General features: G+C 40.4%; 1 protein-coding gene across 1 annotated transcript; it reads right to left on the bottom strand.

Annotated features, from left to right (window-relative positions):
* Nucleotides 1–46,448: 46,448 nt before the first annotated feature.
* On the bottom strand, nt 46,449–91,639 carry zmat4a (zinc finger, matrin-type 4a). The gene is made up of 4 exons (XM_038704278.1): nt 91,577–91,639; nt 90,295–90,516; nt 69,779–69,875; nt 46,449–46,682 (listed from the first exon to the last, which is right to left on the bottom strand). Exons 2-4 carry the CDS (start codon nt 90,470–90,472, stop codon nt 46,655–46,657), a joined length of 303 nt encoding a protein of 100 aa, XP_038560206.1. The 5' UTR covers nt 90,473–90,516; nt 91,577–91,639; the 3' UTR covers nt 46,449–46,654.
* Nucleotides 91,640–144,179: the final 52,540 nt, after the last annotated feature.

The raw sequence follows: 144,179 nt of genomic DNA, 5'->3' as shown, positions 1-144,179 counted from the left end.
CTCTTCACACTTGGAAGCTCAAGGAGTGTGTGTGTGTGTGTGTATGTGTGTTTGTGTGTGTGTTTGTGTTAGAAGAGCTTGCCAGTGGTCACCTACATTAACCGTATATTATTTTAGATCTTCCTGATCACCATCCCTACCTCCAATATTCATATAAATATAAAGAAAGTAAACATGTCTATAAAATAAACTGTACTGCAATTTGAACTGCTGTAAAATTGTTATGGGTGCTCTACTTTTGCTGACACTCCTTTTTGTCCAGTCAGCTGTTCAAATTCCCCGCATGATATGGCATGACATTGCAGAAGAATATATTTGCAGCCACATAATGGCACAGACAATGGTGTGAGCAGGCTGTTGTGAGTTCACGGAGATTCTTATCACCATGAAGCTAAACCCCCACAGTAAAGCCATTGCTCAAGCTTGCTGCTTTCATATTATCTTTCTGCAAACTTTTACTCTGGCATCAAAGTAAAGAGAGAAAACATTAAAGTGTAAGAGAGAGCAAAATGTCAACATTTTCATTCTCTATTAGCTTCCTATCTCGCAACAGTTGATTAATCCACACATGACAGCCTTCCTGTTTCCATGGTCCACTGTGGCTCTGCTCTACAATCTCTGCCTCATTTTTAATAATTAAATTCACTGTTCTTTTTACAAGCCTCCCCATAGATAGAGGCTTGACTCTTACTGGAAAGTCACAGATAACAGCCCTGGCAAACAGGAGAAGAGTATGTTGGAACAAGCCTCTTTAGCTTTCAACGTGCTGCCCTTAAACTCCTCAGTGCTGATCCTGTAAATTCATCGTACAGGATGAAAGAGATGCTCAAGGACGCATTTAAATTCTGAATCTTGGATGAGGCATGAGCTGCAATCAATCAAATCAAACTGGACATATTTTAATGCGTTTGTGTTCTTTTTACACAAAAGAGTCATCATGTTTTATATCATAATATGTACATGGCATCCACAGAATGGGTATTATCATGGTCAGGGAGGGAGGGGGGTAAATTAGAATTATAACCAACCAACATAAACAGCCTCACCTTAAGGGTCAAATGGACAAAAAAGATAATTCAGTTAATAATCAAATTCCATATATGACACCAAAAAGGAGGAAGAATAAACGTGTTCAGATCCATGCATGTGTATTTGTGAGAATGTGTGTTTGTGTCTGTGTGTGTATTCAATCTGATCTCAAAGCATATCTTGTTGGTTTTCACAAGTCATCTGTCATGTCCTGGAGCCTTTGGGAAAACTCAGCCCGCTCTGTTCTCCATGCAACCACAATAGTCTTTTTCTTGTTTAAAAAGAATGTAGGTTCAGGCATGTCTTCCATCAAGCCTTGATCTGTCTCTACAGGAGCTTTTTCATTTCCTCTGAGGTGGAAAACTGTCCCGTATAGCTCTGCGATACAAGGTTCAAACAACTAGCAAGGTCAGCTTGATTACAGTCTCTGGAGTGAAGAAACATATAGTATTTGAAAGATTTTTTGCTCTGCTAATTCCTCCTTTCAGTCCTTTAATGTTTCATTACAAAAACAAGTTCTCCACAGTCCTCTGAAGATTTGTCAGGATGCTTTCTGGGAAAACAACACCTGTTCTTTTTAAAAGTCAAACTAAAGTCGTCACACACTGGCTGTGTGTCCAGTGTGTATGCGTGACAGTGGTGGAATGAAGGGGAGAAAGTTTTAGTATAATGCATTGATTGAAATGGAAAAAATAAATAGGTGCCAGTACGCCCCAGTCACATGTTATAAACATACACAGGAGGATGGCATGGTATCCTATTGGAAAAAAACAAAAGCCTATCTACTAATGCAGCTTTAAGTGGATTAGATCCTGTTTCATCACTATAGTGATCACTAAAGTGATGAAGGACAAGGGGGAGTAAGGGGGGCTTTGTTGACACAGCTCCAATCAGTGGCCCTGCTGCTGCTAGATTTAGTCTGACATTGTGCTCATGCTTTGTTGCTTACAAGGGGGTTATTTTGTTTTCTCTTGACCTAACCAATCAGCCACTGATGTATTCGTTCAGCCAAAGTCATTTTCAGTTTAAACAGTAGCTGTGGTAGTGGTTGCTAGTTGCAGTTAAAGTAACATTTTTCACAATGATCCAAATAAAATTCTAATATAAGAGTTGATATTTCTATAGGTTGACTTACAAGAACCTGTTGTGTGAGTGTTTTCAGAAGTGTAGCTTACATGTGGAAAAATACAATTCCTGTTCTTAATCCTGGATGCTAAACTCTGATTTGTTTTCTAGCAGTAGGCAGCCAACAGCTAGGAGAACTGCTGTCAATGGGCACAATGACACACCTATTTCAATCACTTAACAACAATCGTTGTTCAAATGTTGATTCAGAAGTGTCGAGTCATGCTGTAGCTTCAATGTAGTTAGTTATTTCATGAAGTAACGTTGCTTGTTTAAAGATGAACTTAACACCTTAGATCTTGTTGTTTCAGTGGTTTGACTTTTCACCTTTCTGCGGTAATGTACTGTAATGTAATGTACTAAGGGTGTGTCTGGACACCGTGGCATCATTGTTAGGCATGGTAACGGGTCCAACAGAGCTCGCTTTTGGCAACACTCAGCCACTATTTAAAGTATATACTACTCAGGTCACCTGAGGCCAATAGGTTATGTTTGTTGAGTTTCCTGGGAAGAGATGAAAGGACAGCATTGTAAGTGGGGGATAAATGGTGGCGTAGACCCCCTCCTCGGTTCAATGACTGGTTCAAGAGTTTAAGAGAGATAAGTAATTACTCTGTAACAAATTGATCTTTCATACGTAACGTTTTGAATGTGCACTGTCTCTACAGCACAGTAACAACTTTATGTCCATTGTAGGGCTGACCCTGTACATGAAATATTTAACTATGGACAGTGAAGCACTGCTGTTAAGACTGCTGTTAATTAGTCTTTAGTATCCCCTCAGTGGTGCTTTTGCTGTCGCTTAACTATGTTTAGTTGGGAACCTTAGTTACACTTTCAGAGTAACTTCTCAAAAAACTATAAAACCTTCCTCAGATTCCACAGATGTATTTTCAATTAAGAGGTTACTTCCCAGTCACATTTACACATATTAAGTAATGGTACAGAATAAATATCTGTATCAGTCTTCTTCCTATATTGTTGGAACTGCTGCACTTTCATTACACGCGGAGATTCAACCAGTTCAAAGACAATACAGAAATTACAAAAGCTTTTGAAGGTATCACACTGCAGGTAAGTAATACTTTTGTGCTTTTCTCACGGTCATTTATTTTTTAATAACACCTCTGGGAGGGTTTGTTGAAGAACTTCTTTCTCTTTTTGTCACAGCTATTCTCTATCAGTCTATTCAAAATACATAAATCGCATTAATTAATAATCACTATGTCAGCAAGCTTCTTCCAATCAACTCCAAAATGCCAATGATGACAAATGAAGAGATGAGCAATGCACTCTCTTTAGAATCACTGACAGAATTATTTACAAATCTATATTTTCACATCATCCAAGGACTGAATATGATCTAATACGCAGCCATCTAAGGTTCACATAATATGGGATCATAAATCCTGATAATGATCTTTTTTTATGAAGCCAAGTTATTTTATGCCTATATTAAATATTTGTGAAAAACACGCTAAAACTTGTTAATGCTGTTAACGGCAATGTAACAGAGGAACAACTCATTGGTAAATGTCAGCTTTTGTTATCAGTACCTCACAAAGAAAAGATAGAAATCAACTTTTCAACAGACTGAAAATGGTATTTTCGGGTATTTCGTTTCGTAGGTCAAAAGCATTGGAATTAGTTTTTGGGATGAAATGCATATTGGCTACTAAACCATGTATTCTTGCCCTGACTTCACCAATTCATTCATTACAACTTTCCCCAAATCATTCTCCTCTAGCAAACTCTTGTACAACACTATCACTTACACCATCCTTTTATTATATTATTTAATGCTTGGTTTACATTATAACAAACGTTATAAAGTGGTTTGGTGTACCAATGACATGAAAGTAGTATATAAATGTAAGAAATAAATCTTGGTAGGCTGTGTGTCCAGTGTGTATGCGTGACAGTGGTGGAATGAAGGGGAGAAAGTTTTAGTATAATGCATTGATTGAAATGGAAAAAATAAATAGGTGCCAGTACGCCCCAGTCACATGTTATAAAGCCTAATTATAGGTTACACTTTATTTGGATAGTCTGCCTACAGATAGTTTATATAGAGTATTTGTAACATTTCAACAGCTAATTAGTTCAGATTCAGTTTTTATTAGGCTATTATTATTTTGAAAGTCCGTTGCTCACTGGCTCTGAATCCACATACAGTCAAACCATGGGTCACAGGAGGGGTGGGATGCTGATCAGCCTGCAAATCACCCACCCAAACAAGCAGTGGAGGGAGGCTTCGGCAGACTACAGTGGATGCAGCGTGTGGGAGAAGTAGATAAATAAAAGCAAGACAAGCGATCACATGCCATAGCGAAGTGGATAGCTACACACTGCATGCTGGTTAGTATTGGGGAAAATATAATACAACGTAGTCGCTTGGCCCCGCGGGGTTGCTCCAGTGATCAGAAAGGGAGACAGTGCCAGGCCCGCCGTAATAATAAACATATTATTATCATTACAACATATTTCATCTGATAACCCACCCCCAGCTGTTGTGAAAATGGTACGGTCGAAGCATTTGGCCATTCAGATGTGCAGGAGCTGCAAATTTAAAGAGAGTCACTTTAAGTGAACACTGCAACCTGTCAGGGGCCCAAAAAAAGAAAATCCAAAACACACAGAGAAAAAAAAATCACAGGGAGGCAATTGCTAAATTTCTGGACGAAAAATGTGTTAAGAAGCACCATGTAGCCTAGAGAGGTGAGGAGCTAACAGTTAGGCAGACTAGCAAAGCTTTGCTTGCTTAACCTATAAGTAATAACACCAGAGCTGCCAACTCTCAGGCATCGAGCATGAGAGTCACGCAATTGACAATTTTCACACGCTCTCACACTCTACACATCAATTTTCTCACGCAGTGAAAAACAAATGTATAACTGATAATAACAAGTCGGGAAAGTAGCTCCACCCAGCTGATGCAACACCAGCGTCTCGCACTGTGAGTCGCGGTAATTAACTGAAAGAGTTTTGCTAAATAAATATCTATATATATCTGTTTGGGACTGTGAGCTGCACTTTATCTGAGGTGCTGAAGTGAACATTTGTGTGGATTTGTGGTGAGATTTCTGCCTGATCAGTAAGTTTCGTTTATCCACCTCCTCCTCTCATCCAGTAAGCTCTTAAATGCCTCTGTGTCTCCAGACAGTCTGAAGGGGCCAAATCAGCAGAGCAACAACAGAGGCTAATGCACAGCAGATTGTAGGGCAGGTAGTCTGTTTAAAAATATAACTCTCATTAAATGATGACGTTATTCTTGTAATATTGTGGCTTTTTTTCTGGAACTGTCAGAGAACACAGATATGTTGGAGAGATTCTGAATGTGCAGAAAGTTTGAACATGGGCAGAAAAACTGCTGAAACACAGGAGCTATTAAAGTCCAGGAGTTTAAAACTGAATTAAAATTAATTAATTTATCACTGAGGAGAGAAAAGGTGCCACAGTCATATTTAAAGAGGTTACTTCCCCAAACAAAGACAAAGACTAAAGAGGAGGGAAGACAAAAGCATACATGTGTGCTGACTCGGCACAGCTTATATTACATGAGACGCACATTTAATGTGTATTCAAATATTAATATTTGAATCTGTTAAGTTCTGTGTGTGTAGCATCAAGGGACTACAAACGTTTGTTTAGTTCTACAAGCTTGTGTTGTAAAATGACAAATAACTACCTTGCAACATTGTAAAGGTTTATCTACAGGAGAAACATATCTAAAAGCAACACAGAATGCCTGAGAGCTTATATATAGCCTAAAATCCTCAACTGCCACCTGAATTTCCCTTTTATTAATAAAGATTACTAACACCCTCAAGAAAATTGAAAAGTCAGCAGGTGTCGATGAGGGGGCCAGTTTGTAAAATGTTGTCCCCCTGTCCATAATTCCTAATGGCGGGCCTGGACAGTGCTCCGTGAGTAAAGGGCAGGCAGGGCAGGCACTCTATGCATAGTAACCATGGCAACGGCTTCTGTGCGCTACACAGCTGTGGCATATTTAACTTTAGTTAAAATTATAGGCTACATAACTTTACCTGCTAGGCTTCATCTAGTTTTGTGAATTCTGTCATGCGAATTCCCTCCTGGTGTTTGTCCTATTTAGTAAACAGTAGTGCTTGGCAGCAATTCAAATTTTTAATCATGATTAATGGTTATGTGCAAATTGAATAATGAATTCTAAAGTAGTGTATTGTGCACTTTTAATTTAAATGTACTGCTATATACACAAAAAATAAAATATAGTTTGCAAATACTTTAAACAAATAAGGTGCTTTTTACCAGCAGTATTCCCTTTACGCAGTAGCAATAAAATATTACCTTCTGATCAACAGGTTAACATATATAAATGTGTCTATGTTCAGTTGCAAGTGTCTCTGTTGAGGTGTGTGGTCGCCTCACGCACAGGCCGGTCCGAGAATATTATATAGGGAATATTGCTGGTAAAAAGCACCTTATTTGAAGGTTGATCTATCAGGGAAACTTGCTGGTTGACAGACTAGCTTGTTGTAGGGTAACAGTCTGTGGCCTCTCTGACTTCAATGCACAATTTAGAGATGGAGAGAAGAGGATGAACTTACAGTGGAGATGACAGAGGTAGTACAAAAACCAAGTAACTTAAAGTGGTCATATTATGCTCATTTTCAGGTTCATAATTTTATTTTGGGGTTGTACCAGAACAGATTTACATGGTTTAATTTTCAAAAAACACCACATTTTTGACTTACTACACATTGCTGCATGTGTGTAGGTGTAGTGGCAGGAGGAACACTTGCTGAAGAGAAACAGCTTCACCAGTGTTGTGCAGAGTTGTCCACACCTGGCGGGACTTTCGGATAATTTATCACCGTACAGGACTTGGCGATTCTGATTCGACTATGTAAATCCTTTGCAGGGGACAGCCCTTGTCCATTGACTGTCTAACACTTAGTAGGGAGAGTGGGAACGAGGGGAAGCAGCGGGTGTCACTCTTGTCACTTAGTCTGTTTTTCCACCACTGTTTTTGAGGGCGTGTCTGAATGAGCTTATGACGCGTGTTACCATGTGACGTGGTAACGGAAAAAAAAGCTGGACAACAAACAAGCTGTTTTCAGGCAGTTCAGAACAGTGTTTTCTGTGGGACATGGGAGCTCCCTTTGGGGTGGACTTTGGGCTTTTTCACTTTGCAAAACTATTACATGCAGATTTATGACACAATAAAGGAAACCATAATATGACCTTTTTAAGACCAAACATCAAATCCAAAAGTATCTGATGGCTGGAGTGCAAGACCAAGCCTGGAATCTGACGGTGACGCCATATCTACACACACTTTCCTTAATAAATCCATGGTTCATGCCTTGCTCATGTCATATTTTCCGATTTTAAGTCCGATTTCAATAATAATCATGATAATCTTTCCCTTCCACCCAACATCACTGGTACACTGCACCTCACCCATTCTCTGCAGATTCTGAAAGGCAATCTGGTAAATGAAGGAAATCATTAATTTAAGCTGCAGTTAACAGGGCAGGTCGAGCGAAAGAGGATATAACAAAAAGAGGCCCTCTATCACAAATATGGAATAAATTATGCATCACAGACTGATCTAAAAGCGTTGGAGTATGCCGAGGGTGGATGGAACTGGATCATGTTTGTGTTGAAAGAAAAAATAATGTAGGTACAGTGTGTTCCAAAATTTTGTTCTTGTCAGAGTGGTATGCCTGCAACAAGCAATCAGTATTGGACACTGGAACACAGGAAAATAATATTACCACTACACTAATGACACTATTACAAGGATTAATAATCTAAATATGCAATTACATAAACTGCATAATACCAAAGCAGACCACCCTTGCTGCCCATAATCAGATTTTTAATAAAAGAAAATTTCTGCCAATGGATTAGTCTAACCCTTTTGCAGTCCATTACACTGCAGGATCCTCTTTCCATCTGTCTATTAGTCATGTGTATGAGGTCCAGAGAGGCTGTCACCATAGTGTGAGTGGGGAAAGCAGTATCATCTCTCCTTGTCCACCCTGGCAGATGGATGGACTCATTTTGGAAGGTTGGATATCTCTTGCAAGAGCTTAGAGTAGATAGGTAGAAAACCGGCAATCTATCATTTATTTTCAAGATAAAGCTGCATGTTTTTCCAGCCTCTCCTGTTCAGACACAGACCTGCACTGAGGAAAAGGGAAGTATTGGATTCTCATGTCACTTTCTTTGCCTCCAGTAAGGAGGTATTTACTATTGATGGCATGATGGATTGCTAAGGTTGAGATCTTCTGTTAAGGGGTTGGCTCCAACCCCTTGTGTTTGTAGCATACCAGACAGCTTTTTCATTGTTTCATTCATAAAAGAAAAGCGGCCGCCGAGCAAATGACCTGACTCAAGGCCCTCCAAATACAAACCCAAAAGAGGACGGGGTTTGAACGGGGCCTGCCAGATCAAAGGCTTTGGTTCTACTCTGAGTGCTGGTTGCAAAGTAATCAACCAGACAATCACAATCTCCTGTGGAGTTAAAATAACTGACTTCACCTCAGGACATTTAAGGTGACAATTTATTATTTTCCAGAAACCTCAGCTCATATGAACTTCAGGTTATCACTACCTCTAGGTGGACAGAACCACCATAAACTGATTCCTACAAAATTGATCTCCACACACACACACAAACAGACGTTTAAAAATATATGATTAAATGCACGCAAATAGACTTTCTAAGACATTACTCTTAAATTAAGGTTTCTTAAAACCTCGAGAGATAAAGGAAGTCCCACCGTTTGAAACGCCCCAGGAGAGTTACAAACAAAACCCAGCAGACATAGAGACTCTCTTGCTCTCTTGCTCTTTACCACACTGAATCCTGTACTGTATTCTGTTCTAACTTCTGTTTATTCCATTGTTCTTGTTCACTTTTCGTTTTGTCACATGTATTTCTTTATTTACCCTTCGAACGAGTGCTTATAAAATAAATATGTCCAAGTATTAATATTCATAATTTTATTAAAGAGTAGTTTTATTGAAGTGTAGGTTCACTACATGTTCCTGCTACTCCTCTTGCATAATCACAACAGTACAAACCGGCCAATCATGGACTCAGCAGACACAGTTTGTTGTGTACTACATGACCTGATTTCAGACCTTCTGTGCATCAAAGATTTTTGGAGATAAGATTTTTCCCTAGTGAGGAACACAGAGAGGCAACTCTGTCTTTGGCACTTCAGAAACTGTCCAAAGACTTGGCTGAGGAACTTCACGTCCTGTTTGACCTTGCTGTAGAGCCAGACAGCACCCAGACGGCTAGCACAGATCCAGCCAGTTCCCTGTCTGTTCCTACCCTGGAGCAACCATCTGGTTGACCCCTGCTCCTCGTGCCCAGTCAACGGCCAGCCTCCTGGTCACCCTCCAGATCTGCTTTGCTCATCTTCACTGCCCCCTTGTTGTCCTCCTTAGGACTCCTGCTCCGCCCCTTTCCAGCCATCATACAATCCACCTGAAATCTCCAGCTCCATTCTTAAGCTCCCAGGCCACTTGCCCCTCAGTGCTGGTTCGTCCTCATCCAAGTGGCCATTCTTAGTGTTTTGTTCTTGTATATTTATTTCCTTGGACCTCGTCTGTGTTTTAAATGTAGGATTTTACCTATTGGATTTATTTGCCTATTTGGACTGCCTTCCCTGGTTTTAACCTCTGCCGGCCTCACCATCATTAAAGCTTTATATTGCACCTGCTCTGCATCCGCTGATACCCCGCTTGTATAATCATAACACATAGATCACTGGCTCCAGAATGCTTTAGAATACATTGCAGAACCATTAATGGCCTTATGCACTTTTTAGGCTCCTTGTTAACACTTTAGCTTACTGTATGTTATGTTGCATGTCAGGCTTTGTGTTATCACTTTACATGTACTACAGTTTACTGAACTTGCTTTCACATAAAAAGTGGTAGCTACACTTTCTGCTGGGCTGAGCCATTTTTGAGTCAATCTTTTTAGAGAAATTTAGATATAGCAGTGTAGTGTTTGGTTGCATGTACTTACAAGTACTTAAGAAATATGGCTTGCTATTGGACATAGTAGATGATTTTGAAAATAGCTGCTTAAAGCTGCTTGTAACTGTAGTCAGACTAGTAGTGTTGCTATTCTCCTACACTGACTACTAGCGGTGAGAAAATATTGTACTTTAGATGAACCGACCCACCCAACGCACACTTTTAATCAAAACTTAAGACCTATTTATTAATATGACATAGTTTAAATAACCAGTTTCTGCACAGTCAACAATGCAATTATCTCAAGCAGAGCCAACTGCCAATCAGAGCTTTGCTGTCCCCAGAACAGACAACCAAACCTGGGCGCTCTGATTGCTCTCTCGCTGTTTAAACATTTTCATCATCTATAATTTGATTAAGCTATGATTACTCCTCTTCCTTTTATTGAGTGGAAGGCAAAGTAAGCAAAGACTAATGACTATATTTGTTGTTTGAAAGTAGGCCCCATACTAACACTTCAAAAATATATACAGAAGGAATGGAAACCTTGAAATTGCAACTGAATCAGCCATATTGAGTCAATGATCCTCACTAATCATTTTCTATTACTGTTCATTCTAACAGCTTAAACTATCATTGCCCTAACATGTAGACAATGTCTTTGAACTTGACTGAATCACAGTGTCTGCAGTAATAGTTTGACATACACGCTGTCATCTGAATGCATCGCAGTAATTCTGCCAAGAAGGAGGAATTCAATTTCTTTCTAACAAATGAGGGTCGCAGTATCAGTAGAAACAACAACACTGGCTTCCAAATCAATATGACTCCGTAGGTCAGTTAGTGGTGGAAATTACTCGGCTCCTGCCTGTATTAGCTGCACTGATTCTGCCAGAGCTAGTGTTGATAATGCATTTTGGCCTAGAGATTAGATGTAGAGTGTTTTTTGTTTTATTTACGCTCCGTCTCCTGTCAGACAAAGGAGATCCTCTTTCGTCAGATCATGATTAGCTGATCTACTTTTCCTTCTCTCCAACCCTGTCTCTTCAGCTTAAGTCACCATTAACAAGATTGAGATCCTAACGGGTTCCTGTTTGAAGCGTTGCCAATCAGGAGTTAGGCCACCGTGCTCGGAGGCACAAATGTCACATGCAGCTATTTATCAAATGTCAGTTGACTTTCAGTGTGTCTTTTTCCTATTTCAGTTTGTCTGATATGAACCTACTGTGTCAATATTAATAGTGTGGTTACTGTGCTGAAAAATGTTCTATGCTTTATCAGTAAAAAGTCAGTCAGTCAGTGGTTAATAGGTTTTGCAAAAGAAATTGTACACAGTGTTGTCATGTAATCTAATGGTTTCAGCAGAATGGTTTTCAAAATGAAAGAAGTGACCACCTCATTTGAATAAATCATCCACAACCACGGGGAGCAAGAATGACTCGATTTGGCTAATATCCTGCCATTATCAGCATCATAAATATAACAGTAACAGCCATTACTTACACTACACTTCGTCCATGGTTGGAGATTTTGCCCATTTCCCTGTACATGGTTTTCTACAACTGGTTGTTTTTCAAAATGTATGTTTTTGAACAAATGCTGCACAAATATTCAGCATAATAGTTAAGATCAATTATGTCAATTTTAAATGTGAGGTACAAAAGAAGTGTTCGGACAAATGGTGAAAGTTTATTTCATTCGAAGAGGGGAGATCTGTATCACCCAATTCAATGTCATGCCCCCTTTCATTTCTGTGCATATATGTAAATCCCTCTTCCTAGTATCCTTAAATTAACAGCATTAACATGAAGTAGTAATAATAACTATAATGAATGTAGGTTTAAATGTAATGCCATTTTAACTTGTAAATTAAAGATAAAGGCTTTTAACCATACTAAGAACAGCAAGTTCTCACATGCCTTTATGGTGACAGCCAAGATATTTGCAACAGGATATTTGTGCATCCCTATGTAGTGGTATTGTACACTGTCTTGTGGGACACAAGTGTCTCTGTACTGTAGCCTATGAGGTTCTGAAACTCCTGACTTATGTATGGTGCTGTACTGTGTTGATGCACTATGCCTCTAGGGCAAGGTCACTAAGTTGTGATTCTAGTTGCCAAATAACATTTGACATATTGCTCCAATTATAGTACAATAACCATATGTCCCAAACCAAGTGAATAAACCATAAAACTGAACAGCCCATGCTCAAAATGACCCAGTATGAAGATCTGCCAGATAAATAACTAAACTAAAATCTATAAAAACTGCAAATCTAAAAGCTGACCATTGCAGCAATTCGGGGATCAGCTATGGGTGATTACAGAATCATCTTAGCATTGTTTTACCACTGCCAACAACTATTTAGTGTGCAAATGTTACTTTGATAAGGTCACTCGAACTAGATTTGTTATGTAAGTGACAGCGCCAGGGATATTTACATTTATTTACTCCAGCAATCAATCAGCTCATAAGAGCATTCCAATGAGCTGCACTATTATTTAAGGTGTAGCAATAGATGAGAATGACTACTGACAGTCATTTATCTTCTCCTCAGTGTAGGGACTGCAAGATGTAACAGGCACTATCTAAAGTCCTTCACTTCACCTTGATTAATGCATGGAGGCTGTCTGATATCACTCAAAGATTAGTTCCAGCTTCAACACCGTTGGCAGGAAATGTCCTTTATGGCTAATGTTGGAAACGTTTGTTTCCCACCTGCTATTTGAAATACCTGACCTGATTCTGATAGAGGAAGTTGTGAGGTTTTCTCTGTCACACCCCTGAGAAATCATCTGCCAAATTTGGTCTTCATGAATGCAAGATGTAATTACCCTCTGACAAGAGGGCAGAATATAACTAGGGAATGGATTCAGGTTGAAATGTCAAATGACATCATGATGAATTTGTGATGTATGAGGGCAAAGCTACAGCACAAGGACAGACTCACAGCAGTGACTGACATTGTGATATGTCTGTGGCTGAGAAACATTAAAGTAATTACTAGTTAATCTTAAAGATGAAAATGCATAAATTCATGAAGGGGCCTGCATGATATCCACCTGATGAAGATGAATATATTGTTAAGTATGTTCTTATAAATAGACAAAACTGATTCACACTCAATATAAATAACTGTCAGTTTAACTGAGTTCAATCTGATATCGCTTGAATAATAATGGTTTAACAACCGATATGATTCAGTTTATGGAATTTAGGTCAAAATGTTCGTTTCTAGTTGACGATTGATGTAAAGAAAGCACTGCAATTTTGGTCACATATGTAAAGGGCCATATGTATTTTTTTAATTAAATAACTTCTAAATCACTTTTTTACTGTCTATTTGTCAAGTGGCTGTAACCAGACAAAAAATGAACCACGTGGCTGTTTTCTCGGTCCCTTGGAATAGCCACTTTTGTTTTGTTTTTTAAACCTGTCCCACCCAGCAGCCTGGTATACAGTATGAGGAGCTTGATACCATGTTGTGCCAGACAGATTTTGCTTAAACAAGAGAATTTTTAATATACTCCTTTGTCTTTTTATTATTATTTTTATTATTATTATTAATTATTTATTTAATTATGTATTAATTTGTCACCAAGACAGAAATGAGGATGAGGCACAACCATCACACAAACAGACACCACAGAGGCATCTGCAAAAGAATTGGGATGGGGAGTGGGAATAACAGGAAACAACAGAGGAAAACACAACTTTATAAAGCGAAGACACCTCCCACTATATCCTGGAATGGAATAAAGTCACTGCCCTGGATGACATGCTATAGATGTCTTATCTCTTTATTGTACCACAATGGAGAATGTAGCATTGTCTTATTTTGGAGGATGTCAGAACTGTTCCAAATTGGAATATGTCTACATTGGATAGGAGAAGACCTAGTTATTCTGAGAAATTCCAACTTGGCTTAGGGAAGTAATTATGGAAAAGCTTTTAATACTGGAGCTGACAGCATATTGGAAATCCTTACAAAATATTTGCTCTATGTCCATCCATGAGGGGTCCAGTGGTCTCTGATTGATCCATTTTGAAATATAATGCAGTCTGTTGGCCAGGAAGAAAAAAAAATTGGTAGTTCTAAACGACGACAATCCTTTCCTTTTTGCAGACTTTTTAAACTGATTCGTGATTTTTCCATAAAAATTTAGAGATGTTTGAGTCCAGTGACTTAAACCAGACAGACAGAGGGTTGGGTGAGTAACATTGAAAACAGGTAATTGATTTTGGCCAGGACCATTATTTTTATGGTGGCGACTCTTCCATTGAGTGATATGGGCAATGTCTTCCATCGCACAAGGTCATCCTCTATTGATTTAAGTAGAGGCATGTGACCATGACAGTTCTGCCTGGAGGAAATATTGACACCAAGATATTTAACATTCCCTGACTGTAGCGACTTAGTAGATATATGCTGAAAATAACACATTACAGGTAAAACTATGGATTTACTCCAATTAGTGAAGCAGTCTGAGATGGATGACAAATTATATATAAGTGTGATTGTCTCAGAAAGAGAAGTTTGTGAGTTCAGGAGGAAAAGTAATACATCATCTGCATAAAGTCTTATCTTCTGACATTTTCAGTTTGAATTCCTTTAATATTTGTATTTGGTCTGACTGAGTATTTCAGAAACTGCTGATCTACTGGGATTTCACGCACAATCAACTCTAGGGTTTACAAAGAATGGTCCAAAAAAGAGAACATATTCAGTGAGCAGCAGTTGTGTAGTCAAAAATGCCTTGTTGATGTCAGGTCAGAGGAGAATGGGAAGACTGGTTCAAGATGACAGAAAGGCAACAGTAACTCAAATAACTACTCATTAAAACCAAGATATGCAGAATACCATCTCTGAACGCACATCGAACACTCTGAACACATCGAGCCTTGAAGCAGATGGGCTACAGCAGCAGAAGACAACACCGGGTGCCACTCCTGTCAGCTAAGAATAGAAAACTGTGGCTACAGTTTGCACATGCTCACCCATGGTCTGATGGTTCTTGATTTCAGCTGCGACATTCAGATGGTAGGGTCAGAATTTGGCGTAAGCAACATGAAAGGATGGACCCATCCTGCCTGTGAATTGTGAATTGTGATGACTGATCAGTATTTTAAAAGCTGTTTTCAAATGTTCAAAACATCTTTTTCAATATTTAAAAAAGCTTTAACAAAATATTAAGGTCGATGCTGAGGTGTACAGATACAAGGGTCTTCACTTCCAGTCCTCAAATGGTTTCATACCATAGTTGAATACAAGGAGAAGGAGCAAACACATAGTATAAATATGTGTATAATAAAGAGTTTGTTAAACTCTTTATTATTATTAAAATGTATTATTGTGTGTGAGCACATGCTCCTTGGGAAAAAAGGTTAGCGTAGAGTCTGTCATGACGTCATGACGTGTTCACTGGAAGGCTGGTGAGCGAGGTTTTGTTGCCCGCTCGCCCCGGTGCCGTTCAGGCACTGCACCCTGCCATCACACCCTGTTGGTCCCCCTGCCCCTGGCCTGAAAACCTTCAGTGCTTGAGTAAAGGTGTAAACACCTTCATACAGTCTATGGTAAAAACAAACAATCAGAGCTCCCATTACAGGCAGAGTAAGCTAATGTGACCAGTGGTTGCACAGCTGAACACAGCAACTGAACTAATAACAGCAGCTAGGTTGCTGTTAACTAACTTCAGCAACAAGTAAAGCTATCAGTCCATCAGGAAACTCTGTGAATCACAGAGTTGAGGCAGAGTAGCAGGGGGACATGAGAGAGAAAACTAGATTATACGTTCTCCATTTTTCTAATATTTCTCCATCAAATATGATCCAGTTTCACCAAAATCAGTGAAAAAAGTTATTTTTATATAGTATTTATTGGGGCCCGCTCCCAGAAACACTGTGCTTCAGCAGCATTATATTAAGAAATCTTTGTATTAGATGCTAAAGTAATCTAACAAGAGTAGAATGAGTCATCAACATTTTAAAATGGTTTTCCAAATGACAAACTCTTAAACTCAAGAATACCTACAAAACAACATTTTTCGTCTTTGATGGGCCAGATACTGCCATAGCGGTGATATTGTGCAAAGCATATCATATAAAGACATTTAAACATGGATTTTGGGAACGGGAGATTTTGTTATTCTATATGTCTCTAAAATTACACTGAGCAGAAAACACATCATTGATACTCTCATGTCTTCATTTGCTTAGTTGGTACTGAAGTAATCCAAAAGTAAGTAAAAGTAATCAGGTTACATTACTTTTATTTTGTGGTACTTGGATTACGTTACTGATTACATTTTTAAACAAGTAATTAGTAATTGTACCGGATTACATTTTTAAAGTAACTCTCCCAACCCTGACCTTGTAAAATGGCTGTGCAGCTTCCAAGTTAAAGCATTTGAAGCTGAAAAACATGAAATAGTTATATTTACATGGATTACATCCCTTTGTAGCAACCATTCCAATGAGACATTTCAATACCCAAGTGACATACTAATTTTGTTTCTAATATTTCTCCATCAAATATGATCCAGAGAGATACAATCAAACAAAACAAATAGAAACCATTGCTTGTTAAAATAAGCTGTAAATATGTAAAGAATAGCAGGAATAAACTGAATAACAACTGTAAATGCTCCATTAATCTCATTATAAGTAGACACATTCACCTGATATGAATTGCTAATGTGAAACCAGCAGTGCTGCTGATGTTTCTACAGATAAGCAGCAGCGTGTAATTTGTTTGCCTATGTGATTTCATTCATCCTGCTCTAATGCTAAATGATTCAGTTACGGTTTGATATGGGACTGAGCCTAGTACACTGATTGTTCCCAGGAAGGATAAATGGAATCGTCTCCCTGTAAAGTAAAGCCGCTCAAGTCCATTCATTAGAGTTTATACCCTGGTGTGTGCTGTTGTCTCTGCGGTATATCAGAGAGCTGTTAAGACTTGTGAATCACACTGTGTTTACTGCACCGCCTGAGAAATGATATGATTACAGGCCAAAACTAGCCCCCCGTGGCCACTCAAGTTTCAGTGTGCTCCCGCTGTTGGTAGATGGGCTTTGAGAGTGAAAAGGGTTTGTTTGGAAAAGGGCTTTCACAAAAGAGCAGATGCCTGCTAATGTATCTAACTTATAAATGGGAAATTGAGACAGAGGATTGTACCAACAGGTGTAAAAAGTCTCAGTTGATTAGAAATTCAACCAATTACAGAACAAATGTTTCTGTAGCGAGACTAAGAAGCGCCATCTGGTTTATGAAATACAACCCGCATTAGCAGTTGGCCTCTTGAAACTTTTCTGCGGAGCTTATGATGATGAAAAACCTAATATTTAGAACATGCTGTGATGGGAACAGGCAACATTAGCCAAATATTGTTGCTAATCATCTACTGAATGCCTAAAATGTAAATGTAATCAGTATAGAGGCCTTAAACTACATCTGTGAAGTGGGTGAGGGTCTAACCAAGATTTGTCACAGATATTTTCCAAGCTGTATCATCAATTGACATTAAACAGACACAATATCAAGACTTCCTACCTTAGTCAGTGTCCACACTCCTTCAGACAAGATGCAGGACAAATTTTAATCCATTTAACCAAGCTGGGGAAAAAAACATCTGTTGTACAAGACGCATGATTCAACTGACTAAGTTTAGCCAAAGAGGCAGTTGTAATATTTATGAGAATGTGTGCTAAATCTCTGCTGAAAAAGTGAGCCGGTGCAACTACGGTCTGAGGGGGGATGGAGCTGGCATGGATAGTCTACACATACTCACTCATGCATGCACACACATTGCTCTAATGGAGGGCTCTTAAGCAAAGTGTGGGTCTTCATAGGCAGAGCTCTCATAAAAAAATATAAAAACATTGTGAAAGATTAAGAGAAAGAAGTGTAATAGTTAGTGTAAACAACATCTTTTTTGCTCATTAACAGCTGACTTGCATCAATTCTGCACAAGCTTTCCTCAAATGCTAAATCAAATGAAATTGCACACCAATGTTGTCTAAATTCCATCCCCTTCCATACTAATAATTGTTATTTTGAGTGCGTAAGTGTGTTCAAACTGACAAATACGGCAATATACAGTACACTATGAGTACCCGGGTGGTCACTAAACCTCAATGGTAGCCATCTTGGCCATGAAGGGGTGAAGAAGAAGAAGAGAAAGAAGAAGATTTCCGGTTAGTGCACAACGTCAGTGTTTGATTTTAGAGTCTTCAGAGCAGGTGCAGTGAGCAGGCAGATGGGAGAGACAGAGTTCTTGTGGAATAAAGCAGGCAAATTTCTCACTATGGAACCAAAACCTGAGACACAGGCGAGAAAAAACACAGGAGCAAGAAACAGAGCAAACAAGCAAAGTAAAAAGAGTACATAACAAAATCCAAGAAGAGACCGTGATGTGTGTACCACTGATGTGAATGGACAATCTGGCGTGGAGTGGAGCCGTTTTTTAAATACTGCAGCTCTTGATTATGGAATAGTAGTGGTGGGAGAAATTAAGCCCCTGAGTCATACAAGGTATTAGCTGTAGCTGTTTGCATTTCCAAAAATGGCTTTACAATTGAATGATTCTGCCTTTAATCCAACCAGACCATGGCTATCACATGGAGCTTTGTGTAATATGGCTAAGTTAAGAATTTAATGGTTTGTTTTATTTTTAGGGAGAATTTAGAGGAAAAAAAGACTGAAAAGGGGTCAGAAAGCACAGGATATCCAAGGTTTCTTTATGTTTCCTTGAGAAGAAACCATGTCAAAGTCAGACAGATGCAGTGCAGGCCAGAGCAAAACAAACTAGCAGCCATGGACCTGCCAGCAGTTCAGAGCCAGCCTGAGAGGGCCAGTGAGAGCTATACCAGCTGCCAGATCTATCTGCAGCAACAGTAAAGTCAGAAGCCTGTTATGTATTTTGTTCTTTTTAACAAAATAGTTCACAAAATACCACTTCCCAGATAAATATATTAACCATGGTAATCAATTCATGTTTTAGATATACCTAGTGAAAAGCAGGCTTTGCACCAGAAGTGGTTTAGATTTCGAGGGCATCAGTGACAGAGAGTACCACACAGTTCCATCTGGAACAGAATTAGCCATACCTGGACCTTAACTCATTGACATGAGCTAAAAGAGCTGAAAGGATGCAGGACAGATTCTGAGCTGGACTTCTTTCTGTTGGACTAGTCATTAGTCACAAGTTATTAGCTGCATGCTGTGTCTTGTGTTGTTGAGCTTGCTTGATGTTTGGCTGTGTTAGCAAAGTTGTTGATTCGAGCAAAATTAGCCACAGGTTATACAGACAGGTTTAGCTGCTAGCTAGAAATCTCGAGTTGATGTTGCTAATTACTTGGGGTCAGATTTACTAACATCCTGAATAAAGAGTACTAAATTGCGTGTGCATTCTAAAATATTGCACGTGCAATTTTATTACCTTTTATGGGTGATTTACTAAGAATTATTGCGTAGATGACAACAGGTGCAAACACAATGGAGGTGTCAGTATTTAAATGAGGGTTTTGCGTGTTTTAATGGTTTCTGCCATGGAGAGTTGGGAGGGAAAGCAGCTGCATAAAAAACGTTGGTTTGTTTCATTCAGTGCAGCGTGAGTATGTGGAAATCGTATGTGCCTGCCTAAGATTGCACTAAGTAGCCTACTTGGGACAGCACACCTGAAAAACTGCTTTGGGAAACCCCAGCAGAAACAGATACAGTATGCTGCAATGACCCAGAGGCAAGGAAATGCCAGCAGATCATGCTTCATGCAGCCAGAGGGAACGATCATCGACCGTCCGCAGCGTGTCCGGTCGCTCTGCGATCTCCTGTCCCTGGTCCTGTACACCCCAACGCCCCATTCCCTCTCCGATACCGACAATGGGTTGTGTCGCTATTTCGACCGCCGCGCTGTGAACAGGCTGATTGAATTTTACACATGATCCATGCACTACTGCAGTTGGGGGCTCTCTGCAGCGCCACACAACTTTCTAAATTCTTCCATCTCATGGAGAAAAGAAGTCAGGTCGTAACCAAAATTGCTGTATTGGCATGAATGTTAATACAACAGTATTGCCAAAGCTAAAGGAAAATACAAAAAAACCCAATTCAATTCATATAGTTCATCGAATAAATAAAATAAAATAATTTTATTTCTATATTGGATATAGAATAACATTATCTAATATTTTTAATTTCTCTTTTTTCATTACGGCCGTGTCTCCTTCTGGCAACAATAACAGCAGCCATCTCTGTGCAGTTTGCACCTTCCTTTCAAACATATTAAATAGAGATTACTCACATGAAATTCCGTTTTGGCTTGGTAGATCACATTGCGTGTATTAAATAAATGTATTTGCATGTTACCCTCCCACTACTTTGCATAATAACAATGAAACACCCCAAATTGCATATTCATTAAGGCAAAAGTACTAAATGAACAACAGGTGCTATCTTGCACTTTTGAAAGACGTCATTCTGCGTGCACACCATTAGTAGATCAGCTTATGTGTTCATTTGCTGGTAATATCAAGTTTGCACACGTTTTTACTTATGCAAACCTATAGTAAATCTGGCCCTCAGACATTTGTAGCATTACTCTAAATGTTCTTGTGGTGTTTGCTGTCTAGCTTTGTTGGCTAGCTTGCCACCCAAGTTTCAAGCAACAATTTGCTGCTGCTGGTGGACAGCGGGTGTTGAGCCAGAGCAACGTAACTGGGTCAGCAGCCTCTAAGGACATAATGTTAGCCTAATGGTTTCAACGCTGTATTTATTTCTGATAGCATTCCCTGACTGTTTCTTGCTCCCCCCCCCCGCCACATTATTTAGGAAATCCTGAAATCACCCCTGTCTGGTCACCCAATCACAGATCACACTTCTTCTTCAAAGTCCTAACTCAGTCAAAGTAAAGTACACAGACATCACACACACACACTGCTAGAATCAGAACTCACTCTTTCTTGGGATATCAGGATCAAGGATAAACATCCATTTCCTTCTGGACATCATAAAAAAGATTCTCTTTATAACTTCAGATTTTGTCTCATAATCAGATTGATATTTATACTTTGGTGAGATCTATCTTCATCCTCACTATCTTCACCAGACTTCTTGTTTAGTAAATGGGAAAATAAGGAGCTGAAGTAAGGAACAACTTTAAAAGTGAATGTAAATGGCAGAGAGCTTTTCAGATTTATGTTTTGGGACTTCATCTGAATGTCCTCCCATTGCATACACATCCTCCACTTGTTATTCATAGCCTAATGAGCTATTCTCATTAATAAATGCTTACCATACTAATATTAGAATGTAGCTCAAATTACCACTGTGCCCAGGTACGGCCACACAGAGCTGCTAGCATTAGTGTAGACTCTTTGTATTGTTTATGATGGACCCTTCCGACCAACTTCATTTCCATGAGGGTCTCCTCCCTTTAAACACTCCAGTTTATAAAATAAAAAACACAAGGCATTATGGTCTAAATAGCTGTTCTGAATACAAGTCGGCTTCTGCCTAATGTAACACATATGATAGTTTGAGTTTTTTGCACAACATATTTCTAAACTTGAAGAAGTGGACCATTAACCCAGGGTTATCTCTGCAGCTCAGCCAATCTTAAAGTGTTATTCCCAACTAAGGTCCGTCTACCCTCATCCAAGAGTATGTTGAGCTCCAACTTTTCTGCAAGGGACAGGAGAGCTAAATGATGCAGTGAATGAAGCAAAATGAGGTTACATTTGCTAGCGGCTATTAGTAACCTTTGGGTTAGAATTGCCTTTGGCTGAACAGGGCATTATTAAAAAAGACTCCTGCCTAGATTCAGGCAGTGGGAAAGAGAGGGAATTGGGTATTAGATGTATATATAAATAAATACAGTACTTTGCAGTATTGGGGAGCTGCACTAGGCAAGATTTAAATGTTAGTTTTCTAAATCATGAATTAGGGCTAGGTCGAGGAAGAAAGTCCCATTTCCTCATATGGAAGATTTGCTCTATTGTACTTGAGATTGTGACTTATGACAAACATAAAGGAAAAATCTTATTCTTGACCTGGGTATCATTTATGACCATAATTTTATTAGTTATTGTGTTGGTTTTTGTTGAGATAGTGGAAGAAATGGCTTTACCATCCAAGTAAACGGGTCAAGGACACAAGTGATTAGACAAGGTTCAGCACACAGATAGCCATAGGCATAGGCAGGGCATGAATTTCGTGAAGAGAAGGTCATTATGGCCATGGCTGCTGTGCCCACTCAGTTTACACTTTCCCCTCAAAAGATGATGTGCCCTGCAGCCACAGTGGCAATGCCTCGCATGCATTCCCCTTGCTGATTTCACCATTTTCCCCTCTGCCTCTTTCCTGTCAATACAGTTTTTTGTTGAGATTCTGAATTCTTATTGGGCAACCGGGTTGCTCTGTGGGCCCCTTAAACAGCGCAAACAAGAGGGAGAGAGAGAGTGTTGTCAGCCCACTTTGATTATGTTCTAACATAAGAAAAGATAAGCAAGGTTTGGGTTTTGCTGGCTGGCTATTTAGCTATATCAGGTGCCTTCTGTTGAAACATGTGCCAATGCCAAGCGACAGAGCTCATGTGGGCGCGAATATGGACAAAGTTTTGACATGATAAAGACTTTCTTTGATCATGAAGCCTTAAGTTACTCCACAGTTCTGTGGAACAGAAAGTTTTATGTAGTTGATGGTGAGTCTCACAGCCTGAGGAAAGACCGCCCTCTGTAGTCTGGTGTAAACACATGTACATTGCAATGACAACTGAAGTTTCAGATTCGCTTCCAGATTATTCTAATTTGCTTATAAACTGGAGATTTAGTAAAATGTTGTTTGGAAGGCCTTCTCTCCTTCTTTTCCCACTCCCTGCAAGGAAGAGCACTGGATGTCCTCATCACCCACTGTGGTGGCAACGACGTGCACGATATCAGCAGCGTCAAACTTGTCAACATGATGAAGGACCTGCACCACCAGGACCTGGCATGAAGATCATGTTATGACTATATTTTTTTGTAGCTTAAATGGGGCCATGACTGAGACATGACAGTCCTGGGCTATTTTTGAAGGATGAGTTCATTTCATACCTTGGGGGAATGATATGTTTTTAAGTGCAAGTTGCCTTAAAGACCACCTCCAAACGTAGTGAACTGTGTCACTGCTTTTGAATTTGGCCTTCAGGACCCATAGTCAGATTTCACATTCTAATTCTAAACTCCCACACAACTTTGAGGTCTTCTGACCCTGGCCTTTGTTGACAAATAATTATGCAAAGTATTTCTGTGCGCAAGGGAGTATTTTCACTTTCTACCTTGCTCTTTAAGATATCTAAGGGGCCAGCACCAGAAGCTGAGAAGGTTTTGTAAAGTGCCTTTTGTTTGTTGCTCTGATATGAGACTAGTTTAAACAGAAAAACAAAGGATCTGCACACTGAGTTATGTTACTAGTTATGGTATGATTTATTTGCAACATTGCAAACTCTGAGAATGTCTTCCTCAGGCAAATACACAGGTATTATAAGACTTATAGAGTGAGGCAAAAGAAACAGAATCATGGCCAGAATCAGCTGATTGTGTGTTTGTTTCTCTTTGCCTCACTATACAGTACCAGCCTCACAAAACCTGGCCAAAACCACAAGACTTTCTCAGAGGTAACAAATAAATGACCCCTTCTAAGAGGCTTCAAATTATTCAATGTGCACATAATTCTTTATTTTCACAATAAAGTATAGTTTCTGAGATGAATGAATGGTTTTTAAATTACATTTTGTGTGATCCATGTGACAACATGGGTAGAGTTACAGATAAAGCGCCCACGAGCAGACTAAGCAGTTCACATCCTACATGAAGGAAAGATGACAGGTTAAAAACACGTACAGCTGGAGAGCCTCAATACAAACTGAGAAGCGGCTGTCGCACTCCTAATTCCTCGCCCTAACTAATCTGCTGTAGCTTTACCAAACTCAGCAACCTCACCCTAGTGCCCAGCTACCCGTTGTCTCCGCCAGCAGGACTGAACGGCAACCACGTATGTATGGTAAGTGCAGATGCAATGCCTGCTAATTATTTCTAACAAAAATACTGGAATTTCATTCACCGAAAAAGCTGGCGCACAGCCTTCTTGGACGGCCTATTAGTACAATTAAACCACACAGCAAGCCATATTATTTGTCCGATATATTTGCATGAAAAAAATGAATAAAAAGGTACAAACACAGCAGAGATGTCAAGTTCAATGACTTGATTTAGGACTAGCAGACAGCAGTAGTGATGACACTGGCACCCCCGCCTGTCACTCAAAGCAGTCACGCACTTAATTATGCAGAAATTTAAGACTTCATATAATTTTAACTAGTGAGCTAAAAAAAACAATCATCTCCCGAATAGTTGTTTGTTTGCTAAAAGTTATTTTTGCTGTAATTTAACTTCCTCTGAAGTGAAGTAACTGCTGCTGGAAGCTTACCCACCACTGGCGATATATACACAATGCTGTATGTGCCTGGCACTGTTCCTTTCCACTGGGAGTTAGCCACCAAGTGTAAGCATTCGGTCATCCAGCAGGTAAAGTAATCTCCTTCCATTTCTGATGCAAATGTTTACTCTGTCTGATATATTTACCTGCACTATCTATTTTTTTAAATAAATTATCCTCACATTGACCTGCAAGTGTGCTATGATCCTGCTGCTGAACCCAACAGTGAGACCATTTGATGGTTTGGTTTTTGGGGGTGGGACAAATTTCCAATGTTCCAGGCTGGGTTAAGCAGAATTTCTGCTGCATTATTGAAGAGGACATTTTCTAAATCCTGCTGTCTCTGCACCATGTACCCAAGGGGAGATTGATGGGCAGGTATTGCTAGAGGAGAAATATTTTCATAGATTTTATCCTTAGTTTTTTTTTTCCCCTTGAGAGCAATTTGTCAGGTACAGCAGGTGGCATTTCAGATGACACTGCATTAAACACCGCCTGGATAAAATTACATTCTACTCTAAATATGATGCCTGCTGTGTGCACAAGCTTTTGTTAGTTTTTGCTTGTGTGTGTGTGTGTGTGCGCGCACGTGCACCCCAGAGTTGATTCAGCAGGCTTCAAAAAAACACATATCAAAATTGTATTTGACATTACAGAATACAGAATTTAATTTACCCAAACAAATTTGCTTCCTCTGGCTTCACACTTTTGACAAAACTTTTAAATTGCCAAAATACATTTGCACAGACAATCAATATCATTCATGTGAGCTGAATTAATGCAAACTTCAACTCTACTACTTTCCAAGACAGCTTTACCAATGTGCAGCCTTCCCTTATTCTGGAAGTAACATGTTGGAACAGAAAGGGGCCATCCCCAAACTGTTTCCACAAAGTTAGGATCATGAAATTGTCCAAAATGTCTTGGTATGCTGAAGCATTAATAGTTGCGTCACTGCATCTGACGCTTTGCATTGCACTTGGTGATACAAGGCTTGGATGCAGCTGCTCGGCCATGGAAATCCATTCCATGAAGCTCTCTACGCACTGTTCTAATCTGCTAATCTGTAGGCCACACGACTTTTAGAGGTCTGTAGCGATTGACTCTGCAGAAAGTTGGCGGCTTCTGTGCACCGTGTGCCTCAGCATGGCTGACCCCACTCTGTGAGTTTCTGTTATTCACAATCGCTTCCACTTTGTTATAACACCACTAACAGTTGACTGTGGAATATTTAGTAGTGAGGAAATTTTGTGAATTAACTTATTGCACAGGTGGCAATCTATCACAGTACCACGCTTGAATTCACTGAGCTCTTGAGAGTGACCAATTCTCTCACAAATGTTTGCAGAAGCAGTGTGCATGCCCAGGTGCTCGATTTTAAACACCTGTGTCTATGGAAGTGATTGGAACACCTGAATTAAATTATTTGGAGGGGTGTCCTAAAACTTTTGGCAAAATAGTGTATCTTATCCTAACATGCTTCCAAAGGCAGAAATAGGTGACAAAAATCCACAGTCCTCATTTTATACGAAAATTTTTTCTAAAGTTTATCTGAATGAGGCTTCAAAGTCTGAGATAAATCAAATCAAGTGGCTATCTTCCAAAGAACAGTCTTTCTAATACAAACTGTCTTTTTTTGTTTCCACAGACAGTGTGTTTGTGCTGAGGAGCAATAGAGAGTCAGAAACACAAAGAGGGAATTTCATACAAAAAAAAAGACCCACTTGATTTGTCTGCAGAAGCCTTATATTAACTTCTGTTACACAGAACAAGGACTGTGAATTTTGTTCCTCATCACTTCAGTCAGAAGAGCCTTAGGAAGGGTCTCTTAATGGCCAGTATGAAAAGAATAACCGTTTATAGCTTTCAGCTATAATGATGGCTGCTTGGTCCCAACATATGAATTGAATATCAAATGTAAATACACGAGTGAAGCATGTGAAGAAAGGCGTCAGAGGTCAAAGGTCAGCCACAACACAGCCTAAGAGGGAGACTCCTCGGTTGCCCATCTGCCTCCCTACCTTACATTAAGTAGAGACTGTGAAAGAATATATACTAAAGGACACTTCTCTACAGCCTATATTCTTTGCACAATCATTGGACGCTTGTATTTTGAGATAAAAATCACACACTGATCATTGTTGATTAGGAGGAACACATGCCTTTCAGTCAGCTGCCCTCTTTCTCTGTGATCCTGCAACATATTTTAGAAATGTTCTTGTAATTGAAAAGCAGGAATGAATCATCTATACATACTGGTCAAAAACACTTCGAAACTCCACTGATAAATGGATATTTTGTACAACAAGGCACTAAACCAGTTGTAAAGAATATGTCACTTTAAGAAAAAGTAAGGTTGACTTAGAAGTCTATAAAAATGCACTATTATAGATTAGTTGTAATGTTTTTTTTGGTCCTAGCTTCTTTTAAATTGTTTGAACTGTTATTTTTTTTGATTAAATAAAAAAATACTTTATTATTTTATATTTTGCCATCTTCTGAAATAAAAAAAATTTAATATTTCATCTTGTAGCTGTCAGTTTGGAGACTTGCACCCCTGGGAGGAGATGATGGTGAACAGTTTAATAAAGAAGTTCAAATGAAGTCGATATGATTCAGTAAGAGCAGCTGTAACCGGAGCGGTCACAGTTGGCCACCAGCACAGGCTGCCTGTCTATTGAAATGACACCGGATACAGGACAGAACAGCTTTTGTACGGGCCTGGGCTGACGGTGCTGCTTCGTCCTCGAAGAGGATTGACAGCAGGGACAGAAACTCTCTCTTGGCCTGTTCCATCTCACTTCAGCTGATGAGCACAACCTGATAGGGTGCAGGAAACACTTTGAGGGGGTGCTGCCTGATATCAGCCGCTCAGACAACAGCAAGCGAGCTGAGATCTTGTCGACAAAAGGCTTTCATATCTTTCATGGGGAGCACACACAGCACTTCACACATAACACACGTGTGTGTGTGTGTGTGTGTGTGTGTGTGTGTGTGTGTGTGTGTGTGTGTGTGTGTGTATATTTCTGGGGCTCAGAAACTGTCTTACTAAATGTTGAGACATGATTATTAAATGATACAAAGTGTGAGAAATTATCATAAAATGGAACCCTCATGTGTTTGATCTAGAAGTTAGGGTTAGGAAACAGATCATTGCTAAAGGTTGGCAGAGGGGGGTCTGCAGTGATCAGTATCAGCAGATAATCTTTCTGTAGCCTTGCTAGCAAGTCTACAGTACCTTTAGGATGTGGTTGGTTTAAGATTGCAGCCCTCCCCAGTTACAGAGCTCATTACACCTGGGCCAGTGTTTGTGAAGAGCAGTCTTTTCACCAGCCATCAGACTAATCATGAGCTTAAGTGAAAAGAAAACACACAGGTGGCCTCCAAGACTCAATTTGTCTCAAATCTGGCCCAATTATCACATGGTTTGTAAAGTGATCTGTCTTTAGCCACCCCTTTGGTATGTGCCGTAGTTTAAACAACAATAACTTGATAGACTCTTCTCACGCTCTTATAGTTGACTTTTCCAAATGTTACATGATGAATATTAAAACAAATATTATATAAACTCACCAATCCTCTGCAATTGAATACTCATTAATAGAGTGACATTTGACTGGAATGAAATCCAGTGCCATTTGATCCTGGCAGTTCAACCAATTTAGTGTTAAAGCAGTGTGGCAGCTTGGTAATTATTTCTTTGACCTTAAAGTCCCAAATGCAAGGTTGTCAATCAAATTAGGTTCATTATATTTCAAGCTCCTGATTTTTAAAGGCATGTTTTACGAAGTAACACAGCCTTAAAACAAGCAGAAAACTGAACAACAAGACGATAAACCAGCAGAAAGGCAGTCTCTAATCATCTCTGCATCACAATTGTCAAGCCAGCACTGTGCCTCATTATACCTGGCAAACCAATTAAAATCCACAGGAATGTAGAGGACATTTCATTTGCCTAGCAATATTCACAATCTAGGGAATAGCTGGTAGATTGACCATCTATCTCAATTTTGCTTCCACAGCTAAATCCTTTCTTTAACACTTAAAAGGAGAAGGAAGCGGAGGAAAGAGTATTAGCATATGATGTCAAATGCAGTAAGTCAGAAGACTGTTGTAGAAGACTTATAGCTGTGTTCTGTATATGTGTAGATTTTCTCCCACCATAACATTCAGCTTCCATCAATCATTTCAGATACACACACAGAGAACTTCCTTCCTGATACGCCACGTCAACACTCACATTCCTACAGCATGGTTATAAGCACACATGAGATGATAGTCTTTGAGAATGAAGGTGGTGATTTCACTTTGCACATACATTGTGGGTGTTTTTCTTCTGGCTGAAATATTTTTGGCTTCATACGTGAAGTTGCATCCAAGTACCAAAAGGAGGAGCAGGTTAATCATTCACAGGGTAACAGCCAGCAATGGTAATACAGTACACAAGTTTACCTCATTTTGTTAAGTACACAGGTTAAGTTTGTTTTGCAGTTAGCCACATCCCAAACAAACCAGTATTGTTATTAGTCAAGTGGTTATAATCTTGAGAGTGCTACAGTACATTTTAGTGAGATGACAAATCTCAGCAAAGCTTATAAATCTTTGAGAATGTTATAACTCTTAATGAAAGTCAGAGCAGTTGACTTCTGGCCAGGGATCAGGCTGTATTACTAAATAAATGATATTAGGTGTCTGGGCTGAAATGTGGATTGTATTAAAAATAGATTTGTGCATAGCATGTCTCTTATTATGTGGCTTAAAAATTAACTTTGAAACTGAAATCCTCTTGACAGGTCTTTTTGTCAGCAAACGGCTTTAGCCACCTTTCCCCCATCTATGGTTGTGAATCTGAAATGCTTCTCACATTATGAGAATGATGATACTGTGGTGTCAGGATTATCTGTTCAGCATCTGTTCGTGGCACAATACAGAAACAATCAGGATAGCAGTCAAAGTTCACAACATTTATTATTTAATCAGAAAAAAGGCAAATGTAACCTGCAGAGATCAGGCAGAGAATCAAGCCAAAGTTCAGAGTCAGGGAGTTTCAAGAGTCAGGGAGTAAGTGCTAAAAAGCTTTGCGTAATGTAAAAGACAACCTAGCAAAGAACTAGTGGAGATGGAACGGTATATGTGCCGAGGGACTAATGAGGGAAAGAGCTGCAGATGGGAAGAGTAGCTGGGAACACCAGGTGAAGAGAATGTCAAGGGAGAGGGGCAGGATCTGAAATGTCAGGAGAATTAGGAACCATGAAAATAAATGACAAGACTTAATGAATGAAGTAAGAACACAGAGAGGTCAGGAAGGTTTTATGATAACTTTTGATTGAGACTGACAGTGCACAGTGAGTTTCATATGCACAGTCACTTTACACTGATGACTGACAAAACAAAATGTCACTTTAGTTCATTAGCCTACAACTGAGACTTCTGTTCATTAAGCTTTAAGCTTTATGTTGCCAATGTGCGCATACATTTTTCAAGTGTCATGTCTCCCATGAAATACAGTATCTCACAAAAATGAGTACACCCCTCACATTTATGTAAATATTTGATTATACCTTTTCATGTGACAACACTGAAGAAATGACACGTTACTGCAATGTAAGATAGTGAGTGTACAGCTTGTATAACAGTGTAAATTTGCTGTCCCCTCAAAATAACACATCACACAGCCATTAATGTCTAAACCGCTGGCAACAAAACTGAGTGCACCCCTAAGTGAAAATGTCCAAACTGGGCCCAAAGTGTTAATATTTTATGTGGTTACCATTATTTTCCAGCACTGCTTTAACCCTCTTGGGCATGGGGTTCACCAGAGCTTCACAGGTTGCCACTGGAGTCCTCTTCCTCTACTCCATGACGAGATCACGGAGGTGGCGGATGTTAGAGACCTTGAGCTTCTCCACCTTCCGTTTGAGGACGCCCCACACATGCTCAATAGGGTTTAGGTCTGGAGACATGCATGCCAGTCCATCACCTTTACCCTCAGCTTCTTTAGCAAGGCAGTGGTCGTCTTGGAGGTGTGTTTGGGTCGTTATCATGTTGGAATACTGCCCTGCGGGCCAGTCTCCGAAGGGAGGGGATCATGGCCTTTTCTTTTCAGTATGTCACAGTACATGTTGGCATTCAACCAAATAAGTTTATCTTGGTCTCATCAGACCGCAGGACATGGTTCCAGCAATCCATGTCCTTAGTCTGCTTGTCTTCAGCAAACTGTTTGCGGGCTTCCTTGTGCATCATCTTTAGAAGAGGCTTCCTTCTGGGACGACAGCTATGCAGACTAGTTTGATGCAGTGTGCGGCGTATGGTCTGAGCCCTGACAGGCTGACCCCCCACCCCATCAACCTCTGCAGCAATGCTGGCAGCAGTCACACGTCTATTCCCCAAAGACAAACTCTGGATTTGACGCTGAGCTTCTTTGGTCGACCATGGCAAGGCCTGTTCTGAGTGGAACCTGTCCTGTTGAACCACTCTATGGTCTTGGCCACCGTGCTGCAGCTCAGTTTCAGGGTCTTGACAGTTGGCTAATTGGGCCCAATTTGGACAATTTCACTTGTTTCACCTTCTGCAAAACACACGTGAATCAACTGCAGAAAACAGGTGAATGGTTATTTTGCCACAGCTGCAGTTAGAATATGAGCAGTAGATTAAATAATTTTGATACTCTTGTCACTTGAAGGTCTTTCTGAAACGTAATTACACTTTTTTGAATTACTCTCTAGAGTGTTGGGTCCTTGAAATGTGTAAGAATGCCAATGCTGAAGAAAAGCAGGGAAGTGCCAGTGAGAGAATGTGCCTCTTTCCATACTCATTTTATTTTAGCATACAACAGTTCCATGAATTCTTGATGAGAAGTGTGGGTTTTCAGGGACCATTTCTGAAAAGACTAAAACTAAATGAAATTTTTCTGTCACCAGGATATGGCCAATCACATGCAAGACAGCCACTATTCACACTATGAATATCGTTTGTGGAACGATGGTGCCTTTGAATCAGATGTGAAAATACATCCAAGCTTTAGACTTTTTCTATTGACTTCTTTGGTTGCTCTCTCTCTTTCGCCATATCTCTGTCCTATACACACACACACACACACACACACACACACACACACACACACACACACACACACACACACATCACCCCATCATTTTATCCTTGGGATTTAGAAGTGACAGTTCCATTTACCCCATGGAGAGTTTCAAGAGCTGGAATTGGACAGTGTTCAACCACTTCCATCTGTTTTGATGAGCAGAATGAAGTGACGTGCCTCCACGGGAATTTGCTTAGAAATAAGCATTCTTTTAAAAGATTCTTAATTGAATTAGTAGAAACACTGCATACATTTAATGCCAAATAAACTTGCAAGAGTGCAAAACATATTTATACATATTTATACAGCACCATGTAAGACTGAAGCAGCAAAGGCAAATCAAGTGTTTAATGAAATTTAATATGGCTGTTTGGGCTATCTTAAACTCATTCTTAAATATATAAGTGAGTACATTTCCAGCCAATTTATTTCTTTAAAATGTCCTTTATTTGAAACATTTTTCATAAAAGCTTATCTTGCCTGCCAGGAGGACTTTAATCAGAGTAGGTGTCACATGTTTTTTTTTTTTTCAGTGGATATCTTGCGTGGGAACAGCTATTCCCTTAATGTTAATTATTTCATCAGGCCATCACTCGCCAGCTTTTAGATGCAAATTAAAATTCCAGCAGCACACACCCACATGTAACAGAGAGCCAAATGAGATGAAGATGACATGCAACTAAAACATGACCTAGTGTCTCTCTGAGAAAAACATAAAATATACTGAAGAATATGGAGATGATGTGGACTCCCCCCTCCCACACGCACACACACACACACACACACACACACACACACATGCAGACAAGCATGTGCCTCCATTGCACCTGTGCCATAACTGCCGTTAGAGGATTCCAGCAGTACTGACCACCAAGCTGGGAGATCAATAAGCTGGCTCACTCTGGCACATAATATTGTCATCAGCCGAGGCTGCAGTCAGTGCTGGTAGAAGAACAGTTTATCACAAGCTTAGTGTAATAATTGAACAGACAATGCCTACAATGGCTGCTGTCTACTTATTTATTGAGAAGCCCCAGTAAAGTAGATAAAGCTTGTAGTCAAAACACATCCTGATATTCCCAGCAGCATTATTTCCGCTTTAAAAACTTATCTGTATTCTATATTCTATTTCACATATATGCACTAGACATTGCAGTGCTGCTGATCAAAGCTGTAACTAAAATCACAAAACTCAGTCTGGGAAGAGTCAGCTAGTTCTAGGTGCACAGCTAACTGAGCTTACTAGTAGTAGTAGTTAGCGTTCACCATCTGTCCATCAAGACACTAACTTTCCTTCACAACTGAAAAAGCAACTTTCTGCAGGACGTGTAGTCTTGAGCAGAGCTGTCTCACATAACCAGACACATCTGCACACTTTTAGCACTGTCCCAGCACAGGAGAAGTGGTGGTATACTGAGACAGATTGAGTGGGTGGATGGACTTTGCGAGCCAAGAATCTCTCTCTGCTTAATTCAGATGAAGTTCCACAGGAGGAATGGGATTTAGAGAAAGAACCTATTCATGCCCAGTGAGCAGGGAGTTCTTGAAGAAAGAGTGTGAGGAAATATTCCATTTGGCATACTTACCTATAGGCTAAAGCTTTAAACATATTCTGAGAATTCCTGCAGGTATTAATGCAGAAGATGCAACAAAATGCATGGTTAAAACGTCTTGCAAACCCTTTTGGTCTGCACAGTGCATAGTAAAGGCTGATTTATTTTCCTGCAGCATAGGAGCAGAGGTGGGTAGAGTAACCAAAAACTGTACTGAGGTAAAAGTACTATTACTTTGCAAAAACAAGTACTCAAGTAGAAGTAAAAGTGGTCATCAAAATAACTACTTGAGTATGAGTACAAAAATACTTGAGTAGTGAGTAACTTAAGAAATAAAAAAATTAAAAACAATGGAATTGAATGGAACAGAATTATTTCAGATGGTCTTCCTCAGGTAAAGGTAAAGAAGTCAACATACACTTGTATTTATTTCTGATGAAATGGCCGGTCATCATCCCCTGATCACATAGCCTGCCACATTTACACCAGGACAATATTCCCAGTGTGTATCCATCAAGTGTGATTACAATATTAACACTGCATTAATATTATAGTCTGTTAGTACTCCCAATAAGTAAAGATTGTTTAAAATTAAAAATAATTTTCTTGTTGTCCCTGATATTGAATTATGATTTGGTAAACAAATCAAATTAGGAGATAATTCTGTGCTGCTTTATAATTTATTGCCTATTAAATACAGGTGTATTCACACGTTTACCTGAGGAACATCCTCTGTGGTTGAAACATTACATCAGTAATAAGAGTAGTTTGTCTTTTTTGTGTGCGCATAATTTGGTCTGTCTTCATCAGGCTACTCCAAAGAGCATGACTAGTTAAATGCAGACTGCTCTACACTGTTAGCTTGTACATTTACATTAAGGCAGAAAGCAGGAGGAGGTTTTAAGCATGATATATGTTTTTGCATGTGAAGCTATTTATTATTAAACATATAGCAATAACACAACAGACACTGCTCTCTGTCAGCTCAGTGTTAGCACGGTGTAGCCATCTGACTTCACAACCGAAACCCGCTGCACCATCACGGCCTCATCTCAGGCCGTCAAATACCAACGCCTTGAGAAAGCCTGACAAAGCGTCGGTATCGATATCTGGGATGGCTGCATGGTGCACTAAATTTTAATCTGAACCTAAATATTAGCTGCTAGCGCTATTTGAAAGTAGCAAAGTAGCAAAGTAGTGCGATGAATGTCTCCAAAGGTAGCAGAGTAAAAGTACAGATTTTTTTCTAAAAATCTAAGAGTAAGAGTATGAAGTATTAAAACTACTCTGACAAGTACAATTTACTCAAAAAAGTCAAGAGTCAATTTCAATATTCATCATGCTACTGACATGGGACAGGAAAAATGTAAACAGGACAGGACAGGAAAGATTATGGGGCTGTCCCTGACTAAGGATTTATATAGTTGAATCAGAATTGTCAGGTCTTGCCTATAGTTGACTGATAGACGTATCAAGTGTTTTTGTGAGGCAGTGGCAGGGGTGGTGTTACACACGGTAGCGCCGCTTTAGTCATGAGAAGCAGCAGAGCTCTGTTCATTACTCACTGTAACTTATATTGTACATTTACAGCTAAACTGAGGCTTATTGTTGACCCTTTTCTCTCAGCTCGCCTGCCATTCACCGGTCTTGTGCTGAGTTTTGCGTACATGCTGTGCAGCCGACAACTGTGAGACAAACAGACAGGCAACAATCAGGCAACAATCTTCGACTGTTCGGGGTCAGCCCTAAATAATACATCTGCTTTTTTATATAAATATGCATTTCTAATATGAATAAATGCTGTTATCTTATTTTTTTCAGAATCAGGATTGTGAAAGACAGGATTATTTTTGTGGGAGCGGAATGGTACAGGAGTGTAAAATCCATACCTGGGTCACCCACTTCTGTCCCTCCGCTCTCCCTGCACTTAACTCTGTAAAGCCCTGCGATACAGGCAAAATTTCTGCTCAAGTTAAATATATTCAACCCTTTAGAATACGCGCATTTTGCGTATTCACTTGTTTCATGTCACCTAATTTGCTTCCCTCGCTTTAGTCATCTGTCTTTGCGTAGACAAAATAAATTTCTGTGTTCAGTTAGACTACATATATGTACAGTCATGGCTGTCACATGATGCTCTACGTCTCCCAGAAAAGTGTTGCAATTACAAATGCTTTGGTATTCTTATGATTATTTCTCGTTTGCATTGGAACAACACAGAAAAGCAGAGAAAAAAGCCAAATCTGAGACTTTCCACATAGAACTCATGTGATACTTGTTTAATTTGTAATTAAACTCACCTGTAGCAATTCACATTCAATATAAAAAATAGACTTACAACCAGTTAAAATGAAGAGAGGTTGACTTAACCTTTGTGTTGTGTGTCAGTATGTAGTAGAGCATAGGCATGGTTTAGATGGACAGGCCTCTGTCTTTCCCATGGGGAATGAGCGAGTTAGAGAATTAGTAACATGTGCCAAGATGGGATAGACTTGTGCTTAATGAGTGTAGACAATGAATCTTTGATTAAGTCAGTGTATCAGGATGCTGCCCCTGCCAGTCTGGCTTGGAGTCTCCCTGATGTGTTTTTGCACGCAGATGAGTGGCATGAAATCACAACACAGCCTACCTAACACACACACAGACACACACATACAGCCAAGCAAAAAGTAAAAAAAAGAAGTAGAGTTAAATGGTAATTAAAAATACATGGTTTGGCCTGCAAATTTGCATACATTACTCTTTACCCCGAAGGTGCTGCTGGCAATAGCATGCTACTTTACATGCAACATACAGCCCTGCACATTGTAAACTTGTTGAACATGCACCCATTACAAAAGAATATATTTAACCAGAAATAGTGTCAACATACTGGAAAACAAACAGCAAAGTAGATTCTGACAAATCGTTTGTTATCTACATACCAGTAAGGAGAAAATGTGACAGTAATCTCGTCAACAACGACTTGACGAATCTCTGATTAACAGCTTTCAAGAATCATAGTGATGCAAGTGTATCCCATGCTGAAAACTGGAATGATGCCCTTTAGGTCCATCAATTATGAATGGACAACACCAATGGTCGTTGAATTAACAAGAGCCTGTTGGCGTCCAGGGTGCTTGAAATCTGATCCAAATCTGAGAGATTGGCAAAACCTTAGAGTCACTTTAGTTTTGGTTAGAACAAGTTAAGCACAATCCTGGAAAGTTGATAGATAAATCCAGGAAGATTAACTTGTATAAATGAACACATTACAAAACCCCAGAGATTTATGTACACATGATATGAAATTGCTATTTGTAAGCAGGGATCGTTTTATTGGCCAACACTAGACCTGTTATTTTATTCTTTGGGAAATTTTGACAGGATTGTTGCAAAAAAATAAAAATAAAATCAAAGAGCAGAGGAGAAATCCGAGAGCAGATGTTTCACGAGCGCACGGAACCAGCCTGAGCGTGAGGAGAAGGACTGAAGCTGGAACGCAGAAAATCTTTGCAAGCAGCAATATATCTGAGTGCAAGCATACAGTTTGAGCCGAAGCAGAGCAAATCTAAGTGCAAGCAGGGGCTGTTTAAGTGCGAGGGCAGGGGTTTGAGGGAAAGCATTACAACATCTAAACGTGAAATCAATAAGTCATGCTCTCAAATTGAAAGACCACCATAGAAAAAAAGCCACATAACATTTGCGGTTCTAAATGAAATGTCACAACAACTACTGGAAGGATTGTAATATAATTTGGTACAGACATTCATGTCCCCCTCAGGATGACTTGTAATAACTCTAATAATCCCTTCATTTTTTATTTAGTGCCATCATCAAGTCAATTGTTTTATTTTTGTTACCTGCAAAACTAATGACATTCTTATCGTCATCAGCTGTACTTTGTGTTATAATAATGTTTGCATGCTAACATGCTAAACTAAGATGGTGAACATGGTCATCATTATATTTGCTAAACATGCATGTCAGCATTGCCATTGTTAGCATGTTAGCATGCTGATGTTAGCATTTAGCTCAAAACACAGTGAACAGCCTCACAGAGGTGCATGGCTGTAGACTCCAAAGGAAGATTCCAGTATGTATATTTCCCATATATCTGGCCATTGTGACTCTATTGGTCATGCTAACTTTGCCACCTCTGTTTTTGAGATTTTAGAAAACCAGGACTTGTTCAAAACAACATATTGGGCAAGACTCTTTCAGCTTTCAAAATAAACATGATTTTTCTATGAACATTTCAAACTCTTGTATCTAAGTCCAGCTATTAATAAACACAGTGGCTGGCTTTTCCAGAAAAGGTACAGTATGTGTGTGTCACTACTGGGCTCAGGAGGTCTAGATGCAAGCAGCATTTATTCATTTAGCTGACGCTTTTATCCAAAGCGACTTACAATTGCTATAGATGTCAGAGGTTGCACGCCTCTGGAGCAACTAGGGATGAAGTGTCTTGCTCAGGGATGTGGATGTGCCACAATGGGGAATTGAACCCGAGTCTCTCACACCACTGCACCATCACCACCCCACCCCAGCACACTATGCAGCCACGGGAAAGCAGCTGTTGGACCTGTCTCTCTCTCTCTCAACCTCCCCCCAATTAATGGAGTGAAATGTCTTTATTTATATGAAGGGGAACAAAATTAAGGTGGCAGGTGACAATTCAAAATATAAAAATATAATGGAATCTAATGCAGTAATCAGCTTTTGGACAACACACATTTGTTTCTTCTATGTTTCAATCGCATTGCATGTTTTATTATTGTCCATTTTTCCATTTGTTATTTAACATTTCTTGTTGCTGTTGTTCATAAAATTTTTAACAAAACCTTTCAAAAAGTGATGGAGACATTCTGATTCTGACATCCCCAGCATCCCCAGTGTAAATGACACCTATCTGTCAATACTTTTAAATGTAGGGGGATCTGGACCTGTTGTCCTAAGCCCTAGGACACAATTTAAATATTCAGACTAATGCATTAAGGCTGATTTGCCTTTGAGTCAGCCAATCAGTGTTTGTTCATCTTCAATGTGATGCATGTGATTTGGCGAATTTGAACTAGCCTGACACCCCACTTGGATGATGACGCAAGTCCTGTCATGTAAAGTCCTATATATATATATATATATATATATATATATATATATATATATATTGACAAGCCTGATTCCCTCCAGACGTATTCTGGGAATCCAATCATGCAAGAGCAAAGCAGATAAAACAGCCTGCTTCCCCTTTCTGCAACATGTGACTCACAGGACATGAACTGAAATGGCATTTATGGAGTCTTTTGTGTGTGGGTTTTTTGAGACTCCTCACCATGGCTGGATTCACAAATTCTTTTCAGCAGTGAATGTAGCCAATCAGCTGGCTTGTTCCGCTTCAGCCAATCATGTTAGCATAGCTTTGAGGGTGTCATTTAGTGTGATCTCATAGCATCACGTCTACAATGAAATGCTATGAGATCAGTATGGTCAACCTCAACATGGAGTCCAGTAGCTGCTCTCCACAGGTAAGTTATAACTATCCTGTTGTGCATGATTAAATATGCTTGAGTTATGAATGCTTACTAAGTTAGTGATGGGACATTTCACACTAGCGTTAGCTAAAAGGTTAGCTATATAATGTTGATTATTAACCTAGGATCATCCATTAACTAGTTAACTAAACAAGCATTCTTATCTCAAACATGTTTAGCCATGCACTACAGAATAGTTGTGTGGAGGGCAGTCACCAGACTCCATGTTTAAGTTAACCTGTGGATGTAATGCTGCATGATCAAATTCCTCACACCCATAAAGGCATACAGTGAATATACATCTGCTCTGGTCAGGGGCTTCTGTTGTTCCCCAAAATGGTATGAAAATGCCCATCAAAGCAACTTAAAACACTTTTTATTAGCTTTTATGAATAGAACTGTTTTCATAGGCTGAATAGCACTACTCAAAATATACAGAAGTTTATGCATAAAACTGTCAAATTAATGGAATTGCCCCTTTAAAATCATAGCAAAAAAGTAAATAAAATTATTTACACAAAAAGCAAATGCACACGGCTACAACTGATCTCTTTCAACTACTTTCACATTCACAGAATAATGCTAATAAATACTTTACTTGAAAGGCAACAGCACACCTTGCTATGAGCTTGTAAATCCAATTACGTTATCTGTAGAGGTACTGATGCTGCAAGCAGGTGGTGATTTAACAAGAGGAACAAAGATCATATTTATTTTACACTACATGTTTTTTCTCATGTGTGTTATAAGCTGAGGCAGTGACTTTGTTTTCCTGACTAAGGCTTTTTTGTGTGTATCCATTAATTTACAATATGTGCCAGTGTACGTCTGAACACATTTAAATATGTGTTTTCATACGCATGTGCGTATGTGGTGCGGGTGAGGTGTCAGCCATGCAGCATACTCCTGCTTTCCTTAAACGTCATATGTAAAATTGGCTCCGGTAATGAGAACAGAGCTTGCAGTCTGCCTCAGGGAAGTTTAAGGAGGCTGCGTTTCAGCCTCAGGAAATTACGAGGTAAAAAATATTTTATTAATGTGCCATTAAAAATTGATTCATGTTCATTACTTTCTCTGATAACTTTTCATCCACTTTGTATGCAGAGAGAGAAATTTCATTTCCTCCGAGAAGAGGCATTAGTGGAATAAGTGCACATGCAATAAGTGCTAAATATTCTTTTTCCAGAGATGGCTGAATTAGGGCCAGAGTAAGGAATCTACCATATCGTAAGTGAGAACAATGCCTTATTAAGGTTAATACATCTTTTATTATGCACCTTTAATTAACAGTTAACTATGCTTTTTCTTTGGAATTATGCCAAGGCTGGAGTCTAACCTGGTCCGCTTTAACAATATGTGAATGATGATGCATACAGTTTAAGTCACATGTTGGTCTCATAAGCTCTCAGTCACTCTGATTTGTTTTCTGCCCTCTGTATGAACGCACATGACGCTGCTTGGAAACCCGTCTGTGCCTCTTCTCTTTGTTTTCTGTGTTGTGATTTGATTTTAATGTGCCATGGAAAAATTCATGTCACAATGAAAAACAATTAAGTGTATTATCAAAGACTAAAAGTGAAATATATGTAATTTAAACATGTTTGTCATTTAATTGTGACGCATTAAATGCTTACATAAAAAAGGAAATCCATATGTGCATTGTATTGACTCATTTTCATTCTGGCATTTAAATGTTCCATACCAAACCCAACCTGAGATAATCCTAACACATACTTGTATGCTTTGAATATATAATAAGAGTCTGCATGTTTTGCATGTTTTGGATTGTAGACTCTGCCACTGAGTGCTTTAAGATCCATGAATCACTCCTTAATTCTCTCAGTTCTGGAAAAGAGCAATTGCATATATCCTATGCATAGTAAGAATACATAGGGGGCTCGTACTGGATTGGTTGGGTTTTGTCCCAGATCCAGGCATTCTTTTCTCACCTCTTTTCTTACGCCTGTTCTCTCTCATGGCTCAAACCGGCTGTGATAATATATGTAGAGATCCCATGCTCACTTCAGCGCCAGTCCTGGATATAACATCCCCCCTTCTTCTTTCAAGGACAGGGACAGAACTGTACCAACCCCCACAAATTTCCCTGGCTCAGATGTGTTCCAGCCTGCGGGATCCAGCTCCTCTTCATCATTCTTATCACGCTTAGGTAGAACATTAGAGATGATCTGATTCCATCTCTGGAAACCACACCTCTCTTGATCAAAAGGATACCTACACATCAGGTATAATTTGGGCAGTCAGGAGGCTATAACGTCTGTAAGTGTATCTAAATAACAAAGCTTGGTCCTGAACTACACCAACTTAAAGGGGTTTATTCCAAAAAGCTGAAAGGAAAAAGTTTCCTGAAATTAATCAGCAAAAATATACTGTCCCAGAGTTACCCTTGTAGTCTTAGAATCTTTTTGATTGATGGACCTACTTAAAAAAGGTGTCATTGATAAATTGATGAATGCAGTCTGATCCCTCAGTGTGTTAAGAGAATATTTTAAATTTAAACCCTTAGAGGTCAGTACAGATACCTCAGTAACAATCTTCTTTCCCGATACGCCTCCTCATGCAGAAACCAATTGGGAACTCCTTCCCTTTTACATTCTATTATTCAGATTTTAAAAGTGAATTAATGAGTCTTGCTTCCTGATGGGCCACTGTTGTCTGCATAGCTTAATTAGAATAATCTGTCTTCATGGGTCAGGACACACGGAGCCCAGCACTGCTGGAACATTTCACTGGAAAATGTAATGTAAGGAACTCCATAGGAGTGAATGGGGAAACATGCAGAGAATTCATAGTGAGCCAAATCTATCTCTGACTATGATCAGTCAGTTATATTGTATGTTAATCAGCAACAAGACAATCCTACATCAAACAAAAATAGGCTTTCATCTGTATTTGGTGTGTTGTGGTTTATTTGTTCTCAAAGGGTTGCCATTTGTTAGCACCAGCAGTGGCGGGAAACTCAAGGTGAATAGATCCTTTTTACAGCAGTCATGTTGACTTTGTTAAACAAAGGTAACATGACTAATTGCTGCACTGCAATAATTGCTGGACCAAAGCATCATTAAAGAAGAATAAATAAAGAAGAGTGATCTGATACTGTGACATTATAGAAACATGTAAAGTACAAGGGTGTAGCATGTATACTTATGTGAATTAATACAAAATTAGAGAATATTAATTCATAAATCTCTCGCGGGGCACCACCCGAGATTCCGTTTGTCCAGGGTCTCGAGATTCTCTGGGTAGCGTTTTAATAATTATACAGTTATTCACTAGTGATCAGTTAGTTAACAATCGCTCAGTTATCTTAAATAAATCAGTCAGTCTCATATCGAAGGGGTAAATTCTCATGACAGGGACTTGGAGACAGGCAACACACACACAATTCCTTTGATTACAGTGAGGTTTATTAACTAACTAAGGTGATATAAAAATGCGGTTAAATACATCAAAGAAATAAACAATGGCTAAACAATGAGAAGGTGGAGTTCTCTTGTGGGGAGCATTTGACTCATACAGGCAACTAAGGAACGCAAGCTAAGAGTTAAAGATAATCTATTAACAAGTATGGGACATCACTGATCACAGAATGCAGTGTTTTGGTCTTACTGCTTGTCGTTTCTCCCAGCTGGGTTGCCTCACGCTGGCGGAGTTCCGTGCGTTCTCGGTTAGGACAGCTTAAAGGCGTCGCTTTCTCTGCCAGGGAATTGCTCCGGAGGTCTGTCTTTTGTCGGCTTATTGAAGAAACTCGCAGTGGGGGCCTTTTCAAATCCTGGCTGGGGTCAGAGGTTTGGTCCTTTGTTACTGCTGGCGGGCCCACGTGATTGGCCCGGGCGTCAGGGATCAGTGTAAATTAGTAAGCAGACGTAGTAAACAAATAATTTTATTGCAACCAAAGTTAGATGGTTGTAGGAGCTGGTGCTGTGTGTAATGATAATATATGCTATCAAACCATGTTTCTAAATGATTTCTATATTTCTGTGTTCTAGATGCTAGCTATTCATTTAATATTTCAGATTTGGCACATGCTGGAAACGTTGCAAATCAATGAGCAGGAATGTTGGACTGCAAAAATGACATGAACCTTCATTTTTCACTATATAAAAATACATACTGTATACTGTGATAGAAGAATTTATTCATATTGCCCACCTCTTGCACATACTGTAAATAATCCAAGCCTGTTTACTAGATAGCATTTCATCTAGTAGCTCTACAAAAGTATACATTGATCATAACTACATTGATCAAGTAGTTATGAGACTGACTAATTCATTATTGTACAAAGTCATAACATTCCTGGACAGGATTTACATGGAGGCATTTACCATACATAATGGCTACCATCAGCCAATCAGAATGATGACACTAAGATGCTAAGTTCTGTTATATGTAAGAAGTGAAATAAATAATTAGCAACAAAACTAATAAACTAACTAATTATTACATTAAACATTAAATGTTTCAAAACCTTATGTTATTAAAACAACTAATTAAGGGAACTGTGCAGCATTGGTGGTGTTATGTGTAGTAATTATAAATCTTAAAGTTTGTGTGTAACATTAATTACAGTGATTATAACTGTACAGACAAATTTCCCTATTACTATTTATTATTATTATTATTATTATACAACAAGATAAACACAATACAAAGTTTATGTAGTTGCAGGTGCCTTTTATTCTTTTCTCAGACACAATAGAGCACATAATCCAGAGCACAAGGGGACTAGAGGTTGTATGAGAGGTTGATTTCCTGTGATGAAAGAGAAACGACTGATCCAAAGCAACGTTTGGACAGACATGTTGTCACTCAGGCTGAGCAAAGCAATTCAGTGGAGATTTTTTTTGGGCTTGCAATAACAAATCATACGTGCACTTCTTATTTGCATTATTAAAAAACACATTTCTATAAATTATTGTTAATGTCATCTGCGGTGGAGTCTCTCACATCAGCTGGCGGCTCTGACATCAGCCAGCAACAGTTCGTTTTCAGTCCATGATGTATTGTGATGATTTTTTTCTCTTTCTCTACAGTACAAATCTCCAGCTCTATATTCAAGTGATTTCTGCTCTCAATAAACTAAGAGGTCTCTGCAAAACAAAATGCTTTAACAACGTGAGTCAGAGCTACAATTTGATCAAACACAGTTCTGTAGTTGACACAGCACTGAAAATGACAGAAGAAATCACTTATACTGTAAACAGATAGCAATTACAAATTAATCTAATCCACAACAGTAATATATTATTCAATTATAATTGTCCTCATACTTCTCATTGATACAGTACTGGCTTTAAAGTTAACATCTTTATTTCTTAACATGACATGTAAGAAAGAAGAACGCTACATTAGCTTTGAGTAATTTATATATATATATATATATATATATATATATATATATATATATATATATATATATGCTGAATTACCTTTTAAAACACTTTACAATATCAATATTCTTTTTGTGAAACCATTACATGGTTCAGTCCATTTCATCTTATGTATCAACACATTCTACAAGGCTCTATAGTGGAATGGATTCAGTACATGTGAATGTTCGAACAGCCGTATTGAATTTCACTAAAGCAACTAGTTACACCTCCCTGAGATGAAGACCATGCTGACATGAAAGCATCATAATCTGAGGAAATATTTTTACACCTATAACACTGACCACATATAGTAGACTGTATAGGCTGCATTACACAGCAAAAGAAAAATCCCATTTTTGTGGAAGAGATCGTGTCATCCAATATCTGTTTAAACTGGGAAGAATCAAACTATTTGTTATCTTTTGTTTTAGTTTTTCTAAACTGGAGCACTGAGAATAATTTAATTGTTATTTTAACATTGCCCTCACCAAAGTAATTGCTCAGGTCTGGGAGCACAGCCATTGCAACAACAGGGCAAGAAACATGATCGAATAAACAAACCTGCAGTTTAGCCAGATTATCTAAACCACTTTAGTTAGAGGTAAAACCAAAGGTGAGCACACCCAGAATGTCTGTATTAATTCCACAGTGTTTATTGATGATGTGACAGAAGACAGAAGCACTCGGATAAATTCTAAAGTGTTTGGGAATATATTGTCTGTTCAGATTCCAAATTTATTGGACAGCACTTGACTTTACACATGGACAATGACCCAAAACATACTTCAAAAGCAACCCAGGAGTTTTTAAGGCAAAAAAGTAGAATATTTTGCAATGGCTGAGTCAGTCACCTGATCTCAACCGATCGAGCATGCATTTCAGTTGCTGAAGACAAAACTCAAGGCAGAAAGACCCTCAAACATACAACAACTAAAGACGGCTGCAGTAATGGCCTGGCAAAGCATCACAAAGGAGGAAACCAAGCGTTTGGTAATTTCCATGGGTTCCAGACTTCAAGCAGTCATTGCCTAAAAAGGATTCTCGAAAAAGTATTAAAAATGAACATTTTATTTATGATTTTGTTAATTTGTTCAATTACATTTGAGCCCCTAAATAAGAGAACCGTGAATAGAAATGGTTGCAATTTCTAAAAGTTTCACGTGATATTTTTGTTCAACCCCTCGAATTAAAGCTGAAAGTCTGGACTTCAATTGCATCTCGGCAGTTTCATTTCAAATCCATTGTGGTGGCGTACAGTAACGTGGCGTAACTGTACATAGCCCATCTGGCCTGAGAAGGGCTCGTGATTCCCCAGGAGGACCTGGTGAACTGGGGAATGGGGAGAAGGATTTTTGAGGTACCTTGCATAGCACCACTGCAACCCAAACACATGGATGAAATTAGATGGGTGCATGGATAGAGTTTGCCTTAACTTTCTCTTTCATATAAGTTTGGCTACCTTAGAAGTTCTGTTCTGACTGCTCGTTTCTTGACTTTTCAGACCTTTTCTTTTTTGCAATGTTCTTTTTTCGCATTCCCAGATCTCAACAATAACTTGGTGAGTTGTTTTTGTTATTATCATTGTTAAGAATGTGGGCTAAAACTTAAAAAATAAAACCCAAGTTTTAATAAATCGGAACAACCCTTTAAAAGCTTTAAAAATGCTCTTTGTTCATGTGTATCATTATTAATTCTGCTGGTCTCCTTAAAGCACTACCAGAGCCACAGACAGAAGTCATTTGCTGTTCAGTAAAGCCCATACAAGATAATACCATTATAACGTATAACAAGAGTCCACCAAGTGTCATTATTGCCATAAACCCCTTTAAGCCACAAGGGGATTTAGCGCCACTGCAAGCATGTATGCAATAAAAGCACTATAGTTGAGTTGCACTGTGCGTACCATACAGAATCTGAGGGCAACGAGAATGATTTTATCATAGTTAAAGCCCACAATTAATTAATGCTATTGATTTCAAATACATATGCTCTGTTTCATTCAAGTTAAAGCAAACAAAAAGAGTTAAAAACAACCCTCATATTGTCAAGTCAAAATTCCCCTTACAGTACTTAGCATCCTGTAGAAAATAAGGTATATTTCCATGCATTTTTAGAAAGGCTGCTGTGTATCAGATCCACTTTAATGTTCTCAGACTGTCAGTGGATAAAAAACACAGTACGCAGCTGCAGTGGAATGTCAAAGGTCTGAGTGGCCAGCAATGCGGAGAAACTGTTTAAACTGTACTGTGTACCGACAGGTGAGAGAGTCGATGCAGTGCTAGAGTGTTACAAAAAAAATGTCTTTATTTTCCTCCCTCAGAGTGGCTGAAACAGACAGAGTGAAAGACAGGACAGAGAGAGAGAGAGAGAAATCAAAATGATGTGGAGGAGAGCAGAAGCAGGGCAGAGGCAGAAAAAGCAGGGCAAGCTGACCACAGCTTGTCTGACATCAATCCAATAGCTGGTTTTTATCTTTGTCCCACGCTCACTGGACACATATCTGATTCTTCAGACTGTTGGAGAAAGACAGAAAACATCATGTTAATCAGTTATACACTAAAGGTTTCATAGTCATTCAGTTAAAACTGCAATAAGCAAATTAATTGTAAAAAGTTCACATCGTCAGCCATATTTACAAATAATATGTCAATACAAGTTTTCATTTAGCTGACGCTTTTATCCAAAGCGACTTACAATTGCTATACATGTCAGAGGTCGCACGCCAGGGACACAATGGTGGATGGGTCACACTGGGGGGGGGCGGGGGGGATGGGTTCAACCTGGGTCTCTCACACCAAATGTATCGATTGCGCCATCACCACCCACCCCAAAACATGACAACGATGAGAACTTAAATAATTCCAGCTTACTTCTGTTGTGGTTTAAATGGCCATTTTTAAAACAACAACAACTAAAATGACCCTCAACATCAGGTGTTTTATAAAATGCTCAAAAAATACATATGTGTAAGTTTAAGTTTCAAAGCCCTCCATGGGCCCTGGGAATTATGACTCTTGTGGATACAGAACAAAAAGAAGTGTGATGTTATAGAACCACAAAATTGCGGAGGTCGGGGTGGATAGATGGGTCAAGAAAATGTGTCTGTACGCGGGGTTAGACACAACACACAACACTTGAAGAACATTTGGGCTGACCTTTACAAAGCATGGAGCTAATCTGCAGGATGAACAAACTGCTGCAGGTGAGTGGCTGCATACATCAGGACCGACAACTGTATTGTTCTGTTTCTCAAGGAACATAAAATTAAATAAAAAAGTTATGCTGCTAGTTTCAAGACTGCATAACCAACAACGCAGAAATTTAGAGTACTGCACAATATTCAAAACTCCCTTTTTCCTGCATGCTTTATGAGGGTTTTGTTCCACATGTTCAACAAAGCCCTCTTCTTCTCATCTCACACCCGGTGTCAAAAGGTTGCCATCTAATCCCTGTTGATGTGTGATTGAATAGGTGAGTGGAAACCTCTCATTTATCGGTCCAGCAACCTGAACCAACAGATTGCCTCATCTTATCAGTTTATCATGGCACAATCACTGTCCTCATGTCTCCTGGGCTAGCAGAAGTGATACTCATAGACTCAATTGTTCAACCCACTGAGGACTCTATCAGGTAAAGCCAATGGCTATCAATCTAAACAATATAAACAGTATCAAAAGTGCGCCCGTGGTTTAATAGCACAGAAGGAAATAAATCGAGAGGAAACCTGCAGTTTTTCCCAGTGGGGATACACAGTGACAGCGTAACTGAAACACAACAGATTGACAGTTAGCATTGTTTTTGTTGATCTCTTTTTATTGCACATAATCAATGCAGTTTCCTCTGTCAGTGAAGTGGGAATTGCATGTTGTCTTTGGGTGAACTAAGCAGAGTAATCAGCCTGCTATGTAAAAGCAACATCCCGCTGTGTGTGTCCCACGAGGACAAAACAGCTCCAACAAAACAGCTCCAACGAAACAAATTGTCATGCTTATTTAACTGGAGAGCTTAATGTGGCAGAACGCACCAATGGAGCAGAATATACAATCAGACATATGCCTATACACACAAAATGCTTTGATTTACTGTAATGAAGTCTTTAGCCCCTAGATTTGGATAACCTTTAAGGTAGACAAAACGGATTTGAGCAATTGTCACAACAATGTAGGAGTTAAGAACCAAAGATGCACAAATCATTCATATGGCTCCAGTATCATCAAGCAAAGAGGCGTAAAAATATAAAAAATACTGCTTTATCATGGGCTTTGTTTGGCACAACGGCTTTAAAATCAGATTCAGCCCGGAGGAATAATGTTGCAATGCTCTTTTCATCTTTATGTTTTACAAAAGATAATTTATTGGCTTGACGTGTGTGTGAGTTATGAGTTATATGTGAGTTTCTGAAAACAAGCAATGGCTGCAGTTTGCTCAGAGGAAACCATATTTTTTGGCATCCCACTTCTGTTAAATGAAAATCTCACAGACCTATCAAAGGAAAAAAAGGAGGAGCGCAGAGCTACGCTCCTGACACGTGGTTACACAGCTTTCTACAGTGTTTCATCCTTTATCTCCATTATAGCTGACAGGTACATGCACGTGGATGCACCTCCAACCACTCAACCCTTCCTGAGTCTACGATAGTTTCCCCTTGTTGAAGTGAGGAACGACATGATTTTCTGACTGGATTCTGATTTTGATAATGTCACAAGGTAGTAGTAAAGTAAATGTAATTTTCATATTACAACAGGGTTGAAAATTAAATGCAGTTTGTGGTTCCTTTCTGCTGCAAAAGCAGACAATAGCTACAAAAAGTTATAAAATGGTAAACAGAAATAAACTATATTGGATGGAGCAATGCTGTGGATGAATCTGAATTTAAGTCTCACAGCTTGGGGGGAAAAGCTGCTCTGCAGTGTAGTGTACCAACAGTGTGGATATGTGTATTTTATATCAAATACATTTGGACTACTCCAAATTCTTTCTCTCTCCCTGGGATTACATGCCATCGTCTAAAATGCTGTTTAATGTATAAATGTCACTCGGTATTTATCATGTCCAATAATCTGATGCCATTTGTGTATCTTGCTTATATTCTCTAAGAACGTGTAACCGCCAATATATCCAGAAAGCTCGTTAAGTTCCTCTCATCTGTGATTCCTATGAAATGCTAACCTTTTAAGGTCTAACTACTGACAATTGTTTTCCTTTTATCAAGTGCTTAAAACTAAGAACGGAACAACCGTTTGACCCTAAGAACTTCGGCCCAAAAAAAACTGAGCAGTTTTAATCACCCGCTGCAGAGCCCTCCGGTCCTGGGCCGTGCACATCCCATGCCAGTTAGTGATGTTCCCAGTCAGGATGCTTTCTATTGCTCCTCTGTAAAAACTGACAAGAACTTGGAACGGGAATTTGGCCTTCTTAAGTTTCCTTAAGAAATACAGGCGTTTCTGAGCTTTCTTCATCAGTGTGGAGATGTGAGATGACCATGTCATGTTCTCTGTGATGCTGATTCCCGGTAACCTGAAACTATTCACCTACTCCACCTCAGCTCCACTGATGTAGACAGGAGTGTGTGTCTTTATCTTCTTTTTCCTGAAATCAATGATCAGCTCCTTAGTTTTGCTGACATTTAGCAGTAGGTTGTTCTCTGAGCACCACTCTACAAGATTATAAATTTCCTCCCAATATGAAGTCTCATCGTTGTTTGAAATCCGCCCGATGATGGTGGTGTCATCTACAAACTTCACAACAGAGTTCTCTCCATGTCGGGAGATGCAGTCGTGGGTGTACGGCGTGAACAGAAGAAGGCGGAGCACACAGGTGTTGAGAACTAGAGTGGAGGAGATGTCCAAACAATCTGGGGTCTGATTGTTAGGAAATATTCAGTTGCAGAGTGTAGTACTCAAGCCCAGAGCCAGTCAGTTTCATGGGGGAAATTGTGTTGAATGCTGAGCTGAAATCCACAAGCAGCATACTGATGTAGGTGTTGTTTTGTTGCTATGTATAGGAATTTAAATCATTCATATGTATGTGTAGACAAGTGTAAAAGGTTGTGCATAAATCACTCATAAATGTTCTGACAAGTTGCAAATCTTTACCTCCAGGACTGTGCCTGAAAACTCACTTCACATCTGTGCTTGGAGGCTCAAAGCACAATGGGTCTACGCCTGTGTGTAATGAGAAACGAGCCAGTCATAGGGATGAACCGACCCATCTCTGAAGTTCCCCTCAGCGCTACAGAGTTTTTTAGTGTCTTTCTGCTCGCCGTTTTAGTTTAACATCCCGCAACTGTTTGTTTTGTTTCTCACTGCTGTCATCAACTTTCCAGCAGCAGCAGGCAGCAGTCTTAACTGAAAAAGCTTTGATATGTTTCATTCTCATCTCCTTGGATTTTATCTCTCACTCTCTCTTTTAGACACTCCTTTACAAACCACTATGTACACAGTGTTTCCACAAAGTAAACCCATCAAACGTCTTTAGCGCACAGACATAGACCAAATAATTTCTACCCTTTAAGATTTCAAGTATAACCCTCTATTTTAATGCACACAATAATGGAATTTTTAATAGGCATTCTTGGTATAAAGTATAACAATACAAGTCAAAATCTCTCTGTCACACACACATGGACAGACATCTTTCTATCTCCACTTTCATTAGGATGGAAATGGAGAGTCGGCTGGTTTGATGTTATCAAACCATCATTAGAAGACAACATCTCCAGAGCAAAATAACAGACGCAACCATACAACCTTAGTAAAAGCCTTAAATGGGGATGAAATTCACATTCTGAGAATTGCAGAAATTGACTGCTTCCATTTAGTATTCTGCTTTAATTTGAGGTGCCCTAAATTTCTGGTGTCATTCATATGTATGAATGTATACTCAGTCTCACATGCCTTAAATGTAGCACAATCAGGATTATGTGGAATCTCCATCTTTCATAATTTCCCAGATGAAACATACAGCAAATTGATCTCATTCAAAGAGTGCATTATTACATTACGTCAGTTCTTCTTACATGAAACCATATTTAATTTGATATGACGCAGCTGGCGAACACCAGTTAAAATGCAGCGTGCTTCATTGTGAAGGTCTCAGGAGCAGAGTTCAGTTTGCTTAATTTAGCACCTCATTACACCAGTGAGCAAATTCACAGCCGTCAGCTCGATTACAAGCCACCTTTGAGGCCAGTGCTTACATTCTTTCTGTTTGTGTGGTTAACGTGGGCTGTAGTTAGTGAGGCTGCCTGGCAAACAGCAGGTCTGAGGTTTGAGAACCGCAGTCAGTGAGGGTTGTGTCCCTGTTCACCTCTAGTGGGCTCAGTATTTCAGATGCACTCACCATTATTTTCCACACTCACCATTATGTTCCTGTGCAAAAATCCCGACTGCATATTTTCTTGATCCCGCATTCATCCCACAACAAAAGTAGTGTTTTTGTACAACTTCGATTTATGTATGAATCCCTGAAAGTCTCTTGTAGGCTTCAAATACAGATACATATTGTCGTTACAGACACCCATGTCCAAGTCTGAACGACCGTCATTGGCATCTTCACCTGAGGCCAATAGGTTACGTTTGTTGAGTTTCCTGGGAAGTGATGAAAGGACAGCATTGTAAGTGGGGGATAAGTGGTGGCGTAGACCCCCTCCTCTGTTCAATGACGGCTTCTCGACCCGGGTGTAGATGGCTTCTCTGACACCTCTTTCTAAAATGTGCACCTGGTGGTCCTCAAACGAGTGTCCTCTGTCCTTCAGATGTAAGTAGACTACAGAGTCTTGACCTGAGGAGTTGGCCCTTCTGTGTTGAGCCATGCGTTTGTGTAGTGGTTGTTTAGTCTCCCCAATATACTGGTCTGTGCATTCCTCACTGCATTGGGCCGCATACACTAGATTGCTTTTCTTGTGTTTGGGGGTGCGGTCTTTGGGGTGGACCAGCATCTGTCTTAGTGTGTTCTTGGCTTTAAAAAACACAGGGATGTTGTATTTGTTGAAAATCCTCCTGAGTTTCTCTGATACTCCAGACACGTATGGGATCACAATGTTGTTGCATTCGACCTCATCCCCTGTAGTGTTGGTCTTCTTCCTGGATTTTGTGGCTGTTTTCACAAATCCATTAAGGGTATCCACAGGCTGTAAATACCCCCTTCAGGTGGTTCTGTTCCTTCTCCCTGGCTTCTGCACTTGTTGGTATGTGGTCTACTCTGTGGTGCAGGGTTCTGATGACCCCTAGCTTGTGCTCCAGTGGGTGGTGGGAATCAAAAAGTAAGTATTGATCTGTGTGTGTGGGTTTCCTGTCCTGTTCAATGTGTACAGCACAATTCAGGAAAGCCAAACTGTTGTTGTGGCCATCTTCTTGTGTGAACTTGATGTTACTGTCCACAGAGTTGATGAGTTCTGTGAAGGCTTGCACTTCTTGAGTTTTAATTTTGACCCGACATACCTGTACTAGTGGCTTGGTGCTGTTCCTCTTTCTTTCCCCTCCACTTCTTCCATGTAGATTCATTCTGGTGAGGTTGAGTTACAGATCTGGTCAGGGCTGAGGCTACACTGCTGTCCAGTGTGTGGTCTTACAGTAGCCATTTCCTCATGGATTCTATTCCCTCCATTACACGCATGTCAGGGTGCCTCCTCCTTCGGGAGGGCCCAGGAGGTGAACTGTGAGTGACCGAGGTGACCGAGTTGATGCTGCTGATAATTGGCCTGAGTGGGGCTCCTTCTTTGTGTATTTTGGGTCAGGAAGTGAACAAAGTTTAGTTTAATGTGAAACTAAACAGTTACAACAGAGCTAGTGTTTACTTTACACTGGAGCCCAATTAAACGTAGTTCAGCCAGACAGGCCGTAGGCCTACTGATATGATGATTGACAGAAGGATTTATGCGTAAACTAGAGGACTGTAACCTACATCAGCTCATTTTAGAAAGCCAGTTAAACCAGTTGCTTGGTTTAATCTCATGCATTTACTGCAGAATGAACCAATTTCATGGTTGTTTTCACTATTCGTCAAACTCAACCTAATGGGTACTATTAATGTCAACAAAAAGCTTAGTGACAAGGAGTGTTTAATGAAACGATTATCATTACTTAAACTGCTGTTGCTCAGTGAGAGAGGGAGAGGATTGGTTAACTGCTTTAACTGGTTTATTCATGGGAACAGGCTCTGTCAGAGCAAATTAAATGTTCACCTTAACAGATTATGACCTACAGCCATTTTATTCTCTGCATGTAAAAAACACTGTGAATGGTGGGTCAGTGAGCTCACCCAGTCTAAAAGAAAGCAGGCCCGTACCTCAATCTACATCTATCTTGAAGGCCATGACAGAAAACTGTACAAAGGCATGTTTAATACTGCTGCATAGGCACGTGCTGTGACTCTTCACATTAACCACCCCTCTGGATGGCTGAGGAGGTCTTGGTTATTTAATAAATTCCTCTCCAGCACAGCATGGAGTCTCACTCTTTACTAATGAGCACTTTGAATAGATTAATCAGTCAAGTGAGAGCACTGAGAAAAACATCATATGGCCCTATTCTTGGTGTATGTGGCGAGTGTAGCTCCAGTCGCTGAACTGATTTTTTGTGTCTGAAATCCTTGCTGCTGTTGCTCTCCATCAAAATGTCAGCACTCAAATGTGCATGCTCCCCAAAGTGACAGCAGGACAGACTGTTAAAGACTCTTGGGGATGATACATGGCCTCAAGCCTAGCATTCAAACCCACACACACACAAAGATGTAAAGTCAAAAACTAAAAAAATTCAAAGCTACTGTACATGAAAGCCACCAGCTTTCATCTCAAGGCTAAGAAGGGTCTCATAAGTAATTCACTGTACAGCCGGTGTAGTTAACACAGCTGCACGACCTCTCACTGTCCAGAGAAACCACCTAAGTGCATCAACTCTCTGAACATGGCTACTCTGCAACTTCCGCATTCCTTTGGCGTGTGACAAATTTTGTCAGCACATTACTCTAACTGAAGCATTTTTCATGCATAATTCATCCTCCAGCCTGCATTCCACATGGACATTTTCAAATCCCTTTGAAGTTAATTCCCTCTTCGTGATAAACAGCCTCGCTTGCTTCGGCTGTGTTGCAGCTTATGGTTGTCTGTGTCGTCTGTGTTGGAGAAAGTCACCTGTCCGAAACAATTTTACTGTACAATACTGAGTGAATACGGAGTGGCGGAGAGATTTTACATCTAATAATCCACCATGCAAAAAGCAGAAAAAAAGCTTCTTGAGTACTTTGGTGTGTTTGTACATTCAAGGGAAATTCAAGGATAGTTTAACAGTTTTACACTACACACACACGCACGCACGCACACACTATATAGTGACTTCCTGGAGAACATCTCACAGTATGCTGAAGCTTCTTTCTGCAGTACAAAAAGTGATTTGAACTGCCTGCAAAAAAAGAAAAGAAACACTCTTTATATCTCACTGCCATGAGGCTGCATGGTAGAAATGCAGTCTATGCATGCACATTTACTTCTTTCTGCATCCAATGTTTGAGATTTTCTGAGAGGGGTTCAAATGGGCAGTTCACACACACACACACACACACACACACACACACACACACACACACGCATTTAACTAATTTGTTTTCAATTAAATTTAAAGGTGAAATGTTGTCTAGTCATGGTAAATGGTATGACAAGCTGCTGGTAAATCACGTTTGAAATCAGATAATCATGTAAAGTCATCCTGTTGACGGCTCTCAGGTTCTGAGCAGCTGAGTTAATGTTAGAGTTGCGCTGACAGACAGGACAAGCTGCTGCTCAGCTGTAAAAGTGTGAAGATGTCCATGAAGGTGATTGAGATTTCATTTTAAGTTTTATCTCCATCATGTCTCTCTGGTCTTGCTTTTTGTTGTGTTATATGTGATTGCTGTGAATTGTGCACACTCTGCTCCACCTAAATGTGGATAAATATGTATTCAGGTCTTATTGGGCATCAACCTCGCATTTGTGCGTATATTGTCAAATAGCTTGGCTGTTCGCACCAGACGTGCTTTTCTCCGCACCAGTCAACAAGCGATTCTACTCTACTTCTACTTCAGCTCTTTTCTAATTACACATAGAGCTGATTCATAATAACCTTGTGAACAACAAACAATGAAGTTAAAGGACCATCACCTTGTATATTGATCTGTAGGGAGGGGTTTCTCTATGTTGCTCTGTTTAGACACAACTGACAAATATTTGGGATAGGTCTGTAATTGGAAAAAACACACAACAGCAGTGATACTGTTTCTAATAATCCAAGTGGATGGCTTTGATATTTCATCGTGTGTGTGTGTGTGTGTGTGTGTGTGTGGGGGGGATTGGGCGTATTGAAACTTCAGGAGAACAGCAGCGAGAGGAATGGAAAAATCAAAAGGATTGGCAAGCGTGGGACGCATATTTCATCATTCATCAGAACCAGATAATTTTATATACAACGATCACATTTACATATCTTATAATATATTATCAGCGTGTTTGCTTGCAGCACTAAACAGAAGCCAAAAACAGTCACTGCAGATTGTGAGCCGGCGATGTCCCCGGCGAGCCTGCATGGAGCAAAGATTTGAAACACTTGGTTTTGAAATGTTGCAAGATAGGGGATACTGTGAGGATACAGTGATTTGTGAATTAAAAAGAATGTGGTATTGGGTCATATACCAAAATATTGGACAACTTGAAACTTTTGACAGATGATGGCCCTGGTTATTGCAATTCATGAGGGACATGAATGTTTGTATCCATCCAATGGCTGTTAAGATATTTGGCGATACATTTCACTCAAAGCCACAAATGTCACCCGCATCGTGGCATTAGAGGAAAAGTGGGATCACCAGTCATCAGTCATTATGATTCATCTTCTAGAAACCATGAACATCAACATTTCACACAATTCATCCAGTAGACATTGAGATTTTTTAAAGGAGACCTATATGCTTTTCCATATTTTATGATTTATGTTGCAGTGTTAGATATTAATGCTAAACATGGCCAAAGCTTCAAATAATGTGGTTAAAGTATTTATCCCTGTGAGCCAAACCTCAGATTTCCTCCTGTTCTGAATGCTCTGTTTTGAACTGCTTTTTCTACCAACGGCTTCGTTCTATGACATACAGAGTTAGACGGAGCTGGTGTTAGCTATATATGCTCATTTGGTCCGCACAGCAACGGCAACAGCAACGCTCAGTCTGTATCGCCCAGTGACAACAACAGCTTGGTAACATGCTTCAGGTCTTGGCCAATCAGAAGACAGTAGACTTTGAGAGGGGGGGCCTTAAAGAGACAGGAGCATCTCAAGATTGTTTCATACAGAGGCTGAAATGAAGGCCTACATGAAGAGCCAGAATAAGATAGAAAATGAACTTTGAATCATGCAAAACTGCCATACAAGAGTCACAGAACAACAATATGGGACTGGAAACGCACTATAATTTGTCTCCGTTAACTGGATAAGTGAATACAATATGTTGTACATAAGGACTGTATGACATATAACAGCCAGAGATGATTTCCAATATTATAAAACACACAACAAATGAATCTCTGATTACCCTCCGGTGAATGACGTGGAAGTAAATGAAAGATGGTTGGCATCTCATCTAACATCAGTATCAGCAGGCCCCAGGGAGAATATCAGCAGAAGAAAGAGGGAGAAAGAGAAGACGAAAGCAGGTGAACTGCCCCACTTGGAGGCTGACAATTGCCTTCTTTGTAGCCAACTGGGTCCCTGAGTTATCTCTCTGTGCACCAGGGAATTAATCAGGGGCTTGATGATCGGGTAAACGAGGCTGAATAATAAACAAGCAATACGATCTCTGTGGTGTTGCTTCCTTTGTCCTACCCAACCCGTGATGATTGTCCTGCTCGGGAGCTTCTCTTCTCATCGATACCCGCCTACCTCACACACATAAAGTGGTGTGCAAAAATCCCTCCACTGAGCAGCTAATGGGTGCAAGCTGGCCCGGCCCTTCGCAGAGCTCCAGCTGTATATTGTTGTAAATCACAGAGCCATTAAACGGGAGATGAGTGCTGGGAAAATATGGACACTGAAAATTTCTCCTGCTGCTGTTTTCTGCTTCAGCACACAATGCATTGTACATGCCCAATATTTAGCCCCCCAGTGCTCTCAGAACCACAGGTGTGCCAAGTCATCTTCCACAGTTTCTCACTCATAAGATCATTTGAAAACACTATCTCTCTTTTATCCTCTTTCCATTTTCTTTGTTAGCTGAAGATCATCGTTCTGTAACTCAAAGCAACAGGATAGTATAATTTTCGAGCCAATTACTTCCAGATGTTTGCAATAGGTGGTTTTGCGGCAAGTCCTGCCCTACTATGATGTGATTGGCTAGCTCCACCGGTTTTTCTGTCCACTTTTAAAAGAAAAGTCCCACTAGCAACACTAGTTACCCTACTGATACTGACAATAATGCAATAATAATACATTTTAAATCTACAGAGGAGACGCAACTCAATTTATCTCTATGCAATTTAATCCCTTGTTCACATGACATTTGCTTCTCTGCAAATCATGTATTCATAACTAAAACAAAGGATTAGAGAACTATATAAGATAACAACACTAGCAAAATGATTTAAGATGAAAGTATTTCAATTAAAGTAACATTTGTTACTCAGAACAACAATAAAACAGAGTCAAACTCCTTGTATGTGTACACACATTTGCCAACAAAGCTGATTCTGATAAGTCTCAGGCAGGGGTGGAAATTAACCCCCGCCAAGCACCATATGTCAGTAGATTTTCCATTTGGCGGCTAAATGTTGGAATGCTACACGCCACATTGTATTTGGCAAGCTTTTGTCCCCAAATATAATATTTGACAGTAACTAACAGCAGCCTAGCATTCCTGTTTGTTTTGCGCTTAAAGTGGTCCCCGCTGTACCCAGGGATCTAAAATTGTGTAACACATGTATTAGGGGGATCATCCGTTGTTGTTTATTATCGCTTCATCTTACTCGCAATAAACGCAGAAAGATTATCTGCCAATATGCCGCATTTGCTCATTCATACTGAACAAACGTGCAGCATAATTCTGCAAACCATGTGTGCTTTCACATAGCAGTCCGGCTTTACCGTGTCAACACAACAACACAGGCATGCCGACTGTGGATTTTCTCACAGACATTGTTCTGCCTCTGCTACTACGACCAACGTTCCCGGCTCAGTGGCGAATCAAATCGGACCCCCCTCCCTTGCCGGCTTGAGGGGGGCGTAATACTCTCAGGAAATAATTCTGTGTGAACGCAGCTTGTGTTTGGAGATACGGAAGTTGTGCTTGGAGTGTTTTTAGCATTTAGATAGCTAGCTACCACCATAATGTGGTGACATTTACCAGGTGTAGTAACCAAACCTACACAATGAAAAAACACCAACGAAAAGGTGGCTTAAGCAGAACACAAAAAATAAAAGTTGACGCTCCAGTCTAGTGTCTGACACACTATCAGATCTTCTTATGGTCCAGCTGTCCTCCCCAGAGATCAAGGAGTACGATCCATAGACTGTATAAAAAATGTTGATCCACAAAAGCTGTGATGCTGTGGCACCAGGACTCTGTCAGAAACAGGAGGCCAGACTTCCTGGACCGTGCAAAGAAGGTGATTGTAGAAAGTGAGCAGTCTGAGGAGGAGTTTTAAGTTTAATGATGAAGCATGATTAAGCGTGAGAAGTGATGATATTTAAGTTGATGATTAATAAGCATCTTGTACTACACTTCAGTAGCACTTACATCCACAAAACTTTCCAGTCGTATCCCTGTCTATATTCTGAAGGTATTTAAAGGGTTTTGTTCATACATCATTCATAGCCTGAATTGTAAAACATTTTATTCCCAACAACAGATCAGAAATTGTTTTTTTATGCCTGTTGACAGTATTTTTTGATTAATGAAATAATAAAAACATATATCCAAAATCCCCTCTGTTAAACATTTGAGAATAATGTGTCAACAAAATAAAACACTAATTCTGAACCTGACTTAATCCAGTGTTCAGATTTCAGTTCTTGAAATAGATGCAAATTAGCGCATCTTTCATTAGATACCGCCACATTTGCATATTTAAGCATAATATTTCAAGAAAACTTTTAATACAAAAAAATATTGTCTCAATGTAAGTAATCAACTATGTGGTGTTGTCGCTGTAGTCTGAGAGAGCCTCTGGAGTGCGCACAGAGCTGCCTCCAACCTGGTGTCCTCACATTAAAAGCAGAATAGTGTGTGATGCAAGCAACAGAAAAAACAGGTGAGTGATTCATTTGTAAGTGAGGTTTGAGCCCATTGACAATAAGGCAGTGAAATTAATAAGTAATTTCATTGAAAAACTACATACAGTCCCTTTAAGTTTTTTATCATGTAGTATAGTTGTGGTAACACATCTCTCATTCGATTTTGAAAATACAAATTTTGATGGAAGCTGGACTTTGAAATGGGATATAGAATATTGGTTAATGATGCCCCAGTGGCCATTTTGTTTCCCAATTTCCCAACAGCTCTACTACAGCTGTACTGGTCTTTGCATACTCTACATATGCATGAACTAATCCTATCAGCTGAATCTCACTTTCTTTTGAACAGATAGAGTAAATCTGTTGTCTGAATGGCAATTAGAGGAAGTGTCAAGGCTTATTAGAGAGTGTTCTTACATGCCTTGAAAAGGCAGTCATTTGTATGCACATGTTTTACTGGTTTGAAGGCTGAATAGAAGGGAAAATCATGCCGGTGGAGATTGTGATTTGTGGTTGGCAGGAAAGAGCCTCAAGGGGCTGATTGCTCCCCGGGCTAGCCTCTCGCATCGACTACCATGCCTGAGAGAACACTAAAGGAAGACTGTGGATGAACCTGTCAATGGCAGCAAGAAATTCTTGCGGCAGACTTGCCCCAGTTATAGTCAGTGGTCACTGAAAAACTGCGTGAAGTCTTCAGACTTTTGTTATTATGAAGTCAGCTGTGAAACTACATTAACAGCACTGGCTGACCTTAATATTTAATAATATGAATAAAACTGAGAAAAGTAAATATTAGACTGTGATAACAGGGTGTTGTTGTTTATCAATGACAATGAGAGTTTGCCATTTCAACAACAGCCAGATGCCTTGAGCTACATTGTGACAGACAGAAGAGAGCTTCTTATTGTTAGGGGTTAAAAAATTAAAACGATCAATGCAAATAATCCCTGTTTATTTTTAGATGTGAAGCACCAACTTTAGCTGTTAGCATTTGAATAACTTTTTTTGTAACACAACCAACATGCCAGTTCCACTGGGTTCTTTGCATCTAATTCTTGTTGTTATTGTTTGGTAATCATGGTTTTATTCACAACAACAGATTACAGCCATTTGTTGAAAACCTAATGAAGACACATTTATCTTGAATTCATGGACAGATGTGCTCAATGTGTCCAGGGAGTGAAAAGGATGTTTTTTGTGGGCATTGTTCAAAAATGTCTGGGACCATGAGTGGGCAACATTAACTTCCTTAAGAAAAGAAAAGCAGCTTTCTGGATATTAAATCAGAAGTTTACATAGGGCGGTTTAAGGTGCATTTTGTTGTTTACTTTTATTTTAAAGGTGCAACATCCTGTGGCTGGCCACATATCTGTCACTGGTTAACTGACAAAGATGCAGTCTTCTTGAAGACTATTTTTTACACATTCCATAAAATGCCCTGACAAAGGCCCTGTGCTGAAACGCATAGGTGATATAAAGATACTTCCAGATAAATTAATTTAGTAGAAAACTACTAGACAGCTTTACCCTACTAGACAGTAGGGTAAAGCTTTTCCAAACACCACTACCACATCAATTATCAAAACTGACTGATTGTTTGACTGTCCTTGTTTAACTAAGCTATGGAAACAAATTCCCCTTTAGAGAGCAAAGAACCTGCTATCCAGCAAAATGAAGTAAAGATTGTCTTGAGAAGCAAGCTACAGACAGTAAATTGTTCACAGCGAGCGAGCAAACGCAGAACAATTGTGAGGAAATGTCATGCAGCTAAACTCAACTGGAGAATCCAAATGCCTGCACCTGCGCTGCCACAGGCCTGTTTATAAAAGGGGCATGTGTGATGTGTATGCACTGATTGTTAAAGTGGACAGATAAGAGCATAGGCACTCGTTCTGTTTGTGGCCATGGAGAAGAGACACAAGGTACTACAGGGGAGAAACAGGTAGGAGTTCATCCAGGCTCTGGCATTAAAATATCCCATTTTGTTTCATGTCTCCTTGGCAGAGCATGGAGCAAACTAAAAGGATAAACAGAAAAAGTGCGGCTACTCCTATCAGACAGTACAATTAGCTGGAGTCATTAGCAGAGTCAATATATGCCAGTTGGGACCGTTTTGCTTTCTGTTTACACATCCAGTGTGAGCATTTAGGTTGTGGCTTGACAATCAGAATGTACAGTATGGGCACATAAATGGAGAGCTTTGGCTTTACACCGTAGACCATATTCTTGGAAGTTGGAATTGGAAAACAACAATTCTAAAATTGTAGAGTATGGCCAGCTTAAGCTAGCACTGTTGCCACTGACTTTGGCAACTTTTCCTAGAGTGCCACAATCATGTAAAAAATGTGACTTATCCGGTGGAATAACACAACATCTAGTAAATTCAAAAAAACCTGTAGATGGATTGCCATGATATTTGGTACCGACACTCATGCTACCATCAAGATGAATAGAAAAAACTTTTGGGATCTTCTGTCTGCAAAAGAGTGCGTGTTATAAACAATGACTAACAAAGACAGGATGAAAAAGAAGCATTTAATGGACTTAGTGAACAGTACATGGAGTAGGATACAAGCACAACACACCACTGTTTTAACAGCTGATTGCGATCAGGGAAAATCCCTGAACTCAATGGCAGACATTTGTTACCATGGTTACCAAATGTTTCACATACATGGCTTAAACAGATTATAAAATAGCTTCCTGAACAGTTCATGAACATCAGATGAATTTAAGAGTAGTTTAGCCTTTCCAATCATGCTAAAAATCACGTGTCTCCGATCACAATGTCCTGTGGTTGGTGAGACGACTTGAGAAGGAGAATCTTGGTCTGGTTGTTTGGTCTGTAGGTGTGAATGTACAGCCTTATAGAGCATGATCTAGCATAGTTGTAGACCTTCTTTTGCGATATATGATATTGCAAGTGCTGGGAGATCATAACAGGGTTAACTTCACTATTTAAAGCAAAGGATTTGTATGAATAGAGGAGCTACAGCATGCATTTGTAGTGTGCACATCAGTCAGAAAGCCTAATTGTTATCAGACAGGAGGAAATGTCTGGAGATTAATTATCTATGACCATTTCCTGAATGATTTTCCAAATGAGTTGTTCATTGTCACAATATGTCAGAGCAACTAAAAATCCGGATGGTTCGAAATCCTTTACATTTGTGATTTATCTGTGATTTTCTTCTATGTATTTTTCACTAAACGGGATTCATCTTTACTGTTGTGTATCTGATATAGGCATGTTTTTAACAGCTTGGCCAAAGGTCATGATAGCAACTCAACTGTGACAAAAAAAAGCAGTAACCTCAGATGAATGGATATATAAACTCAGCAAAAAAAGAAACGTCCTCTGACTTTCAACTGTTTTTTCTTTCAGTAAACTTAATGTGTGTAAATATTTGTATGAACACTAAAAGAGTCAACACCATAAGACATAAACGAAAAATGTTTCACAGACATGTGACTAACAGAAAGAGAATAATCTGTCCCTGAATGAAGGGAGGCTCAAAAGTGCCAGTCAGTATCTGGTGTGGCCACCAGCTGCTTGAAGTACTGCAGTGCATCTCCTCCTCATGGACTGGACCAGATTTGTCAGTTCTTGCTGTGAGATGTTACCCCACTCTTCCACCAAGGCACTTGCAAGTTCCTGGACATTTCTGGGGGGAATGGCCCTAGCCCTCACCCTGCGATCCAACAGGTCCCAGACGTGCTCAATGGGATTGAGATCCGGGCTCTTCGCTGGCCATGGCAGAACACTGACATTGCTGTCATGCAGAAACTCACGCACAGAACGAGCAGTATGGCTGGTGGCATTGTCCTGCTGGAGGATCATCTCCGGATGAGCATGCATAAAGGGTACCACATGAGGGAGGAGGATGTCTTCCCTGTACCGCAAGGCATTGAGATTGCCTGCAATGACAACAAGCTCAGTCCGATGGTGATGTGATATACCGCCCCAGACCATGACGGACCCCCCACCTCCAAATCGATCCCGCTCCAGAGTACAGGCCTCGGTGTAACGCTCATTCCTTCGACGATAAACACGAATCCGTCCATCTCCCCTGGTGAGACAAAACCGTGACTCATCAGTGAAGAGCACTTTTGCCATTCCTGTCTGGTCCAGCGAAGGTGGGTTTGTGCCCATAGGCGGCGTTGGTGCTGGTGATGTCTGGTAAGGACCTGCCTTACAACAGGCCTACAAGCCCTCAGCCCACAGTCTGAGCACTGATGGAGGGATTGTGTGTTCCTGGTGTGACTCGGGCAGTTGTTGTGGCCATCCTGTACCTGTCACGCAGGTGTGATATTCGGATATACCGATCCTGTGCAGGTGTTGTTACACGTGGTCTTCCACTGCGAGGATGATCAGCTGTCCTTCCTGTCTCCTGTAGCGCTGTCGTAGGCGTCTCACAGTGCGGACATGGCAATTTATTGCCCTGGCCACATCAGCAGTCCCCATGCTTCCCTGCAGCATGCCTAATGCACGTTCACGCAGATGAGCAGGGACCCTGGGCATCTTTCTTTGGGTGTTTTTCACAGTCGGTAGACAAGTCTCTTTAGTGTCCTGCGTTTTTAGAACTGTGACCTTAAGTGCCTACTCTCTGTAAGCTGTTAAGGTCTTAATGACCATTCCATAGGTGCATGTTAATTAATTATTATGGTAAATTGAACATGCATGGAAAACATTGTTTAAACCCTTTACAATGAAGATCTGTAAAGTTGTTTGGATTTTTATAACATTATTACGTTTCTTTTTTGCTGAGTTATATGTATATGAATGGATTACAATTGAAGTGAAATCTTGAAATTTATTTCCATGAAGCAGTTAGCGTCCTAGTAACAATTTACAAATATCCTAGCACTCATAGCAAATCACTGTTTTTCAGGTTAAAATAAAGTGGTTTCTAGTTTAACTGTTACTCCCTCATGCCGTGGAAATTATTCTCTTTATCCACATGATATGTTGTTAACATTAGTAATTTGAGGTTTTTGCTGCAACAAATGTTATTGACCCATCTAATCATTCTGCTCATTATTCTGGAGAGAGGTGCTGATGTTTAAACTGATATCTGATAATCAGCATATTAATTTTCAGGATTCATCTGATATATTATATGGGAGAACCTGTGGCTCTAAGGTCATGTATTAAATTAAAACCACATTATTAAAAGAGACACATTAACACACCTTATGAAAAAGACAGAGCTGTGCTGTACTTTCACCGTCTGACATTGTGACTGGTGGAGAAAATCATGAATCATCCATCACTGGAACAGGCTGGTAATCAGAGAACAAATGTGACTTGAATAAGTCTCAAACTAAGAATTTAAACTACTGCTTCAAACAATATGGTGCACAAGTAAAAACAATCCCATTATCCACTGAAGAATACTGGGGCTTCCCACCAACACATTCTCACTCCTAACTCATCACAAATGGACGTTCGGTCAAGAACCCTTGGTGTAATTTTAAAGCCCTGGGAACCCCTTTTGGTTTAGAAAAACATCATGGTTTGGGTTAAAATAACTATTTTACTTACATGATTTCACTTCTGTAAGTTAAGTAACATTACTTACGTCACTTACACAAGTAAGTGCTTGCCAGGCCGTCCTTGTAAATAAGAAGCTGTTCCAAAGTGTCCTCCCTGGTTAAATTAAGGTTTTATTAAAAAAAAGAATAAAGAACACCAGACTTCCTTACTCAGGCCTTTCTTTTATTTATATCCTACACCTGCTTTTAGCATTCAAAAATGACACTACAGGGCTTCCCCCACTGTGTTAAACTATGATGCTAAGGGGCTTCCTAGTGCGTTACAAACTGACGCCAAGCCGTCTTGACCATGTGTCCATTTGTGACGACTTGGTAGTCACAGCTCATAACATTTACTAAAGACTAATCCTGCTAACACTGCAAAGATCAGCACTTACAAAAAACTGATTGACTGAAAAGTGGTTGCCATTCAGTATTTACTTCGTCATTGGATGAAGACAGTGGGCAACAGAGAGAGCTCCATACATTGTCCTTATCCAGAGGTCAAATGGGTTCCTTCTCCTTTTCCCTTAGTTAACACTGACTAGCCACACCAGCCTTGCATCTGTTGGCTTCTCGCTGCACTCATCACTGAGCTCCTCCTCAGCAACGGGCCACACAAAGACACTTAGCTATTTTTGTCTTAGCAAGACAGACGCTCCAACAAAGTCAAAAAAGAGAGAAGCTACTTTAGGTTTCCTCTACTTTAGGTTTGGAAACTGAGGAGGCGAAAGCATGACAGAACATACCAGCAAGACTGGGTGAAAAAGAAAGGAAATATGCCATGGAGCAAAATCAAACTAGTAAATCTTAAGACAAAGTCCATTAGGTTAAAGTTTCCGGCTTTGAATGCCAGCAGCAAATCAGAGGGTTTAAGCTTCACAGTTGTTGTACTCATGTAGCAGGCTCGTTAGGGGAGTATCGATCACACTCCTCATTAGTAAACCGGTCATGAACAGGTAATTTGTTCCTCTCCTGAGTCAAAATTGAATTTCCTCATCACTTTCCTGCCCTTAGTTCATCTTATCAAAGTACAGCCATAAAGCCATGCAGCTTGAGGGTTTTATTTCCTGTTTGTAGTACATCAATGTGTTCCTCTTCATATTGATGTGATTTAATCAGACCTGCACAACCCCCCACCCCCCTCCCCCCTCCCAACCTTAGCTGACCAGGTGATCCATGCAAATAGTAACCACTAATGGAAAAAACATATCAATATAACTGAAGATATCAGTTAATTGGGCCTAAAGATTTAAGGATACTTAAATCTTTCTGACCAATACTGTACTGATGGTTTTCTATAAATTAAATGCAGAGTTTGTATTGTGCTCTTCATAGTATTAAATACTTTATAGCTTTGTTTGAAGCAGTGTGCTGCGATTGAGGATGGAGGGTCACTGCTGGCTGCTAATTCTACCTTTAAACCTGCTAAAGGATGCTAATGCAACAGGACTATATAGAATGGACTACAGTAAGCAGGCATTAGAAGAATTTTGGTATTGGGCTAAGATAAAATATCACATTGATGCTAGCGTGAAAGCTGACAATTATGGAAAAGCCGAAGGCATTTCATTGAAAAGACTGACTGACAAGAGAAGACAAATCATTTCCAGGCACACAAGCATGGAGATCAGCCAAGAGCCAGGCTAGCCGAGAGTTAAATTTTTTACATCTTAGCCAAATCACAGAATAAATGTTATTTGGCAGTTGACTAAATCTGCCACCGATGGTTGTAATTATCGCTGACAAAATTGCTGGTCAACAAATGATTCTTCCATCTCCAGTCATGTGAGTTGCGTCCTGATAAAAACCGTGGCATTTGCAGTTTAAAAATTACACTCTTTCACCCCATGATTTTGTAAGCCTTTATTCTCTCTGTGTAAACTAATATTGAGCAAATTACCTAAATAAACCCTAGGCACCTTGTAGGCTATGTAGATGGGGTGGAGGTGGGGGCTTAGGGGTCGCATGTGGTCTGATTCTGTGTAACCTCTGCCATGCTCAGGGTGGGGTGTGTGTGTGTGTGCATGTGTGTGTGTGTGCTACAGTATTGTAGGATCTGCGTGGAAACCCAGTGGCTCCGGTGCAGGCATCCGTGACTAAAGCACGGGGCTGTTAAATGGCATGTCACGTCTCCTGATGCCAGCATCCCTGTGGATGTGTGCAGCCAGAAACTGGCCAACAGGGGGAATTAATTCCAGGACATGCACCATGTAAGCCCCATCAATTCACACCTACTGCCCAGGGCCCGCACACATTTTGCAGTCCTCTTGTTCTGAAACTGATTTAGGTCAAGTAATTGTTGCAAAGGAGACTCCAAGAATACTAATACATACAAATAATAATTACGCTTGGGACAAAATTTAAACAGCAGTTGAGCTTGACAGCTGCACAGTTTGATGGTATATTAGTGCAGGAAACAGTAGCTATGGTGGATATGCAACTGTGAATCCATAAAAGATATGATGATGCATGTTGTTTTCTTTTTTTTGTTTGCTTTGCACACTTTCTGCTCCCTTGCTAATTAGTTTTAATTCACTCTTAACCAAAACACTTGCCATTTAAGGGATAGGGTGACTTTTCTGGAATTATGCTTATTTGTTATCTTGAGAATAAGATGAGAAGATTGATACAACTCTTGTAGCATTTTATATCTTGTTTGTATAATCCGTAAAAAATAAATAAATAAATAAATAAAAGGCCTACATTTAAAAATCGACAAGCATTTAACTTCTCATAAACCCACAACTTGTCGTTTTTAAATGTTTTTCTAGTGTATAAAACAATGTGTTACATTTATCTGACGCTTTTATCCAACTAAGTGTCTTGGTCAGGGACACAATGGCAGAGGGTCATAGTGGGGAACTGAACCTGGGCCTCTCATACCAAAGGCATGTGTCTTATCTATTGTGCCATCACCACCCCATTACTGTAATTAATGGCCCCTTTCCACTGCCCTGTTATGTTGTATTATTGCATATGATGATGTCACATAAGTTACAGCGACTGAGACGGTGGAATAGCTGTGTACTGGAGTATGGGTAAAATTACAATAAATTACAATAAGTAAATTGAACATTACAAAGCAAACAGAGGAAGATCTCTGCTAATGTTGTGGTGTTAGTGGACTGCATTTCGTTAGCGGGAGTGTTTTGTGGTCACTATAGTCAGCAAGAGGCTCGGGAGCACGCATGGAAAGAACCCGACCCGATTTCTTCAAATAAGAAGCAGAATAGTGGCTGTTCCAAGCAACAGAAAAAACAGGTGTGTGCTTTATTTCTAAGTGAGGCTACAGCCCGTTGACAAATAGGCAGTAAAAAAGTGATTTATTGATGAGTGATTTTAATTTAAAAAATACATAGCTCCTTTAACTTTGGACAGGGCCAGGACAGCTGTTTCCCCCACCTTCCAGTCTTACTAACCTGGTCTAACAATTCTTAAGCACTAGCTTATGTGTTCAGACATGGGAGTGGTATCAGAAAGAAAGCAAATAAGCATATTTTCCAAAATGTCTCACTATTACTTTATAGTTTTACAGCCGACACATGAGTGGAAGGTGTGTCCTGTGCAGACAGCCTATTGTAGCTGGTAGTTTATTTCTTATTGTGACAAAAAAATATACTTAAGATCATCACACTAAATGTAATCCTATTTATGTTATACATTTTCCTCCTCAATATAAATATGTGGATTATTTCTTCTATTTTAATAAATAATCAGCTACGCTACCATCTTTCCACGTACTACACAGCTGATTGCAATGCGCAACCTCACCACTAGATGCCACTAAATCTTACACATTTTACCTTTAAAAACTGATAAGGACCAACGCGTTCTCATCTTAGTGCGTCATTACCGACACTTTCAGACAGCGTGACAAAGCGTAATTATTTTACGCTAAAGGTACCCTTCAGCGTCCGTATGAATCGCGTTTGCTACGCAGCAACACAAAGGAGGCTAGCCAGTCGACATGCATAAAGTCAGTGACTTAGGTTTAGGCACTAACATTTCTGATGGTTATGGTAAGGGTAGGGGGCTTTGGGGGGCTGTCAACACTTTTAACATGAACGTAGCTAGCTAGCTTATTATTTGACCCTGAAGGGTACCTCAAATAACTACGCTTTATCACTTTTTCTGAAAGCGTCGGTATTGGACGTCCTGAGATGACAACGGGCTTTAAGGACTGAACAGAAGGTATCTAGATACAATGTATAAGCCAGTGTTCACTTTAGTACTAGTCCCATTTGTTTGGGAAAACCGGAGATTTGCTTAATGGTGCATGAATATTCAAAAGCTTCATCTTAGAATTAATTTAAGTTGTTACTTTACTTGTTGTGACTAGCATGGAATTGGCTGTGTGGCTTTTTTAAATGAGCTTTTGTTTTACAGCTTGTATCTAGACGGAATATCCAGCAGGTGGCCTCTTTGTTGTGACTATACTGTAAGAACTTGTTGAATTCTCCGCTAGAGATTGGCTTTTGCAGGCACTTCAGCAACTAGTTACTAGCTACAGTGTTAAAGTGGGAAAATGCTCAATTAGAGAATTTTCCTTAAAATTTAAGATAGGATGCCCTCAGCAAAATGAGCCCATATGATATTTCTGTTTCTGCAACGCAGCGCTCTACAATACTCTTATCATTTATGCATGCACTGTGTAATGCACTACATCTGAAGTGCAAAGGCCTCCTTGAGAAGCAGGGGATTATGAGGATGCCAGTGAAATCAAAGAAAACACCATATTTTGTGCCAAGAATTAGTTGTAGCTTCAAGCACTGCAGCACTAATAGTTAACTCTGTTGCTGCAGTGAACAGTAGTGTGATCCACTCACTTATTTTGGTGCTTTGAGCCCTGCAGATGTGCATGGTACTGTGCCACTGAGTTCAGTGTGACGCTGCAGACTTCACAGGTATAGCTCCGTTTCAGACCTAGAATCAAACAGAAACACATATTAAATGAACAAATTTAATACAGGACAAACCTCAAAAAACTGCCTGCTTCTCATCAGCACTTACAGTACATTGAGGAATGTAAATAAAAATCTGACATTACACATCATTATATAATATGATTTTTACTCTCCTGCACACAGTCAATACAGAATCCTTCAAACCTAGACAGACCTACAAAAGCATTGCCTCCATGCAGATACATTTCAGTCTTACAGTAGGTGAGCATTCATGTGTGTTTACCAGGTAGCTATAGCTGATAGAGGCTGCTGGTGATGGAGTGGAAACAATGAATTAGAACTAGGCAGACAATGAAATGTCATGCATTTCAAAACCCAGGGAAATACATTTCACAGCTGAATCTGAAAGCTAGTACTTGAGACACTTTTTTTTCCAGATAGAGAATTGTTTCTATGCACATAAAACATTTTTGCCAAATTACCAAGGATGAGTGACGGTCCTCCAATCCAACCTCAAGCTCAACTTAAGCTTGTGTTTAGACCAGCACAGTCCCATGTGCTTTCAAGAAATGTTTTCAGTCTGAATGTCCAGTAATCTTTTAGTAAGTCTTTTAAGACCCAGCTGAAGTTGATCCGTCTTCGGCTGAGCCCAAGAAGTAATTGCGAAGCAAGACTAGTGTCTTCTAAGAAAAATTCTTTTACTTGATGTGAAACTGAATGTCCTGTCTTCCCATATTTTTCCTCAATAACTATAGAGAGCATGCTGACATACTCACAATGACAATGTTAAACAAGTAATGTTTAGGGTTGTAAAATTCCGAGAATATTGAAGGTGGAAACTTTCCACGGGAGTTAAGGGGAATAAAATGGACATATATAGTCATATGCAGATAGAAACAAACCATTTACCATAATATAAGCATCCATAATTGTAAACAATTCTAATAGATAAATGATTCACTTTCTTCCTGATAAACTGTACAATAACCAATAGATCCGTTACACTTTAGCAACACCAAAAAAACCTTCCTTCTTCCTATGACCCCCTCCAAAAACAGACATCTCCAAGCCTCAAGTTTGCCTGGATGGCCACCAGTGGATGCAGAGTGTTACATTTTACTAAATTCCTATTTAATGGGATGCTGGTAAATTCTAGAGCTTAACTTCCCTTGGAAAATGTACAACTTTAAGCAGGTATAATGTTTACCATGTTGACCAATCTTAGTGTAGCATGCTAACATACGCTAATTAGCACTAAACTATTATGTTATTGCCAATTATTCCTTTACTTCAGCCTCATTTTATGCAAAGAAGTAGGAGGAAAATCACAAATGTCATAGTTGAGAGTAAAGGATCATCAACAGGCTGTATACAGCACCCGAGAGGTGTCTGATTTATTTTGGATTAACAACATTTAATAAGTTGTCTAATTTCTTTAAAAAATGTATCAACAGCGTCCTCAGTGTCTGTGATAATGGTTGTATTAAATCAGCGTCCTGTTGCTGCAAATTATGAGTACCCTGTATAATCGCTGTCATGTTGTACTAATATTATTGTGGTATGAAAAATGGCTGTCTTTATTGCCTCGCTTCCACAATTGAGTTAACTCCTTCATAAATAAGCCTCAGAGCAAAAGGCCAGGAGAAAAGAAATGTCACCCTGCACTGAATTGAATCACATTTCCATATCCTCTCTAATCAAATTCCCCCCATGAATGATCGTTTACTCTAAATCGTCACACTAAGGAATGAGCTGCCGAAACTTAGAAAGCGTAGTTATTTTTGTCTGTCAGCGTAGAGGCAGGTGATGTTGAAAATGTGCCATTTTTCTAACAACTTTCTTCTCAGATGTTGATGTCAGCTCTTTTCTTCTACATTTTGATGTAGGGCAATGTTCCCCACAGGGAAAGAGGCAAATCTCTCCCTTTCACTTTCTTCCTGATAAACTGTACAATAACCACTCTGTCGGCCACCACCAGGATTGAGATTTCAATTTTGCACGGCCGTCCCCAGACGCAGTCATGAGCTGACATTCAAGTTCTGCAGCAGGCAGTGAAGGTCTGCTCTGCAGTGGCCCTTTGACAGCTTGCTTCTCAAACTATTTTTGAAAGGGTGACAGATTATACAGCCGCCCTGGTATCCATCACTGCAAGCCACCTGCGGCTCTTCCCTCATGGTGCTGCCCTGCATGAACGATGAAGCAACGGGAGCCTTCGGGCCTCTGTGGCGCTTCCCCTCGATCACCTTTACTTCCTACTTTCTGAGGCTTTGCCGGTGAGTCATAGGAGACTCGTTTGTTTTGGTTAACTTGTCTCATGGCTGAGAAAAGAGGGGCAGCTCAGGAGAGGATACAGAAGAAGAAAAATGTGCTCTGCAGTCTCATTTATTTGGGTTAAGTTGGAATTGTATAAAACCACAGTAACAGGTTGTGGAGCTGATTCATGCAGAGGGAAATTCTATCTGATGTCTTCTATTTTCATTTGATCTTAAAATCACAGAGGTAACTTTTGAAAGAAAGTAGCCAGTGGGTAAACTACTGAAACAAAAAAAGATACAAAAAAGGATGCCAAAGAACTTCTTTGAATGCAAACCTGGGGCTGTATTCACAAAACATCCTCCGTCCACAAGATAAACTTTTTCATTGGATCTATGAGTCTAAAAATTGACCAATACGTATCGGACAACTGAAGAGAAAGATATGGCTACATCAAAACACAACCACAGATCGGACCTACGTTCTGCAAAACCTCAGTATGAATTTGAAAAGGCAACGTGTACACTGACAGTAATGTCACCCAAGCAACGGTCACACAAAGGGAGAGTAATGCTACTCCTCCTGGTTACTGAAGCCATGTGCCATTTTATTTACAGGGACATGTGTCCATAGTGCGTTACTGAAAACACCAAATTTGAAATGATGACAGACCCAGGAGCTGAGGTAAACAACACTCAGTCTGCAGCATTTTAGTGAAAAAAAACATCCTCCTCCTTAGGGACGGTCTAAAAAGTTATCCAGTGTTTCCTTGTCTGTGTTCACATTTCTAAATTAGTGTTGATGAGGAAACTGACTCATCACACTTTCATTATTAAAATAGTAAAAAATATTGTATGAAATCAGCTGTGAGTTTTTGTGTATGATTATGGAGTGTGTAACTACATACATATTGCATTGCCTAAGAGGGAGAGACACCTCCACCGTAAATGGAACAAAAAGTCTCTTTCAATGCAAACCACGCACTGCTTACAATAAGACACAGATTAGGGTGCTGTGTTGAGTTATTTCATTTGCTCGGTGCTAAATCTCTAGTTGTCTCTAAGCTAATTGAGACCTATTGCCTGATCTATTGGGAGGGAACATGGTGGCAGTATGACTGATCCGCAGTGTAGTCCTCTCTGTGGACTGTTTATGAGCAGAGGGAAGGTGGTGCAGGTCCAGGGTTCATGCTAGATTAACCAGCAGCCATCTGCCCCACTCAGATGGTGCACGTTCAGCTCATTCCCTTTCTGATTGTTGCAAGGTGCCCATGCTGAAAGAGCATATGCAAAATCTGAATCCGCATGAAACAAATTGTTTGGTAGGTTGCAACTGCGGGACATATTATAATGGAGTGATTTGTGAAATGGACTTTCAGAATGAAATCACCACTTAAACGAGTTTTCAACCCCTTGAAGCAATAAAACAGGCATGCTTACCACATCACAGATAAGATTGGCCTCTGAAATTGGGCGCAGTTAGGAAACGGGCAGTAAGTAAAGATGTAATATCTTGAGGAGAACAGGCATTAGATGAAAACAAATAGCTGTCCTTCTGCTGGTCCAATCTAGTGTTTAAATTGAACCACATGGGGACAGGGTTTGCCCTTTGTTTCCTCTTGAAGAGAACCCTGATAAGCTTGTTGTAATTTGTCAGTCTCTGGGCCTGCTATTAAGGCTTTCAGAGATCTATTTTAGGGTCAGGGGGGGAGTGGCAAATATAACACGCAGCCAAGAGCAACAGCTTGAGAACTGCAATTGCAGTTCTCTATTGAAGGAAAACGGAGGAAGTGAGAAAGTGGGAGACAACGTGCTAAATCACATCTGCCAGAAACGCATCTCCGATTAACAGCTATGATGGAGTCAGGAAAAACACTATTTGTCTGTCGGGGTGTTTGACAGGCCAGACTACAGTCTAAATTTAGTGTTTTGGAGTGAGCACTGACAAAACTGCACTTTTGTTTGGCTGCTACATGAGGAATCATAAGAAACCGAGTGAGAAAGAGGGAGCTGACTGCTGCTTGATCTCTGACAACATGACTGACAGCATAGTTCAGACAGCATGCTATGAATCCTTTTTTCTTTCATTGCATCAAGAGGTCAGGTCAGTCAGCCAGGTTGAAACAGCTCTGTTTTTGTACACTGTTGAACTACATCACTTCCGGCTGTTTGTGCTATCAATCATTATGGTTCAAACCCGTTAACAAGCACCTTCTTTTAAGTGCACAAGCGTCACTAAATCCCTTTTGAATCTTCCAACTCATCTAGATCCATCGGTGTGAGTTTGTAACGCACTGGGCATCCCTATAGCGTCATAGTTCAACGCAGTGGGGGAAACCCTGTGGTGTCAGTTTTTGACGGTAAAGGTAGGTATATGATATTTAACAGAAAAGACTGAGTAAGGAGGTGGTTGGGGTGGATGGAGGGCCGGAACTCGGACTTTGAACCAGGAGACCGGAGTTTGTGTCCAATGTGAAACAAAAAGTCAACATTATATATTTTTATTTAAGTTACGGAAATTGTTAACTTACGTCTAAACTGACGTATGTAGTTATTTTAACTCAAACCATGATCTTTTCATAACCATAACCAAATAATTTTGTTGCCTAAACCTAACCAAATTGTAACATTTCACAACTTTAATAACATGTCGTTTTAAAATGGTGTTTCAAAACGCTAGCGTTTTATTTTGAAAGTCTAACCGGATGTTGCATATGTATTGTTTCTAACTTTACCCGACGTTGCATATTTGTTGGTGCTAAGCGTTGCTAACCTGACCGTGGAGCCTTAAACGTGTAAAAATTACGCTAAAGGGGTACCCGGGGCATTGAAATGCGACACCAAAGGGCCTTGACCATGCATCAGTATATGACGAGTCGGGAGTGAGAACATGTTGGTTGAATACAGAAATGATCTTGGTCTATGAATGGTATCTCTGGAGTTTTCTATCAATAAGTGTAAGTGATACTGGACCTAGTTTACAGAGACACACATGGTAAAAGTATACATTTTTGGACATATTTGTTTTAAATTAATTTTTTACATTTTTGCCTGTAGTTGTGCCTGGTGAGTTTAGCATTCCAATAGAACCATATGCATGTTGGACATAACCTGTTCCAAATGTAGTGATGGTAACACTGGAATTTAGCAAGGTTTTGTCTAGGTGGACACCCAAAGTGGGCATTTTGAGAATGATATTAGTGGGCATGAGAGCTGTAAAATGCCATTACTTCAATAAAAATCAACAAAACTGCATCAATTCACTAAACTGTTTGTTAGAAAATGGCCTACACAAATGACATCAATAACAAGATTTAGAATGAGACTTTACACAATGTCCATGCAAATAAACTAAGGTAGTTTCCTCAATGGAGTCCTGCCTTGCCTTACACCATCAAACTCGAAATATTATTGGCTAAAATGTCTGCCAAGTAAATCCTCAGTCATCCCTAATAAAGCCTGTGCATGGCCTATTCAAAGGGAAATGTTTAAGCTTGTGTAGCTTCACTGACTAGTTAACTGGCCAATAGTAGGCAGAGATGCTACCATGAAGGCTTGTTTTGCCATGGAGATGCTAATACCAGGATAGCCGCTGTAGCTGTAGCTGTAAAATACGAATATTTGCTGAACAAGAGAAATTATCACTTGTGAGAATGTAAAGGTATTCAACTAAGGTTTTATAGATTTTTCTCACTGATAACATTTACGGGAATAACAGCCTTGGAGCATTTTGTTCATTTTAATCTTATCTTGAAATTCAGTTCAACTTATATATTTGTCATCGCAGACAACAACAAAAATTAAAGAGTTACTGTTTAGATTTTCTGCTACAATGCAAGTAAGTGTTGCAGTTGTGATATTAGGACCTTATAATGGTTTACACTGCTGGAAGTGGGAGACTTTGTACTGTCAAGCTGTATAGTTTGCCAAAGTTGTGTGAGGGCCACAGAAAGTCAGTATGTGCAGAACATTGCTGTGCTTTTTGAGCAGTACCTAGTTAATAAAAGGGCTTAAATGATATATTATTGTCTAAATTCAACATTATGACTTTTTCACACCATAGCTGCTAATTTTCACACAACTCCCACAATCCTTCTCTTCTACTGTACTGAGAAAGAACAATCCATCAGAATACACTGTGGCATTTCTTTAGATTTCCCGTGCTCTATTAGCACATAATGAATCTCTCTAAGCTCCATAAACCTCTCTTGTATCTCCTCATTAGTGCTCTATAATAATATTCAACATTAGCATGATGACTTGGGCCACTTGACTGCTTAAACCTTAGTGTTATTTCTCAGCTCTCTTTGCTTCTCTGTTCTGTCTTTGACCAGCTCCCTCTAAGCAGACTCCACTGCAACTTCATTTTACAGCCAATGCGATTGGTGGGAGATGACATCACTCTCTATTAAAGCGGTTAAATTATGGTAATTTTCAAATTCATAATTTTATTTAGGGGTTCCCTAAATCCCTTTGTGGTGGACTTTGGGATTTTTCACTTTGCAAACCTATTACATGCACAAACAAGAATTATGACACATTAAACAAAAGGGAAAAAGACAAAAAGCATAATATGACCTCTTTGAAGCATTTAACGACAACAATGGCAAGAGCTACCTTTCTGTATTTTTAGATGGCTATATAATCTTTGTCTTGTGTTCCTGTACTTTTGTTATAGAAAGAGCATTATGCATTAGCATAGCATTATGTACTGTACAGTATGTGTTTTACATGTGTTTAAATAAAATTGCTCTCAACATGAATGCATTCTGACTGTCTCCATGCAAAGAGCTTTCTCCCTGCACTTGAGAAAAGCTGCCTCAACAGCAGAAACACTTTGTGAATGTGTTTCTCAGTCTGTAATCATCTTCAGGGCCTGTTCAAACAAGAGATGCACGAGACACAGAGCAGACATGAAGCATGATGGACTGTTCTTTTGGCAGTGGATGGGAGTGAAACAGCAGCATGGAGTTTAAGTGAGTTTGTGTTTTCCCTCTTGTATTTTGATTAATTTTCACATATTGTCAGCCACAGTATGCTAGCAAAAAAATAATAATGTTAATATTCATCCAAAGGGAAAGGCTCAGCAATAAATCATTTTTATATCAAAATCATGATTTGAACTTTTCAAATCTCAAGAGCTGTGGTTTTTATTAGCCCTACAACACAAATAACGGTGTCTTAACATGCTGTAGCAAGTGCAAGTTGTTGATTTTACCATCTATAATGACAACTGTGGCAAACTGACTCAGTTGCGAAGTAGAAGTCCAATTCATTTTTTAGTGTTGCATAACTCACAGTTGGAGCACTTCTACAGCTTGGATTCATTGAATTGTCAGTTCATAAGATTAACAACTGTGTTATGAGCTTCTTAATGTTGGCTGTGCATGGTCCTGAAGATGATGCTCAATATCCTTTAATGCAACTTTGCATATTTAACTGTCTCAAGGCTATGGTATATATTAAAGATACAATAATTTTATGTGGTTTGAACAACACAAAGAAATGTTTTATACTTGGAACTTGTTCAGTAAACAGTCAGCTTTCAACCTGCTGCCGTTTATTGTTCATGCTCTGTGGAAGTAAGTAGTAGTAGTTCCTATGTTTCAGGAATATACACATCATCGGTTGTGAATGTCTGTCATAATTTCTGTATCAGACCTGCTCATGAGTCTGCGTCAAACAACACGTGCACCATAAATAAATAGAAAAGACACTGAAAAATATTGAACCTGAATCCTGGCATGCGGACTAGATTAACTGTCCTGAATTGTCCTTAGGTGTGAGTGTGAGCGTGAGTGGTTGTCTGTCTATGTGTGGCACTGCAATGGACTGGTGACCTGTCCAGGGTGTATCCCGCCTTTCGCCCGATGTCAGCTGGGATTGGCTCTAGCCCCCCGCGACCCTGTACGCAGGATAAGCGGTTGACAGTGGATGGATAGATGGTGCTTTGACCATTGTGCAGGCAGCAGAATGCAGAAAGCGGCAGACAATAAAAACATTAGAGAAGCGATCATCGATCTCCAGGCTCGTAGTATGCAGGATAATCTGGTAATTTCGGGTATCCCGGAGCAGGCGGATGAAGCCCCAGAGGAGACCGTTAAAACCTTCATTCAAATCAGCTGAAGCTCCCGGCTGAGACCATGAAGAACATCAGCTTCCACCGGGTGCACCGCCTGGGAGGACGGCGACAGGAGAACCAGAGGCCCAGGTTCATCGTCGCGAAGTTTGAACACTTCAAGTAGAAGGAAGGACTGTTTCTTTCTTTTGTTAATATTACTCTTCCTCCGCCGTTTACACATTGATCAGCTGCGCTATTTTCATACTGTTTAATTCACAGTCGGGCACACGGCTGGAAAAACACACTCAATCATAATTCCACTACTATAGATCCAGAGGGTCGATTTATTATTGTTAACATTTCGATTCAAAATACTTCTTTTTGCATTGCTAATATCTATGGCCCAAATGTTGACGACCCCTCCTTTTTTCATGCTTTCTTCAACTCACTCTCTGCTCACTCAGACACAGCTGTTATATAAGGAGGGGACTTCAACATGGTATGTAATCCAGCAGTTGACAGGCTCAGTACGGCAGGTGGTCACCGTATTTGGAAATCAACAGACATTCATGAGCGATTTTGGTCTTTGCGATGTTTGGTGTTCTCACAACCCCACTCTTAGAGAATATACCTTATTTTCACCAGTCCACCACTCATATTCTCGCCTTAACTATTTAACACTCAGATTCACCCTATCACTATCATGCACCGGTTTCTATCAGCATTGCTTAAAGACCTAGATTTTAAGTTATTAAAATAGATTTTAAGTTATTTCAAAAAGGAGTGGGCAATATATATGGAAACTAATGACCTGCCAGGAACCTCGCCATGTCTTCTTTGGGAGGCAGCAAAAGCAGTCATGAGAGGTAAAATAATCTCCTATTCATCATACAAAAAAAAAAGAAAGAGAGATCTTGTGAATTAGAGCTAGAAGAAAAAATAAAAACATTAGAAACTGCCCTTGCTGCCTCCCCACAGGAACACATGCTGAATGATCTGAGAAAATCAAAACTTGAATTAAATGAAATTATTAATAAAAAGACCCAATTTCAGTTGCAAAGACTACGCTTGGAGAACTTTGAACATGGCAATAAATCCAGCAGATTCTTAGCCATTCAACTGAAATTGAATAAAGAAAAATAACAATTTCCTCGTTAATGGACTCAGCTGGGAATCTGACTTATAACCCAGAAGAAATCAACAATGCATTCAGAGATTATTATAAAAACTTATATACATCACAAATTGATCCATCTAGCTCTAACATCAACAATAACAATATAAACAATAATAATACAATATAGATTTGCCAAGGTTAGATGATGAACAGATCAGGGCACTGGATTCACCTGTTTCAATGGCTGAACTCCACGAAGCTCTCTTACATATGCCGATTATCAAAGCCCCTGGGCCAGATGGTTTTCTGGCTGAATTCTACAAGGAATTCTGGGAAATACTTGCGCCCACATTCTATAGGATGGTGATGCAAATTAGGGGTACTTGCATGTTGCCTCCAACAATGAACTCTGCTAGTATCAGCCTGCTCCTTAAACCAGACAAAGACCCCACACTCCCGTCCAGTTATCGCCCAATATCACTTAACGCAGATCTTAAAATCATCTGCAAAACCCTAGCAAGAAGGCTAGAGAAGGTCACTCCTGGTATAATACACTCTGACCAAACAGGATTTATTAAGGGCAGGCACTCCACCAACAATACATGTAGGTTATTTAACATAATAGACTATGCCACTATTCAAAACCTGGAAACTACAGTTGTTTCTTTAGATGCAGAGAAAGCATTTGACAGAGTAAATTGGAAATTTCTATTCGCTACTAATACTATAAATTAGGATTTGAAAACTTTCATAGATTGGATTAAAATCTTATACAGTTCCCCAAGAGCTTCTGTCAAAACAAATGATCATACTTCTCCATGCTTTAGTCTCCAGAGGGGTACCAGGCAGGGTTGCCCACTCTCTCCCTCGCTATTTTCTATTTTTATAGAACCGCTTGCAGCTGCTATCAGACAAAATAATAATATTAAAAGGAATTCAAACAGAAAATATACACCACAAGATAAGCCTTTATGCAGATGATGTATTACTTTTTACTCCTAAGCTCACAAACTTCTTTTTCTGAGACAATCACATTTATAGATAAATTCTCATCCATCTCAGACTACTCCATTAACTGGAGTAAATCCATAGTTTTACCTGTAAAGTGTGATTTCCAGAGTATATCTACCACACCGCTAAAGTCTGGGAATATTATCTGGGTGTCAATATTTCCTCCAGGCTGTCAGAACTGACATGGCTAAACTGCACGCCTTTACTTAAATCAATAAAGGACGACCTTGTACGGTGGACATCATTACCTATTTCACTCATGGGAAGAGTCTCCACCATATTATTAATTGTAATTATAATTAATTGTTATTATTCCAGCTCTGTGTTGCTTATTTATTGTGCGTGATTGTTTCTTGTTTTCATTTTTCTCTTAGTTGTCTTACTATGTCAGCTGTTTATAGCTGCTGTTCGGCTGGTTGTCTTTTACTATTATTATTATTATTATTATTTTTATTTTTTGTTTGTTTTTGTTTGTGTTTGTTGTTGTTTTTCTTCTCCCCAAGCCCCCCTCTCTGTTTCATTGCAGGTTTCGTTGCTTTCTGCAATTGGTGTTTCCCTCTGCTATTTCCTGTTGTCCCCACCTTCCATCCCCCTTCGCTTGCAGGTGTTGTCCTTTCTCTGTGCTGTCTGTTTGTGCCCCTCCCCCATCCCCATGTCTGCCCCCTGTCCGGCCCGGTGACAAATCAATACATAATTAAATAAATAATAAAACAGACAAAGGAGTATATTAATACTCTCTTGTTAAAGTAAAATCTGTCTAGCACAATATGGTATCCAGCTCATCATACTCTATACCAGGCTGCTGGGCAGGAGAGGTTTAAAAAAAAAAAAGAAAAAGAAAAAGAAAGACAGCAGTACTTTACGGTTTTAATATTCAATAGCATTTTCGTTGAAGTACCAAATACATTTAACCATCACTCAAGTCAGTTTTCATCATACGGAAATGGAAGTCACGGATGAATGAGGCAGTAAAAATAACAGAAGCTAATCATTCCCTCACACCAAATACGGGTAGCATCTGTTAGTGCCAGTGTGCTTTCTTGTTGCTCTATATAGAACATACAGACTCAAGCACTGTCAAATAAACTGACTTGTAGCTGTAACAGGCTGCAGCAAAGATTTGATCTCGAAAAGGCTGAGTTATTCTGTCAAATCTTTTCAGTATCATTCTACTCCAATCACCGCTCTTCCCTGTCATCTCTATTTCAATCTCACATTGCTGCACTTGTCAGACTAGTAAAGAAGTCAAAAAGTCACACAGAACCTTTTCCTTCACATTAATATAAATATAAACGTATGCTATAACACTTGAATTTGTTTATGCTAAACTCTTGTCTACTTTGCATTATTAAATATATAATAGTATCCACTCTGGCAAGAAATTAGATGGATGTATCTTACATCTGCTGGTGTTGGAAGTTAGGTATTAGGTAAAGTACGCAGCCCAAGTAAGAATGATTAATAAAAAAAAACGAAATGACAGCATCTAGGCATATTTTTGGACTCAGTGTTCACTGCTAGAGACTAAACAGCAAATGGTATAGCATAAATTGCTCTAAATGAGATAAAACATCAGCGTGTATAATGTCACACTTTTGCAAAGCTAATGTTGAGCTTATGACTAGCAATGATGTTTCTGATGTCCAAGAAATCACCAAGACAACCACAAACCCGAACACGTGATATAAAAAGCAGTTGGCTGCCACTCTGGCCCATTCAGTGAACTGGTTAACAGTCAACTGAACTGAGCTACATGCTGTCTGGCTTCATGTCGTCTGGCTGTCTGTCACTGTCAGGTAAACCTCAGATGTTTTTTCACTGAGACATTCCCACCATTGAAGCAGAACAGATGCCGAGGCTGTTGCTCATGTCTCATTTAGCTGTTGCATGGAGACGACAATGTAGGAAGATAAAAGAGTCAATGTCTGATGTTTCTGCTTCTTTTATGATCCATTATATTCCTATATGCAATAAAGAGAATTAAGTGGCAATCATCTCTTTGTATTCCTCTAGTTTTAGATAATTGCAGTCACCTGTGACGCCATGTGTCCTCAGGCCGTTGCAAGAATACGACTCTCGCTTGAAATGACATTCCATCCCAAATCCATCCCACCATCCAAGTGGTTTTCTAGAGGTTTACAGCCTTTCCCATCTGCAGGATAAACATGGACTACAAGTACTAGCCTTAATAGATTAATTGGGACTGAGATATATAGTAAGTAAAACTGACTTGACTTATGTTGGCATGATCCTATATGTTGTATAGGCCTATGCTTGGGATAGGTGACAAGGACTGGTCCTAAATTAGTACCGTTTCCAGATCTGTAATCCTGATGGCAACGGCTCCGATATTGATTTTATTAAGCGCATTGGGTCTGGGCCATGAAATGTTTAATCCACATTACATACAGTTCCTTTGTCAATGTTATTGCATAATTTAGTTTTTAGGGCCACAGCGATCCCTGGCCTCATGTTACCTCACATAAAAATAACTCCAATGAGTTCCACACAGTGATGTATACAAATTTTACATGGGTAAAAGAGAGCACTGATATTTCATCAGTAATCTGTATCTGCAGATGCCCTAAGTTGAGGAAACGGAACTGGTATCAGGAGAAAAACTTGCAGTCCAAGCAAAAAACACAGCTGAACCAAAAGTTCATAAATAAGTTCAAAGTATCTTTAAGTCAAGTGAACAAGTGATTTTAGCTGATTCTGAGGAAACAAATGCCTCTATTCGTCTTAATTTAAGAAATAAATTACAAAATTATCTTTGGAAAAGACACCATCACCTCTTTAAATTCCACTGGGGATATAACACAATCTGTCCACATTAGTGTCATTATGAACTATCTACAGCAAATTAATTTTCCATTCCATTTACAGTTCCGCAAACATTACAGTCCTCACTGTTAGAGTAAATGAAACGTCCCCCCCACACACTATTCACTATAAACTTTGGAGAGAATGAGCATCAAACATAATAGGGAATCAGACTCTGGATCTAATAGAGTATTGGACACTTAGCAAACTCTACAGTTTATTTGCAGTAAAATGTGGAAGTTAGATCAAAAATACTTGCCATTTGAAAGGGCACAGCTGAGCAGTTACATCAATTTTACAGTATGCTGCAAAATAAGGCTATGTTTTCTCCTATAGTTTGGTGACTATGCATATACCTCTGCACCCTTCTGAATTGACAGAAGGTATAAAACTTTTAAAGACTTCCTTTTAAAGTACGCTTGGTTTTTTTAACATGTGGTGTTCGCAGCTAAGAGCTGGGTGGGTAGCAGGTACAAGTGCTGATTGTCTGTCCATGCCTTTAGTCTCTTTGTTGATCTTTTCCCCCTTTCTTTCTTTGCCATCACCTTTCCACAGCAGCACAGTGCTGTTTGCATAACAACAATATGCAGATAACGGCTCCTCCTGCTTTATGGGAGCTTTTGAATTTTTCATTACATCTTCAGTCAGAGTGCACATTTTCCCCGCAAGATGAGAAGTGCACAAGGGCGGTGCTGGAGGTCAGGGAGAGGGGAGTGGCAAGCAGAGGACGGGCAAAGAAGAGGCAAAATCAGCAAAAAGGAGATGTGAGATGATAAAGATGAAAAGAGGAAATACAGAAAAGTGCTCCAAGTAGAAGCTGTGAAGGATCCGTTCTCCAGCAGCATCTCCTGCCTCCCCCCTCTGTCCCGACTGACTGGCCTCCTGCTACCCCAGCTGTGGTGCCATTCTCCTCTCCACATGGCTCACAGTCCTGGTTTTGCCTGATAGGATGATTTGCCACTTCATTACTAATTGATAATCGCCGAAGAGAAATACTCATTAGCCCAAATGCTGAATAGTGCAGCTAGCATGCTGACATTTTCAGCCTCTCTATAATGACTATGTTGATGTTGGCAAATCCGTCTCCTCCTAACAGAGTGCAAAACAGGCCTAGTGCAAAAGATGAAGCTGAAGATAGGGATGGCTTTAGGTTAGAGTGGAGTGGAGGAGAGGAGCCTTTGGTGCAGAATCATCCCATGTTTTTGGGAAAATGCTCATGACTTTAAATTGAAATCATAGTAATTCTTACTGCTGCTATATTGACTTTTGCAATAACTTTATTTAATTTGAATGTTTTCTTTCCAGCCACTGACTTTCCTTTACTCCAGATCTCGACTGATTCTTTTATTGCTTATAAAAAGGGAATTATAGGAACAGGATATTCTGATTCATTCACATAATATATAAAAACAATGGGAAGAAGAACTTAACACTGAGCTTCCTTGCGATCTTGTGATGTTTGGAAACTGTAAGAGCTTACTTTATTTTCAATTAGTTTCCCAACACTTGGTCATGTAATTTGCATGCCCTTAAGGCTGAAAAAAGAGACATGATCTGAGGTTATAAGGAGCGCCTTTTTAATATGAATTCCAAATGGTGTTGGTTTACTGAATACCATACTGTGTACATGAACTGTTATGACTCAAAGAATAAGTAGTACTACATTTGGGTGCAGATCCGAATGAAATGCATTGTTATTCAGGTACAATCCTATGTATATACTGTGTGTGTGGATATGTGGTTGTAGGTAGGGCTGAACAATGCCAAATATTGCGATTACGATTCGATCGGCGATTTTTTGTTTTTGTTTTAAGTAGGGCTGGTCAAGTTAACGTGTTATTATCACGTCAGTGCAACACAATTATTTCATCTCTCGTTAATGCAGTTTATATTATTATTATTCTTATTTTGAAAGTCCGTTTCTCACTGGCTCTGTATCCATATACAGTCAGACAGGAGGGGGTGGGATGTTGATCAGCCTGCACCCAATAAAACAGCGGAGGGAGGCTTTGGCAGACTATGTTGGATGCAGCTTGTGGCAGAAGTAGATAAACAAAAGCAAGACAAGCAATCAAATGCCATAGCGAAGTGAATAGCTACACACTGCATGCTGATTAATATTGGGGAAGATGTCGGTCTTAGGAACGTTAATAAAATTGCATAACTTTACTTGATTTGGCAGATTTGTGCCGAGTTGTCCGCACCTCGCGGGACTTTCGGATAATTTATCACCGTTGATGAACCACACAAAGAATATTTTATCGTTTTTAAACAGCCGGCTACTTGAAATAGACCCGCGAGGAACCGCGATGTGCATGCAGTTGTCGGCAGCACGGCATGCGCGCAAAACTCTGTATAAGACCGGTGAATGGCAGGCGAGAGAGAGAAAAAATGGTCAACAATAAGCCTCAGTTTAGCCTCGGCTCGCAATCGCGTGCACAGAAACACACATGATTTGAATATCAGTCGACTATAGGCAGGACTTGACGATTCTGATCCAACTATGTAAATCCTTAGTCGGGCACAGCCCTAATTGCTACTGTGTAAAGGAAATACTACTGGTAAAAAGCACCTTATTTGTTTAAAGTGTTTGCAAACCACATGTTATTGCACTTTTGTGTATATAGCAGTACATTTAAAATAAAAGTGCACAATACCCTATAGAGAATTCATTATTTAATTTTGCGAGTAACAATTACGATTAATAAAATTTTAATCGTTGCCCAGCACTAGTTTTAAGTTTAGCTAAAGTTCCATAGTCGCTGCCAGTCAATTTTTGACAGAAGCCACGACAATTCAAAAAAAATTCAATTCAAAATAAAACACCCTGTACAGTCTCCCAAACATTAAACACATTTAAAACCGTCAAAAAAAGAACAATTTAACTATGCAGCCGACTTAACCATGGTAGAAGTACAAAATCAGGGTCAGATGCGCTTCATAATTAAACTAGATTTTAATCACGTCTTCACGATTAGCTAATCACGTTCTTTCAAATCGCAATTTCGATTTGAAAACAATTAATCGTTCAGCCCTAGATGTAGGTATGCACATCTACATTTCATACGATTACGATTTTTACACATGGCTGGGATTCCATTGGGAGTGGGGTTTAAAATTTTTAGCTAATTTGTTTTGTTTATTTGGCTAGCAAAAAAAGAAAATCGTATTAAACTATAATGATAAATGGTTATGTTGCATAACCATGGACTAAATGTACTGTACTTTAAATAGACATCATCTACTCAAAACCTCAATAGTCTACATGACAAAGCTGAACTGACTGCTACCACTCAATTTGCCCTAAAATCAGCCACAGTGCACCTATAGGCATAAAGATCCAATCAGGCCTGTAGGTAGGGGTCTGTGTCCAATCAGCCATGAGGACTTGTTTCTCCCATTTGGCGTGGTCACGCACCAATGCCCATTACAACACCTCTGGGCTCCCTCTGTTCTTCTGGCAGCCGGCCCTCCAACCGGCTGGAATAATATTGTGTAATTGTTATTGACATATTGTGACTGGAAGAGGATAAGCAAGAACATTCTCTCCTACTCCCCAGTAAAATTAACAGCTTGTGACACGCTGGTGGACTCCAGAAGGAGTCAAGCTGACAGCTCCAGCCATGAGAGTTCAACATCGGGGGACTTACAAATGATCAGAATTCTTTCCAAATGTAATTTGATGCTCTCTATCTCTGATCAATATCACAACTGTCACATTATTGTCTACAGTATCTGACAAATGATCACAAGAATTACCACTTCATAAAATTGTACCTGTTCTCTGACAGCGACTAGGTGATAGAATAGCAGATAGTACAGCACTAATACAATTAACAGCCTGTATCAATGACTAATCCTTAAAGCTGCACTATGTTTTATTTCAACAATAGGTCAAATGTACAAAGAATCCATCCATCGTCAACTGCTTATCCTGTGTACAGGGTCACGGGGGGCTGGAGCCAATCCCAGCTGACAGTCCATTGCAGGGCACACATACACAAACAGCCACTCACGCCCACATTCACACCCACGGACAATTTAGAGCCACCAAGTTAACCTAGTCCGCATGTCTTCGGATGGTGGGAGGAAGCCGGAGCACCCACGCAGACACAGGGAGAACATGCCAACTCTACACAGAAAGGCCTGGAACGACCAATGTTCAAACCCACGACCTTCTTGTTGTGAGGCGACAGTGCTAACCACCGTGCTGCCCATGTACAAAGAATGTACGATGTAAAAATTAGTCTTTCATCGTGGCATTTCAATTTTTGGTATGTATCCTCTTTCCAGCACCTGAAAATAATTTTGGATGCCTCCACTCTTGCCATGTCTTCACTGTTGACTGTTGAAGTTCTTTAAAACTTTTACAGTGTTTAATAACAAATAATAATGAGATTGGGTATTTCATTATAATTTGTTGTGATGGTGTAGCATGGCTAAATTAGTTATGAATTTTAATAAATTTATGAGAATTAATACCCAATTATGAATTTTAATATTCATAAAATCAGAAAATTATTCCTCGTTTCAGGGCACCACCGGAGTTGTTATAATCCTAGAGTCTCTGGACCTCTAGGTAGCTTTTAATAATTATACAATTATTACTAGTGATCAGTTATATCTAAAGGGTCAATTCTCTTGGCAGGGGCGTGGAAATAGGCAACACACACAGTTCTTGATTATATTACAGTGAATTTATTCTCTAACTAATGCGATATAAAAGGGTGGTTAAATACAGGGAAAATAAACAATGGCTGAACAATGAGAAATGGAGGTTCGATTGTGGGAAGCATTTGACTCATACGGTATAGGAGAACTAATGAAAGTAAGCTATGAGTTTAGGAGTTAAAAGGAAATATTAACATTACCGGACATCTGACCACAGAATGTTTGTTAGGTCTTAGGGCTTGTCGGCCTGCTTTGGCCTGTTGCACGGGTCCCACGCTAGCTGCCCGATCCCGGCTTTTTGCTAGGGGATTCTCCGGGGTTCTCCGTGTCTGAAGACAACGCCGTCCTCCGTATGGCAATTCAGCTGTTTTCCGGTTTACTTCGTTGCCGCTGGCGAGACCACGTGGCTTGGTCTGACCTCGGTGAAGTTGGCTCGATGAAAAAGCTTAAAAATGGAACTTGGTCATTCCTGAATTAGTCCAGTGTAACTTAACGGACTGATAACTTTAACAAAACAAAAGAAAGAAAGAAAATAAAACAAACTGAAGGCAGATCGATGTCGCGGCACTTCGCGTGTGTAGCTTCAAGCAAACAAAGGCCTGTTGCGCTGGTTGACTCTTAGGCGTTGCCTGGTGAGGCACGCTGGACGCGTGCCAAAGCGTGCGGAGAGTAGAGCGGAAGGCCAGGGCACGAGGGGAGGAGAAGAGCAGAGAGCAGAGAGAGAGAAGAGCGCGAACAACGTCGCGTGTCGCTCTTTTGTTGCCTGGGGCGTGGTTCCCCAGAGGGCGTTTCAGGTTTCCCGGGGATCTGCCTTTCTAAACTTAATGTCTAAAAGAAAAGAAATCTATTTGCACGTATTATAATCAAATATTTTCCACAATCGAACAATCGAATGGTCAAACAGTTGTACCGTTCTAAGTTAAGCATTTGGTAACAGGAAAACAATTGTTACATTATTGGTCAGGATATTTATACATTTAACGGCATTTCCAACGATGGTATGTAATACTTATTTCGTCCACTTGGGGGAGCTCAGGTTACATGAGGAAAGCTTAGATTAACCCAAGACCATCTCTCCTTAGGAACCGGGGAATTCAGTTATTCAGCCTTATATTCAAGCTGGCGATTAAGAGGATAGTATGACATTTCTTTATCATCATTTCTAAAGAAACTGTGTGAGAAAGTATTGTGAACACGTATTGGTTACACATTAAATGAAAGGGGTGTCCTTAATCTTCTAAAATCTAAAACACTGCAAAAGTAACTTATTTAGATTCTTTTCAGCACTAATATCAACAACAGATAGCAACAACATGTTAACATAACTACTCAAATAGAGGCAAACGTAATCAAGTAACAAGATTTAATTAAACTTAATTAAATGCTTTGAGTCTTTGGAGACTGCAGTCTTTGTTTATTTAAAGTTCGGCTTCCTGGGTTATGTCACACTTAGGTGAGACAAGGAGTATCCCTTTGATGGGGTAATGAAACACAGAGTAAGGTCAGTTGCCACGGTTACGTGTGTGTGGGGGGGGGGGGCAGTTTTGATAGGCTGTTCAGGGAAATGCTAATCGCTGGTTAGTGTCCCTTCTGTCAGTTTAACAGTCAGGCACTGCGTTATCAGCTTCGGAATCAAAAAGGCGCCAGTTTTACGATCAACTGCCCAGACATAGCACTTAAAGAAAGCAACTTTCCACCCCTTCTTCCGTTGGGGTCTCTTTTAGCAGTCTGTTGAAGTTAATCTTTAACCCACCTGCTCCTTTCTGGGAGAGGAAAAGAGGAATTTGGAGTAGCTCCAAATTTATTTAATATAAAATGCACAAATCCACACCGTAGTCCCACTACAATGGTAGAGGTCAGGGTCAGTAAAGGAATACCACGCACAGAGACAGTAGAATGTCAGGATCATGCTCAAGCATACTTGCTTCAGATTTAGTCTGCCTGCTGACAAGGTAACCATGAAGACCACTAGGTCGCCCTCCTATCCACTGAAGTACATTATACCGCAGATGACAAGCCCTGGGGTCAATTACAGTGTATCATAACTGAACACCTTGCCATGGCTGTTCCCTCAGTCACTCTCCATAAGTCTGCGTGTGACACAGGGCCATCAGCAGCAGGACACAACAGAGGCAGCTGTCCTGGACACTGTGGTCATGGGGACCAAAGAAGTGGATAAGGAGCCAACATTAGACTGTCAATTTTTCATTAGATCAACACTTTTATAAGACACAAAAGGGACTTATTGCCAATGCATAAACTTTTTGGCACTCCCTCTAAATGTTTAAACCTGTAAGTTTTCACAGTGCAGTCTAACACTACATGCACAAGAGTAGTGTTTTGACCAAATTCTATGACATGCTTCACGTCAATAAACAATAAAAAAAAAATGTTTTAAAGCACAACTATGATTTCAAATGTATGATGTGTTGATTGGTTATATATTGAAAATATATTGCATAGGAGTCAGAATATAAACAAAGACTTCTGCAGTGCTCCGTACCTTTCATCTCTCCCATGTCCAGGGTCTTGCCCAGCTGCTCCAGCAGGTCTGCTCTGGCAGCGTTCTTCTTGTGCTTTTTGCCATCATAATGTTGCTGAGCCATGCCGGGGTTGTTGAACCAGGCATTGCATAGCTGGCAGTAGCGGTCCGAGTCGCGGCGCTGACGTGGGGAGGTCATTGGAGACGTTTCTGGGGAGCTCTTTACAGGACTGGGGGACGCCTCTGGAGGAATAACAACAAAACACAAAACTGTGGTTCCGTAGGGTTTTTACTGGTTTAAAAGGAGACAAATGTGCCTCTGTGACTTATTATTATATATTTTTTTAAATGGCAAATAAATGTAAACGTGTGAGATCCTACACAGATTTGCAAAGCCCCAAGTATGCCTATAAACACGCTTGCTTTGACTTAGATAATCTTATAAGTGTTTTAAATTTTATTCTTCATTATGAAACTCCATGTCCTTGGCTTATTTTCTGTGAAGAACATGTAACACAACGTATTTTACACACAACAAATGTGTTTCCTTGATCTGGTGTTGGACCGCTTTAATTGACTCGAGATGTGCAAGGCCCCGACTCTGACTGTAAGAAGCACTTACTGTGATTTAGATCATCATGTAAATCTAAAATTGAAAAATATGATTTGGTGTTTAAACATGTACTCATTTAAATAATAAAACAGCTCTATTTTTCTAGATATGGAAATGTTGGAAAGTACTTACAATTCCAAAGAATCTTGCACTTATACAATAAAAAAAAAAAAATTACCTTTATAAAACTAATGATGCCATTTTGTTTTACCCTGATTCTATGTTCCCTTGGAAGACTCTAATGGTGTTGTACTGGATTGCATTGTGGTGACAGGTATTCGTCCAAACAATAAACAATGCTAAATCACTACAATATTACAAAATGCACTGTTGCAAGTTCTCTCTCTTCAAAGCCTTGACAAATCTATAGGGATGTCCGAGTCCTTCAATATTAAGTATCTGCCGATACAGAGTCCGATACTTTGTTGTGTAAATGTTGATTGAATATGTACCTGACACACTGAAATAACTGCTGTAGATACTGAATCTGACACACCATTCAAAACAAGGTCAAAGGTCAAGTTTATTTAAACAAAACAGATTTGTGCCAAAATGTTTTAATTGAGCAAAAACATTAGGACAAAAACTAGGACAAGTTGATGCTTAAATGATTGATATGATATGAATGGAAGATTAACAGGGGGAATGTGACTCTTCTACAAAAATCAACAAATCTACAAAATCACTCACAGTTGTAGAGTGGAGTTAGACAGCGGAGCTTCTCCCTACACCAAACCCGACAACAAAGTACAATTTTGGCCTACCAAATCAAGTGACTCATGGAATTAATGTTAATTAGTGGCAGCTGGTATGATCTGCTGCTACCAGCATTTTAACAGGTGAAAGTGAGAGTCAGCTCTGGCAAAAAATGCAAAGGTAATACCTGAATGTTTTCTACTCAGCTCATTACTAAAAAGAGGAGAGATTGCAGATCGTTCATCTTTACTGTTGGGTTGCAAATTTTGCCAACCTGGATGTCAGAACACAGTTGATCCTTGCTGCACCCAAATAATTTTTCACATTCACACACTCATTGACATTTCCACTCCCATATGCAGTGAAATGCAGCATTGGAGAGCCCGACTTTCAGTAAGGACAGCAGCACTGCAACACCAGCAGGCTGAGATGAACAAAACAGTTCAGTTAAGAAAGGTTCAGATTTTGATTTCCTGAACGTTCTGATCATTAAAATATTCCAAGATCGGCCCTCCATACTGATCCTAGGATCGAACAATCGTGTTTTATTTTCGACTACTGCTAATCAGCTAGCATTTCATCCTGCAGCAGTGTGCATTCTTTTGACCTTGCACCATACTGAAGTAATTTCACTCTAGAATTGCAGCTGTTATCCAATTATTGTTATTTAGGCCAAAATTGTCAGGTTTTGACAAAGGAAATGGAGGAGGTGGCCACATTGTAAAATGTTTAAGAATAAAATAGCTTTGCTACATACTACATACATTAAAAAGAAATTGTTATAATTTATGCTTATGTACATTTTTAGATTTTTGAATGCAGACTACTAGCGGCATGTCAACACACCCTAAAAACACAAGTCAGCTTTTAAAAGTGGAGATTTGTAGCCAGCAGAACGAGCACAAAGTAAAGGCTGTAATTGGCACTGATCAGCAGCAACAATGACTGTGCAGCCCTCTGAATAACAAGCTGTTATCTCCATTTACTGCTTGAAGAGGAAAACCTAAATTCTACTTGGCAAATGGAATAAAGAGCCTGCTCTCCTCATGGCTGCTCACTTGTGCCTTCATGCATGAATGACAGCATTAACCCCGAACGAGCGCCGCGTTGCACTGAGCACTCCCCAACAGAAAATGGCACTATCAACTTAATCAGTTTTAACACTCGAGTGCTCGGCCCACCCTCAGTCAACATTTAGTGTTGTCCCATTACGTTCCATTACACCAGTCAACATTTCAAAGTGGCAACTCCAGTGAAACACATAGGGGAGAGAAGATGTATAGAACCTTAACTGTCAGCGTTTTGTTCTATGTTTATTCTGTGAGTACGGCCTTCAGTGAGTCAGAGCTGAGTCACAGGCAGAGCAGAGTGTACATTTGCATGAAATTTTACATTCAATACTTGGCTGAGGCGTTCATCCACAGCAACTGGCTATTATGTATAAAGGATTTGAATCTAATCTAATCTACTTTGTCGTTATAGAGTGATCTCTCCAACTGATAGGCCAATGTAAACTGTCAGATTTAATTTCATCCCTTTGCAAGGAGGTCAGAGGTTGGCTACAGAGGCAGAAACCCAGGAGTTGTTTTGGTTTCAATGCACTGCTCATTGTAAAATAGCTTTTAGAGAGAGGGCAGCCCATCTACCATATACCTCAACAACTGAATTCAAAGACTCAACCACCCCGTTCTATAGCCAGGGAGCCCCACATAGAGTAGAATACCCACCTGCTCTTTCCCTAGTCAGTAAGAAAACTACTTTTGGTAGCTTGACAAAGAGAATAGAGAACTAAAGTGCAATTCTCCATCAAAGCGGTTTAGACACCTCTGGTATATGAGACATAACCTGAAAGCACAGCTCTTGGTTTCAACAATAACATTTGGGCAATTACCTACCAGAGCAGTAAGAAGGATGTCAGAATGTGAAAGAGAGAAGTTAAAGGCTGTGGGAATCTCAAAGAAATATAGATATGATATAAAATATTTACTGTTTATGAAGTTGACAAAGAACAAAAGGGAGGCAACAACCGATTTCAGAACAACAACTTCATTCATTCACAGTGTTTTATCACTATTATCACTATTATTATTGTTGTTGATGTTGTCCTAGCTTTAGTAGAAGAGGTAGCTAATTGCTAATAATACCACTACAAATAATTAAATGTGTATTGACTTTATTTCACAAATCACCATTTAAGGAATGCAGCTAACTACAGAGCTTGAGGAGATTAAACGGGACATAATGGGCAGAAACACAGTGACAGCTGAGGGAAAATACTTTTTTGCCTGTCCTACTTTACATAACATTTCAACATGAGATCAGCTTAATTAAAGTGTGGTGATAAAAGCTTGTTCTTATACAACTAGGGTTACCATATCGTAACCTTTCGTTCTAACTCACACAGGCTCCGCCCTCTACTGGACTCTATGGGGACAGTGGGTGGAGCCTGATGGCTGTCCGCCCTAGCCGCGACAAGCCAAAGTCCACCACACCAACCTGGTCACAAGGCCGGCCAAAGCCCTGACCACGACATCACCTAGTGACAGAATGGTGGGACACCCCTGAGAAGGTCGCTGGACCGATAGGGGCTTGGCCTGACCATTAACACCTGGACTGCCCTGACTTCTCAATGAAACATCAGGCACTGCCAGTGCATGTTCCCCCTCTACACCCAGTAGTCACCAGATCCTCACTTTTCAGATTCTAGGTTGCACTTTGCGAGCTGGATCCCGAGAAGGAGCCCAACATATCCAAGAGATAGAAACACACAAACTGGCACAGTAAGGGCCAAGATGCCATTGTGCAGATCTCTTCGACACACACCACGCTGAAAAAGGGTCGTAGACACTTCAACACTTCTGAGTGGAATGTGCACGCACTGCTAAGGGTGGGTCTGTTCCCGCCCGTGTACAGGCTTGGGAGATGGCCAGGCTCTTCTTGGACAGGGTCTTGCCGACTGCACTATCACTGAAGCAGAATTCAGTGAGCAGTTCGCCGTTTGCTGAAGAAATGCTGAGGCAGTAGGGACACCGCTATTTATACGTCACGCATGTATTCGAAGCGACATCCTATTGGTCGGCTACGTGCATAACAAATATTTCAGTGTGCAACTGTGTGCGTGCGATTGGAGGAGGTAGTACTCAGAGTCCAGTAGAGGGCGTAGCCTGTGTGAGATAGAACAGTTTTTGCAAATTGTAAAATGTGCATTTGTAGAAATTGTAATTGGTAAAACAGTGGCATCATAATTCTGACAAAAATGCAAAAAAATTCTATAAATAGAATATCATGCAGACAAATCATTTATCATTCATTTAAATTCTGTTTTTCAAGTACAACTCACTGATTTCTATTTGTGGATAATGATGTGTTTAGAAATTGTAATATATATTTGTGACTCATAGTCTGTGCATTTACAATGATAATGACATCAATTTACCCCTATACGCTTGAACATATCTGCAACATTGCAAATGTTCACACTGAAGGACACAAACATGACTCTGAATGAATGATAATGTTTCTCGGTAACTGCTGGATGTGTTAATAAGCAACTGTTTGCTATCAACTTAAAAGGTGATCCGTCAGTGTTGTGTTCTCAACTTGTTTCCGCTGATCTGCAAGTGGCCAAAAAAAAGTAGGTATTGCAGGAAAAATTTTTCATCTTTGTTAATTATTCAAAAAGTCAAGAGTGAGATGAAATGTTTACGTTTGCGATACTTTGGCCACTTGGGGGCAGTGGAACAAGCTGAAAATACCAATGCCTTTTTAGCTATTCAGGAGAAACGGAGGAACATGAGCATTCATTTGGTGTTTTGTTTCTGGTCCAATATGAACTCTCTTTTTTTGTCTCCATCAACTGCTGTGGGGAATCTCTATTATCTCTCTTAGGGTACTAAATTCTCATCTCAGTGTATAAGTCTCAATGTTAAACAGCTAGTTGCTAACTTTGTCTATCGACTGTGCTGTGCAGGTAGTGTACAGGCTGATGAAACGGGTGAAACTGAATTAAAATAGTAATGTTGTGGGCCAGAAAACCAAAACACTGAGCTGAAAGAGGCTGAAATGCTCTGCTGGGCTAAGGGTAACTGCAGAGTTTGGTGATAATTATCTCTAGGTTTGTCACCACAAGCAACCCCTTTCACATTACACTTTTGTTTGTTAATATTAATATATCCTCTTGTGCAGCACTAACCAAAGTATCTCTGTAACCTAAACCTAACCACACAAGGGATGCATGCTTTGTACATCCACCGTAGATCCTGGTACAAACACATAGCACTTTGTAGCCTGAAATAAATCCTGCAGAAAATAAGTGTGAGGGAAATTTACACTATTACAGGATTTAGTGGTCAAATATCTTGTATTAAAGATGCCCAAACATTGAGATTAAATAGGAAATGAGAAGCAAAGTCTAACAAATAATTTTCTTAAAAACAATATTTTTCTGCAAATACTCAGCAATTAAAGGGGTTTGATTATCTAGGCAGAGATCATTTATCAGCATCAGGCCCACCTCTCTGTCCAGTATACTCCTCCAGCTAAATGTCATGACTATGATTTCATATTCTTACTGCTTTTACGTTAGACTGTCCCGGTCATTTGTCTTGCAGCCCACCAGATTTACCTAAAGTATTTACGTTCAATATAAGATGGCAGGCTCCTCATTCATAACAGGCTGTGCTATTGCCGGCTTGCTTTCCAGACTCATAGATAACCCAGCAGGCACATAAAGGAATGAAACCCTTTCCTCCCATTTAGTGCATCATTAGAGCCATACTGTTTAACACCCCTCTGTGCTTTGACTGAGGGTTCAGCTCAATTTAGAGGGCGTGGCTCATAGCCATCGCCAAGAGGCAGATGGTGTCGACTCGGTGTGGCACCTGCTGCTTAAAGGACACTTTAAACTCTGTGAAAAGGCCCTTGCTTCTCTATTTTAGAGGTTTAGGCATCAGCAAGATAAAATGTGCCTTATTTGAGCTTAGGACACACAGTGCTAAGCACAGAGAACACTCTAAAAACCACTGTGAGAGAATTGCAGCTTTTTCCTGAAGCTGTACAATTTTTTTTGACATTGATGTCTGAGAAGAACATTTTTGTGGGAATCATCAGCACACCAGGGTATGAATCATCCAAGCCTGATGGTCTTGATTTATCATCATCAAGTCAAGGAGACAGTACACATGCCACATTTCATAATGGCAGCCATGTAGCTGGTTAGTCAGAGGACAGACACACACACACACACACGCGCACACACGCACACACACACACACACACTCACACTGCAGTGGTTTATTGGCCTGATAGGCTTTCTGCTGTCTGATCAGATGTGAGGGTGAAGGGTTCTGCCAGTTGGTTCAGACTATAAAAAAGGAGAGACTAACACACATGCTTACACAGCATTTCTACACTTCTTCATTTTCAATTTTTAAATGTATATAAAGTGTTTGAATAAAGTGGGTATTTTACAGCTAATTGTGGATTCACGTTGTATTCAGGTGAACATGCTCAAAATGTGACCCTATGTCACTTTACGGATAAACAATACTTGGACATTGCTTTATCACGCTCACTTGAGAGAAAGTGAAAGGTGAAAGATATACAGTTGTCTGCCATGTGTCAAGACCAAAACGCAGGATGTGGCAGAGTCCTGCAGGGGTCCAGTTTTTAGATGGCTGAATGGAAATTCAGGGGACCACCAAAGTGACGTTCATCTTTTGGGCACCATGTATATCTAATGTCATGGCAATCCGTTGAAAGGTGTTGAGAAAAAACTAAAATGTCAACTTCATTGTGGTGCTAGAGGAAAAGTATCCAGTAAGTCATCGTAATTTCAGTGATAAACAAGATTAAATGTTTACACAGTAAGAGCCTTTACAAAAAGTATAGTGGCTGCCTTTTTACTTTAATTAGTAGATTTAATAATTTCATTTATTTATAGATTTTGAGTTTTATTTTCCTTTTCTCTTATTTTACCTGTGGCCCACCCACATCAAAATACCCATACCAGTAAATCATGGGCCAGTTAGGAGTTAGGGATATGGCATTTTCAGTAAATACATGAATATGTATACTTCTCTATATACTTGTATACATTGTACATTGTACAATGTTTGCAACTGTAACACAGTTCGAGGATCAATGAAGTATTTCTGATTCTGATTCTGATGTGAAACAAGTATCATATACTACAAAAACTGTGATGGATCAACTGGAGAGAAGGGGAAAATAGCAGGTGAATGAGGGAAATCAGACAGGATCCTCTGATTTCAATAAGTCTGCTCAATATCCAGACCCACACCGGGCTCTCGCATGTGCCTCTACAAACAGATGGGCCAATACGTGCAATCAGAAAAATGTTTTATGAGCAGTGTGCGAGTAACTTTTAAGATAACAACCTACCGTAACCCCCCTCCCCGCCCCGCTGCTAATTGTTCAAAACCTAGTCTGACTCGCCACCGGAGCACCAAGAGAAATGTCGATGCTCCGGTCGCTCTGTGACAGAGAAAGAAAGACGTCGTTAGCGGTAAGACAGAAGAAAACTGGGAGAAGATAAGGAAGGTTTGGGTTTGGCCCGCGGGCCATTTAATGTTTGATGTATCGCTGCCTTTTGTTGTTCAACATGTTAAAGTTTTCATAAAGCTTATGTGCTTGTAAGTTTCCATTTTCATTTACTGACCAATCACAGCCTGGATAGGGCAGAACATTTAAAAAAGTTTGAACAATGTGATTATTGACAAGTTAGTCCTTAGCATTAACAAACAAGAGACCAATGTAGAGCCTTTCTCTTGCAGAAGGATTAAAAAAACACCACAACTATTAACTTGACATTCATGTATACTAGTTCCTCCTCCAGGTTGTGGATAGAGTCTCTTCAGTTGTCAGATGTAGATTTATCCGGTGCCAGTGTGCCAATATTTGCTCCTTCTGGCCACCTCCTCTGTAGAGCAACACGCTCCCTTGGTTCTGTTTTACATCTATTTTACTATTTATTTTTGTAAATATTGTTTATTGATTAACTTTGGTCAGGTTGAGAAAAACACATTTGAAAATGTCAGTTTTTTGAGCATTTTCCTTGATAATCAAGCAAACAGACTCATTGTATCATTTGTTCCATTATGATCGAATCGCAAATTGCAATATTGTCCAGAATAATCGGAATTTGACTCTTTCTCCAAATTGTGCAGCCCTAATCTGAAGGCTGTATTGTACTGTAACACAGCATGTGCCAGTAATTTGCTGTCTCTGCACAGAAATTCTCTGTCTTCATAGTACTTGGAATTTAAAGTGATACTGATTCAGATAGTGGCACCCCTGTCCTTCAGCAGAGACATTTTCTATGGCAGTAATTAGTCATATTCACATCACTTAGTGTTTGTCCCCGGGGAGATGCATACCACTTCTTGTTGGATGAATTGCTAACATTTCAAAAAGCAGCTTTACATAAACAGCCTTATTTTCACATTAATGCAAATGTATTATATAAACTAGAGAGCAGCGCTTGCTTGGGCATTATTGACGAGGAGTGAAAACGAATAGGAGGTGTCAGGTTTTGATGCAAAAGCAACACTACAGCAAACAGTTTGAGATCGCTCTGCTGCCTGGACTTTATGCTGTTCTCTGTATATATTGTGCCAGCTTTGTCAGCTCTCAATTTAAAGCTCATTCTAATTCATTTAATTCATTTTATTATCTCTGTTTTGTGCTTGAGGAGGGTGCTTGTGTAAAGATCTTGCTCATAACTGATCAGCCTAGTTAATAAAAGGAAACAAAAAATCCATTACAGATCAAATATACAGTAGGGCAAAGCAAACACATTTCTTTCATCCTCTCAAAGGCTGAAATATGTACACAACATTGTTTCCATGTGCAACATTTATTTTCTGTGCTAAAGTAGAACAAGTCATTTCGCCTGCATTAGTTGAGAGCACGGAGTTGTGTTTAAAAGCCAAATCCCCTCCTTGCATGGCATTTGTATGCAGACAGAGAAGCAGTACAAAGTAGACCTATTTAGCATGAACAGAGTTATAAATCTGAGGAGATTCAGCCTCTGTGAGGAGAGGGGATCAAAGTGCTCTGAATCCATGCAGTTATCTCTTCCTACAATGCTGCTCCCTTTTGGGCTTTCTACTCACCACCCTCTTCTCTGCCTGTACAACTCAGGAAACGAAACATTTTCTCATATTTTCACTTTGCCTCTGAGGAGGCATCTCTGCAAGCTGTGCGGGCAATGAAAAGCAAACAAACAAAAACATCTCCATCCCTGACATTTATTACTGTCTGTTAGGCTTAAGTCCTACAAAGCTGAACCTGAACTGCAGACTATTTGTCCTTTAGACTCTATAAAGTTGTAAATAGGAAAAACAAGACCTTGGGGAATATTTACTTCCTGTTGCAAATTTCAGTCAGCAAGTCAGTGGTGCAAACTTTTGCTTCACCACAATTTCATCAGTTTAGCATGTTATTTACTAAGACTGCAGATGTCAATGAGCACAGCCACGGGTCAGTTCAAATAGTTAAATAAGATTTGATGCCAGAATGTTTTGCACATGTCTGGAAAGTACAGTAACAGAGTGCAATATTTTGTTGAAGAAAAGACATTTGTGTAACTGCTATTGTGCATTTATCCCGCAAGAAGACAGCTATATATGTGAGGCAATATTAGTTAAATAGTCTGTTGTCAGTCTTTGAGTGAGCTGTGAGAAATAAATCAGTGCAGGAGATTTTTGGTAAAACTTTCAAACCCATTTCATTAGGTTACTTCTATAAACGGATTACAAAAACAGCATGCCTGCTTGAGTATTACTGGCTGTATTATAGTAGTATTATATGGCATGGGGCAGCAGCTGCTGTGAAACATTTAAAGTCAGGAAAAAATTACAGAAGGTAAGAGAAGGTAAATTGATAAAATTGATAAAATCGATTAATAAAATGCTTCGACACAATTTCTTTGCAATGATGCTTTGTTTAATCCATGTAACTATACAGCACAGTGTTTGATATGGACATTTATTACTGTCACACATCGCTACCCAGATAGCAAGGTAATGTTGATTCAATGTTGAAATTCAATCATAATCATCATTTTTGTTGAGGTTGAAATTTCAGTGCTAAATAATATCTAATCAATGTTGAAAATGCTTAGCTTATTTCAATGTTGAAAAGAACAACATTGAATCAATATTGATAAATCTTTTTCAACAATGCTATGACAGCATTGGAGGCCTATTGATATTGATTTTTGTTCACCTGTATTAATTGCCCCACTGGCAAGTGGGGTTTAGGATTATCCAAAAAAAAAAGAAAGGTCCATCTGTCCCTTAATTCAACACTCCTATTTAACATATCTCAAAATCTTTTGCCCGCATTTCCATGAAATTTTGGCACGCATATTCATGCTACTAACAGGATGAAATCTGGTTGACCCTTACCTCGAGCACTACCACTATGCATTCAAAATCTACGGGGTGGATAACCCTAAATAAAAGAGAGGAGAAACATCAAATGTAGATGTGTCTGTGAACCAAGGCTCACTGAATAGTTTGGCGAGGATGAAAATAATTTGAAAATAATGCTACAGCCTTTCAAGTCTCTAGATCTCAACCCAGTTTCACACCTTGGAAGATTTAGGACAATGCACTCGCAAAGACCAAGTGATATTATCTGAATCTTCAAATCTATTTAATGATGTCTTTGACTGTCTGTGAAGTAATGAATCCTTTGAATTATGTTCTGTTTTTGTCTATATTTCTATCTGCTGTATTCAGGTCTTATTTGGGCCTACTAGTTAAACAGCAAGAAGGCCAGCTCAGCCCCAAACTACAAAAAATGGAAGGATCATTACTTCATAATACCAACGTTGTAAGGCTCTGCCTGGTGCCAGATTTGGTGGTGGTTCTATTAACCCCTATGGGAAATGCTTGGAGAAGCTCACTAAAACTCAACATATACTGTACCTTATATCACATTTGATTAAAAAGAATAGCTCCACCAAATAAAAGAACACACTTCAGAGAATACATTACTTACTTTTTTATTTGTTTGCTGTTAATAAAATCATTACATGGGCTGTAATACCATTTGTCTGGTGTCCTGTCGTGACTTTTACGGCGCACACTCACAATATCAAAAAATGTAGATTACATTACATAAGGTAGAAGTCATTACATTTCATCCTATTTTCATTTTAAACTATGGCTAAAATCACTGCATTATCATGGACATATTGGAAATATATAGGCCTTTAATAAATAAAAGTAAATTGAGTGACAAGCAAGCAACACTGAATTCCACATTGAGACTCCTCCCCCCTTTTCCCCCTCACTTGACTTTATGCTGCGTTCATAACAAATGGGAACTGGGAAATTATTACCTTCAACTCTACTGCTCTGGTTTGGACCTCATATTTGTATTTGGCAAAGGTGACCTTACTCAGACCTCTGATTTAGAGTTGTAATTCTGTTTAGTTACACAAATAAGTTATAGGTTGATGTTAAGAACAAAACAGTATATTTTATCCTTTTAAACATCCTTTTTGTACATGCCCACTTGATCAGTGTAGATATTTGCAGATTTAAAGCAAAGTTATAAATGGTAAAAGTGGCTCGTTATTGCCACTGCATTGTAGTGGCGGGAAAATAGTTTTCCCATTTCCCAGTATTACCTGAATGCCACAGAACGGACTCCAAGCTCTGGGCCCTGAAAGCTGCATATTCCAATGTAGGATAGACAAGATGCATAAATGCAGAGTGTGATATCGGAGGAAAACACAGAAACCTGAATATTTTTCTGGTTTCTGGTTTATTTATTATTAATATGTTGCTCACAGTTAAAGCAGGTTGTCTTGCTGATAAATGTTGTTCTAGGTAACATAGTTAACACAGCTAACATAAGTTATAGCTAAGTTAGCTAGGTTAACATTAATTTGCCGGTTAGTTGATGAACAATTAAATTTAAAAGGTCTTGAGGACATCGGTGACCATATTTAGGAGTTAACGTTAGGTGCAAAAAATCTCAATTATAATTTCAGCTTGGGATTTGAATGAGCATAGTGAAAGGGGTATGCTAAGTTAGCTTTTTCCTAGCAAGCTGTAGCTAATTTTTTACAGCGGGAAAACATCGGACACATGACCTTTTTCCACAAATTCTATTAAGAAATACTTCCAGGTCAGGGGTAATATATACCTTAGCATTATCCTTATTTTCAACCTATTTTGCATCAAATCAATTTCGAACATTACTTTCAAAAGCCAGTTGTTTGAGATAAAGGGAGTTTTGCAGGGTGGGGTGAGAGGCAAGTCCATGATATCATTTTCAAACATGATCATCCACCATTAAAAATGACAGAAACATAGGTCTTGTAGAATTTTTAGGGATTACTTTTAGGAAATGCTTTGACTTTTTGAAGGATAGACACATTGACAGAGGCACTTTGTCTAATGTGAATGTGAGCGTAGCCGTTAAATAACGGCTCTTGTCTGCTGGCTCCCCCCCCCCCCCCTTTTTTTTTAATTACTCCCCAAGGATTGACCCAAAATGTGTCAATCAAACCTTGAAAGACCTCAAAGACCTGCCCCCCACAGACAAATAAGCCAATCAGACTTGTGAAAAACCAGTCAGTGTTTCCTGTAACGTTAATGTTAAAAAGCCAGTGCAGACAGGCTTGAAAGAGAATTTCTCCTTTTGTTGCTTCCAGGCTGGAGTAACCTTATTCGAGTATTCTCCTCTTGTAACTCAGCTAGTTTAGTTATTACTTGTGGTCAAACATTATGGATTTTTTTTCATCGTAGCATCACCTCATATAATATGCGAGCTAAAGGTGTGTCTTTCTCATATAGCTAACGTTAGGTTATACTGATTGCTTTGAGCCATTACTGTACAAATGATAATGCTTGCTTCAAGTTTTGTAACTGTCTTTAAGTAATTTCTTCTCTCTGACATTAACGGTACAAAATTCATCTTAAATAATTAAAGGAAAACACCGTGCAATAGGTCCTAAACTGCATTCTAGGTGGTTTCATAAAGGTCTTTAAATACCATACCATTAGTGTTATAATAGTTCTATTTAAAAAATAGAGAATTCATCATTTATTTTATTTACAGTACATTTTTGACACACCTAGAGTCAGTATATCACTGTAATTACAACCAAAGTTTTATTTCAAAACGGTAGTGGTATTGACTGTGTACAATATTTTTTCTCTACTTGTAGATCCATTGGGGACACGCAACAGGTGTTAAATATTACTTACTTTTCCCTCTTTTTCCCGGATCAAGGCAGATAATTACAGGCAAGTAATTAAGTTAACGCAATTAATACTTTTTGTAAATAGATGTCAGCTGACTGAATTTTGAGATCAGGCTGCAACAGTAATAAGTGGAATGTTCTAAGAGTTATGAAAACCTACTCAATCACACTAGTTGTTGACATAATAGTGTTCCTTTTTTCAACTGCTTTCCCTTTCAAGACATTGCTTTTTCTAAACTGACCAACGAGCTGGCCTCTCTGATGAACTGGGCAGGAAAGAAACTGAGGGACACGCACAAGCGAAAAGCTAAATTCAGACACACCAGGCTCAAGATTTGCATGTTTGGTAAGTAGTTGTCAGTAGAGAATGGACAAAATTGTTACAAGGGCAACAAGAATCAGAATCTGCTTTCTTGCTGGGATGTTTGTGTAACAATAAACATAGTCAAAATATTAGTTGCTGCTTAATGAATGACACTGCAACTAAAATAGGGTAGTGCGAAGTGTGCGGGCGACCAAATGAGAGAGAGAATGGCAGAAAGTGACGGTTAAGTTAGTGGAGGAAAAGATTAGCATTAAGTTGTCAGGTTATAAATTAAAACAAAAAGGGCAAACATGAACAATCCTATCTAATGATTCTGACGTCATATTAACAGGATTTTCCTGCCATTGTAAGGTGGTGAGGCTCAAAACCGCTTGGCGCCATGAATGTAAAATCATTGTGGAGAGCAAAACTAACCAAAACTTTTCCCTGATCTAATGGTTATAATTCCCCCCCAGTAAGCAAGTTTACTTTTTGGGGTGTTTATTCTGCTCTAGATATTCCAACTTATTACATTTTCCAACTAATTATTCACAGATTTGGTTCTAAGTATGGTTCAAAATTAGGTGGAATTGCATTTTTGCTCGTTATTGGACAATAATGTAAATTTTCTTGGGGGAAAACCTCCTAAACCCTCTAACCCACCATGGAAATTTGTTTCATCAACATCCTGGTGGAAACACTAAATAGTCTCTTGGAAGCCGAAATCAGACTCTATAACACTGAGGAACAGTTAGAAATACCTTTATTTTCTTCTCACATTAAACCAGAATGCTTGTTTACGGGGCAGGGCTCAATGTTAAACTTTTTTGCAACTGGCCCCACCAGGCCAGTGGGTTTGAAAGTTACTGGCCTGTAGACAATTTTTACTGCCCTCCTTCCAAAAGTTATTTATCAGTGTTACAACAAAACCAAAGACTTATAAGTTGTGTTATACTGTTAACATGTTTAATCATTTATTAAATACATCCTTGATATAAAAAAACGAAAGTAAAATATAATCACAGTTAAAATAATAACAATACAATTTACTTTAAAAACAAAACATACTAATAGACTCAAACATGACGCGCTCGCTCTCCTACTGACAGCCATTTAATAATAAAAAACTTTACACAGAACAGCAGATACAAGTTGCCTCTATTCTGATTGAAATGTCGCCAAGATAATGACTTGTCAATCACCTTGCAGCCCCACCCTAAAGCCTCCCCTGCTTTCTGGTCTATGTTCCTCTAAATGGGACCATAATTTACTAAATGAACATCATGCTGTGTTGAAGAAGTCTTGAAACTAGCGACTGAGACCATAAACTCATTAGGAAAGTGTTTACTGAGGGAATAAATCAGCTGAGAAGTAGCAACATTTTACCATTATTTGTAATAGAAACGGACTTCTTTTTACAACCAGCAGACTGCTGGCCCTCTGCTCGCCATCTGCTGGCCGTTATAGAGAATGCATGGTTTCACTTTCAGACCCAGAGGTTGCCGCTTGATTGAGATTCCAGAAATAACATTTGAAAACCATTTGTCACATCACTACAACTCTTGATTTGCCATTTGAGTTTCTAATGTGATTTTTTTTAATACTAATGTTGTTGCCTTGATCTGGCCAGTGAGTTGCTAGTTCAAAAGTCCCGACGTTACTTTTTACTGGCCTGGGCCATTGGGCCACCGTTATTGTCAAGCCCTGCCGGGGCAAACATGTCACCTTTTTTATCCCTTCTTAGTTTGCGTGTATGTACTACGCTATTTCCTATTTCCATTTTATTTCTAGTTAATTATATCCACCCTATTTTACTGTTTATCAAGCGGCAACCTACTACTTTGTGTTATGCCAAATTTTGCATACAGTATAGTACAGTATACATACAGTATATAATTACACTTAGTAAAAGTACCATTTCTTGAGATTCAGCAAAAACGTGGCGTTAACCACGTTCAAACAATGTGAGCAGCAAAGTGTCGTAAAAGGACCCTGAATGCATAATTCGGCAAAACAAATGCTGAAGGCTATCTGCTGAGATTTGCATCCACCTCTTTTCTCAGCATAAATGAGCGTTACCACCCGCGAGGTGCATGCAATTTATGGCAGGCATGCAGAATTCGGCACAACACCTGCGCTGCAAAACGTCACTAGACCTCGTGGGAGCAAGGTCTGGTCATTGTTCTAAGCTCACAGTAAACTCACCCAGTCTACCGGAGGTAGATTGTGTCTGACTTGACAGCACTGTTTTTATTCCCCAATCAAGTCAGCAAAAGTCAGCCAGTAGGTCTATCTCGAACGCACCTGTTGACTACCAGTTTTACAACGTGCCAACTTTGTTAAATGTTTTCCAAAGTTAACATAGATCCTTATTAGCTAGCCTCCTTCCATGTTTGCTAATAACTGTTTTGAAGATGGTTCTCACAGACGGGTCTGTTGTGCGTGTTTGCGAGAGAGAGAGAGAGCGAGCGACCGAGTGAGAGGATGTGCGCTGCACATATTAACGATTTTAAATTGGGTCGCCAAATTTAGTTGGACGGCTGTTAATCTACCTGGGCGGCCAGCCCAAGTAAAGCCTGCAGTATGTGTGGGAAACACTGCTGTATACGTTGTATTAAGTCATAGTGAAATGTCATATTGAGATCTTCTGACTTTTCTGAATGTGATGTTAATTTCCTGTTCAAACAGGATGTGTTTGTGTAAATGAATAAAATTACATGTGAATTAATGTGATGATTCAAGGATGTTTTATTTAACTTTGAGTGTAACTTTGTGATTCAAAACCATTTTAATTGCAACCCCACGTGGTCTCTGATTGGCAGAAGTCAACTGACATAATTTGCTGGCAGTTGCATAGAACCCTGCTGTAGATAAAGTAGGGTTGATTTGAAGGGTGCAAACCTGATTAAAAATCAATGCTACATTTCAACTAACTGCAACATTGATTCAATGATAGTTTTGTTGATGCATTAACATTGATTCAACGTTGATTTAGTGTTGGTCTGCTATCTGGGTAGGGATGGGGATCAAGACCTGGTTCCAAAATTGATCAAAACCCGAAAATCAATAAGTTTCGAGCTTATCGATACTGCTATCAAGACTTGCGGGTCCTATGATGTAACGTTATGTCTCGAGCGTCAAATGTGATTTAATATGAAACGCAATGGATTAGAAAATCATCAGGCTGCAGTCTCTGCCTGCTCTCTGACGGCTCCTACACACACACACACACACACACACACACACACACACACACACACACACACAGCGGCAGCAGAGTGAGAGGCTGCGGCGTCGCGGTGGAATACGGTGAGGGTTAAGTTAGCTCCAAACTACTGTAACGTTAGTTGATGACAGCTACGCTCGTTACTGTTAAGTACACGCAATAAAACCTTTGCAAGTAAAAAGACAATACTTTATCAGTACACCTGACTGTAAGGTAACTTTAAACATGTAGAAATTGTTAATTTAATCATCTCTGTCCTCAGTATCTCATCCTGTATGTTTTATACAAGCACAGCTAACGCTAGCTTGGCATTAGCCAAGTGTTAAAAACAAGCTAAATAGAAAGCTGTCTGTCTGGAGCACAGACTGGTCTGTAGCCTTAAAACCTCAGCTGCTGGCTGAGACAAACCAGCCGCTCCTCCTTCTACCTGGTAACTTACCTGCAGCCAGGAGAGAGGAGGAGGGACTGATACAGACTGATGTTATTCTTTCTGAACGTCACTCACTACTTGTGATGTCAGATAAAGTTATTGAGTTACTTTGCTGTTGTAAACATTAATGTTGCTGCTCTAGAAACAACGTTTAGCTGTATTTAAAATATTAAATTAAAAACAACCAGGAAGTTAATATGTACACTTCAATATGTTTATTTATCGCAAGTGATATGTCATCTCAGTATGAGTAACGTAACGTTATCGCACATTGAATATTTTCCTCATACCGTGCTGGCCTACCTCACGCCCGTTGGGTCTGGTCTTACCAAATGACCATCACTAAATAATAGTAAAGTATCGATAAAGAATCGGATCATTAAGCAGTCTCAACAAGGGTATCTATATCAATATCAATAAAAATTAACGATCCCCATCTGTATACATTGCGCTTAATGTATACGGATATACATACGGATGTACAATGGTCCAAATGCTGAGGCAGATAGTTTGAATTGCAGGGAACCAGAAGGGGGATATAAAAATAATGGGGCCCTTTAAATGTGCATGTGTACATGCATGCAACAGGTGTTCCACTGTTAAGAGATTAGGACATTTAGAGTAATCATATAATAGTCTCAATTAAATGTGAAGAAGGAGAGCCATGATCATGTAAACATATGACAGAAATCAAATATATCCCCACATTAAGCTGCAGATGTTAAAGGAAGTGACATTCATGGCAGCAATTGTGCTTACGGCCCAGACAATTGGAAACAGGCCAGAATGTTGAAATAGTGCTCAGAGATGTGGAGGAATATGAAAATACATGTGGCCGTGATTATATAAAAATACTAATGACAAATTAATGTTCATTCAGCCTGCCTGAGCTCTAAAATAGAAACTGAATAGGAATTGCAATATAGTGCAGCATTAGCAGTTGATATCAACTAAAAACGCATGCAGATGAGCATGTGCTATATGGATCAGTGCATATATTCACATTAATGCCTGAATTATAGGGCAGAGAACGATTATTTGTTAGCTTATAGAGGCAATGTGTAATACAGTAGCTGAGGATATGCCATGTGGGACCAACATTAAACATTTCAACTGTCAGATGAAATTCTTGCATGTTTAAAAAGATCATTTGAGATTCAGAACAACAGCATTTGCAGGGCTCTTCAACTCTATGATTTCAGATTGATGATGGTGCATTTTTGAAATGTTCATCATTGGGTGGACCCAAAAGGATGATGAACACTGTCTGTTCAAAGGGGAAAAAGGAATCAAGTAAAGTTTGAGGCTCTCCCATGACAACAGAGATGATGTCCAGTACATTTTCCTCAGTGTTGAGTGAGACTTTTTTTTAAACAGCAGCACCTGCATCGATCTTTGGTGTTTGGGATGAATGGGTAAAAAAAAATGCTTGGCAGGCTTGAGTTTTTGCAACTGTATACCGGCTGACAGCAGGCTGCAACAACAGCAGGTCCCCAGAGGCAGGCGGAACAACTGAGGAACTCAGCCAGTCCGCTGACGTTACTTATGAAGAAATCAATAGCCCAAGCCTCCGGTGCCCTGGATTTATCTTCCTGACATATTCTATTTGTGACAGATCTGGGTGCCTGTACAATAGAGGTGCTTCAAATTACTATTTCAGAGGAGAAAACAAGCTCAGTCCAAAGCTAGCAGTTCCTTTATTTCAACTGGAATATGGGATGTTTGGACCAGAGCAACAGACTCAACCTTTTACTGAAAGACATTGTCTTTTCCCTTCATGAATCTTCATATGGTGTGCAACTAGTCGTATCCATTGAAAGTGAGACAGAGCAAAAAAGAAAGTATTTGTGCTTGAGGGTAATCCAGGGTTCTGATATGGGTTCTTCATCATATATATCAATATTAATGGAGATGTTTAGTGTCACAGCCAGGTTTCCACTCTAAAAAGGATCTTGAAAAACACTGAATAATTGTACTTTTTTAGTGAAATTGGTCAAAGTAATAAACCAGCAGATTGCAATCAAAAAGATGTATTTATGTGAATGTGTTAGGTGGGGAGGAGGCTCCTCAGTGTCCCTGTAGTTTGCTGGGTGTCAATGCGATTGATGGCTGTCCCTCCCTCTTTTGGCCAGAATGGAGCTTCCTCTGTTCTGAACCATTGGCCACAGATGGCATGCTTAATGGCTGTGTCTGTCACTGACATGTGGCAAAGAGAGCAAATAGCACAGGGCGCTGTCTACATCATCAGGCTGCAATTAGAGTTGTTCAAAAGCAAAGTAGAAAAGTAATCAAATAGCATTGATATTCTTTAAACCTAAAGCCATAGTATCTTTCATTATTTGGTGTATTAACAAATTATTAGATATAGTATTGGTCACTAACCTAACAGCTTTGAGATAATTGTGGTCAGCTGGATCTGGCTAGAGATGTTCTAGAAGCTCAGCAGTGCCTATTATAAACAAACAATAATTCTGTGCCCTAAACTTAAATAATAATGATATACCTTTATCCTAATCTCCTACATGAAAAATATGAAAATAAACAGTACAGATGAGTCTGTTTTGGTATAATTTTAATACCCTAGTTTAGCCATGAACTGAATAGGAACTCCGTATTGACAATAAACAAAAAATTTTGCGTCTGGCTCTGTTTCGACCACTCCCTTAGAACATAAATATTTTAACCAGCCAAAGCAAGAGCTGAGAGAGAGATCACTCCAAACCTCAGGTCGCCCAAAGTTGGATGCTGGGCTGGTAATGCAGCACAGGAAGCAACAGCCGCAGAGTGGTGCAGCAGCAATTGTTCAGCCGACAGAGGTGACCCAGAGTACAGAGCCTGGCTGATTCAGAGGACAATTTAAACCATTACTGTCATTTATTTCATTTCAACAGAAACAGTGCAAAATACTAGTTCAGCCTACAGATTTGGCCTGAACTAGCTCTGAAAACTTTCATCTTCTGTCCAGCTTTCTATGCTTAAATGCAATTCTGGTGCTGCTGCAGTGAAATTAATTATTCTACTCTTTTTTTCAGCCAGAAATTGCAGCGGTCTCTAAAAAGAAAACAATAACTGAGAGACAAGAGCTTTGTGCACCAATCCACTGATTCAATCCTACCACTTTAGAGGGAACAAAATGTGCAGTGGCTAATGCAGGATAAAATTCAAGATTGCTCAACAATGGGAGCCTTTAGATAATACCGCTATAAAAATGCATCCCCTTATCAGTCAACAGAAAACTTTGAACAAATGAAAAGAAAAGTAGTGGTGAGGGGTATCTGAGAGAGTAAAACACAAAGCTGTGAAGTGCATATAAATGACTCGGTCAACAGGAGCGTCAACAAGCCATGGTAAACAAACAAAGCTCAAGGCTGATCTCTGTTCACATCCACACTGCTCACTGTGGACTCCGGTGTGGAGCTTCAAACAGTCTAAAAACATAATGTTTGTCGTGTTTCTCCTTCACTGTTTCCCCTTGTGAATTTCACTAATTTTTCTCACACAACTCAGCTGCCAATTTGTAAGTAGATTTAAGGTGAGCAGCTATCGGACTACAACAGTAGCAGACTTCAGTCACCCCAAGGTAAAGATTTTCATAAACAAGACTAAGTCAGCGGTGCTTTGGGGCAAGTCCTTACAGCAGAATGCTAACTAGGGCTGTCACAGAATCGATACTTTGTACTAAGTTGATGCCGACTTGTCGAAAATAAAAACAGTAAGAGATGTACTCAGGGGTGGAGCTAGACTCTCAGCACAGTGGGGGCGGAGCTTCAAAGTCATTTATACCCATGTAGAATGTCCACTGAGTCCGTCTTCGTCTTTCGTTGAGATTAAACTCGCCCCAGAAGTGTCTCTCCGCTCCTCTCTGGAGAGAATACGCAGCCATTTTCAAATACCCTGTGAAGACTCCTGATCGTATATCAACAATAAACACAGTTTAAACAGACAGAAAATAAACAATTTAACTACGTAGCCTACTTAATCATAGAAGGTCAAAAAGCAAGCTTATCAAAAAAAGCAACAAAATCTAAACATGCCAGCAAAATCACCCAGGAAAAAACGCTCTTATTCGCTCCCTGTGGGCTCTGCAGATCTTACAGTCTATGATCGAAATGAAAGCGGGTCACACAGAGCTGTGAAGAGGGTAGTAGAAGCACAAAAAGGACTTACTAAAATCAGGTCATTAACATGGGCAGGCTGCACACTCCGCTGCTGAAATACTAGGCTTCTAAACCGCGGACGGAACTAAACCGCGGCGCACAGCCGCCTGTGTGAATCTTGGGTGAGCAGGCAAAGTCCGTCCCTCAGAATTCCCATGATGCATGACGGTGAAGGGAGTTTAGTTAAAATTAGCTAATAAGTCTCCTATTTGTTTGAAATACAAAATTTACTTTGTGAATTGTGTTTTTTTAAATGTGTCTGTTTAGAATATAGTGTTTTTTTTGTAACTGTCATTCTTGTATTTTTTTTATTTTTTATATAGGCTACAGTCTATGGGTTTACTATTGAAACCAGGAGTGAAGTGCCTGTTTAATTTGATAAGAATGGCTGCACTGATCTCTGACGGATTACCCGGAAAGCAATTCTCTTATATGTTGGTGTCTACAAGTAAATTTTGTGAAAAGTGACACTTTTTTAAAGCTATCTAAAGCTTGTACATAGGGGCCCAAACACTAAGCAAATATATTTGTAGTAGGCCTACTAAGACGTTGTCTAAATAAATACAAATAAATTAAGCACATGCAATCTACAGTATAATTTCTGACCTACATACAGAAAACCCTAAGTGCAAACTACCCTAATCATACTACCCAGGGTCCCAAGAAATTCATTACATCATTTACATTTATTCATTTAGCTGACGCTTTTATCCAAAGCGACATGTCAGAGGTCGCACGCCTCTGGAGCAACTAGGGGTTAAATGTCTTGCTCACCGGCACACACCAAAGGTGTGTGTCTTATCCACTGCCCCATCAGTACCCATACATCAGTCTCTATCATTCTTGGTTAAATAGGTGAAATACAATAAATGGAGGTGATGAACAGCTAAGAAATTGGAAGATAGTCTAGGCCCGCCTTGGAGCCACAACCAACAGGTCCCTAGCACCCTGAAGGAAAGTATTACCGGAAAAGCAGTTATATTAAAATCTAAACCTTTATTAAATCAAAGATAGTTTTGCCAAGCTACAATACAGTTTTAGTTATAAAAGTTAGTTATAAGCCTCATTTTTATTTTTATTTCAGTTAACGACAATGTTTTCGTCTTCGTTTACGATAATAACCTTGATGACAACGCTTTTGAGGCCACCTAGCCTACCTATCTCCGCTTATGGATGTACTATGTGTAAATTTTTAGTACCGTAATAATAATATCCCTAATGCTCACAATTGACATTGCAAACATGCTAAAGTTTAGAATGAATAATGTTTCATGTTCACAGTCTTAGTTTAGAGTGTTAGCATGCTAACATTTGGTTAAGTTATTAGCACTTAAAAGAAAGTACAGCAGAGGGCAATAGGACTGTCAGTAATTTTGGCCTGATGATGGCGCTAGATTAAAAGTTAATCATAGCAGGTCTCTCCACTCCATTTGAGTAGTTATATTACTGTGTTGTTGTTCAGAAGAAGAATCCATAAAGAGTTAATTTTGCAGTGCTCTTTAATTTTCAGCAATGATAACTGACATTCCTTCAATTTATGTTTTAACTAATGCTTTATCCCAACACTTTCTGACACTTCCTTTAGAAATGATATGATACAGAAATGTTATCCTGTGCTACTTAATTAATTTTCCAGCTTGAATTTAATGTTAAATAGCCATTTCTTCCCTAGTGAGAGGATCAATTGTTCTCTCGTGGAATCAGTGTCCCCCAAGAGGACAAACTAAGTATTGCATGTCATTGTTTTAATGATTCTCCCACTGGTTTAATGTATCACTCTGTATTTTATTGTGTATAATCTGATGCCATGTTTGTTTAACTTGCTTATATATTCTCTAAGTAAGAATGTTTAACTGCCAATATTATCCAGGAAATGTTTAGTCAAGTTTCTTCATCTGCTGTAAACTTGAAAAATGTGTTTAACCACACCATTCTAATCGTTCCGACAGTTAATTGTTTCCCTCCGTTATCAAATGCTTAAAACTAAGAACAGAATAACTGTTTGACATTTAAGGTTTGATTGATTGGGAAGGTATTTGATTAAAATACATGCAAATAGACATATTAAAAGTTAGACACAGGGGAGACTGGAAGCCCTCCCTCTCTAGGGAAACAAAGCCCTCAGGGGAAACAATGACCCTCCTCCTTTGGGATACGCCCAGACAAACAAAACACGGCGACACGCACTCGCTCGCTCTCTTGTTCTCTGGTCTCTTTGCTCTTTGCTCTACATGCTTGCCCCATGCGTGCCCCGTCTCCCAGCAACGCCCTAAGGAGTCCGGCCTGGCATTGCCGCGAAGATTTCTTTGTTCTTTTCAAGCCACACACGAGAAGTCTCGCTCCCTTTCGTGGAAGTTATCTTTTTCTTTTGTTTGTTTGTAAAGTTAGCAGACCGTTTCAGTCGCACAACTCTGAATTCAAGAACGACCAAGTTTCTTTTAAGCTTTATTCCGTTGAGTTAACTTTTACTGCTTCCCCGAAGTCCGGACCCAGCCATGTGGGTTAGTTACGCCGGCAGTAGCCCAAAGGACATCAAAACCCACGAACCGAACCAAGGTTAACAGCCATCACTGCAAGTTTTCTTCAACTAAGTTACCAGCCGAAGGGTGGACCTCCGGTGCAATTCCCTGGCAGAGAAAGCGACCAGCCGACGACTTGTTAAGCCATCTCAACCAAGAACGCACGAAACTCAACCAGAGTGGGCCGACCGAACACCAGACGGTGGAGAAACAACAAGCAGTAAGAAACCAACGGCATTCTGTGGTTGAGTTGATGTCCAATAGTCTTAATCCATTAGCTTTAATCCTTAATCATTTCAGCCTAAACTCCTAGCCAATTTTAACTGAGTTATTATCATCTAACTTGAGTTTATTAGTTCTCCTTCTCTCTTAGAATCAAATCCTTCTCCACAATAACTCATACCAGCTAAATTCACATTGAACTACACCATTCCCATTGTCTGCACTTTGTTTTGCTTAGCCATTGTTTACTTCTTTGATGTATATTTAACCGCATTTATATCCACCTTTAGTTAGTTAATAAATTTCACCGTAATCACAGGAACTGTGTGTGTGTATTGTTTAACTCCAGGTCACTGTAACAGAGGATTTACGCCTTTTTATTGAAATGATTAGGCAATTACTAACTGATCACTAGGAACAATTATGTAATTATTAAACCCATAACGTTACCCAGGGAGTCCGGTGACCCGGTGCGAACTGAATTGCCGGTGGTGCCCTGAGGATTTATGAATTAATATTTCTTAATAATTAATATTCATAATTTTATTAAAGGTAAAGTATTATGCTACAATGTCCTCTGTCTGGAGATACTGGGGAATTGCAAAAACGTCTGTAGGTTGATGGATGTGGATCAAACACTGAAACAAAAACAGTGTAGCACATGCCGTGATCTAAGAAATATTCGCTGCAGAATCCATTTTGTTATAGAGAGAGAGAGAAAAAAAAAAGAAAAAAAACCCAACGTTGTCTGAAGGTGTGATCAAACATTCAGGCCCTGGGTTGTGAGTGCTGTGCCTTACCAACTGAGCTAACTGAACAACATGTTGATGCAAGTCAGTATATATCCTTATTATTTAACTTAAGTTTTTAACTTAAGTTTTACGTGGGTTAAGGATTTTCGTCATCCGACATGGATTTCAAGCTAGATGACCGTAAAAACGCGATTAACACTACTGATCACAACAAAGCTCCGGTGACTATGCTGGCTGAGATAACTCAGCCCCATGAGGACTGCACACTTAAGAAAGTGAACATGAAGATTGCTGACCTTATGGAAGACATCCGACGACTTTCAGAAGAACTCAAAGAGAAAGATTCCCTGCTGACTAGCTTTATGGATGTGGCTTCAGTACAAGCCAAACAGATTGTTTCTCTTAGCGCAACCGCTAACATCCAGGACACCGTGTTTTGGGACCCCGGCCGTCATCCCAGTCAAAAACCTCCGCTTCCCGACGTAGGATCCTGAAGGAGGCTGTGCTCAGACGCTCTGGAGGCCGTCTCCACCCTGCACCGTTGGGTAGCCCTTCTCTCAGGTCTGTTACTGCTACTCCAACACAACACTCGGCAGCTCACACAGTCCATTCTCAGTCCGCACACAGTGTTGAAGCAGATTCTGCTCAGTCCTGCTCTGGAACCCCACAACCGGCATCTCCTCGTCCTCTTTTCTCCCCAACCACACTAATAATTGGTGACTCCATAACCAGAAACATCCGTTTCTTTAACGCTACCACTCATTGCTTCCCCGGTGCCACCACGGCTGACATTTAAAAAAACCTCCAGGACCTAATGCCGTCGCTCCCATCACAAGAGTGATAGTCCATGTCGGAACAAATGACACAGCTCTTCAGCAGTCTGAGCTGACAAAATCAGATTTTAACCGTCTTCTTAACTTTTTAAAGTAGTGTGGAAAGTCCGTTTTTATCTCTGGTCCCATTCCCACAGTCGGTCGCGGTGCTGGCCGCTTCAGTAGACTCCTTGGCCTCCACGACTGGCTCCAGTCCGCCTGCAGGGCTCATCGTGTGTGTTATGTGGATAATTTTAATATTTTCTGGCAAAGAATGTCTCTTTTTAAGACAGACGGACTTCACCCAAACAAACGGGGCTCAGAAATTTTAGCTGGTCACATACAGCATGTGGTGCGGTCCACACATGACTTACGTGAATGACTAATCATTCATGCAGCACACCTGGACACACCACCGCTCACTGAACAGATCTCTGGCTCACTGCCACAAACAACTGTCTCCACCTGCTGGCATGTAAAGCTCCCAGCGCTGTTCCACAGACTTCTATTCCTGTCATCATCACGCATAGACCAGTAAACCGAAATGTGCACATCCCACACAGAAATATTAGTAATCTCTTAAGGATTAGGACAACTGCACCAACTCCAGCACCCAGAACAAACTCATTTAAAATGGCTCTCTTCAATGTGAGATCACTTTCAAGTAAGACTTTTATCTTAAATGATTTTATCTTGTCTGCAAATCTAGATTTTATGTTTTTAACTGAATCCTGGATGCAGATGAATGACTATAGCCAGCTAGCTGAACTGTGTCCGTCTCAATATGATTGTTTTAGTCAACCGAGGGTCAGTGGTCGTGGTGGTGGGCTAGTGAGCGTGTATAGGTGTCAAGTGTTTCTTTTAACTGTGAGGTGTCCACACTTGAAAAGGACCAGACTTCGGATTTCACTCAGAATAATTTATTTGAATAATTGAACAGGAGTTGAACAGTATAGGTGAAAAACCTTTAAACACAGAAATAAAAAGCATTTTGAATAAACAGGTATTTCCACAGTAAACACAAGTCAAGGTAAATATTTCAAAAACGGTAAGTATATTTAAATTCAATATTATTCTTCACATTTCACCAAACTAATTATGCATTTTAATTAATCTTTAACAAAAAAACAATTTTGGCTTACTATTTAAGCATTCATTTACACAAATTAGGTAGAAAACCCACACATTTTAACCATATATATCCATGCATTTGAACATAGTTTCTCCCTCTCTTCAACCATGCAGCGACAACTTTAACACACCCATATTAACACCTAAACAGAAAAGATTTAAACAATGTTCAAGTGAGCTTACCGATAGCCCGTCAAAATCAAAAGTCTCATTCCCCGCAGTGGATGTGTGCTGCTCATTCCGTCGTGTCAGTCCCTTTCCACCAGCCAAATGACTGCGTTATATGCTCCCGCTGATTGAAGTGTGTGCGAGCTTCTGATTGCTCAATCTAATTCACCTGGTCGAGGGTGCGCCAGGGCGCGCACGCACGGTCACACGCGGCTGCCGATGCAGAGCGGGGCGGCACGCAGGTGAGACGGCATGCAAGAGGAGGCGGGCACACGGGAGACAGGCGCACCTCTGCCAGATCAGCGCGACACCTCCCACTCGATCTTTACGTGGCGGCGCCCGGAAAGATCGTACTCTCAGGTGGGCTGGTCTCTGACTTGATCCTCCCATGGTATGAGGACCACAAGGCGCCGGACGTCCCGATGCAGTATGGTACTTGATCCAGGATCTGCGGCACCAGGTCTTGAGCTTCTCACAGAGATGCTGGAACTTGGGGAGACTCTCACATGAACATTCGAACGACACCTCTGAAATCAGGATTTGCGCCGATGACTCTTGCAAGCCTGAACTGCCCTCTCAGTGCATTTTGGTCGCAGAGCCAAACTATGTCTCCAATGGTAACGTTCCTTTCAGCAGTATGCCACTTACTGCGAATGAACAGGTTCGGGCCAGCAAGTTGGCTCCAGGACTTCCAGAAGTTGTTTACTATCGTTTGCACTTCTTTGAGCCTCTTGAATGGGTAGGTGGTGTAGTCGACAGTTTTGAAGTCTCCACTTTGTGTAGCTCGACCAAGCAATAAGTTGTTTGGCGTGATGTACTGGATGCGCTCTTCTCGGCTTTGGACTCTGGCGTCAATGGGTCTCTCATTGGCAAGATTAGCAGCTAGCTGGAGCACTGTCAGGAACTCACTGAAGGTAAGACCTTCTACATTGCCAAGGCTTTGGAGGGCTCTCTTGGTGACTCTGACAGCAGCTTCGGCGGCTCCGTTTCGGTGAGGTGAATCGGCCGGGAGGATTTTCCACATCCAGGTCGTCTCATTTTTGGCAGCATACTCTTCAAGTGACTCTTTGCTCTGTTGATTCAGGTAAGTGTACATCTCTTCTAGGACAGGTCTCGCTCCGACAAAGTTCGTACCAGGATCAGACCAGATTTTACGGGGATGGCCTCGGACAGCGGTGAATCTCTGGTAGGTAAGCAGGAAGCTCTCTGTTGATAGTGTGCTTGCCAGCTCGACATGAATGGCTCGGCTGGACATACAGCAAAACACGACGCCCCATACTTTCATGGTCACTCTCTTTTTGACATCATCCTTAACATGGTAAGGTCCAAACAGGTCAACGGACGTAAACTCGAATGGTGCAGCAGGACTAGACCTCTCATCAGGTAAGTTTCCCATTATTTGCTTGCAGGTTCTTGCTTTTGCTTTCTTGCAGACGATACACTTGTCAACGACTTTTTGGGCAATGACCCTTCCTCTGATGACCCACGCCTTTATCCTCATCCGCAGCAGGGTTCCCGCCACACCTTCATGTCCCTTACTGTGTGCTTCTCTGGCTAGCAGGGTAGATAACCAGGCTTGGAAAGGTAGGAGGGGAACAGCTCTGCGGTCTTCTTTGAAGGTCTGGATTCTCCCACCACAAACTAGAAGTCCACTTGTTTGGTCTCTGTAGACGACTAATCTGTCTGTTGTGGTGCCTGGGAAGTTGACGCCCTCTTGTGCTGCTAGGCAAAGGTCTCGAAACACGTCCCGTCTCTCTCTGACTGTAAGGATACCCGAGGATGGTACTGCCTCCCACTTTTCTTGGTCTCTGGTTTCGGCACTTAAGAACTTTTTAGCTGCTCTCCAGATCCAAGCCACAGTCCCAATCAGCCTTCTCAGGTTGCTGAAGCGCTTTCCATCGACTAGATGCCGGACTGCTGCTCCTGCTGGTGGTCTTTCATACTCTAGCTGGGCTGGATTTTGTGCCGTTTTCAGGCGACATCTGGAGAGTAGTGCTACGAATGTTTTTTTCTGGATCCTTGTGACTTTGTCCCGAGCTTGGGCTGCGACGTCTCTGGCGGATTTCTTTGGCCACTCATCGTCAGGAAGTTGGAGGAACTTTGGACCCGACTGCCACTCGGAGTCCTCAGTTAGGGCATCTGGACTGGCCCCTCTAGTGATGATATCTGCGATGTTTGCTGGCCCTGGAATCCACCACCAGTCTTGGACGTCGGTACTGCTCTGGATCTCACCAACGCGATTTGCGAAGAAAGTCTGGTAGCCATAACTCTCACGCTGTATTGCACCCAGGACTGTTTGACTGTCGACAAGATGATACCATTTCTTGACCTGGAGTCGGCAGTGTCTCTGGAAGTAGGTCTTGAGGCGGGCTGCGAAGACTGCTCCGCATATCTCAGCTTTTACAGGATCCCCTTTGTGGTCAAGGGGGGTCAGCTTGGATTTGGATTCGACCAGTCTCACAACGACACCACGGCTGCAACTCCAGCGAAGATACATCACTGCGCCATATGCGTGTTGGCTGCCATCAGAGAATGTGATTGCACTGGGCTCTGCGCAGAGATCTGGTGGAGTCAGGGATCTGGTGAAACGAAGTTGGCTCAGGTCAGCATATTCTTCCAATAGCTTTATAGCGTCTTCTCTGAGACCTTCAGACAAAGCAGCATCCCACGAGTCTTCTAGCCAGTATTTTACCTTGGCTTCTTGAAAAGCTCTCCTGACCAGGATGGCACCCTTTTGTTTGACAGGAGTCACAAGGCCGAGTGGGTCATACAGGCTAGAAACCTGGCTTAGCAGCTCTCGTCTGGTGAGTGGATCAGGTGTTTGATTTCTGACCTCCTGTCTGAGCAGGTTTTGACCAAGGCGCATCTTTCTCCTTTTCTTTGAGAAGTTAACTGCAACCATGACATGGAGTTTGTCGTCATTGATGGTGTAACCAAGGCCAAGGGCTTTGTTGTCGTCTTTTGTCAGCTGGTTTGGTAGGATCATAGTCTTTGGTATCTCATCCTTGGGTTCTTTCCTCCCACCTTGAATGGAGTAAACCCAGGGCTTTATGTGGAATCCTCCAGCTTTCAGGATGTGTTTGATGTTGGCTGTGAGGCATTTCAGATGGTCAAGGTCGTTATGTGAAGTCAGGATGTCGTCGACGTATACATCTTCTCCCAGCACGCGTCTCTCTTCCTTGAAGTGACTGAATGAAGGTAAGTTCGCAGTTTCTCGCATGGCGACTTGGGCTATGCAACCGGCAGGTTTGTCTCCGATGTTGACTCTTGTTATGGCAAAATCTTCTATTTCGGCATCTTCACTGTCACGCCACAGGAATCTGTGCAGGTGGACCTCTCGATCTTCCAGCCAGACAGAGTTGTACATCTTCCGGATGTCTCCAAGGGCAGCGTAGACACCAGTTCGGAACCTCAATAAGACAGCTCGGATTGGGTTCAGGACATCAGGACCTTTGATGAGGATGTCGTTCAGACTGAGACCTCTGCACTTTTGGCTGCTGTTCCACACTAGTCTGACTGGGGTGGAGACTGAGTGTGGGTTTAGTGCAATGAGATGACTTATGTACCACACTGGCCCGGTCCAACTCTGCAGAATGTCTTTGGACAGCTTCATTGCGGCCCTGCGGTTCACCATCTCATGGATCTGTGCAGCGTAGGCCGCCTTCCACTCAGGTTCTTTTGATAGCTGCTTCTCAGTTCTGAGGAATGTTGCCTCTACTGCTTTCCTGTTGTTTGGCAGGGTTGCTGGATCTTCTGTCCACGGATACTTAGCATGCCAGTGTGGTTCGGTGCTGTGTACATCTCCAGTCGTGTATGTCAAACCATTTCTTATGATCTCCATCTCCCTTTCTTCTGCAAGAGTTATCTCCTTTCCCCCTGGCTGGCAGTTCCCGCAGCGACACCCTCCACATCTCGGCTGACAGGCGGCTCCGATGCTCTCCCACCTCCACCACTTCAGAAAGTCTTTGCTGCTGGTGGCTGTGTTAGACTGGGTCTCGGGGTGGTCGGGATACTGGCAGGAAATTGGGTCTGTCTTGAATTCGAGATATTTGACTGCTGAAGTTCTCATTGATCTGGCGAAGTGAGTCTTGGACGAATGGGCCATCAGGGTGACTTCCTCAAAGAGGTCTGGATGCATGCCCCCGACTGTCTTGCCTAGTGGACCCTCCCAGAGCACCAGGTCACCAATTGAACGGATTTTTTGGGGCACCAGCTGGCCTTCTTTGTGGCTGATCAGAAGCTGGATTTCTCTGGGTCTGATGAAGTCTTTGAGGGGAACATCAGGAAAGATTTTCTGCAGCTTGTCAGGTTGAACATGTCGGTGCACCTCTGCAATTTTGTCAAGTCCGTAGCAGATCAGTTGGTGAGACTTCAGAGTTCCTTTTGGAGTCCTGACTCTGATCTTGAGGAGGTAGCGCTTTGTAGCGACAGATACTTTCATCCCTCCGACGCCATGGACGACTAGTGCGACATCTTCACTGCGAAGGTTCAGCTTGCTTGCAGCTCTGTGGGTTATGTAATTTGTGTCAGACGCCAGGTCAATAAGTGTTCCGATTCTTTGCCCGTCATTGGCAGTGACGTTAAGGAGCATCAGGATCACAGGGTACTCGTGCAGACCAGTCTCCTCCAGAAGGCCTCTCTCTCCTCTCTCTGCTGCAGTGGAGTTGTATGCTCGAGATGCGATGTTGCAGAAAGCATTGCGACACTGCTGCGCTAGCTCAGGTGAAAGTTTGGAAAGAAACTCTTCCTGGGCCTCGGTGTAATTTTTCCCCTCAGCTCTCACCGGACCAAACTTGGGTCTTTGGGACAGCTGTCTGGGTAAGGGACAGAGAAGGTAGTGGTGTTGGTCTCTGCACTCTGGATTCCCACACAGGTAAGTAGTTTTTCTGCAGGGTTCATTGTGGATTTCGAGGCACCTCTTGCAGGCTCCGAGCTGTTGCACTGCGTCCCTCTTTTCCTGGAGCTTTGTGGTGGTTCTAAACCTCCTGCAGATGTAGAGCTTTCTTTTGTGTTTTGGATCTCCGCAGATGATGCAGCCTCCTAATTCACTGCTGGATTTAGTTGTCCTTGTTCGGGCATACTTTGTTTGAAACCTGGTCTTCTCCTTGGCAGGGTCGATGTCTCTCAGCTGTTCTAACTGCTCGTAGATAGACTCTTGGGATTGGAGGTATGCCAGTAGCTTGTCAAAGCGGTTCTGGTGGCTTACAGCATTTCTTGGGTCAGCAGCGTGGGTAAGCCAGTCTTTCTTCAGGGACTCTGGCAGCTTGCTCTCGATGGATTTTATTACTAGTGGGTTTTTTATGGCATCTGCATTGCTTAGTTCATTTAAATCATAGAGGGCCTTTTCCACTGCTTGGATGAGCTCTACGATTCTTCTTGGGTGGTTACCACGAACAGGTGGGATAGCTTGTAGCTCCTCGACAATCTCAATAGCGATGGTGGCTTGGTTTCCGTAGCGGTTCTCTAGGACTCTGAAGATCTCGTCTGCTGAGGTGTAAGTAGAGAGCCGTAGATCCTTGGCCACTCTTTCGTCGAGGCTATCAAGTAGTTGAAATTTCTTCACCTCTTTGGATCCGGTTGGTTCACCTTGCTTCTGTAGAGCCTCCCATTCTTTCCTCCATCTGTAATACTCACGCTGGCTGCCGGTAAACTTTGGTAAAGCTGTGGCTTTTAGCTTTATGGCTGCAACAGGGGCTGCGCTGTGGGCTGTGACAGGTACTCTGTTGCTGTCCTCTTTAATACTTGCTGCTCCAATCAGGGCGCCTTCCTCGACACCAGCTTGGGAAGGAGGGTTTCGAGCTCCGTTAGCCGACGATTGAAATCTTGCTTCTCGGCTCGTGGAGCCCAGCGGTTCCAGGTCTGGTGCGCTTCTTTGGCTTTGTGCACCAGGCTCTCTAAATGGCGGAGCATAAAGTCATATGCCTCCAGGGGTGTGTCAGGCTGAGTGGAGGAGACGTTCTCGCACTCTGCCTCTGCAGCTTTTAGAGCAAGGGTCAGTTCTCTTTCACCACATGAGGCCCATAATGTCTCCTGGACAAGGTGCTTTACCTCTTTTAACTTCTGCTCACACTCTTTCTCCGTCTTCTCTATGTCAGCTCTCTGTTGGTCGCTTAACTCAGGTGCGCCCTCTGCTTCGGTTCCTTTGCCCTGTGCAATGTAAGCAGCCTCAAGCTCCTCATTTGCATCCATCACTTTAGCGCCCTCTGCTGTGAGTCTTTTGAAGTTATCTTGCAGCTCCTCCACAGACATCTCCATGTGGGTCCTCGTTATATGGTTGGTGAGTCGGGAAAAAAGTCTCTTTACTGTAGTTCGCTCTGTTTTCAGCTCTTCGAGTGACTTGGACTCGGCCATGTTGCCTTTTTTGGCTGTTGGACTGACAGGTGAACGGCAGGTAGTTGATTTCCTCCAGGCCCCCAGGTGGAGTCTTCTCCCTCTTTGTGGTGGGCTCTTGTGGAGTCTTCACTTGTCACGGCCGGTTTCCTACTGTCAGGCCGGTTTTTCACTGTCAAGTGTTTCTTTTAACTGTGAGGTGTCCACACTTGAAAGGACCAGACTTCGGATTTCACTCAGAATAATTTATTTGAATAATTGAACAGGAGTTGAACAGTATAGGTGAAAAACCTTTAAACACAGAAATAAAAAGCATTTTGAATAAACAGGTATTTCCACAGTAAACACAAGTCAAGGTAAATATTTCAAAAACGGTAAGTATATTTAAATTCAATATTATTCTTCACATTTCACCAAACTAATTATGCATTTTAATTAATCTTTAACAAAACAATTTTGGCTTACTATTTAAGCATTCTTTACACAAATTAGGTAGAAAACCCACACATTTTAACCATATATATCCATGCATTTGAACATAGTTTCTCCCTCTCTTCAACCATGCAGCGACAACTTTAACACACCCATATTAACACCTAAACAGAAAAGATTTAAACATTCAAGTGAGCTTACCGATAGCCCGTCAAATCAAAAGTCTCATTCCCCGCAGTGGATGTGTGCTGCTCATTCCGTCGTGTCAGTCCCTTTCCACCAGCCAAATGACTGCGTTATATGCTCCCGCTGATTGAAGTGTGTGCGAGCTTCTGATTGCTCAATCTAATTCACCTGGTCGAGGGTGCGCCAGGGCGCGCACGCACGGTCACACGCGGCTGCCGATGCAGAGCGGGGCGGCACGCAGGTGAGACGGCATGCAAGAGGAGGCGGGCACACGGGAGACAGGCGCACCTCTGCCAGATCAGCGCGACAATAGGAAAAATTTAGTCATCAAGTACGCTGTGATGAATTTAACTCCTTTGAAGTTCTCACTCTTAAAGTTGGAGGGCTGCAACCTATCATATTTGTTATAATTTATCGCCCCCCAAAACCGCCTGGAGGATTTTTATCAGAACTTCCTGAATTTTTATCTACTCTGGTTTTAAATTATGACAGAATTGTTCTTTGTGGTGATTTTAATATTCATGTTGATGACCCCACCAATGTTAATGCAACTGACTTTTTAAATATAACCACTTCTTTTAACTTCAAACAACACGTCAAAGGGCAAACCCATAACCGTGGTCATACACTGGACTTGGTTTTTACCCTGGGTGTCAGCATTTCCTCGGTGGAATTAGTGGACATGACCATATCTGACCACAGATGTATTGTTTTTAGCTGCGATTCGCCTGTTACTCATGCCGCCTCACCAAGCTCTGTGTGTTCTCGCATCTTTAATGAACAAAGTGTTTCAAAGTTTTGCGCATTCTTTCAGAGCCAAAGCCAAACACCTGTCTGATTCCAACACCAACAATCTGGTCGATCACTTCAATCATATCTGCTTGTTGTCACTAAATATTACTGCTCCTCTAAAGGTAGGAACAAGGAAAGCAGAGCACAAATGAAAAAAATCCAGTCTCCAAGTCCATTACCTATGTCTGAAGGATTTATTAATTAACTACAATAACATGGTTAAGGATGCGAGAACACACTATTTTTCTGAACTCATTACTACACATAAACACAATCCCAGGTTTCTGTTTAAGACTGTGGATCAGCTGGTAAACCCAACCCCTCCTTGTGCCTCAGCTGGAAGTAATGATGACTGTGAATTGTTTTTATCTTATTTTACCAATAAGGTGGTGTCAATCAGAGCCTCTGTTACCCCCGTGGCCTCTTACTCAGAGGTTCCTCACCAGCAACAAGAGAGTTTTAACCAGTTTTATCCCATCGACTTGTCTGAGCTTTTAAAAACAGTATCACAAATGAGAGTGTCCTCCAGCCCACTTGATGTAATACCTACGAAGTTTTTACTGAAAGTAATAGATTCTGTTGGGCCCCATTTGATCTCTGTTTTCAACAGCTCTCTATCTACTGGTTGTGTCCCTGATTATTTTAAAACGGCTTGCGTGAACCCACTTTTAAAGAAACCTGGTTTAGATCCCTCCCTCCCACATAATTTTAGACCAATTTCAAAACTGCCTCTTATTGCAAAGATTCTAGAAAGAATTGTGTCCAAACAGCTGCTCACTGTACTGGAAAATAACAAATTATTTGAAAAGTTTCAATCTGGTTTCAGGAAGTACCACAGCACTGAGACTGCCCTGCTTAAAGTCACCAATGACCTTTTAATGTCTGCTGATGAAGGTATGTGCTCAGTCCTGGTACTCCTGGACCTTAGCGCTGCTTTTGACACCATTGATCACATCATGTTAGACTGATGACTATGACTCTGGTACTGCCCTAGAATGGTTTTCATCCTACCTGTCAAATAGGAAGTTTTGTGTGTCTGTAAACAACTATGTCTCCTCATTCTGTCCAGTTAAATATGGTGCGCCTCAGGGGTCGGTCTTAGGACCCATTTTGTTTTCCTTGTATCTGCTTCCCCTTGGGCATATTATCCATGCTTCCCCTTGGACATATTATCCATTTCTTTTCATATTTATGCTGATGACACACAAATATACTTGCCCGTCAGATCCACAGACCTTAGAATGCTGAGTTCACTTAACAACTGCCTTTGTGAAGTTAAAAAATGGATGTCAAATAATTTCCTCCAACTGAACTCAGACAAAACAGAAATCCTGGTCATCGGATCTCAGCAGATGGCAAATCAAATACTGCCATCTGCTGGTTCCCTAGTAAATCACATTAAGCCTGTGGCAAAGAACCTTGGTGTTTGGTTTGATAGTAATTTAAATTTCGAGCAGCACACCACAAAGCTTGTTCAATCATGTTTTTATCAACTTAGAAATATAGCTAAAATTCGATCTATGTTAACTTTTAAGGACACCGAGACCATTTTACACGCCTTCATCTCATCACGCCTGGATTATTGCAACAGCCTTTTCACCTGTTTAACCCAAAAATCTATTGATCGACTCCAGACTGTCCAGAACTCAGCTGCCAGGCTTTTAACCAGAACAAAGAAATATGACCACATTACTCCTATTTTAGCTTCATTACACTGGCTCCCAGTATGTTTTAGAATTGACTTTAAAATTCTATTGATCACTTTTAAAGCTCTTCATGGCCTCTCGCCTTGTTATATTTCTGAACTTTTAGTCCCATACACACCAGCACGTACCTTGAGATCCTCGGGCAGAGGTCTGTTGTCTGTTCCAGAGTCTCGACTGAAAACTAAAGGGGACAGAGCGTTTGCTGTCAGGGCACCGAGGCTCTGGAACAGCCTGCCCGAGGAAATCAGGTCGGCTGAGTCAGTGAACTCTTTTAAGTCCCTTCTTAAAACATACTTTTATAGGAGAGCCTTTCCCGATCTTATTTGACTTTATTTTATCCCTTTTATTTTATTCTATTTTACTAATTTTATATTAATGTGTATTTTAGTCTTTTCAATGTTTTCATGCTCTTATCTTGTTTTTTGTATTATTCTTTACACTTGTTAAAGCACTTTGTAACTTGTTTTTGAAAAGTGTTCTACAAATAAGGATTATTATTATCTATTAGTGATTGACTTGGCCACTCTAAAACCTTCCAGTTCTTCCTCCTGATGAAATCTTTTGTTTTGTTGGCAGTGTGCTGTGGGTCATTGTCCTGCTGCATGATAAACTTCCTCCCGATTAGTTTCAATGCATTTTTCCGGAAATTGGCAGACAAAATGTTTCTGTCCACTTCTGAATTCATTCTACTGCTACCATCATCAGTTACATCATCAATAAATATTAATGAGCCTGTTCCAGAAGCAGCCATGCACGCCCAAGCCATGACATCACCTCCACCATGCTTCACAGATGAGCTTGTACGCTTCGGATCATAAGCAGTTCCTTTCTTTCTCCACACTTTGGCCTTTCCATCACTTTGGTCGAGATTAATCTTGGTCTCATCAGTCCATAAGATTGTGTTCCAGAACTTTTGCACCTCATCTCTGTACTTCTTTGTAAATTTCAATCTGGCCTTCCGATTCTTCCTGCTGATGAGTGGTTTGCATCTTGTGGTGTGGACTCTATATTTCTGCTCTCTGAGTCTTCTTCCAACAGTGGATTGTGATACCTTCACCCCTGCACTGTGGAGGTCGTTGGTGATGTCACTTCCTAATGTTTTGGAGTTTTATTTCATAGCTTTCACGATAGCCTGGCCCCGTCAATAAAATTGGTCAAGAACCGCCACCGTATCAAAGCAATCTGCCCATGGGCCGCCTATTGCCAACCACTGCTCTATGGTGTCCCTTAGGTTCAATTATGGGTCCCATTCTATTCTCCACTTATATGCTCCCACTTGGTAATATAATCCGCAAATACAATGTACAATTCCACTGTTATGCTGACGACACACACCTCTATATCCCAATCAGACCTACTGACTAGTCTAACATTGCAACCCACAGATGCCTTGCTGAATAAAAATACTGGATGTCACATAACTTGCTACAATTAAATCTTACAAAATAAGATATCACAGCACTTAGTCATCCAGCTAATAGAATTCAAATCATAGCAAATCTAGGTGAACTTGAAACTTATGATAAGCCCTTAGCCAGAAATCTTGAGGTAGTTTTTGACCAGGAGTTGTGTTAAGAACCCCATGTATATGTACCCTACACTCTGGAACAAAACAAGGGGGGATAAGGCTTGCAGAGTCTGTTGCTGATTTAATCTCACTTCTTAAGACTAATTTCTACAAAAAAGCTTTATCTGTGTGATGCGTAAATTATTTCACATTATTTGTATGTTGACTTGTTTATACTTGTGATACCAATTTTTATGTGCCTTGTCTGTTTAACATTGATTGCTGTATTGAACTGTGACAAAGCTATTATTATTAATATTATTATTAAAAAAGATTCAAAGAATTGTTCTTGTGACTAAAATATTTGCTATAGTTTATTTTTGAAACATGTACCTTGAAATTACTCATTCCCTTGTAGTTATTTTGTTTGCTTAAAATACTTGCTATTTTTTAGGAATCTAACTCAGAAACAACAGAGGGAGACATGGGGAGGTGTGTTCTCCCTACATCTCTCTCACCCAGTGTGAACTGAGTGCTGCATGATTATTTAAAATCAGCTATGAGGTTCTACTCCACTTCACACGTACATAACAACACCACCAAACATTGTCAACACATATGGCACATTACTTAGTTATTCTTCTTTTCAATAATAAATCCCCTTTGGAAACAAGGAGCTCCTCTATCATTTATACCCACAATGCATTTTGAACGGGGATTATACCTTTGGTTGTGATGGCAGGCTGCTCTCCCAGTAGCAGTTTTAGCCTCTTGGCGTGGATTTTACCCTGGTAGTGTGACTGTGCCACCACTGCTGAGGTGAAGGACATGTTACACAGCGTGCAGCACTTATTCTTGTCCACGTCGCCCTCGTCGCTGCCCTACAAAAACACAGTAACATCTTATCAATGATGCATTAAAGAATCAGAAACAGGGCATTTATTTTGCTTTGGGATCCTTTGAAACAGGATTCAATCAAACATGTCGAATATATCTCTACCAAGACAGCTGCACACTGAACACATCACTAATCTCTACCATTTCTGATTCACATGAGGGGAGGGGCGCAACACTCCACCCCTAAAGTGTTTAGATCCTGGAGGGATGAAAATGGAGTTGACTCTGTGTTTCATAGTGGGGCCGGTACAGCTAATGATGGACCACTCCCTGAGCCTCCATCTGTGCAAGCTGCACTAAAACCCATTATCAGAGAATGGGGAGGACATAGAGCAACCCGCCATAAACTAAGGGATGGATGCTACTGTTTTTACTGAGAAGCAAGAGGGAGGAGAGGAAAAAAGTGCCCCGCCAGGCAGGCTGGGTCAAGAAAGGACTGATATTCAAGAGGAGAGGCATATGAACTACATGACCTCATTCAGATGTCTGTTCCTCCGCCTGGTGCACTTCACCAGATATAGTAAGCGAACAGCAGGCCTGAGCGAGGAGAAATGTGTGTGCGTGTCATTTCAGCTGAATTGTCTCAGCTACAGACAGACTGAGATAATGAGCTCATTCACCTTCATAATATACATACTGCTAACACAAACAGTAACTTAGTAGTAGCTTTTTGTGGGCTACTGACTGATGTGTTCAGAATTAAACTGACAGCCCATATTTTTAATTTGAAATATTAAAGACATCGGTGTATTTTTGGGGCATTTTTAAGCCTTTATATGATAGGACAATGGATAAGAGCGATGGAGGGGTGGAGAAACGGGGGGGCAACATGCAGCAAAGGGCCGCAGGCCAGGCTTGAACCCGGATTGCTGCTGCAAGGACTCAGCTTTGTACACAAGCGTGAAGTTTCTGGTCTGAGAACTGAGGCGAATGCCTCAGTCCCTTAAACCTCGAATGGCCAGTATGCGGCACCTGCTCTGGTTGCAAAAAGAAGTCCGGCTCCTTTAGAAATAATGGTAAAATTACCCTACTTCTCACTTGATTTATTTCTTCAGTAAACACTTTCCTAATGAGTTTATGGTCTCAATCACTACTTTCATGTCTTCTTTATTACAGCATGATGTTCATTTAGTAAATTATGGTCTTATTTAGAGGAAAATCGAATGAAGCAGAGTATGCTTCAGGGTGGGACTATCTGTGGTTGACAAGACGTTACCATGGGGACCTGTCAATCAAGCTAGAGCTCAACACAGGCTCGTCACCATCTCTTCCAAATATGGTCATGTCCAATGCCGCTGGTTGCAAAAGATAAACATGGCGGTGCCCCAACGGCCAAACTCAAGGCTTCAAAACGGCGGTCGACAAACCAAAGGGTGAAGTCACGATGACTACGTTTTTACAGTCTGTGCTTGGGCATGCGCTCTACCAACTACGCAAGCTGCACCGCTTAAAATACATTTTTAAAGAAAGAAGTTTAGGTGACTAGGTTAGTTGACAGCGTCTATACTGTAATTGAGGCGGTGAAATATCTGTGTGGACTGGCACAAAAATTGCTGTCTATATGACTTAATTTAATTCAATTCTATATAACAGTAAAAAGCAGTTCTGATTATACCACTATATTTGGTTGAACCCATGGTGAAAGGCATCACTAACTATGCAACACTAAACAATACTGCCAGTATTAGGTGTTGATGCACAGTGTCCAATATTTATTCCAAACTTGGCAAGCTAGCTTCCACTTTCCAAGCAGCATTCAAACAGCATGATGGATCTCCCAAATATTGAATGTTGTACAGCACTGGTTCTTAACCCCGTGGGGTACTGTTTAATCCAGTAGGTGGCGGTAATGGCAACCACTATAAAACGACAAAGAATCAACCCCGATCAGACAGATAGCGCTTCGCAGGTTCGAAAACGCAAGGTGCAAAGCAATGCCTTTTTTGGCTGAATTTGGAAAAGAGCAAAGCGCTGCAGTTTTTTGATGTTGCTAGGTAACCACCAAATCAGCTGTCCTGTTAGTCTAATCAAAGATTATAGCGCCAGCGATCTGTAATCTTTGGTTTGCCGCTAAGTAGTAATGGTCATATTAGGAGAAACTTGATCGCAACTCACAGGTCTGTGTCTTTTATTTCTAAAAACATCTGCCAAACGGAGAGCGCCTGCTCTGGCACTGTTTTGAGTGTGTGAGAGGTATCTCCAAACACGCAGAAAACAGGGAAACTGAAATCCGTGAGGGCACACTTCCGTCACCACAACTGAGGACCCGTCTCTCCATTCATTAGATTGGACAATGGGAAAAAAACGCAAATGACGTAGAGTTTTTTCAATTCCGTACGCTCAGAGCGCTCATTCAAAAACGCAAGGCGCAGCAGGTGGCCAAAACTTGAGGCAACCAGGGAGCATTAACAGCGTGCAGAACTGCCAAAAGATAACAATTTAAAAAGCTGCCTCTCACGGCAAAAAAGACATTCTGTCTGATCCGCGGGGGGGGGGGGGGGGGGGGGGGGCAGGGGCTAAACTTACTTCAAGGTAGACAGCAACTTTAAGTTATGTTGCGCTAACAAGGCTGTGATGATCATCACTTCAGGAGGGTGTCTCTGAACAACTTTTGGTACTCGTTCAGAGACGTTCATGTGGCTGTTTCATTTATATAGGATTTTATCATAAGTTACATGTTATTTCTTGTCTGTTTCGAATCCACCTCCTGACAGGAGTTGGATCAATGTACTTGCTTAACATGCAGATCCACATAATGGCCTCTGGGACAGCCCTTAACACCTGTGTAAGCTTGCAGAAGCAACATTTTGGTGAGTGCACCCTTGACTTCAAACGTGGAAGTTCACAATGAGTTTATTTTAAAGCCGTTTAAGCTGCATGCTTTTGATGCTGCTTAAACAAACCCATAAGTGATTTCAGCACTACTCAATTACTCTCAGCATCACTTAATCACTTAAAATTAGCCAGCAGAAGGACTATTGTATTTATTGCATTAGTCTGTGGTCTATATACAGAAAACATTTTCTTTTCTACCAAAAAGAAGGCACAAATGGACAAATGGAATGGACATTTCACCTTCCGTAGGCAGAAAAATAACTAACTGCATCTTTAACATGACTGTCTTAGGTGCGACAGACTTGAAACCAGTGACGGCTGTAAAACTCTGCTTTTGAGCCAAGCCAAACCATGTATTGTGATTTGTCAAATGGGTTATTATTTGACAGCCTCCATATGATGCTGAACACAAACCTGTGGGTCTGATGAAGGCTACTCTCATGTGGGCAGCGTAACGGTTAAATTTATTCGGGGGGAAAAAAACGCAAAATCTGACTCCGCCCGCACAGCCACAAAATCTACAATGAGCTTGGATCTTGCATCTGCTAATGTGCTTGTACTTCTAAAAGTTTGTTGAAGTGATGAGATTTTGCTAGCGCGCCATCTTCAATATGTGTTTAGTACAGTGTGTAGGTGTTTGTGGGGAGAAGCAGCTGGGCAGAAACACTAGCACAGGGAGGACAGAAGCAGCACCTTTAAACACCAGAATATAGTAGCATAGTTTTCCTGTTCATTTGGTAGGGGAAACACTGGTGTGTATGCTAACACCCCTGAACAAAGTGCAAAGTTTCACACTGAGGATCGATAACATTAAAAGATGAGTTTTAGATTTTTCAAAATTTGCTTATTTGGTTTCTTGCAAAGTTTGAATGAAAGGTCAATGCAACCCTCATTGCTGTGCGCTAAATATAAAGCTGGAGCCAGTGAACATGAGCATAAAGGCTGGAAACTAGGGTAAACTACCTTGGCAATGATTTTTTTTAATCTTTGGACAGAAAAAGACTCTGCTTACAGTCTTTACGCTAAGCTATGTTAAGCTAATCAATTGCTGGGTATTGCTTAGTATTTAGCGTACAGACATGTGAGTGGCATCAATATTCTCATCTAAAAGCAAGAAAGTGAATAAATAATTTCCAAACTAATCTAATCCTACTAATCCCTTACTGGCCAGTACACTTTTCCTTTAAGTCTAAAATTGATAGCATATATTAGCAAAACTATCCATCTAATCCTACCACTTTCTACCTTACATCATGAAACAACAAGGCAAGTTTACTGCTCTGCTATACACACTGTACACAGAGATAGCCAACCCACTGACTAACCTTGCTCCCACAATGTAACCACGGGGAGAAATGCATGAAATTATTGAAATGTACCGTTCTGCTGGTACTATGAAATTGGAAAAACCCAAGAGTGTTGTTTATGCTTTGATACACTGGATCAAAGCAACATTGATTGACTGAGCTACAAGCCCTCCCTGTATGTGACATGACTCATAATTATATTGCAGTGGGACAAAGTTTTTGTTTACTTTTGAAGCATTTGCATACAGTCACATACAATGCAAACAGTTCTCATATGTAAAAGTCTGCAACTACACTAACATGGGTGACATTTTAAACTTGCTCTTCATCAGACAAACTCTGTTTTCCACATCATTAGGCACCTAGCAATACCTGTGGACGGTCTCACCATGACCCCAAATAAACATTCAACTCAGTAAGCCAACATGATGTGTACATACACCACAATTTCTTTCACACATTAATAAGGCTAGTAATTAAGATAATTAATGGTTTAATGATGAAAACTTCTAACTGGATTGGATTCGAAGCAGTAGTTTATACCGGTGGGTGAAATAACCTCTTGCCCCCTTTATGAAAGTGTTGAACTCCATGCCACAGTGCTCTGGTTTTTCATGATGGAAGAGAACTGTTCCAGCAAAAAAGCCTCTCCCAAGAGGAAACTAATGTCACTGTGTGGGAGGTTCAGAATTGCAGAAAGCAAACATCAAGCTCTCTAAATAAGCTGAGGGCAGAGGATGTTAACGGTTATGTACAATGGATAATGTGTTACTGTGGTTGAGTCAAAGTCAAATTGGCCAGCATGTCATTCAAAAAGAGAGTTGGTGAGCTTTTGAAGGGGATATGACGGCACAGAACACTCTGTGCCTTATACCATGTGCTTCATACCCGGTCCATGGAGATATTTGACCGATTCAGATTAGGCAATCATACAGTCGAGAGGCCAGCCAATCATATCTTGCCATTTGTCCTGACATAAGTGATTGGGCAGAAGTTGCCACCTGACAGCACCAACAATATCCATCCTCTTTCCCATCTCCATATTTACAGTTGTGTGTGGATGATTATTAAAGCACAACTTAGAAGCTATAAGATAAGCTAATCATGGGCAATTACATTTGCTTGCCTTGTTAGGTTGTCAGGCATCTTAAATTCTGCATCCGTTGTCTTTCACTATAGTCAGACTTCTATCCAAATATAGGGGAATATTCAGAAAATCTTCTAAAGAAAATGCAAAATGAATGTCTATTTACATCCACAACTGTTACGGGAATATTATGGGGTTGAGTGCTTTGAGATAAGCAAGTGACACTAGTTCTGAAGTCAGGTGCAATTAAATCATCACAGAAGACAATGGTACATTTACACTTGACTGACGCTTTTATCCAAAGCGACTTACAATTGATATACATGTCAGAGGTCGCACACCTCTGGAGCAACTAGGGGTTAAGTGTCTTGCTCAGGGACACAATGGTGTCTCACAGTGGATTCGAACCCGGGTCTCTCACACCAAAGGTATGTGCCTTATCGACTGTCCCATCACCACCCCCGTACAGTTAGATGACGTAAGTTCCAGTCAAACTCAAACATGGCAAAACTATTTGGAAAGCATTGTCAGGGTTTGTGTGGTGAGCAGGTTGGTGGACCCAAATGCAGGACTCAGAACGAAGCAGGTAACGTTCAAAAGGTTTATTAAACCAACAAACAAAAGGCGAGCACACTTACTGGCAGAGTGGCTGATTAACAGAGTCCAAAAACAAGGTAATCCAAACAGAAATCCAAAATCCAAAGAAACAGGGTGACAAGACGAGCACGACAAGCAAGGCAGGCTAAACAGGACAACACACTGCAAAGACCCGACAAAGACTAAACAGAAACACCAGGTATATATACACACACGGACTAACGAGCTGGGAGGAGACACACAGGTAAGGGACATGAGGCTCATGAGACACAGGCAGGCAGAGAGATAACTGGGGGAACAGACGGAACACTTGACAGGCAGACAGGGGGCAAGATAACAACCAACAGATGAACACAGACCAGGAGTAAACACTTAAGACATGAACTAATGTACAAGACTAGGAACTAAGACACCGAACTAGGAACTAAGATACGAGACAAGACAGATATTAAGTAACTTAAAGATGCAGATGAATAATAATAAAGGCTACACAGAGATTAAAGCAGAATGATCAAAATCAGATGAATTAATGAAACCAGCAGGGAACATAAATAGACATCTAGCAAACAGACAGAACTCAAGCATGATGGTACGGAAACTAATACGAGACTGGAACAGAACTGAGATCAGGAAAATACCAAAACACCACTAAACTGACGGATAATAACCAGATAAACAATAACTTAGACTGCATAACAGATAGAGAAAAGACTGAAATAACAAAACTGAGAACTACATAAGGCAGGCAGGCACACAGCGTGACAAGCATGATGGAAATATGGCATTTATGTTGATTTCATGTATGATTTGAGTGTCCTCATCGCTCCACAGCTATCTGACATTTTCATCTAATGCTACTTTTCATCTCACCAGTGGAGCGGACGCTTGAGTGACAAATAAGTCACATGCTTCACGTACATCATGATTTATTCACAAAGTCTGTTTCATTGCGCTTTGTCACATTTAGATTGTATTGATACACAAATTTTTCTACCTAAGCCAAGAATAAAAACATTTTCGCAGTGTTCTTCGACTTTAAGATCCTACATTATATTTGACCTGTTGTAATTGACTTAAGATAGACTTCATTATGTAGGTCACATCCAGCCAGGGGAATATGATTGAAGTAGTCGGTTCTGACAGACTCATCACTGTTGACCCTCTGCATTTTTCCCATAGCAAAAAAAAATAACCTTGTGAGGACATCGGTTTCTGCAAAGACAGCATGTGTTCACCTAGGCATCACGAGGTCAGTGTCAAAAATTATGTTAATTGTTTAATAAACTTACTGTCACAAAGCGCTCACAAAGCATTTACCTCTCAGAGAAAACATCCTGACAGGTTAGGGCACCTTAGGATTCTTGATAAATACGGGCCCTGGATGTTAACACAAAAACCAAAATAAATCAAAATAAATATCTGATTTTGCTGATAGTATCCACAACTTTGAAATGTGTGTAAATGCCTATTAAGCCACATCAAACAATATGATTAAATATAATCAACAAATTATCTTTGAGTTGAGGAAAACACATCGTATTCAAAGCTGCAATTTCAAATTGAATCATATACTGATATGGTATTTGTAGTAAATTGTAATTTAGTGTTAGATCTCTCTCTCTCTCTCTCTCTGTGGATGAGGAGAAGACAAAAACACAGCTCTTCCTCCCACAGTTTGTGATAACAGTGAGGAACACTGCTGCACTCTGAGTCATTCTGACCCCCCCCCACACACACACACACACACACACACACACACGCACACGCACACGCACACGCACACACACACACACACACACACAGCCCCTCCTTCTGCCCTTGGCCTTGTCCTTCACTAACTCTTAACACACATATGTATACACAAACACACACGCACACCCTTCCTTTAGCTACCAAGGAAGCAGCAGCAGAGCCACTGGATTGCAAGATTTCACCGTCATAATGAGCAAATATATATTCAGGAAGAGACCAAAATACACCAGGAGATGAGACGCCACCTCCGAATAGGAAGGATCCATAATTTCATGGTTAATTAAAACTGGTAAACGAGGAGCTAATTGCAGGGAAATGCAATTAATGAAGCAGTAGGTATGTGTATGTTGCCAGATTGACAATCCCAGTTTAATATCCAAACCAGTCAGTGTGTTGTATTTTGGATATAGGATGGTTACAGAGTAATCATTCTAATAAGATATGATTATCTAAGTTTAGGATTGTGGAGTATTTCTGATAAGCTCAGCAACATAGTTTTAAATATCTTTTTTTCTTTTCATCCTTTTCGATTCCAGAAAACCCAAGAGTCATCTGAAACACTTCCAACCAGTCATGTATGCATTTTGTGTGCAATCTCAAACCAGCAGTGGGAAATAATTGGAGTTCTGCATTGGCAGAACATACTGCTGCACTGCAATTCTCAGAATAAGTAACTGATGGAGACAGGGAGGCAGAAAGAGAGACATTGCATTTTGGGGAGAGAGAGCGAGCCCCCCCTCATTCCCATTCATGTGAGGCATAATAAAATAATCTTTTTGATTTGCAAGCAGTAAATTCTCTTTGCTGTCAGCGCTGTGCTGCACATTTTCATCTTGGTTTAAGTGAAGCAGCGTGTCCTTGCCTGCCTGTATTTGTGCCGTTGTATAGATGAACTGTGTGATGTCTCACTGCACTGGACTGTTGTTGTTTTCTTTTGTCACTGCATCAGAAATGCCACAGCATCAACATGCTGGGGCTTGCAGAGACTACATCCAGGATGCAAAATTTTCTTTCTAGTGCTGGAGTCAACAAGCTGCACTGCTCCTTGAGGTAATAGCTTTGGGCTATGACTAGTGTGGACTGAATTAGCCTGATCCTGGCCTGGCTTAGTGCTGTATAATGCCTGCTAAATCTGGAGGTCAGGGAACACTCACTACCCATGTGCATCTCCCCAGAGGCACACACAAAAGAGATAGGACAGTGAAGTGCAAAGGTATCCTTTACAAAAAAAGGATAAAAAGGACCTGCTCCCGACACGGCTGTGGATAATGCGGTCTAGTGCTGCCAAGCAGAGTATTCAGAGGAGCGCTAAGCAGGGCTGACACAGTGGCCACTGCTGCTGCTGCTTCAGTCACACACACAATAGAGTGACCTTCACTTTAAACATCAGGGAGTACAGCGGCAGAGTGTAACCCCTGCCTAGACTCGCCAATAAAGTGCGTGTGTAAAAGTGGATTTACACATAACAGTCTGAATGTTTTTATCCTCACAAGTCATTGGGCCTCATTCAAGAACCCCTCACACAAATAGATTGGTTATCAAATGACATATCCCATTTTAATCTTGCATCACTTTAGCAATATATTTGTTAGTGTAATGTCATGTCAAAACTTCTGACTTCATCAGTTCTTTGGTTTATTATAATTTATAACAATCGCTTATGATGGTCATAACATTGCAACCATCAATGTTATGGCTAAGGTTTTGAGATGCAGTCACAGGAAACAGTATGTTAACGCATTGGAATTACCTGGATTTCTCCAAGAATTGGTCATAAAATGTGATCTGATCTTATAAATAACATAGATAAATCTAATTTATTATTATCTAAGTCACAGCAATATACAAGCACAATCTGCTTAAACTAATATCACACAAACAATTATATATTTTTTTGTTTTTATTGAACAGACTGTGTAAACATTCACAGTGCAGGGTGGGAAAAGTATGCGAAGCCCTAGGCTAATGACTTCTCCAAAAGCTAATTGGAGTCAGCAGTCAGCCACCTGGAGTCCAATCATTGAGATGAGATGAGATTAGAGGTGTTGGTTAGAGCTGCCCTGCCCTATAAAAAACACACACCAATTTTAATTTTGCAATTCTCATGGAGCATGCCTCAAAGACCTACTATTGAGAATGGTTGACTTGCATGAAGCTGAAGGGTTACAAAAGGATCTTTTGATGTTCATCAGTCCACAGTAAAACAAATTGGAGAGGCTGTCCTGCAAAGATGACTGCACGATCACAGTGCATGCTCATTGAGGTTTAGAAGGATCCTAGAGTGTCAGCTGAAGACATACAGAAATCCCTGAAACATGCTAACATCTCAGCTGATGGCTCTACGATACGTCAAACACTGCAGTACAATGGAGTTCATGGGAGGACACTACGGAGGAAGCCACTATTGTCCAAAAAAGTTTGCAAAATAGCACCTGGATGTTCCAAAGCACTACTGGCAAATTATTCTGAAACAGTTGAAACCAAAGTTGAGGTGTTTGGAAGGAACACACAACCCAATGTGGGGGCGGAAAAAAGGCACAGCACTCCAACATTAAAACCTCATCCCAACTGTGAAGAATGGTGGAGGGGGAATCATGGTGCCTCAGGGCATGGAACGGTTGCTATCATTGTCGGAAAAATGAATTCCAAAGTTTAGCAAGAAATTTTGTAGAAGAATGGAAGGCCATCTGTCCACCAATTGAAACTCAACAGGAGATGGGTGATGCAACAGGACAATAACACAAAGCCCAGAAGTAAATCACCAACAGAATGGTTTCAGCAGAAGAAAATACGCCTTCTGGAGTGGCCCAGTCAGAATCCTGACCTCAGCCTGATTGAGATGCTGTGGCATGACCTCAACAGGAGATTCACATCAGACAACCCAAGAATTTTGCTGAAATTAAACTATTTTGTAAAGAAGAGTGGTCCAGAATGCCTTCTGACCGTTGTTCAGGTCTGATGTTTGGTTGATATTATTGCTGCCAAAGGAGGGTCAACCAGTTATTAAATCCAAGTGTACACATAACATAAACTTTAAATTACTTTTTATTCAGTTTTCCATTTTTAACAACAAACAAATAAAAAAATAAACAACACCAACACATTCATAATTAACATCGAACATAGACATACATAAACAATAATGACGCAAATCAAAAGAAAACATAATTGTTTGTGTGATGTTAGTTTAAGCAGACGGTGTTTGTCTATTGTTGTGAATTAGATTTATGCAGAAATCCAGGTAATTGCAAAGTGTTCTTTTTCCTGCAACTGTAACAAACGAACGATCCAGTAGGGCATCAGCTGTCAGACAATCAGACAGGTCAACAGTTTTGCTAGAGTAGCTACCATTCTCTCACTGGAAAAGTTTATACACTTGACAGAGGAGGGTTAACTAAAAGTTCCCTTAAATGTCAGCACTGTCAAGACAATTTGTTATTGGTGAGCAGTGCAAATTCAGGTGTAAAAGCACTTTACAACACATCTGCAGTTCAGAGGCTGTGCTGAATCTGACTTGTACGAGCATGCCTCGCAGACAAACAGAGAGATTTTGGATGAGAAGATAAAAATGTTCTTGCAGACACATTTGGTCTTAATCCAGCATTTTCTCTTTCTTTTCACAAGGTTAAACGATTCCCTGTTCATCCTTTTGTGTTTCACAGTGTAACATAACTGGTAACAGCAGGTCGACACTGTGGAAGATATTCTGATCAGTTATACCAACTCAGCAAAACGTACAGCTGTGATGACTGCACACACAGCGCTTTTTATGAACCATATAAAGCTGACATAGTCACCCAAATTAGTTTTCCATTGTTGGAGTCACTTATCACCTTGATGATGAGGTCCAGACAGTTTGAAAATGACTTGGAATGATAAGCAATTATTTAAAGCAACACACTGCATGATTTTTACATAACATCCAACCATCTTACCAGAATAAATCCCACACTGGTGCTGCAACAGAGGGGGGTGCGCTATCCTCTAAATCACCCAAATGACCTCTGATGACCTCTCTACCCTGGGAAAGGTCCACTTCACAGTCAGTGAATGTGGAATATTAAAATGACTCTGATTATTCAAACTCTACACAGGGGAAATGAGAAATACAGCCCCACATGGGTCGTATGCAGTTACAGTCTAACCGAGGAGGAACAACATTGTCAGCTCTCTCACACTGTGGCTGGAAATGGCTTTCTTTCTAAAGCCATTGTTAGATTCCTCTTTGGAGGTTCCTTTTTCAACTGGCTCATTACCCTCAGGTCTGTACTGTACCTCTGGGCTCCTGCCTTCATTCTGCTGTGCTCTGCTTTCTGCGAAGTGAGGTTTTTGCTAAATCACAGCCTTCATTGGGAATAATGGCCCACCTCCCTCACAGAGCAACTATTCACATTCATCCCCTTTGCGAAGAAGCTCAGAGGACATTTGCACTTTTGGAAGAGAAATGGAAGCGTTGAGTCCAGGTTCCACACTGGAGGGAGCTGCAAAATGCAGTTAGGGAGGCAAAGAGGCATCATCCTCCCCTCAGTTCATTTTTCAAACAGCATAAGATTGACACTTCAGTTCTTGGGAGACATTTAATATAATATCTAACACTCTGAAGTGCCTTTATGTTTATTCAGCTTTGTGCACAATAGAGTCTGTGTGCATTTTCAGTTACTGTCAAGCCTTAAAGTGATATTTAACTTTTTTTAAATGTCACACAGTACAGATGAGAGAGTACTGGGGAAAAAGTGGCTAACATTGCTGGATCAAAGCACCAGCTATGTAAGCTAAACTACAACAAATATAAGAAAGCAAACTTTTCACTTCATGAGCACTGAAGACGCTGTAGTGAACAACGGTGTGGATTTGTGCATTTTATATTGAATAAATTTGGAGCTCTAAATTCCTTTCTCCTCCCCAGAGAAGAAGGGGTGGGGTCAAAGTTGCTTTCTCTAAGTGCTAGCCCGACCATAAAACTGGCACCATTTTGATTCCGAAGCTGATAACACGGGACCTGACTGTTAAACTGACAAAGGGACATGAACCAGCCATTGGCATTTCCCTGAACAGCCTATCAAAACTGGCCCCCCCACACATGTTTCCGTGGCAACTGACTTTGCTCTATGTTTATTATCCCATCAAAGGGATACTCCTTGTCTCACCTAAGTGTGACATAATCCAGGACAGCCGAACTTTCAATGTAAAAAGACTGCAGTCTCCAAAGACTCAAAGCATTTATTTAATTAAATCTTTAGTTACTTGATTACGTTTGCCTCTATTTGAGTAGTTATGTTAACTGTTGTTGCTATCCGTTGTTGATATTAGTGCTGAAAAGAAAGTTACTTGTGCATGTTTTTATTTTCAGCAAGACACTCCTCATCTAATGTAATCCAAGCTTTCCTCATGTAACCTGAGCTCCCCCAAGTGGACGAAATAAGTATTACATGCCCTCGTTGGAAATGCCGTTAAATGTATAAATATCCTGACCAATAATGTGACAATTGTTTCCTGTTACCAAATGCCTAGAACAGTACAACCGTTCGACCATTGAGGTTTGATTGTGGAAAATATTTGATAATAAGACGTGCAAATAGATTTCTTTTTAGACATTAAGTTTAGAAAAGCAGTCCCTCGGGAAACCTGAGACGCCCCCTGGGGAACCACGCCCCAGGCAACAAAAGAGCGAAACGCGACCTCTCGCTCTCTTCTCTTTGCTGTTGGCTCTCTTCCACTCTGCTCGGCTCCCTGGACACTTCGGCACGCGCGTGGCGTGCCTCGCCAGGCAACGTCCAGACTCGGCCAGCGAGACCGGCCTTTTGTTCGCCTGAAGCTACACACCTGAAGTGCCGCGACATCGATCTGCCTTCAGTTTGTTTTATTTTCTTTCTTTCTTTTGTTTTGTTAAAGTTAGCAGTTCGTTAAGTTACACTGGACTAATTCAGGAACGACCAAGTTCCATTTTAAGCCTTTTTCGTCGAGCCAACTTCACCGAGGTCAGACCAAGCCACGTGGTCTCGCCAGCTACAACAAGGAAACCTGAAAACAGCCGACTTGCCAGACGGAGGAGGCGTTTTCAATCAGACACGGAGAACCCCGGAGAATCCCTAGCAAAAAGCCAGGATCGGCAGCTAGCGTGGGACCCGTGCAACAGGCCAAAAGCAGGCTGTCGACAAGCAGTAAGACTTAACACACGTTCTGTGATCAGATGTCCATTTTAACTCCTACAATCATAGCATTAGTTTACTTTCATTAGCTCTTCTATGCCGTATGAGTCAAATGCTTCCCACAATCAAACCTCCAGGCTCATTGTTCAGCAAATATTTATGTTCCCCGTATCCAACCATCTTTTTATCACCTTAGTTAGAGAATAAATTCACTGTCATATAATCAAGAGCTGTGTGTGTTGCCTATTTATAGTTCCTACCAAGAGAATTGACCCTTTAGATATGAGACTGACTGACTGATTTAAGATAATTGAGAGATTATTAACTAACTGATCACTAGTAATAATTGTATAATTATTCAAAACTACCTAGAGGTCCGGAACTCTAGGATTATAACAACTCCAGTGGTGCCCTTAACGAGGAACATTGATTTTATGAATCTTAAAAATTCATAATTGGGTATCAATTCTCATAAATTTATTAAAAATGCATAACTATAAATTTTAGGTCTGCTACAACGCTATAGTGCTTTGTAGAGACCTTAGTCTTGTTGGCTGTGTTCGAATGTCGTTTATTTCAGACACAAAATTCAAGATTCTTGTTAGTACTAATGGATGGTAGAGCACTAGTACTATTACTAATACTAGCACTCTACTGCTAGCACACTGATGTCAATGGTCCTGATTTCCAGTCATAAATATCAATTTAAAAAAATTGTAATGAGAAGTGATGACCAATGTTGGGCAGTAGGGTGTAGTTTAGGGGACTACTTTTTCCAAAACAGTAATAATATTACACTTACTAATCCAAGAACGCTGTTTTACAGCAATGTGAAACTTACTGCCAGTGATGCATGCATTCATCGAGAGAGAGTGAATGTCGTAAAAAAACAATGAATACTGCTCTGCAAATATACCGAAAAACCATAGTTCAAATGTCGTCTTATGTGCATGTGTTGCACTCACCCAGACTTCACTCAGAAAAAAAGTCAAGGGGGATATTTCCAGGTAAAGCAACAGTGAACACACAGAGGGCAGATGTTGGTTTCGGGT

This window comes from Micropterus salmoides, unplaced genomic scaffold, assembly GCF_014851395.1.
Source record: "Micropterus salmoides isolate LMB-PRFRI ecotype aquatic unplaced genomic scaffold, ASM1485139v1 Ms_hic_scaffold_7, whole genome shotgun sequence".
Lineage (NCBI taxonomy): Eukaryota > Metazoa > Chordata > Actinopteri > Centrarchiformes > Centrarchidae > Micropterus > Micropterus salmoides.
The sequence above is the reverse complement of the archived record's forward strand: the minus strand, read 5'-3'. Positions and strand labels throughout refer to the sequence as shown.

Excerpts from the sequence above, each read along its gene's own strand:
- zmat4a (XM_038704278.1), bottom strand. The coding sequence starts at position 90,472 with ATGACCTCCCCACGTCAGCGCCGCGACTCGGACCGCTACTGCCAGCTA. Across the intron at positions 69,876-90,294 it reads GGACATGGGAGAGATGAAAG|GTCTGAAACGGAGCTATACC; the intron begins GTACGGAGCACT and ends GTTTGATTCTAG. Across the intron at positions 46,683-69,778 it reads GGCTCAAAGCACCAAAATAA|TCTGAAGAATCAGATATGTG; the intron begins GTGAGTGGATCA and ends TTTCTCCAACAG.